Source organism: Neopsephotus bourkii, unplaced genomic scaffold (assembly GCF_033783945.1).
Source record: "Neopsephotus bourkii isolate Nb327-2 ecotype Australia unplaced genomic scaffold, CSIRO-AGI_Nbou_v1 NB_923, whole genome shotgun sequence".
NCBI lineage: Eukaryota > Metazoa > Chordata > Aves > Psittaciformes > Psittacidae > Neopsephotus > Neopsephotus bourkii.
In genome coordinates this window covers 14034-135929 of record NW_026901417.1, presented here as the reverse complement: position 1 = coordinate 135929, position 121896 = coordinate 14034, and the positions used below count along the sequence as shown (strand labels likewise).

General features: G+C 43.7%; 2 protein-coding genes across 9 annotated transcripts in view; both read right to left on the bottom strand.

Annotated features, from left to right (window-relative positions):
- Positions 1–3174: 3174 nt before the first annotated feature.
- BICD2 (BICD cargo adaptor 2) lies at positions 3175–87062 on the bottom strand. 2 transcript variants are annotated; one of them, XM_061357764.1, is made up of 8 exons: positions 86585–87062; positions 44673–44885; positions 28136–28288; positions 25342–25794; positions 23287–24306; positions 22035–22186; positions 8548–8755; positions 3175–5340 (listed from the first exon to the last, which is right to left on the bottom strand). In XM_061357764.1, exons 1-8 carry the CDS (start codon positions 86822–86824, stop codon positions 5335–5337), a joined length of 2445 nt encoding a protein of 814 aa, XP_061213748.1. In that variant the 5' UTR covers positions 86825–87062; the 3' UTR covers positions 3175–5334. The 2 variants fall into 2 exon arrangements, with proteins under 2 accessions (XP_061213748.1, XP_061213746.1); XM_061357762.1 differs by having other exon boundaries at positions 3175–8755.
- A 26269-nt stretch (positions 87063–113331) lies between these two features.
- The window catches only part of LOC133214661 (T-cell surface glycoprotein CD1b-3-like), a 10681-nt gene continuing 2116 nt past the window's right edge, over positions 113332–121896 (bottom strand). Inside the window, exons 1-7 of one of the 7 annotated variants that reach the window (XM_061357760.1) lie at positions 121160–121291; positions 116570–116670; positions 115110–115367; positions 114244–114525; positions 113853–114137; positions 113632–113731; positions 113332–113501 (exon numbers count right to left, since the gene is read on the bottom strand). In XM_061357760.1, the coding sequence (XP_061213744.1) occupies positions 113456–113501; positions 113632–113731; positions 113853–114137; positions 114244–114525; positions 115110–115367; positions 116570–116633 (1035 nt within the window). In that variant the 5' untranslated portion in view covers positions 116634–116670; positions 121160–121291 and the 3' untranslated portion in view covers positions 113332–113455. Of the gene's footprint in view, positions 113502–113631; positions 113732–113852; positions 114138–114243; positions 114526–115109; positions 115368–116569; positions 116671–120713; positions 121321–121493; positions 121611–121696 lie in introns of those variants that run through there. The other 6 variants (XM_061357761.1, XR_009726186.1, XM_061357758.1 and 3 more) reach the window with 6 other exon arrangements.

The following is a 121896-nucleotide window of genomic DNA, read 5'->3' as shown; positions in this document are numbered from 1 at the left end:
TTAGCCTCAGAGGGTGACCTTCTACCCCAACATTTGATTCAGAGAATGCCATAGTATTTGTGGGTTCTGCCCAGAAAGTAATTTTCAAATTAGCTAAGCAACTTTGACTCTTACTTGCTATGGTGGTGGAAATCTTAGTGTGCATACTTGTAAGTAACTCAGCCTAGCTTAAATTCACACCTATATGTAGCTAATATAAGCTTTCCTTATGTCTGTAGCCTTGATCTGCATCACATACATCATCCTAGTTAAGTATTAGTATAGAGGAGGTTTTAAATACTTTTCAAAAATTCTCTCAGGTTTTCTCCAGCATTATCACAAAAATCAGCTTTCCCTACACTGCTGCTACTTGATGTATTATCTTCATAGAATCCCAGACTGTTTTGTGTCAGGACATTAAAGCTCCTCCAGCTCCAACCCCTGCAATGGGCAGGGACACCTTCCACTGCAGCAGCTTGCTCCAAGCCCCTGTGTCCAACCTGGCCTTGAACACTGCCAGGGATGGGGCAGCCACAGCTTCTCTGGGCACCCTGTGCCAGCGCCTCAGCACCTTCACAGGGAAGAGCTTCTGCCTAAGAGCTCATCTCAGTCTCCCCTCGGGCAGGTTCAAGCCATTCCCCTTGGCCTGTCCCTACAGGCCCTTGTCCCAAGCCCCTCTCCAGGTTTCCTGCAGCCCCTTTAGGCACTGGAGCTGCTCTAAGGTCTCCCCTTGAGGAGCCTTCTCTTCTCCAGGCTGACCCAGCCCAGCTCTCTCAGCCTGGCTCCAGAGCAGAGCTGCTTCAGCCCTCGCAGCATCTCCATGGCCTCCTCTGGCCTCGCTCCAACAGCTCCAGGTCCCTCTTGTATTGGAGGCCTCAGAAAGTCTACTTTAACATCTAGAACTGGATACAGCTTGTTTGCTGGCTTTTGTTCTTGTTGTTTAACACAGTTACCAGATCTAAGACATTTTACAACCACTTCACTTAATTATCAAATCTGATGATTTAAGAACAGTGTTTCCCAGAGTCACCGGGTTGAATGTGGTGAGGCTGGCTGATGCAGTTCCAGTGCATGAGTTGAGGCCTCAGATTACCTTGGAGATACCATGCTCAGTATCCCAGGAAAGAAAGTTCACTCTGCAGTTCCAATAGCCCGTTCTTGTGGAAATTTGCCCATTCACCAAGAAGCAGTGAAATTTCCTTTAGTGGGAAAGGTCAGCACCTCTTGGAAGAAAAGAAAGGAACAGGATGAAGTAATCTTCTGAGCAGTTTGTACCTGAGTGATTTTCCCAGCAACCACTAATGGATGTTTGTGCTTGAAGCTTTGCAGATAAACATTCAACATAATGATCATATACTCAAAATAATCGTATTAGTTAACTGCTTTGCTTGGTTTTGAGCTCACAGAAGTGGTCTTTATAGTTTTATTTTGGTTTTGCTTAGTCTTTGGGTAGAAAAATACCTTTTCCTGGTTCTGTAGGTCAATCTACACCATAAGCCTTAAAAAAAACCCCATGAGGATGTGAACTATTTTTGAAACTAACTTCTGTAAATATTTCTGCATGTTATCATCTTATCTAGTGGCATCTCCAAAAAGCACCTATGTCTAATTTTCTGTCTTAACCTCAGGAAACTAGCTACATGGGGACTTTCAGGTCTGCTTCTCTTTATCGTTAGGCCTCTTAAGCCCAACTGCACTCTGCTTTGTTCCTCCTCTGGGAAGTTATGAGTTTGTTTTCAAGCCTTACTTGCATGAAACAAACAACCACTAATGGATCACTGAAGCCACAGAACCCAGGAGTGTTACATTCGCAGGCAGATTCCTTTCCTGGAGACTAAATCCAGCAACATCTGCAGGCTGGAATGCAGCTGGTGACCCACCCGCCCCACTCAGCACAGGCCATGTTCCCTCCAAGCACTGCATTTTTTCCCTAAACGGAAAGAGTCAAATACATTCATGTTTTAATGGAGCCATTCACTAAACAAGCTTTTAAACTAAATATTCTCCTTGTTTTCTTATTTTCTTAATAAAGCATTTTTGAATCACACTGTTGTACTATTTCAGCAGGTCTGTTCTTGTTCTTCTGTCATTTGTATGCATATAGATACTTGTAAGATATTTCTCCCTTAGATCACCCTGCAGATAAAGCTTCCACTACAGCAAATGCAGAACTGAACAACCAGGGCAAGTATCCTAGCAAATATGTTCAGATAATTTACTGCACACAATTCAACAAATATTCTCAATGCCTAAGTAAAAACTGTCCCTTTGCTCTCCAGTAACAATATAAATTATGTTCACTAGAATCACAGAATGGGTTGGAAGGGACCTTAAAGCTCATCCAGCTCCAACCCCTGCCACAGGCAGGGACACCTTCCACTAGAGCAGCTTGCTCCAAGCCCATGTGTCCAACCTGGCCTTGAGCACTGCCAGGGATGGGGCAGCCACAGCTTCTCTGGGCACCCTGTGCCAGCGCCTCAGCACCCTCACAGGGAAGAGCTTCTGCCTAAGAGCTCAGCTCAGTCTCCCCTCGGGCAGGTTAAAGCCATTCCCCCTTGTCCTGTCACTGCAGTCCCTGATGAAGAGTGTAATGTTGCTGGTGTAACGCAACTCACTGCTACCAGGAATATAAACAATAAACAAAACAGTTCTAGAAATCCCACCTGGGGACTGAAGAGTTGTTAAACTATAGTATAGAACCATATTCCATTAATCAAGGAATATCCTTGTATTGATGGGGTAAACCTCAGCCTCATCCTCAAGACTGTAAGCACACTCCTTCAGGGTTGTTTATCAATTCTACTGAATAAACAACATCTTAATACATTTTGGAGAGTATATGAGAAATTAAGATGTAACTTCAGGAACGACTTGTCACCACTGCCACCAAAAGCGTTAGTCCTACTCTCCATGTACTAGTTTGTGTACTAGTATATGAGTGTTTGCATGCTTGTTCAGTGAAACAGATTAAACCAGTCTGATCAGGGCCAAAGCTAGTCTCCAAGAATCTCATGAACAGCACACAGGGTAAATATGAGCACAAGTAATCAGATTTCTAGACCTGCAGAAAAGTGAGGTTTAAGTTTTTAGTTTCTCTCCGATAAAAATTAACATTTCTTCAGCCCCACACGGAAAATGGCTCAGGAAGACGAACTGAAATGACGCTGACTCAAAGCAAAAACACCAAGCAGAAAATGCAATTCCTGTTTTCTTTTATTGATACTGCCGATGTGACCACCTTTACGCAGGCAGATCTTTCCTACATTAAACATATTTCTATTAATTTGGAAGTTAGGTTTTGCCCTCTTTACCCCTCAGGTCACCCATGGACAAACAGTTACACTTAGCAGAAGTTTCCACATTCTCTTTTTTTGTGTTGCTTTTTTGTTTGTTTTGTTTGTGGTTTTTTTTTTTTACTTTTTTTTCCAGATCTGTGTAAAGGTTACTTGGCAGGAATACATGCATATGATGTTAAATGGAGACCAATCCACCACTAAAAGGTAATGCACATAAAATGTAATACAGTACTTGGACATCATTTCAAATAAATACCCACATATAAATGTAGTTATTTTAAATGTAACAATATTTCTTATGAATCAATACTGTAACAGAAGATGGAAATACAAGTCCCCACGTCTAGGAATAATAATATTCTTTCCAGCAAACAGAAATCTTTTCCCCACTGTCAATATTATTTCAATTTGAACTTTTTTGAGTAAAGGGAATGCTCCCCCTCAGCAAGTACCAATTTAATCATTCATGTGAGCCTCAACAAACAGCTGAGCAATAGGCACAGCTTGTTGATGCACTTCTCTGTTTCTGTTTCCTGAATTACAATTAGATACAACATGCAAGAGAAGATATCAATGCTTGGCTGTTCACATTCGCAAACAATACTATGGTTAAATGCATCCACCACCAACAAAGCTAACATAATAACAACATTCCAGATATGCTTTCTGTACTGTTACCACAAATGTGTTAATATATCTTGCTTCTTTGTTCTACATGAGTCTGTTTGGTTCCCACAGAGTATTTGGGTTTTTTTACGTTTGATGGTTTTGTTTTGTTGTTTTTGTTTGTCTGTTTTTTTCTCTACAGCCCTGAATTTCCAAGAATTTGCCTGATGAAATATCACTGACTAACAGAATTCGTTACAATTCCTTGAATATATAATCTCTATAGTAAGACTACCCAATAAAACGTGCGAACGGGGAGTTCACACAGTTTCACTTATTGCTCCATGTCTTCAATAAATTCCAAAACAGCTTTTCCATTTATTCTAAGTTACAGGACTTAGACTAAGCTATTCTAAGAGTCTCCCTTAAAATGATTAAAGGCACTACTGGCAATAATTAATGACAGAAAGGCGTTGATATATAACACCCTATCATTGGACAACTTCAGAATTTTTCTTTCTAGATGTACCATAATTTGGCACAATAAAATGAAAAAGTAACAAAACAATTCCAATTTGGAATTTAACTGGTATAGTTGTATAAAATTCTGTTAATCAATAATACTTCAGCTTCCTAGAACCCAGGAATTCTGGAATTTATAGGTAATACTACTTTAACATTTTTCAAGTGCCTATTACTGTTTTAACCAGAGCAGAGTCAAGTTTTCTTCTTGTTACATTGAACTATTCCTAAGAATAATAATACATTATGAAAAAAACCTCAGAATTTGAATACCCTGGATTTCTTAATTAACATGGCAGTTAAAAAAAAAATAAATCAGTAATTTAAACATATAAAGCTTAATATTTTATAATAAAAAAGCTGCTGAAGCACAGCAGTTTATCAGAGCTCCTGTTTTTTTTGTTGAAACTCTTTCCTAACTACAACCTAGAGTCCCAAAAAAACTCTGCCACATGCTGATGTAGAAGTCAAAAATCACAAGCCCAAATTGGAGAGAGACTATGAGCACAAACCACTGCGTTTATATAAATCATTCTACAAAAGGAATCGAAGAAGCTAAAGAAAAATATCAAAATATCAAAAGTGCACAGGTTTAACAATCAGATAAAAATGAGCATCTGCAATGAAATAAGAAATTCCTCCATCTGAACATTTCTAGTAGATCATAAACTAATATGGTGATCATTATATTTGAAGTAGGTTTCTTCAGCACTTGTAAGTTTTCTTACTGCAGCAGCACTTTTAGGTAAAGCTTGTTTGTTTTATAGCTTCAGACATAAAAAGGAAGTTTCAGGTAGTATATATAGGAAAAGGTGTTTTCAAAATTTAGGATCAGGTCAGTGGTTTTCATTCTTTGTGCAATGGGCTACCATAATGAAAGAGGCTAAGAAATGTTGTTGCACTGATGGAAAGGCCTTCTCCAGGGACTATTCTACAGCTGGAAAACGGAAAAATAAAATAGCGTTAGGGAAAAAAAAATAATCAGAATCAGTGTTTATTTCTCAATTAAAGAACTGAAAACAACGTGCTGCAGGTTAGTTGGCTGAGGGTGTCTGTTAGCTTACTGGGGTAGAAGCAGCCACCTTAGCTCACCGGTCAAACAATGCTGTATGAGTTCAGCCTTGAAGCAATAGCATTGCAGAAAGAACGTTTCTTACAAGTACTGAATAAAGCTTTGCTGTTCAAGCACAACTTAATAGCAATGAATGTGCAAGAAACATTTTCAGTGGAGCTTCAGGTTCTCCAGAAACATGCAGGTCAGTTATATCATGCAGGCCAATGCAGAGAATATAATTCAGAAGAAGAGCCTGCTTGCAGAGGTAGGTGATGGCTTAAGGAATTTTCCATGCTTTATCCCAACCCATTGGAAGTGATATGAAGGACTTACAGAAAATGTACCTTTCAAGAAACTGTTAATCAAGAATGACAAGACTCAATCTTAAATATTATCTAAAAATACAAACAGCAGGATCAAGTCACCTTATCACCTATTCTTCACTTCTTTTGTAACGTGTGCTCCAAGAAGTCAAACCATAAACTTGACAAGCTCAAACAGCAGTCAGATTGGCTTTTTTGCTTGGTTTTTTGATGATTCACAGAAACTAATGAAGATGAAAATAACTACTGAGACTACTGGCATAACAGCAAAATTGTTCCTATTTGGAACTGAAAGCATGAGTCAAGACTGATAGTAATAGTCTGGTACCACTGTCTGTCTGGTACCACTGTGGTGGTAACACTGAAATCTTTAAAGAAAGTTCCAATTAATCTGAAATAAACTAACAATGCATCCAATTATGGTTTCCAATTTACCTTTTTGCCATTAGTATTTTGCAAAATTACTGCTGTTTAGAGACATGGAAGCAGTGAAAACTGTATTAAGGATTCCTACCTTTAGTACTGAAACAAAATTGTAACTGTTTCTATGGAAGCAGAGAAAGTTAGCATTCAAATGTCGCTTTTACAAAGTATTTTTACATTATTCTTAATGCAAAAATGAGAAGAATAAAGGCCTTTTGGAAGATTGTGCATCAACAAGAAAAGCAGGATTGAAAATTGTTAAAAGATGTCTTGTTTCTAAAATATCAGACCTGCTACTTAGCAATATTAAAGCTCAAACTCAGGAGAACTCAATGTTTTCTAAAAAGAAAGTAATAATAGATGCACGGGGCCTGGTTTCCTAAAGCCAGAATTGCTATTTCTTTAAACTTATCAAGCAGTGAAGTTTGAGAATATTTGAGTACTAATGAAGTTAACATACTGGAGTTAAATCACTTTTTCCTCCTCTCAGTAACGATAAATGCAATTCTGACACTGAGCTGTGGCATTCCAATGTTCCCAGCTTTGTAGCAAGGTTTCTAATATTCCATTTGTTTAAAGTTTCACTGCATGAATTTAGAAGTCTTCCCCTTCCCCCTCCCCCAATATCTGGGAAGCCAAAATCTCCTCTGGTTTCCCCTCACTAGAAAAAAAAGCTGTGCTCTTTATTACCTTATATTAGTACTGTGATATCTCCTGACTACTTATAAGCAGAGTGGCAATGTGCAGGAAGCAAGCTGCTGATCATCTATAAGAAATGGTAGTGAGATGAGGCAGTACCACACCAGGAGTATTAGAATGGCATTATAAAACAGCACGACCAAGCAGACAACTTGCAGTCTCACACTGCTTTTAGTAATACTAGAGGCATACAAAATTATTTGAAAGAGTACAAAATGAACAGGGCTTTACACTAAAATAAACTTTGAGGCACTTTAAAACTCTGGTTTAGAGAAGCGTGCCTTCCTGTGCTCCACAAATTTTCCACAATTTTAGAAGCAACATTTTCAATCTTTTTCTCTTATGTAGGCACCAATTATGAAGTACACTTGTATATTATCAAATATACCATAATTAAGTGGCTAAAAAGGCCTCTTAGAAGTTTAATAGCAGACAAAGGTTTACTTGTTTTTAAAGATTAACATGTATACTACTAAGCTACTTCATAAATAATTATTAGCAGAATGATCTGGTTCAATTTCCTGTGCCTATAATGTAGAGCCCTGTGAAACATGTGCTTGCATAAGGAATGCAGTATCTTTTGTGTATTTAAAAAAATAATTTATGATCAGAGCTCTGAAATACTAACCCTATTTAGGTTAATACTGAAAGCTGAGAAAACCTGTTTTGTGACTGACAATACTAAACCATAGTCACAATAATTCTACACATATATGTTGTGTGACTAGAGTAACATATAAAACAGATTCTTTCCAAAGAGTTATCTTTGCAAGGAGCAATATGAGACCACAAAGATCCTTTCAGGACATGACACTTTTCCACAGCATAACTTCTTAAAGTGGAACTGTCTACCACATAAGATCCCAATTCTTCAAATTTTAAGTTTTATATCAGATGGGGTAAATATTGCATATTTTTAATATAAATGTGCAAGTTTATTCTGTTATCCCTCTGAAGAGAGGGAAGCAGAGTGTAAATAACATACCCTACCAATATTTCTTGTAGCTTTTATAGGCTATAAAAGCTTTAGGACTTTGGACAGTGATGATCTGACAGCAAGTTCTTAGTATCTGCCACAACAGGCAAATTATGTTTGGTTCCAGTTTCAAAATGCTCTGCATTTTAACCTTTGCTTTTCATCACTTCTTAAGCCACAATAACAAGGAAGGTTTTCTGTTTGTTTCTGCCTGTAAATGCTTTTTCTGAAGTATGCTGCAAACCTGGAGAAAGGATCACATTTGTACTACACAAACTACAATTAGTAGCACCAGATAAGCTGTACCAGGTTATCTCTTTTAACACTTACCATAAACAGCAAAACCCATACATGTTAATTGTGGAAAAAAGCTAATTCCTTTCCACTATTAACTTGTTAATAGCATCCCCATACTTACGAATTAGTTACAGTTAAGACCACCATAATACAACTTGTATTACCTGGTTCAACAACATACTAGTACAAGCCAACTCACTGTGACATTAGATAGTGGGGATTTACGCTGACACTTACAGCATAAGATGCATAATGTGATTTTTCTACATACCTGTCCTAGTCACAATAGATTTTATATTTCTCATTACAAAAAACCTGGTTGTTAAGGACAGATCCTTCAGACCTGTCTCCACAGGACTGAATGTGACTTACGCCTGGGTTACTGCTCTTGGCTTTGGAAGATTTTGTACGTGCCCTTTTGGACTGCTCATGGTCAAGCTCCAAATGCTCCAGCCGCTGGGTCAGTGCCAGTTTCTGCTGGATAGCCATCCGAAGCAAGGAGTTCAGAGTCTTCTTCTCATCCTCAGCTGCTGCAAGCTGCCGCTGCATTTCATCCAACTGTGTGACATATTCATCACATCTGCAATGAAATATATCAATCTTTAGCAATACTGTTGTCATCTATAACACATGAATCCCTTGTGTCTGGCCAGTATTAGCACGGATAGCTTTGCAGTTGTCTGCATACACACTCTTACATAGGAACTTCAACCACACTGTAGAAAATCGCAGTTACTTTCACTGGCGTTCTTACAATTCCATACGTTCATGCCTTTCAGGACGTAGCAGAATTAACGGCAACCTTAAACTATGAAAGTGTGGCGCCTGATATAAAAGTACTCATGTCTAAAGATTAGTCAGATGTCCTTCCATAGCGAGCAGACACAATGCAGTCTTTTATCTCTACTTATACAGAGACCACTATAGTTCTAACCTTTAGGCTGGAGTCTGAGGAGTGCTGTAAAATGACCACTGCTATTTTACCATTTGATGAACGCTTGAAATTCATAGTTTGTTACTTCACACTTTGGGTTGGAAAGGACCTTAAGATCATTTAGTTTAACCTATTAGGGGAGGGATGCCTCACCATATGTTGCCCAAGGCTTGAACAGTGCCAGGGATGGCTCATTTACCACTTCTTTGGGCAACCCATGCTAGTGCCTCACCACCTTCACAGTAAAGAACAAATAACAGATTTTCACTGGTGACTGAGCAGCAATGTTACAAGCAAGCATCTTTCGTAATTCTACTTTAACCTATTCAGATTGCTAAAAAATCTATAAATATTGGTTTATTACTGTTATCTCCACAGCAAGTGGCCTTTATATAATTGTTTTCACTGTCAAAATTAATTTTAAAACAGATAAACAAAGGAACTGGGTGTTACTGGGAATGTTGTTCGGGGTGTGTGGGGGGAAGCTGTACAGATGCCTGCAAGCTGTTTCGTCTATGGTCATTTTCACTGAGCTTGGAAGCTACTACTTTAATTGCACAGTGCGTCATGGGAAAACTTGTGTCTTTACATGTAGATGCATTATTTACTGCACACATAGAAGACCAATTATGTATATGGTAGAAAAGTAAGTATTCATAGGTAACCACTGGAATTTACAATGGCCACATCCGTAAAATAAAACTTCTTCATAAAAGCAAAAACAATCACAGAGAAGCTTCTTTTAACATCAGAGTGGAAAACCCCCTGACTTAATGGGACATTTATCATAATTCATTAAGGGCCAAACCTTCTCCCATTTGCCATGAGCACTAAAGAAGAACACAGTCTGAAATGGCCCCAGGAGGTCTGAAAAGACAACTGTACATCTTCTGGGCACAACATCCTCCCCTCTCAGTGAAGGATGAGGGCATGGCTACAGAAATAAGCAGCTCACATCACCACTAACCCTGCAGCCTGCTGCGCTGCGTTGGCAGAGATGTATTTTCTTCACTTGGTGGGGGAGCAAGGCACAGGCCGAGGATCACTGGGAGGCCTGAGGGGTTTCTCTCCAGTTTTCAAACGCTCCTGACATTTGAGGTGAAAAGCACAAGTCTGGTTATATCACGAGTTACCTTTCTTCTTTAGTTTCTACCCACACCTCAAACCTGATTCCTTCAAAGCTCCACTCCTGCAAACTAGGGGAATGTCCAGAAAGTGTTACAAATTCCTTGAGGAATGTAATGTGATTGCTTCAGCAAAATATGATCTGACACTGGAGTGACCTGTCCCTGTTACCCTTGTTTCACTCTCAGTATTACCCTCCCAAGAGATAAGGGCAAGGTGAAGTTATGAGGAGTTTCCACGCCCCCCCTTTCCTAGCACCTTTCTTGTGAATCAAAATGTATCCCCTTTTCTTGTGTACAGAACAGGATGTTAAATTAGCCCTGGGGTTTCCTGTGCAGTGAAGCATTGTCAAGATTGCTGCAGACTGTCTACTTAGAGGCGCTAATCAAAGCCAGCCAAGGCAGGTGGCAAGTTTTTCCCTGACCCATTTAGAAAGAAAAGAAGAAATAAAAAGAAAACAAAACCATTGCAGTAAAACAGAGTAGGGAATGCCACACAGTCTTGCTTATGTCCCTTCATCCTCTTCTCTAAATGTTTCTGGTATTCAAATGCCTCTCGACCCAGCACAGTGCCAAACCTGACAGCTCACTGGTAACACAGACAAAGCTTGTCAAGAGTCTAGAAGGCAATACAGTCATTCAGACGTGAGCCAAGCTATAATTAAAGTTCTGATTTTGATTCCAAAAGGTTATTGTAGAAAGTCATTATCTCATCAAGCTTTCTGTTAGCACAGAGGTTTAAAATTATAACATCAAATGACTCTCCTTAGAAATTACAAGGCATTCACTATTTCAAATATCTAAATTAGTTAAGATTCCCCATCCCTCCCTCCCATAAAACTCAATTCAATGAGTTCTGCCTTCCTTTTCAATAAAAAAGAAGTGTTACCAGTAGCATTCCTGCAGCTGCATTTTTTACTGTATTCTAATAAGTGTTCTCTCCTATACAGAGGAGGATCAGGGAGAGGCAGGACTTAACTTATGACTACACGCAGTTATACATCCTGAACCTGTTGTCCTGATCTTTAATTCAAATGAAGTGATACAGCCTCGAGACCTGTCGAGGGTCAGAGGAACACTACTCTAGCAAAACACAGCAACTGCTCACTTGATCAGAAGTGGGGATTGAAAAGTTTCCTAGAAGTGGATGTAGACACTGCATGTGGGGAGGGATCTGCCTTCTGTTCACTGACTCCCAATTTAATTTTCTCCAAAAAGCTAGCCTCCTTAAGCACTGAAAAGGATGCAGCCTCTAACACTGCTCTACCTAGTGGCAGTTGCTACGTATTGTTATGGTGTGTGTATCTATTCCTGTGGCTTTGCAGATGCAAAGATAAAAGATCCTTCCCTTTTCCAGTTTCATTTGCCATGTGCTGAGCTACTTCCCAGCTGTATATTCAATACAAAAGCCAATGACAGAAAATGTCGTCATTTTAGAACCATCTTTGACAGAAAATAATTGAGCTTTCATGCTTTAAAGAATATGAAATTACTATAAATCTGCTGTACATTTACACATTCACAGTTTCAAGTGGATAGAAGGCTTTGATGCTGCCTGTTTTCTTATGACTGGTAATTAACAACAACAAAAAGGGATCTTAAGGAGACATAAACTGGATTTTTAAAAACAATAACAGCTGAAGAAAATACCTACACAGAGGAAATATCCTGAATGATAAATGTAATGATACAAAATAAAACTAAATCCTCTAAAACACTATCTGAAGCCAAATTACTGAAAACTAGAAGGGTTGTCTCGTTTTCAAAAGCTGCATACCACTGCTTCCCACAAATGCCAGTTGTGTCTTATTTCTACATACCATTTTAGTTAAGCTTTAGTTTGTACTATATTCAATAACATTTATAGCTTAATTCAGTATTGAATCAAGATCTGTTCCAGAAAGAAAAAAGGGATGTAACCAAATGCACCTGGACATAATTACAACTTCTCCCCCTCCTCTGCAATCAATATTAGTATCACATGACAACTTCCAAGAAAGCGAAGCAGATGAGACTGAACGAAACCTTTAACTTTTACCTCAAGAGATCACAAGACCTACATCAGAAATTAAAACAGGGATGATTAAAAAAAAAACAAAAACAAAAAAACCACAATTTTGCAGCTTTATTAAACACTAGGAAACATATTAGCAGAGAAGCAGTTAAAATGATGTACATGAGCACCGCCTTCATTCTGCTATAAGGGCTATTAGCCAGCTGCTATTTCAAATGGAATCTTTATATTAGAAATTAATATTAATCGCTGCATTTTACCACATTCCCCCACTTGACTGCAGGAACAAGGCCAGCTGCTGAGTAAGCATCTTTTAGACATTTTTAGGCTTGCACAGTTGTAAGCCATGCACATCCCAGCTTCAGTAATGTGGTCTTCAAGAATCCCTGAAGAACAAAATGAAGCACAAATCCTACAGAAGGCAGAAGAAACAAATCCCAGATTTAGGCAGTTTAGGATTATAGATAAGCAAGTTTAAGGGAATATCTATGGAAACCTTAGTTACTTACTAATTTTCCTCAATATCTTGATCTTGTCTGAGTTCTGTATTTGAAGGGAATAAATCCTTTGGTCTGTATTTGTATAAATCATTGTGATTTTCACTAAGAACAGAGAATGGCTTATAACCAACTATTAAACTAATCAGACCACAAATCTCTCTTGTAGTCTAAAGCATATGGGAAGAATTATCTCCAGCACTGAAAGGGAACAAACAGCTCAATGCTGCTGGACACTGCCGCTCTTCTAAATGTCCACCAATAAAAACTCTCAAGGAGTAATCATAAACTTTATGGCAAATTCCCTACTCCTAGAATTAAAAAAAAAAAAAAAAAAAGCTGCTTTTGTATATTTCAAGGTTGAAATTAGCAACCCTATTGAACTGCATTATATGGAAGTTTAAAGCTATCACACAGGCAAGGCATTTTTTCCCAGTTCTTCACTGAAGGAAGTAGCAAGGCCTAGAGGAACTAATCCTGAATTTTCCATCCCTTTCTACCCAAGACCATTAAAGATGTACAAGTGCTTTGTTTTTTACAGGCTATGAGCACTGACACTTCATATTAATTGCCAAATGAAACCAAGACTTGCCTAACTAAAACACTATGGATACAAATAACTGCTGCTGCAGTAGTCTCCTGTATCAGGTAATGTAACTTGTTTTCCATTTTCATTAAAAGCAAAAGGGCAAACAGGCAACAAGAGTTGGTATTGTCACTTCTCTGAATATTTCTAAGGCACTTCTTATGTTTTACGCTCCTTAATAGCAGGCATATAAACAAAGCACCACACACAGAAGAATCAGTGGTGTGGATACAGCCACTTAAAAAATATCTGGGAAGAATGGGAACTCATCCTTGCAACCCAGGTCCAGGGTCTACCTACAAGGGGCACAATCACCAAGGTCGAGTTTCAATATATCCAGCATTACTTGCAGTACACATTTTAAGTGCCAGACACATTTACAGTCTAGAGCAGGCCCATTAGTGTTCTAACCATAAGTATGTGCAAGACATAGCTCATGGGCTTTTATAGCCTGTATATAAGTTAGCTGAATGCCTTTGTTCAGCCTGGATGTCTCTTTGCTTTCATGACAGAAAATCAAATGACAGAAAACCAGCAGTAAAATGACACAGGAAAGAGTAAGCTGAAAAACCATGCTGTACTTCCATTGTGTATGGTTTCTGCCATTTCCCAGATTTAGTAGAAATTTTATAAGGATGCTTACTCAAATTCTACTAATTCAAACTCAAGGGGGTCTGTTACAGGCCACTGGATCAGGGTGAGGAAGTTGACGAGGCCCTCTACAGGCAGCTGACAGCGGCCTCACAGTCACAGGCCATAGTCATCATGGGGGATTTTAACTTCCCTGATGTTTGCTGGAAGGACTACTCGGCAACCCAGCCACAGTCCAGGAGGTTCCTCCAGTGTATGGATGATAACTTCCTCATGCAAATGGTGGATGAGCCAACCAGGAGAGGTGCGCTGCTGGATCTCATCCTCACTAACAAGGAGGGTCTGGTTGAAGGAGTGAAGGTTGAGGGCTGCCTTGGTTGCAGCGACCATGAGATGGTGGAATTCAGGATCTTGTGTGGTAGGGCCAGTAGAATAGCAAGTAGAATCGCAACCCTGGACTTTAGCAGGGCAAACTTTGGCCTCTTCAAGCAATTGCTAGGGGAAATCCCATGGGCTAGGCTGCTTGAAGGTAAAGGGGCCCAAGATAGTTGGTTGACGTTCAAGGACTGCTTTTTCCAAGCTCAAGATCAGAGCATCCCGACACGTAGGAAGTCAAGGAAGAGGGTCAGGAGACCTGTGTGGCTAAATAGGGAATTGCTGGGTATGCTCAAGTGGAAGAGGAGAGTTTACAGGTCATGGAAGGAAGGGCTGGCCACTTGGGAGGAATATAAGGCTGCTGCTAGAGGATGTAGGAAGGCAGCTAGGATGACTAAGGCCTCCTTGGAATTAAAGCTGGCGAGAGGGGTCAAGGACAGCAGAAAGAGCTTTTTCAAATACATGGCAGATAAAACTGACACCAGAGGCAATGTAGGCCCGCTGATGAACGGGACAGGTGCCCTGGTGACAGAAGATACAGAGATGGCAGAGTTACTGAATGCCTTCTTTGTCTCTGTCTGCTCTGCCGGAGGCAGTCCTGAAGAGCCCTGTACCACTGAGACCTCAGATGGAGATAGGTCAACGGAGCGGTCTGCCTTAGTCGATGAGGAATGGGTCAGAGACCAGTTGAGCAATCTGGACATCTATAAATCCATGGGTCCAGATGGGATGCACCCGCGGGTGCTGAGGGAACTGGCGGAGGTCATTGCTAGACCACTCTCCATCATCTTCACCAAGTCTTGGGAAACGGGAGAGGTGCCTGAGGACTGGAGGAAAGCAAATGTCACTCCCGTCTTCAAAAAGGGCAAGAAGGAGGACCCGGGTAACTATAGACCAGTCAGCCTCACCTCCATTCCTGGGAAAGCGATGGAACGCCTTATCCTTGGTGCCATCTTAAGGCATATCAAGGATAAGAGGGTTATGAGGGGCAGTCAACATGGCTTCACCAAGGGGAAGTCATGCTTGACCAATCTCATAGCCTTTTATGAGGAAATAACACGGTGGATGGATGATGGCAGAGCGGTGGATGTGGTCTACCTTGACTTCAGCAAAGCGTTTGACACGGTCTCCCACAGCATCCTTGCAGCTAAATTGAGGAAGTGTGGTCTGGATGATTGGGTAGTGAGGTGGACTGTGAACTGGCTGAAGGAGAGAAGCCAGAGAGTTGTAGTCTATGGGGCGGAGTCTAGTTGGAGGCCTGTATCTAGTGGAGTGCCTCAAGGGTCGGTACTGGGACCAGTATTATTTAATATATTCATCAATGATTTAGATGAGGGAATTGAGTGTACTATCAGCAAGTTTGCTGATGACACTAAGCTGGGAGGGGTGGCCGACACGCCAGAAGGCTGTGCTGCCATCCAGAGAGACCTGGACAGGCTGGAGAGCTGGGTGGGGAATAACTTGATGAAATATAACAAGGGAAAGTGTAGAGTCCTGCATCTGGGCAGGAACAACCCAGGTTCCAGTACAGGTTGGGGAACGACCTGTTAGAGAGCAGTGTAGGGGAGAGGGACCTGGGGGTCCTGGTGGACGACAGGGTGACCATGAGCCGACACTGTGCCCTTGTGGCCAAGAAGGCCGATGGCATCCTGGGGTGTATTAGAAGGGGGGTGGTTAGTAGGTTGAGAGAGGTCCTCCTTCCCCTCTACTCTGCCCTGGTGAGACCTCATCTGGAATATTGTGTCCAGTTCTGGGCCCCTCAGTTCAAGAAGGACAGGGACCTGCTGGAGAGAGTCCAGCGCAGGGCAACTAAGATGATTAAGGGAGTGGAGCATCTCCCTTATGAGGAAAGACTGAGGGAGCTGGGTCTCTATAGTTTGGAGAAGAGGAGATTGAGGGGTGACCTTATTAGTGTATATAAATATATAAAGGGGGAGTGTCACGAGGATGGAGCCAGGCTCTTCTCAGTGGCAAACAATGATAGGACAAGGGGCAATGGGTACAAACTGGAACACAAGAGGTTCCACTTAAACTTGAGAAGAAACTTCTTCTCAGTGAGGGTGACAGAACACTGGAACAGGCTGCCCAGGGAGGTTGTGGGGTCTCCTTCTCTGGAGACATTCAAAAGCCGCCTGGACACGTTCCTGTGTAACCTTATCTAGGTGTTCCTGCTCCGGCAGGGGGATTGGACTAGATGAGCTTTTGAGGTCCCTTCCAATCTCTAACATACTGTGATACTGTGAAAAGCCTAGCATAGCAAAATAAATACCCCTTGCTTTTTAACACGCAGATTTGTGTTTAAACTGCTCTCTTGTCCAATCCATTACAAGCTTTTCTCAATGCATTCTTTTCTTGGCTGTGAAGTGATAGCCACACTGGCCTCCTGCTTTTCATATAACCATCCTTTAAGGACTTTAACCTGGACTGTGAGTTGATGCATCTACATACCTGTGCTTCATTATTAATGACAGTGTACTCTGGAAACTGCAGGTTCAGAGGTGTTCTCCAAACAACTAGCAGAACCCTACAGTCTTCTTACCCTCTCCTTCCTTAATGCAAAGTTAAGTGAAACAAGACTCAAGCTTAAATTCCAAGCTAGATTTTTCTCCTCTGTTTTGATACAGTATTTTTTTTCCTCCAAAATCCATTTTAAGAAACCTAAACTCTAACGTGCTTGCAAGTTTGAATGACAAATTGCTTACAGGCAATCTAGAAACATACCTTGACCTACAAGACAAGGAAACTGCTTCACTCCCACCCCAAGTCATTGGAAAACAGGACATACACACTTTAAGTTCCCTCAAAGCCCTTGGGAGAAGCTCTCTGTATAGCAAAGACAGGAATCAGTCTTTCTTCTGACAATATTTTAAAGGAAGATGAATTAATTTATCTCAAATTTGCTACTAAACTCCCTCCTTGTAGGGATTTATATTATTTTGAACATTAAAAAAAAGAAAATCTTCCTATTTTCTTAAGCTACTAGGTAAGAGCTTAAAAAATTATTTAAGCCTACCATATTAAATTTTTGGAGGTTACAAATTTTTGCCAGGAAGGAAACAGCAGCAGCTCCTAGCTCTGTGCTCTTCACACTCTACTTTGAAGTGACCTGAATACCAGCATAGGATCTACTGCTAGTCTGAGAACTCCTCACTCATTGCTTTCTCATTATATGGGGCTTTTAATATAGGGTGTTGGTCACATTAAACTCAACAAATACTCAACAAACACTTTGAAAGTAGCCCCCTGATTCATATATACCTGAACAAAGACCTGAGTGAGATGAGTTAACTGCAAATATGCGGTCTTTATACTATTTTGTATATTTAGGGCATATATATATATTATATATTTAGTGCCATTAAAACTCAGAGACAGTTCAAACTCTTAGAGCAAACTGCATTTAAAGACTCATTCTGCCTTTTTGAAGACTTTATTTGAAAACAAATTAGTTTTTAGCTTATACTGTGCAAGGTCTTACACCTGGGTCGGAGCAATCCCAGACACAGCTACAGGCTGGGCAGAGAAGAGATTCAGAGCAGCCCTGCAGAGGACTTGGGGGTGTTGGTCGATGAGAAAACGAACATGAGCCGGCTTCAGTGTGCACTTGCAGCCCAGAAAGCAACCGTATCCTGGGCTGCATCAAAAGGAGCGTGACCAGCAGGTTGAAGGAGGTGATCCTGCCCCTTTACTCTGCTCTTGTGAGACCTCACCTGGAGTATTGTGTGCAGTTCTGGTGTCCTCAACATAAAAAGGACATGGATCTGTTGCAACAAATCCAGAGAAGGGCCTTGAGGATGATCAGAGGACTGGAGCACCTCCTGTATGAAGACAGGCTGAGAAAGTTGGGGCTGTCCAGCCTGGAGAAGAGAAGGCTGCGTGGAGACCTCATAGCAGCTTTCCAGTATCTGAAGGGGGCCTATAGGGATGCTGGGGAGGGACTCTTCAATAGGGACTGTAGTGACAGGACAAGAGGTAATGGGTTAAAACTTAAACAGGGGAAGTTTAGATTGGATATAAGGAAGAAGTTCTTTACTCTAAGGGTGGTGAGGCACTGGAATAGGTTGCCCAGCGAGGTTGTGAATGCTCCATTCCTGGCAGTGTTCAAGGCCAGGTTGGACAGAGCCTTGGGTGGCAGAGTTTAGTGTTGTGGTGGCAGGGGTGTTGGAACTGGATGATCTCAAGGTCCTTTCCAACCCTAACTATTCTATGATTCTATGAAGGTAAAAATTCTAACATGAGTGGTTTGTGTAAAGCCTTATTTTCTTTCACCAGTTTGCAAGAATTTAATCTTTAAAATACAGAACATACCCAGTCAGGTATTACTGTAATTCAATGTTGCAAGTGTAGTGTAAAACTGACTGCCTTCTGTACAGTGTTCAATTTTATGAAGACAAGCTGTTCCCTTTTAAATGCCTAAGTAAATACATTTATAACCCTCTAAAAGCTAGTAACCACACTGGTGAATTTTGTACAATGAATTATGAGAAAGATCATTTTGGGAAATTCTCTTTTCAAACACTTGCTCCAGAGAGCTGGTAAAGTACAGGAGCCAGTCAGTATCTGTAGAGAAAAAGAAGCACCACTTCACATCTTGTAATAAAGCTGAAGGCTGCACCCTAATGAACATATGCTATATTGTTTGCTGTTGATTTACATTTTGCAGCAAGTGTAAGCTTACTTGACACAGTAAAACAAATGAGATGTTCAACTTTCCTTTGGATCTCAAATTGAGACATGACTGCATTCTTTTTTTTTATTATTTTTCAGGAGGTTATGAAGTTTACTAATGAAACATCAAATATTTGATTGCAGTACAATGATAAATAAATACCTACTGCAGTCTAATTAAGCAGATGTTTACATTTTCAGCTCTACAGGTCAGATTTTCACCTGGCTTCCAGTCTGTTTGTACATACAACAGGGATATTTGTTTTAATTAAGAAACTCTGGATTTTAACAACACAGCTATTGCATGTATATCTATAGTACATTACATAATCCCTAATTTACTCCTTTGTCCAACAATCTGATTTTAGCCATACAGTGTTGTCTAGAGTGCTGGAGCAGACCCTCAGTGCTGGAAGTGTTAATCTGTGTTTTGTAAACTTTCCCTTTTATCAGGCTGAGGTCTTTCTGTATTTTCATTACTTAGTAAAAATAGCTGTAGTATTGTTAAATCAGTGGGATTAACCTACTTTGAAAAGGAAATTAGGTCAGTTACTATATTCATGCTCAGCCTTCAACTCTCATGTACTGTTACAGCTCTCTTGCATCCTACAAAATGTGCATTTTCCTGTGAAAATACCTATCTGAGGGCAGCAGCAGTCTGCTTTATCCCACACTTGAACACAACACCAAAACAAACACATTGGGGTAAAGAACACATCACTTGCGATTAGGCTCTGCTGACACAAACATCTTGGCCAGAGAAAAAACACAACTTACTGCACACTTTTAAGTGACTCAATTCACAGGTTTGTGATGGTGAAGACATACTTCTGATATCTGAAACACACCTAAACACTAGATTCCAAGTGGCTTTTGAGGTTGTCTTTGCAAAAGCACTTAAGAATACCCCTTCCAAACTTACCTTACCTGAAAAAGAGACTTGGATGAAACAGCCACTGACAGTCGAAGGCACTCAGCCAACCACCAAGCTACTACCAGTCTCTGACCAGAGATCAGGGAGGAAGGGGTAGCAGTATCCTACCTGCAGTAATAGCTCCTGACAGCTATTGTGGCATCTGAAACACTGAGCACAGTGGAAGAAAGCAGCAGTTCCTCATGATCTGCGCAACTGCCACTGTCCCAGGCAAAATATGAGGCCTGGCTGCTTCCCTGCCATGCCTCCACTGGGAATGCAGATGCTCACAGACTTGCAGCTTAGAAGACCACATCTCCACTCACTCCACCCTCAGTTTTTTTAGCCCTCCTTTGTTCTTGGCCCCTTGTTTTTTTCACTACTCTTACTAAGTAAAGCTTAACTGCAGATACTGCAGTTGTTCATTTAGGCAGAGGATCTGCTGTGCACCCCCAGGCAGAGTTCACTCCTGCCTCTCACCACCTGTGAGAGCTCCAGGACAGAGCTCTTAAGTCTGTCACTTTCAGAAAAACCTTTATTCTGCTTCCAGTTTCCCCACATCAAGGAATTCTGATTGTCTTCCCAGTAAAAGGACAAGACTGACCTCTAGATAATGCATCAAGAGAAAGGCAGGGAGAGCATTACCCTCCAGCATGTCTCTGATAGTTCCTCTCCAAAGCATTCACAGTGACTTGATTTCACACTGAGGCAGGAAAATAAACATGTAGGGAAAACATACTGCAGTTACGTGTAATTCAGACAGCTAGCTCTCTGCCTCTAGGAAAAAGAACTGAAAGTTAACAGCATGCTTACTTTCCTTCCTCTCAGCTTCAGGCTGATCTACAGCTAACAAAGAGATTGCATTCTGCATGTTAAGTACACTGCAGAGGAGGAGAGAGCGGGGAAAGAAAGCAGGGCAAATCCAGACTGTACAGGGCATTTTTTGCTCTGGCATAATGAGCTGCTGCAATTCAACCTTTAGCATTCCTTAGTATCCATTTTTCCTTTCTATGCTTACCCACATGCACTGATATTGCTGAGAAAGGCTGTATCAACAGGAAGCCTAATATAAGCCAAGGAGCACAAGTGCTGCTGCAGAACCAGCTCCACAAAAGACCATACTGAAAAGCCTCAGGAATCCTCAGAAGCACTCTTCTGATTCCTTTCTATGGTACTTTTTAGCAGATGACAGAAAAAAAATCTTTTCTGTGATGTTGGTTTGAGTTTTTTGAGGTTTTTTAAACATGCCCACAGAAGGCAGCAGCATACAGTGCACACAGACTCCCCCATCTCCTTGGGTTAGCTTAAAAACAAGTGTCTAGGTTACATTAAACAGCATCCTTTGCAGTCTCTCTTCTCTATCTTCTTTAAGCAATGCATGGAATATGCAGGGATATGAATATTACCAGGGGTGTCCCTGCAAACCCCACTGAGCTGGGACTGGCAACTTTTAGATAAAGTTTTTTCTTTTCCCATTTTCCAGGATCATCTCCACACAGGAACAACTGAATGTTCCTTAGCTGTCAAGCAGATCTGGATTTTGTAATGTGATGTTGTTGCCTCAACATTCACCAAAAGAAACATGTAGACTTAAGGAAGAAATCAGTGACAGTAGCAATAAGCAACATGCAGATCAAAGTAGCATTTATCACTTCTACAGCATGTGGTATGTCAGCAAGCACAACTAAGAAACAGAAGCAAGTTCCAAAGACATGTGCAACCAAAATCAGCTCATGCAGGTAAATGAAATGTCAGAGATGGCAACAGCAGGATGGACAAACTAAGAATAGTAAGATGTTTGCAAAATCTTTACTTTTTCTGGATTATTACATGTCAAGCAGAGTCATACCTTTATTGTGTAATAAACACTCTATTTGTCCTGTTAAATGTCACTCCTTCTCAGAGTTAATGGCTTCAAGAACCAGAGATAATCTTGCACCCAAATTAAATACCACCACCACAGGTTCTTGGTTTGTATCAACATACTATATCCCTGGCATTTCTCTCATCAATCAGAACATATCACAGACAAGCAGTGTAAGCAACGCACTTGGAAAAAGCCGTTTTTTTCCTCTGCATGGGGAAGTGGGAAGGGTGTTCAGCTCTTCCCCCACACGAACAAGAAACAACATTTTGCAGAGTTCTTATGTTCTTTACCTTGTAGCAAACATTGCTCTCAGGGAAGAGAAGGTAGCAGCATCTTCTTTCAAAGCCTTCAGCTCATTTCGTAGCTTCATCATGGTCTCTGTAACCATAGCTTTCTCATTTTCATACTTGCTTTTTAGGTTGGCAAGGGCTACCTCTGCAGTCTGTTGTTTACCAAAAAAAAAAACCAGAAACGTGCTAGTTAATTAAACTCTTCACAAAGTGGCTGCCTAAGGCATCTGTAATCAGTATTCACATGATGAAACATTTACTTTGTACTGCAATGTTAAAATTTTGGTCAACTTCTCTTGTACAGATTAAATAAGATCTAATTTTTGAACACTGGAAACAGATTGCACATACGGGTCTCCTACTCCCATTAACCCTGCAGCAGCATCTAGGGAAGTTACAGAATATACATTTAGTGACTCCCATGTCCAACCACTAAAAGACATTAAACATTACATACTTCAAATACAAAATAGTCTATCTAGTATCTCTGTATTTAAATGCATTCATCAATCACTTGCACAATTCTCTAACCCCTACAGCATTTTGCCTGTCTTTCATTTTGAGGCACCTTTATTAAAATGTGCAAAACCACCCTGAAAGTATGTATGTATTTCTTGAACAACACTATACTTTCTTTAAAAGACAACTTTAATTTGCATTAACTTCAGAGGAGACAATGAAGCATGTCACATGTGTCTTAATAGCAGTTATTTTCATCTACTGCACTAAGGTGTATCAAATGGCACAGACCAATCCCCAAGCCCTACTTTTAACCTTTCACCCCTGTTATTTGGACCATGTTCTTACATCACATCCTCATCTTAGTAGGCTTTTATTTTGCAGGTTGAGAGAGAAGAGTACTTAACTAGAATTAGGTTACTACTAGGATTCTTTCAAGTAGAAAGTAAGACTTACCTCTTCTTTCAAGTAGAAAGTAAGATTCACCTCTTCATTTTAGATGTCTTACATGAAATATAATCTGATATAATTCAGACAGGCAGTAAGTTTAATAAATAATCTCATGAGTATGTGACAAGCAGAAGTCAGTTAAAGCCACCATCCTGAGCTTTACAGTAGGACAGCTGTGTGCCTCTAAAGAAACAGCCTGCTTCAGTCTGGCACCAAACAAGTACCAGCAACGAAAGCCCTACTGAGCTGAGGGTATGGCAGCATGACCTCGAAGATTCATTTTCTTGTGTTTATGACTTAACTCCCTGACACTATAACCTTCACATCTCTTAGACTTAGTTACCTGTTTGTTAGCCTTCAGTACAGTTCTCAGAGTTGCTATCTGCTCTCTCTTGGTGCTCAACAAGGACTTCAACTTCAGGATTTCTTCCATGAGTGCTTCTTTGTCTTTGTCCACCACTGGCCCAAGTTCTTGAGTGGCAACACGCTGCCTGGATAACTCGGTGGTTCTGTCTACAGCAGCTTGCAGGTGTTTGATCTGATCCCGGATTATAGCAATCAAATTGTAAATATTCATTGGTTCCTTCTGAGGATCTGACACAGGCGATGGCAGCAATGAAACTGGAGACGGACTGCTGTCACCACTTCCATTCTCTGCTTTTCCTAGCTCTATAGTTAACAGCCCTTTAGAAATAAGAATGGGAGACCTTCTTCCCTTGGCCTCTGGACTACTGCGTCCACCTTTACCTTCCTTGTAGTAATCCAGCATCACTCTGTTTGGAGTTTCATTGTTGCACATGCAGACATGGTGATATAAATTGGCCAGTTCTTCACTGAAGGTGACTAGCTCATCTTGGGCTACGCTGAGGCTGCCCTGTGTTTCTCCAGCAACCTCACTGACTTTCTTCAGCTCCTTCTCCAGCCTGGCCACCTGTTCTCTGTCATGCCTACTGGATTTTTCTAGGGAGGTGATCTTTTCAGTGAGAGCTTGGCTCTCGGTCTCATTTCTGCTCTTCTCTTCCTCATACTTAGACTCACATTCTTTGTATTTGGCCTTGAGATTCTTGAGTTCTTCTTTTAGGTCAGTAATTTCTGCCACAGCCACTTTGTACTTGCATTCCAGGATCTCCGGCCCATTGATATCAACTTCATAATAGTCTCCATCTTCATGGCTGTCTCTGTCCTTCTCATTGTCAAGGGCAGACTGATGTTCCTTGCTAACCTGGAGTTTCTTCATCGCATTTAGGTTTTCTGTGAGTCTGCCAACTTTTTCATGCTGCTCTGAGAGGGCCCCTCGTGTATTTTCCAGCTGCTTCTGCGATTCCTGTAGTGTTGTTAACAAGTTCACCTTTTCTCTTTCCATCTGAAATGCACGAACACAAACACATAAAGAAAACTGTATCACTTAAATGGTTTTATTATAAAAGACAGCAATTTAGCCAAGGTCCATATGGTTACAGAAACCCAATCACTTGCACATTACGTGTGCTATTTAATTTATTCTAAAGGTTATTTATTTTTAATTTATTAAAAAGCTGTTTCATTTATTCTAAAGCTATATCAAGCACAGTGTTCCTTGCCAATTCTTTCGCATTTTCACTTCAAAATCCGTATTATATGTTCTTCCATAGCTGATGGTCTCAGTGTGAAAATGTTCTTTCAGCTGAAGATAAGCAGAAGTTTATTGTTATCTTTCAAATTATCAAGTTATGAGAAATAGCATTAGAAAAAAAAACCAATTAGAAAACTTGCAGCTAGCCTATGGTGGAAACTTGGAGTTTCATGAAAGACTCAGAAATACTGAAACTTTCTTCTATGAAAGGTCTCATTTTAAAAAAATCCATCTATTTTTTCCACAAAAGCTTTTTCTATGGAAAACTTAAAAAGTGCTTGACAAAACTTTAAAACATTTCTGGGCAACATGAATATACACTGTGTTTCAAACTCTCCAACCTCCCAAAAGCACAAATGTAACACAGAAATGCTTGGTACTGATTAAAATTTCATGTTCTTTGAACTAATTAGAGAAAGGAATTCTGATGTATAAAACTTTTGAGGAAGATGACTGGGGTAAATATCAGTTTTCAAACAAAGTACTATCTTCCTCGCTAGGGACACCATGAAGTAGACACACCATGTACTGCACGGAAGATGCACTACAATTGTCCTCCAAACATGACATGACTGCTAATTTTTCTGCACATGAGAACAGCAGCATGCTGCATTTTTTCTCTGACAAATTTTTAACACCCTCAAGTTCTAAATCAATATGAGCCTTTAAAAATATAGTTCATACTGTTATGCAGTCCATGTGAGATACTTAAAAGACTGAAATAACAACCCCAGTAAACTCTAGCAGCTATTTGGAAGTACACAATTGTTTAGGAAGCCCATATACCTGTACAAGCTGTTGTTTCAGCTTCTGGATTTCAGAAATGTTTAATTCACTTAGAAGATCTGACACCAGACTTGGGGCTGGTGGGAAGCTTTCATTTTTCTTGGGTGTTGATGTACTATTCTTGCCATTGCTGAGTTTGCTGAGGCAGTTTTGTTCAAATCCATTCATGATTTCATCATTATTGGGCTCTGTGGCCTCATCACTGAACTTAAGACCATCTAAAGAGATACTTAGGTGGCTGTTGTACATGGAGTCATTGATGTTCATGTAGTGAGAGAGCTCCTTACGAAGGGTGTTCTTCTGTTCCCGCTCTGTCTTCAGTGTCTCTAAGGCTTCCTCAAGCTGGCGTTCAGCTATCTCCTTCAGCCGTATGGCATCTTCTAGCTGGCTGTTGAGAAATTCTGTTTCCTCTTCAAGCCTTTTGATTTCATGTTTCAGGCCTTCAAACTCCACCTGGAGATTATACAAACATGGGGGGCACAGGGGAACAGTAATGAAAATGTCTGCCTGCAAGGCACCAAATAATTTTACTTTTGAATGTTTGGTTCAGCAAATATGGTGAGAAGAGATTCATTTTTTTCAGTATTAGAGTCTAGTTTTGGCACTTTGACTCTAAGCTGCTTTGCACTACTCACCTTCACAAAGAGCATGGAAGAAAATTTCTAAGCAGACCACAAACGAGCTGATCTAATCCATCTTAATTGAGACACATGGGAGATACAGGATGTGATAAAAGAGTCACAAAACAGGCTTTCCTAGCACATTATGAAAACTCCTTCTCTGTTTGATTAACAAATTCCCTGTCCAACCTTCCCACAAATCCAAGCTCAACATTTTCAAAATCCAGCATTACAAAGCTATGCTTTTGACACTCTGCTGCACTGCTGTTAGAATATGCCACCAGGCTTAAAACTGTTGGGATGCATCAAACTCTGCTTTATATATTCAAAATAAAACATTTTAGCATCTGTGTCACCATCATCATTTCAGCACATTTTGAGAGAGCTACAATTTATAGACTCTACACTTCAGGCTCCCAATGTTGCTACATGAAATTTGGTGTCACATCTAAGTTTTATGTACAAAATTGCCTTTTTTTAAACCTGTCTTACACTGAAGTTATGAACAGCAACAGCTGGGGTAAAATTTTGAATCCCTTGGACAAAAAAAAAAAAAAAAAGCCCAAAGAATACTTTATCTTAACCTTGAAAGGAAAACATGCCACATGATACATTTATTTTTGCCAGCTGCTAAAGGAATTTTAGATGCCAACATATACCAACCTGGTGGTGCTGAACCACAACCAATTTAAAAACCAGGAACCAATTATGCTAATTCAGTTTTGCAAGTTATGCCTGGGAAAACTTAATGGCTTCTTCTAGTTTGTCAGTAGGATAATGAAAGCTTACTGAAATTCATCAAGTAAGATTAGCAATAATCCACTGGCATGAACAGAGTTAGCTCTTTGTTCTATACATGTCTATATATGAGCTCAAATATTCAAGATTGCAGTCTATTTCCAAAGGTTGCAGAATACAAACAGGTAGCCAATAATTATGAGTAACTGACAAGCAAGATAGCATCTGAGCGAAAGTTAGCTCAACCCAGAATGACAGCACCCTTGAACATTGGTATTTTAGAATGTGAACACTGAGCTTCCACTTGCTCCTCCAAGTATAATGAATGAAATAAAAATGTCCCTATTTTGGGCACATGAGCAAGGACAAAGTGAAAAAAACATTGACACAGAATTTCACCTGGAGATAAATGAAATATATCCAATATCCCAAATACCTTGCTTGGCAGGCAGCTTTCATTCAGAACCCTGAAGGAGTTCTGAAGCAAATCCTATTTATTTTATTTATTTATTTATTTGTTTGTTTATTTATTTAATTTATTTTACTTTATTTATTAGCAAATCCTAAGTTTTTGCTATGTGCTCAATACAACAGATGGTATTAACACTATTTTGTTTTTTCAGGAGCTTGTATTTTAGGAATATTATGCCATTTTCTCAATGGAATCTCGAATTTTATTTATATAATGAGGATGACGGGTATCTGAAGAATAAAAATAACAAGTCCCCATCTGACAGGTGAAGATAAGCAAATCATGCCAAAGGCCACATCTAGCAACACACCTAAGCTAACTACCTCTGCTAATGGTGACTCAGGAAAATCCTTCAGTTGTTCAAAAAATGCAGGTTTCTAAAATTCTGAAAATAGCTGGAACTGTGCAATTAAAAATGTGACCTTTTGGATGAGCAGTCACCCAGGTCTGACACTGTTAAGCAAATGTAACAGTAGCCCATGTTTAATGAAAGTAGCTGCAAGAGAGGAAGAGTATACAACTGGAGAGACAAAGTAAGAAGTAAGTAGCATTAAAAACATACGTTCAGAAATATATCTGCTTACAGATACTGTAGAAGACGACAGACGGATGGGTGGATGGACGGGAGAGTACTGAAAAGAGGCATTGAAAAACTAGTGTAGAAAAGACTAAAGCAAGTAACAAAGCTGACTGTTAGAAACTTCACTTCCATCAAAGACAGAGAAGGCAGTGGAATGACTTGGAGGTCAAAGTAAAAGCAGTAAAGTCTTAAGACAGTGTATAAGTAGAGACAGAAAGGACTTAAACATTTTGAGACAACTCTTGGTACTAAAAGATGGAGATTATAGTCTCAAAAGTGGTACAAAAAATAAGTGGTTGGATGCTGAAATGAAACAGAACCATGCTGTAACACAGGAATTAACTGTTGTTACCAAAGCAGTGCTCAGTATTTTTAAAAACTTGCCTGGTTTTGCTTCAGAACAGACACTTGTTTCTGGAGACAGATGTTTTCCTCTTCAAGCTCAGTGTAGTCTTGCAGCAGACGTGCTTCTCTGAATTTATATTCCTTAATATCATCTCGTAGACGGGCCCTTTGGATCTCCACATTCTGATTGACCTGGAAAAACAAAGGAACCCCACAATGACGGTGATTTAGACAGATATAATTATTTTTTCTTATGTGCACTAATCAATTAGATTCTATTCAAATAAATTCTTCCTCCCACCTCCCCCACTCTCCCAAATATTGTACAGAAAACCAAGTCATTAATACACAATAATTAGATTTTGTTTTCTGTCTTCTCTTACAAATTCTCACCCCTGACTCAGAAAAAAGTCAATGAGCAAGCAGGGAAAGCAACATTCACACCTGTGTCTCACTGGCTGTCAAAAGTTTTCCAGATCAGAAGTCAACGCCTGAATCTGTTAACACTTAAACAAGATGGGCCTTTTCACAAGAGACAGACAGATGCAGATGACTCCAGACATTTGGACATGTATCTGCTGCTGCTCTGCAACAGACCTTCCCTTTATGCCCAATGTAATAATTTGGAAATATGTTCTAATGAAAACCTTTGGAGAGAGATACCGAGTTAGACCTCAAATGAAATCCAACATCCAGGTAGAAAGAAATAGCAACTGTGGTTGACTTATAAAATGTTCCCTCCCCTCAGCCCCAACACTTGTGCAAGACCTCAAAAAAAAAAAAAAACCAAAAAAACAACAAAACAAAACTAATACCCTGATGGAGGATGATCTTTAGATCTTTTGTGACTATACAAAGACACTTAAATAAATTGAGCTAGCACATATCTAGTTGTGTGAATGGCTCACTGTACTTAGCCCTTATTTTTTCAACAGTATTTTCCTTCAAGCCACATTTTAAATCCTCAAAACAAAGGGGAAAATACGTCCTGAAACATTAGCAGAAATTTCTTCAGAGATGGCAAAATAGGCAGTATAGCTGTCTATGAAAATAGTGCCCAGATATTTTAGCAGCTGTACCTGTGAAGTGACAGGATGGCTCTCCAAACAGTTCTAAATCAGTGCAAAACAAAGGTGAGCTCATGAAAGAAGCTGCCTACCAATTCAGCTACGCAAGTTATGTGTTTTGTTTCTGGTCCCAGCTATCTAGCAGCCTAGCTGGGAAAGCCTCATCCTCTGGTATACAAACTCAGCTTTCCTCAGCATTCTCCACTTTTGGTTAGAAACAGGAATGCCACCGATGAATAAAATCCGGTCTCAGTCCCTTTGCAAGCATGCAGCAGGAATACAGAGAAGAAATACAACAGAAGTATCAACAGACTCCTACAGAAAGCTAAGAGTTAAAGGAAACGTTCACAGCAGGAGCAAACTTGAATCTGATACCTTCGGAACACAAACACAGAATCACCTGCAACTGTTACGACCAATACATTTAAATTGTAGCTCCCCACAAGTCAGGTACAGAAAGACTATATGCTAGAAACCTGCCTGCTTATTTTTAGCAATGAAGACCACTGCTTCCGAGCACACTGAGAAGGTAAAAATCAACATTCATTGCTGAAACCAGACATTACAGCACAGCAATGCAAATGAAAAGTTGCTACATTCCATATTCCAGGCCTAAGCAACTGTTGGCTCCATCTTTGCACAGACCCAAGGTGCATAGGGAAAAGTGCCTGCAGGTATCTGAAGGCTACAGGCTGACACGAATTCACATCCTGACTTCTTCCTCCTTAACAACTGCAATGAAGATCTCTTGCCTTTGGCAGAAAGAGCCTTCAGCCAGAGAATCCAAACTGTTTAACACTTAGTCATCCTCTCAGCTTTGCCTCAGCAGAGTTCTGCAAGGAATCCCTCAGGCCTGCACAGTGATAGAAATCACAGGGACCAGGTTTGAATCTATCCTTGCTTGCATGTAAGCTATGATAAACAACTAGGATGCTATTTTCCACACTCTGCAGGAGAATAAATGTGCTTTGAGTTGCACATATTCCACCTCCTCTTTTGATTTTTGTACCCTGCAGGATATCCTGTTGTGGGTATCAAAAAGAGTTTTGTACAAATTAGGAGACCTTATTCATAATTTTCCCTGTTCCTCAGTAAAATGTTCTGAAGTGAAATGGAAGACTTCCCACAAAGCTACTGGTGAGCTGCTCCCCCACCATTCAGGTTGCACTGCTCCTCTTCCTCTCTTCATGATATAATCTTTGCAGAGGTCAGTGCCTGGAGAAATCACTGGAGCCAGTCTTTTCTGAAGAAGGAATGATTTCTGCCTAATTGTGCCCGTTTAATTCAGAGCAACAGTAAGAGCTCGTTACTTAATGTGTAAGTACTGCCATGTTCAGCCTGCCACAAGAAAAATCATTCCATTTCAGTGCGTGCAGAAAGGCCAGATTTAGAAATAGCTCCCTTGCTTCCTGACTGGGGAAGGAAGATATAACCCAGATTTACTGGCTGTTTAGCAAGCTGTGCATTCAGCTTGCTCTTAACATTTTCTTGTCAAATAACCTGCAAGCTGCAGGGTTAAACTGAGTGCCATGCTAGCTCATACATCTGACCAAATGGCAACTTTTTTTTCTGTAGGGAAGTGAAGCTACTGCATCCTTCCTTAATCAGATTTTTCTGTTATCCATGTGGAAAGTGTATTTATGTGTTTTAAGACAGACACTGCACATGTCCTCACAGGTGGTACTTTACAATTCCCCGAGTCTATAGAAATGGTGAGCTGACCTACCAATATATTTTAACCTTTGTATAACTCTTGTTCCTTCAATGGCTTCTTCCTTCCTCCTCTGTCTGCAATACAGTGTACAAGGGGGAGCAGGGTCACATAGGCAGGCCTAGCTGGGCTCTCAGCTTTATGAAATCCTACTTCCACCTAAAGCAAATCACACAGCACTTTAAAATAGCAATTACCACAGTGGAGAACTGATGGCTGCTGAGTATTCATCTACCTGAGCAAATTCCTCAACTTCTCAACCTAGAGAATATTCCCACTACACAGAAGCCTCCCATCCATCCTGCTTAGGCAAAGACTGGGTTATGAAAGTGATTTTGACTGATCTAATTCCATAGACCAACCCTGCTCCTGCTGCTAGAAAGCTTGTATTCAGCATTTTCGTTCTCTCAGCTTTGCCTTGGCAGAGTTCTGCAGAGTCCCTCTGGGCTGCACAGTGCTAGAAATCACAGGGACCAGTTTGAATCCATCCTTGCTTGCATGTAAACTATGATAAACAGCTAGGATGCCATTTTCCACACTTTCTGCAGGAGAATAAATGTGCTGTGAGTTGCACATATTCCACCTCCTCATCTGATTTTTGTTCCCTGCAGGATATCTGTTGTGGGTATCAACCTGACTGTGCTTGGAAACAGTGGGTATGTGCCATGTGAACTTGAGATCTTCAGATTTTATCTCCTGGTCCAAGAATACTGCAACTTCTGTTAGGAAAAAGAAATCAGGTCAGGTTTGCTCAAGAGGAAGATGAGAGAGAGAAAGCCATCATAAGAAGGTGCTGCTGGCTACGCACGGTTGCTGGTCTGCCTCTGCCCCAAAAGCATTTGCCCACTGACAGGGACCATGAACAGACTTGTCATGCAGGTGATCTCCACTGCTGTGTGAAAGTTGAGGCTTCCAATAATTAGAACAGTTCTAACAGCCTAGAAACAGTTTGATCTAATGGAACAAAGTATAGTAATAAATATGTATTTCCAATAGTAGCTCTACATCACATTTAATCAAATATATATAGTGACACACACATATATACACACACATTGTGACATCAAACATACTTTTTTATATATTTCAGATTGAGACTGCTTCTCAAAAGCTAATAACCAAAATCAGTCTTCTCTATATCTGCACTCCAGAGAAAAGAGCCATAAAACCTACAAGTGAGATACTGCTCTGCCTGGGGAAGCAGTGGTGGCTCTAAAGAGTTACAGAACAAGAGATCACAAAGCAAGCTTGGAAACAGTAATTTGATGAAATTGATTTCAAACCTTGAAAGCTCTCAGGGTTTCATTTCCCAACTGAAGCATATAATTTAGACTCCTCTAATGCACCAGGTGTCTTAGGAAAGTCAAAACCATGAAACCTACTGTGATAACTCAGTACAGAACAGCCTCAGGACAGACGCAGTGATGAGCTGGCAGTAATGGTGAGGATGTGGCATGGAATTCTTTCAATACCACCAGACCTTTCCTTGACATCATGGCAGCTGATATCCTGAACAGTCTTGCTTGTTCACAACCAAGCCAAAACAAGTCTGATGTTTCAGTATTTCCATAAACCTCTTTTTCTAGCCCACTGATAGCTTCTAAATGCTCTTCTCCCTGGTCAGGTTCTTTTTTCATTGTTACTTGTGTTTTCTGATTTTAACATACCTCTGTTAATCTGTGAGAATTACTGACCAAAACCCTCCCACCTGATGACATTACAGAAGAACTACTCTGTGCTGTGCTCTGTAGTCTAAAACTACAGTTGCACTCTGCTGTTTTCCCTTTTCAAATCCATGTTACATTTCTGCCACCAGGTATCTCCACAAACCACGTACTTTCAATAATCATAAGTACAAGATTCTCTTGTTAATTAATAAGTGCCCTCCCCTGTTCCAAGGTCTGTTGGAGGCTCATTTATTTTCTTACTCATATCTCTTGCTTTAAAATTAAAGGCCTATTTTTTAAGTTTATAACTCATTTACGGTGGTGACAGTCCTCCTCAGGCAGATTTAACACTGGCCGTGTGGCAGCAGGCCAGCAGCAAGTTTACGGATCTGCAGCACTAGATACCATAAATACAACAGACTTAACAGAATTGATAACTAAAATAATATTGCCAAAAAAGAAGTTAGTACAGTACCAAAAATTAGACGTCTCCTATTGACTTAACTTGGCCGTAACTAATTTCTATGCAAAGCATGAGAAAAAAAACTTTGGCTAAATTTGCACTCCCAGCATTAGTGGCCTGTTTTCATGAGGTGCCACACCTCCTGGATGTGAAAAGTGCTTAGTTTACACTACACAATCTTACCAATCTTTCAGCAGCCTTGTTTACCACTTTGAAGGACAGACTTTGCTAACTTTCTGATGACGTAATACAATTACTTCATACATCTTATGAAACCTCCTTCCCTTTTCACAGCTGTATTTCAGACAGTGTGTTACATCGAGCTTGTATTCTTCAGAAACAATGTGGGGACACAGCAATTGGATCTTCATCAAGCAATGACCAGAAGCTGTTTCCAGAGATTTCCTGTTTCTCAACTATTACCTTAGAGTTATGAGAGGCTTTGAAAAGCCAAAAGTACCACAGGGTCAGATGCTCTGAATATACTTATGCCACAGTAGCCTTTTCCTTACCGGACACACTGTGGAGGGAGCAGCCAAGTCCTACATGTAGAGCCTGATGCACTGAAGCTGTGTACCAGTAATTAGTAAGATCCTGCTTTCTCCACTCAAAGTGCACACTCTGTGCCTGTTTTTATGCCACTGACCTATATTTCCATAAAGGAATTAAAAAAAAAAAAAAAAAAAATTCCATCTTTGGCCATTATTTTTCTAAGAACTCTTTTGATTAAACTGAATTTAATTGATTTGATTAAAATTATACTGTATAAAAATCTACATGTACGCAAATTTGCAGCAAAACAGAAGAGTCCCTTTGTCATGAAAAGCTATGTTCATTGGCTCCATGCTAGCTTTTCCTCCTACAACAGCTTTTGTCCAAGTTCCTACGAAATCAAATGGCTGAGACATTGTGAAGATCAGACAGCTCTGTTAGAATAACCACCAGAACATACACCACCATCATTAAATCACAGAAAGGGCAAGTCTTCATTCTAGATTCTTCATTTTAGGGCAAAATACCATGACAGCAGAAGCAGTGGCACCCCATTTTCGAAAACAGCTGTCAGTGCCTCTGCTGACACCCATCTACATTGCCAGTTAGCCGTAAGTAGTCCCCATACTGCTCCTAGAACTGCTGACTAATCTGTTATTTATCAGGATGAAATCAGTCATTTTTTTTCAATCTCTGCAACTGGAGGGTCAGAATAACCCAGTTAAGGATACCCAAGGATACCTCTTTGCTTCCAGACCTAAGCTACCCCGTGCAGAAGCAGACTGGATTTCACTGCATGTGATTACTGAATACCTGCTTATTCTGTTCAGTGTTTCCCCTGTCAGTCTAACACACAGAGGACAGGCAGCTTTGGTTCATGGCAATGCCAGCTATGCTGTGTTTCTCTCACCTGCTCAACTCTCACAACAGCAGACACCTCCCCCTCTGGGCAATCAAATGCTCAAAAGCAGCAGGGTTTATGAGTTTGCTACAATCACCGATTTCACTAGAGGGAAAGAATACTGAGCAATGTCAATTAGAAGAATCTGGACCCCGTCCATCTATAGATGATCCAGTGGGCATTTATGGAGAGCTACGAAGGAATACTTGGTACATTACCACCCCAAACTTATTTCCCCTAAAAAAAGGATCAAGAGGAATACCAGTAAAGTACCTCAAAACTAAACTTCAAAGCTAAAACACAGGGTAAAAAAAAAAAAAAAAAAGAACAAATTTTGATACAGTCCCAAGTGTGGCAACAGCCCAACGTTATTTCTGATGGTACAGGCGCAGCCCCTCACTGGCTTCTTATGTTTCTGCCCAAGTGGTGTTTTGTCACAAGCCATGTTCTTAAAACCTACAGAATGTGACTTGAACACGAATCTCAGGTGATGTTCTAAGCCAGTCCATCAGCACAGAACTGCTAGGTGAAACAAAGCAAATATTTTCCCCAAGTGTATCCCAGTACTGCTTTGTGGCATACCGTACTACACATTCTTTCCTATTTTCAAAAGAATTCCACTCTGGCCTAAACAAACCTTGCTTACTTGGATGGCCAAGGGTCATCTGCTTCAATGGAAGCAGTGCCAAACCCAGGTGCAAAAAGGCAAATCTGCTTCTGCATCCCAGAACAGTGCTGCCAGCACAGCAGAAGTTTTCACTTAGGAGAGGGAGGGGAAGAACAAACCTCTTGAATAAAGTTTGTAAAGTAACTTCAAGCCATGATTTCACTGATTAGAGCATTTCCAGCTACTCCTGCAATAGTGCATATCGATTTCACATTTTTGTAAGATCACAGCTGCATACAAGAGACTTCCTCCCTCCACCGCTCATGCTAGTCAAGACACCCTGGGCAGGCTAAAGGTTGTGATGAAGGTTACCAGGAGCTGTGACTAACAAGAAAGACTCATCCTGCTTGTCCTGAAGCTCTGATAGACACCAAGCAATTCAATTAGACCAATAGAACAATGAAAAGATCATCCGGCACATCAAGAACGCTACCTACGAGTCCCCACACAACAGAGGATTGTGGAATCTGAATTAAGACTTTGAGAATCATGTTGAGTTTTATCATGTCAGAAGAACAGTAATTTATTTTAATATTTCTTTAAAATCTGAAAATACGCAGTGTTCAATACAGTGTTCAAATGGTGACCTGGAAGACCCCCATTTCCAGTATTAATTCAGTTTTGGACTCTGAGTTTCTAGGCAGCAGCCATTACAGCAAGAGAAACCATGGTTAACATATTCCCTTTGAATATATCAGTGCACAGCAACAGAGAAACCACAAGCAGATGCCTCCTTGAGTATGTGCAAAGCAAGCCAACTGAATTTCCATGACAATTCATCTTCTTTGGAATGTATTCTTGTTATGTTTCAAATGGTTACCAACTACATGCAGTGGTTCCTCCTTGTAAAAATACCCAGCTCTCATCATTCTTAAAAACAAACACCAAAGAAAAAAAAGAGGCTTAACTGATCCCCAGCTGCACTGCTCACATCAGAGGTAACTCCTTCAGCATATTTTAGCACCATTTAAATTCAATCCTGTCCACACAGTTAAAAAATATAGTAACGAATCAATGAGTATCTGCTATACACTGCTGAGGGGTATTATTTGAGCGCCACACCGGAATCCAGAAGGGACCTAAAAAAACATAGGTAATCAGCTCTGCTAGAACCTTTGTGTTCAGAGGCTTTTCCATTAGAAGTTAAGCATTGCTATGGAATTCTTGAAGAAGAAGTGGGGAAGAACCATCTTCACCCCCACAGTGCTACATTGAAAGCCATGCCACACGGCCGCTTTGCTCCCAGATTCGGTGCTGATGAGCAGCCCAGTTTCTAGGAGCTCTCTCCTGCAGCCTCTCCTGTACAATGTAGGGAATGGCAGCACACAGTGATGTGGGATATCAGCCCTGCAGCCTCTCTTGCAGGCTGGGCAACCACACCATGACCAAGCACAGCAACCCTCAGAAGGTCTCACTGCAGCCCACCAGGCAGAGCAGGACAAACACTGTGCTTTTTCTTCTTTCTTTTTTTACCAAAATACCCTTTTCTCCACAACTCACCAGCCTGCAACCTGGTTTTACAGAAGTTCATGCAAAGCTCTCAGCTCTCTCACACCGTTCTGTTTGCTTGTATGGTTTTTGTCAGCACCTTGGCTGTAGAACTGCCCACCACCCTCCATGTCCAACTCTGCCATTCTGGCTAACTTTGGGTTGCTGGTGGTTATTATCAGCATTCAGGCAACTTCATATAGTATACAAAGCTGAAGCATAAAGCCACCCTCAAAGCCCTGCTACAGAGGCTTTCTAGCAAGGCTCACCATGTTCTTCAACTAAGCCATTACCCTTTCGGTTTAGCTCCTTAAGTGAAAGGAGCTCGCTCCTTGCTCTTTGTCAACATTCAACCCCAGCTCTCCATTTTCTTCTTGCCTTTTTCTCTAGATTAACCACCCTGCTTCCATTTCTTTTTCTCTCCCAATTCACCCTGCCTCCATGGGATCTCCCGCCCTCTGTACCTCCTAGAGACAAGGCACAAGTCTTTATTTATACCTTCCTTCAGTGTAACCAAAACTCTTGCACTGCCAAAACTCCAAGCTCCACTGCTCCACAGCAACCAAATCTACCATCAACTTCCAGAGCTTTCCAGCCTTCCTCACTTCAATTAATCCAAATATTACCACTACAGACATCTTCTTTTCCCTTGCTCTAAGTCATATTCTCCATCAAAAATGTCCTTTTCTCCTGCTTTCTGCATTTGACACTAGTGCCATTCAGACCTCTTTTTGCATTCTTCAACACTTCTGCTTCCAAAAGCTGCAAATCCTCCTCTGCTACTGTCCTTTCTGCTTGGAAAAAACTCTAGAGATCAAGTAGTTTTTTCTTCCTTGCCTCCCCAAGATTCTTATCATGAAAGAGAATAAATCTTTCAGCATTTTCACTTCAAGCTGTTCACCTATATAAGCAGCATTACATATTAAATACTATTCAGAATGGGGAAAATAGTTTACTTCACACTATGCGTATGTGTACAGAAGTATTCTGTAAGCATATTTTTGCTATATGATTAACATTACCTCAAGTTTCTTTGACCTTTGCAATATATCAAAAAATATCACAGCAATAATGTTGGGAGTTTAATATGATATAGTTGCATCGAAAATGTATCCTCCCTTCCTGTTTATTTAAAAAAGGAAGAAAGAGCCCTCTTGTTTGATGCAGAAACACATGTCAGACTACATGAACCATAGGACTTTAAATCTAGAATACATTGTAATAAACTACTCTAACACACTTCTGGCCACTTACCAGTAGTGAAGAGTCTATAATTGAGCACACAATAAATGTTGTTTCCACTTACTCTCTGCTATAATGAAAGCAATGCCTTCTTTAATCATGACTCCTGACACAGCTCTTAGGGCACACAGGAGATGGAAGCTCTGCTTCCCTGGCTGCAGGGGAGATCTGTTGTGCTTTTTTTTCTGTACGAGTTACCAGCGTGTTCAAGAGGCAGAAACAGAAAGCAACCCAAAGGATTATTCAGCATCTTAGTTATAAATCCTAGTGGGAAAGAGATATATATCTGTCATGGCCCATAACTCAGAACCATGCAGCCCTTCTCTCAGTCCCCCACTACTTCCTCCTCCGCTCTGGGAGGGATGGGAGAAGAATCGCAAGAATGTCACTCCCATGGGTTGAGATAAGAGCAGTCCAGTAACTAAGGTATAACACAAACCACTACTGCTGTGATGCATAATACAATTGCTCAGCACCCACCAACCGATACCCAGCCTGACTCAAACAGAGATCTGGGCTTTTGGTGTAACTCCTCACAGTTTCTATAGTGGACATGACATGCTGAATAAGGAATTCCCCTTTGGCTACATTGGGTCAGGTGTCCTGTCTCTGCTCCCTCCTGCCTTCCTCTGCCCCACCTCCCTGGCAGAGCATGAGACTGAGAAGTCCTTGATCAGAGTAAACATTACTTAGCAACAACTAAAAACATCGGTGTTATCAGCGCTGTTCCCAGGCTAAAGTAAAAAACACACCACTGCACCAGCTACTAAGGAGAAAAATAACTGCTCCTGCTGAACCCAGGACAATAACTATAACCTTAGGAATACCCTTCCTTCACTGATGATGCTAAAGAAACCTGAAGAACTTCAGCAATCAGATTACTGTATATTTACAGAAGACTTGTCAGCCACTGTCACTCTGAGCAGACAGGGTCACATGCAACAACTTAATGGCCTGTGAAAGCTCAAAAAATATAAATGCTTCTTAGCAGTTAAAACAGTCAAATATCAGAATCAGAGTCATGGAATGGTTTGGGCTGGAAGAGACCTTAGAGCTCATCCAGCTCCAACCCCCTGCCACAGGCACAGACACCTTTCACTAGATCAGACTGCTTCAAGCCCCATCCAACCTGGCCTTGAACAATGCCAGTGACCGGGCAGCCAGAGTTTCTGTGTTGCAGGGACTCACCACTCTCACAGGGAAGATCTTCCTTGTATCTGATCTGAACTTTTCCTGTTTGAACCGACTACCTTTGTCCTATCACTACAGTTCCTGATGAAGAGATGTGAACAGAGGTGGGAGAGACATTGTTGGGAAGCCCAGGACACAGTATGTTCACATTGTTCTAACTGCAAGGCCAAGAAAGCTGACCACAAGCACCTGTAGTGTTGCTGCATCCAAGGATATGGAGAGATGACTGCAGGCAACTGTATTACTGAACATATAAGGCAGTCATGGTCAAAGGGATCTAATAGAACATCTCTTGTTTCCAGTGACTGAAGATCAGCTTTTCTAATCAGAGTGCTGGCAACTGTGTCCTTCACTGAAGTGTTTGGCTGCCCACAACCAGAGACTGAATTCTAGGTCTTCAATGAAGAATAAAGATGCCAGTGCTGGCTGGTTGTTTTAGGTTTACTAAAGAGCATGGGTGAGCTTCATAACCTGTAAACTCACTTAAGAAAATTATTTACATGATTTGACTAGAGCATGTGTGAGAGACTGATCTGAAATCAGACTCCACTGTCCACTGTGTCAAAGACTGGTATGAGAAGCTGAGATGGGATTCCACCTATCTTTTGTCTCAGAGATAGGTGGGAGGAGTTGAGATAAGAGTCTTCCACTGTTCATTGCCTGAGGGATGAGTGGGAAAGAGCTAAGACTCTGAAGTCCATTACCTTGAGGATTGGTGTGAGGAACTGCAACCCATTATCCCAAGAATTGCTGCAGACACGTGTGTGCAGATGCGTGCAGTCAAAGAGCTAATTGCAAGACCAGGGAAAGCGGGCCACCAGGAGCGTGTAATACGTGACACAAAGAGCAGAGGTACTCCTCCCAGCTCTTCACAAAAGGAGAAAAAGGTAATCACCAAGAGAGACACTGCCAAGGGAGCCATGGCCATAAGGATGACTCCGGAAAGACACCTCTGTGAGGACACTCCACTAATGACTACTACGGACCCTGAGAGATACCCTTCATGAGACATCGCCATGAGGGCAACTCCACAAGAAACGCTCCACGGGGTACCTTCAAAGGGACTCCAGAAGGGCGCCTACACAAGGACACCACCTCCAATGGACTCTTGGGGGACACTCTGCTCCAATACCAATTACAAACCCTGAAGAACTCCCACCACTGACGATGACTACAATGCATCCCTGTAACACCACTGGATCCATGGTGGTGACTCTCACTCTCTGCACTCTGAGACTTGCTTCATTTTCTACCTTTTCTCCAATCTGTTCTATCGCTACCCCTTTTATTGGGGATATTATAATAACTGTCTTTTTGTAATTTTTTTATAATAACTGTATTTTTGTAATTTGTAATAAACAGTCTGATTATGGTACTTGACCTCATCTGTGTCTTGATTTCACTCTCGGGGTCAAGAACTGAAACAGGGTCTGGCACTGGTGTTTTCTCCCATCGGACCCTGGCAGCATGAGACTCTGGTTAAACAAACTCATGACCAATTCCTCCAGTGTGAGGCAAGAGAACAGAACGGAGGGATAAACCTGACAATTTTATAGAGTTTATGTGCTGGGTATTCCTGTTCTTGAGGATTAAAAACAATTAAAAAAAACCCAAACCCAAACCAGGATAAACAGTTGTGTGTCTGTGTTTGACACAGACCTGAGAATCCCAGCATTATCAACCATAGTGGCAGAGAGTCCCCCGCACACAGCAGGGCCTGGAAGCCACACGCCGTTCATTAACCTTCAGACTGACACACACTTTCCTGATAAAACCCATTAGATATACATTTTATGAGAAATTAAATATACTTATTAAACTATATTTCCTTCTTTAGTTTACATAAGCGGAACACCCTCTACTTCCCTGGGAAAGAATTGCTCATTTATTTTTCATCTTCTCTGAGCACAGCTACCTCATGACTTCACAGCCAAATCACCCTCCAAAATCTGTTTTGGTGCCACTAAAACACTGGAGAGATGAAGAATATTAAAAAGGAACAGCAATTAGCAATTACTCAGGAGCAATTACTCCTTCCAGTGTCTCTTCCAGGACAGAGGAGCTGCTGAGCTAGCTAATGACAGCAGTAAAACTCATAATCAGTAATCACTCTGCCAGCCTGTCTCAACAGGCCAAAGTTAGATAATTCAAAAGAAAGCTTCAAAACCACTTGTGCCTGCTCCAGTAACCCCAGGTGTACTGAATGTCTTCTTTCAACAACTCCTTGCTTCTATGCAAGTGTCCTGAGAAGACAAAAAAGGAATGATAGAATCCCAAACGCACAGTCATGAACGCACCTCCAACCCATATGGGTCAACATCTGGTTTCAACCCACCACCACTGCTACTGCCAGCAGCATCTCAAGAGGAGCTGCTGCCTGATGCACTCAATCATCCTCCTTGGGATGCTACTAAAAGCTTCAGTAACAGTAAACCTCTGTGTCCTCTCAGATACCTGCAAAAACTTTTGCAACCAGCCCTGCCAAGCAAATTGCCTTGAAAAATAAGGCAGAGATTCAGCCTCAGTTCATTTCCTGAGTTTTCGTGGTGGGTTTTTTTGCTTTTAAACTTCCTTTTTGTTTTGCTAGTAGAAGCCCTCTGCCTGGCCAGAGGACACACAGATAAGCATTTTCCATATCCTTCCTCTTATCTGGAGTAAATCCAGAACAGTTGCAATGGAAGCAGCATTTCCTATTCCCCCAGACAACTTGCAAGTCAGTTCTCTCGATAGGCAATAATACTGGACTTCCAAAATACACACTATAAAGAACAGATCTGCCTACAAGTCTTCTCCATCTTGCAGAGAATGGCCACAGCATTTTTTCTTTCATCAGCAATCAGAAGAAAGGAAGGTAGTAATTTCCACCGTCTCCACAGTATAAAAGAGTAGATCATGTCCTGCCTTTTTCCCCAAAACTTCCAGACTACAGCAGAACTCTATAGCACAGAATCTCCCTGGACAAGTATCAACATAAAACTTTAACTACGAAATAGGCTAAAGCTAAGCTTGGCAAAAGGGACTGGAGAAAACCTCACTGCTCATCTTGCTCACTACCTTACAACAACCACAACACCTCCTCCTTGATTCCTCTTACACAACACTTACAAATTAAATTTGCTATTAGATCTGTAAATCACCACAGGAGGCCTGTGCCTATTACCCTGTTTCTACAGACCTGGACAGCAATGGAGAAATAGCAACTATTTGAACTTCTGCCACATTCTGATGCATCTTTTGAGAGAAAAGCCATGTCCCTCAAGATGGTCACGTTGCCTTGTTTTTCTGCTGGGCCAGGAGAAGGCCGATATCTCTGTTCACACACCCTGTGTCACTGTTTCCTACCAGTAACTACAGGGCAATTCATACCAAAATGAAACACACAAATAGGCATCTTCAGAATTGTTCAAGGCCAGGTTGGAGCAATCTGGTCTAGTGGAAGGTGTCCTTGCCCACGGCAGGGGGTTTGAGCTGGATGAGCTTTAAGGTCACTTCCAACCCAAACCAGCCTGTGATTTTTGTCTTCTCATCTTCAGGAGAAGAATCCCAAACCACACACGATCAACTGGCACAGGTGTTTCCACTTTAACACTACAGCTTTCATGCCATTTCTTTTTCTCCTCCTCCTTTCTTCACCTCACCAGAATTTACCAGCAGCAGAAGAAACAGCTAGGCTAAAAAAAAGGCAAGGAAGAAGAACACACACACTGAGAGGACGTGAAGTGACTGGCAGGGAATCCCCTAACTGCAAAACTCCAGTTATTTACCAAATTAGGATTTAATTTTTATTTTTCTTTAACTGAATTAGGTTTCCATTCAAAATTCAACATCAGACACATTCAGTAATTATCATCAGCCTTTATTTCCAGTCAAGTAACTAATTGCATCTTCCCCTGTTCAGCAGATGAGAGCATTTAAAAAAAAAAAAAATTAAAAAAAAAGGGGGGGGGAAGTATTTAAACCAAATTAAAATTTTCACAAGAAACCTGACATCCCCAACCTCCCCTCTTCCTGCACTCTCCAGTTCTCCCTGGAGTCCAACTCACACAAGTGTGTTTGTGTAAAAGGGGGTGTGAGTGAGGTAGAAGGGCAAAGCACAAGAAAAAAAACACACCCTAAATCCATGCAAGCTGACAGCTCATTCAAGGGTTGTATAAAGCAAAACGCAGCTCAAAGCAGAGGTGGCTGAAACGTAGCAGTATCTAGAAGGAAAAAATCACCTTCAGCTGCCGTGATAGAGGGAGCTGTATTGAAATCTGCTGACCACATGCAGAGAACATACAGATCACATACAGAGAAGCGTCTGGAACCCATTATGGACATGATGCTGCCTCCAGGGTGAGGAGCTTTTCTTTTAAACTGTCCTTAAAGGTTAGGAAATACAGACAAGAGTTGTGTGTGTGCTTGCAGGGACTGGTTCCTTGCCTAAGCAGAGCACATGGCCTGATTCCAGCTCTGCTCTCCCACAGCCAGGACCTCAAGGGGAGCTTGACTGGCCTGTTTGATCACCTGTGGCAGTTTGCCCCACAAATCTCCTTCTCTGTCATACCCAAAGAGAGGTAGTAGTGAACCCCAAATCTCCACTGAAGTAACCGACACTTCCTCATTAATTTTACCACCAAATATTATCCACGTATTTGGTACTATGATGTAAAGAAATTAAATTAGACGTTTCTGATTTTCGGCTGTGGTTGTGCATTGTACATGGAGATTAAGATGTGGGCTCTTAGGTAACCTCCTCTCCTGGCAAGGGAGGCCAGTCCATTATCCCAGGACTAGATGAGACTGGTACCCAGTGCTTCAAAGGAAGATGCAAGAAAGCTCGTGACTAGGTAACTGCTAGCTGTTTGCCACATCCATCTATTGTTTGCAATCTAACTTTTGCTGTCTAAATTTACACAATGGCTTGAGGTCTCAAAACAATCATTTCTTCATCAGTGCCACAGAACTCTTGCTGAGCTACAGATTTCATAAGTAATTAAACTTTTTTACGTCAATTTCTCAGCAACTATTTCCTCTCAGAAACAGGCAGTTTCAATATTAAACAATAAAAGGTCAAAGGTACTTTGAGGTAGTAAGATGAGCAACCTATGAAAAAATAAAACCTATCACTTTCATGAGAGAAAACACAAGACTATAAACTTTACTGCTACTCTTTTTTTATGTTATGCTCCTGCATCCTAAAAGTTAGGGTGGGAAAAGAGATAAAAGGGGAAAATACGCCCCAAGTATTTTGCAGCAAGAGTTAGGAGCAAGGCAGAAAAAGTACATCCACAACACCACTAAACAGATTCCTCTGCTTCTTAGTGCAGCGGTAACTGATGGGGGGTACGCCCACAGCACCAGCGTGGCCCAGACAAGCAATCATCTGTCAGTCAAACCACCTCTGACACAGTGAAGTGGTTTCTGCAGAACTAGCAGGTATTTGAACAAGGTGGAGTGAATTTGTACTGGATCAGAAGCACTGTGGCCAGCACAGGCTGGTTCAGTGGATGGATCCACAAAGCTGCATTTACTGCACTGCTGAATTAGAGCTTCATCTGGATGTAATATTTCACTGAAGAGACAATGCCTCTTACCAGCTACCAGTATTACTGATCAGCTCAAGAATTTTCCTTATTTTTGTTACCCAGGACAAGAAAACATAACTACAACACAAGCTGTGGTGCGCACTGTGCACCTTCACTCACCTCTTTCAGCTCCTGTGAAACAGAATTAAGGCGTTCATTTTCAGACTGAGTGTTGGCAAGGACATTTCTGAGCTGCTTCAGTTCAGTCTGCAACTCCATAACCTTCTTCATGTAGTACTCTTCCTTGGTAGCAGATTCCTGAATCAAGGTCTCCTCTCTGCTCTCTCCATCTGCTGCTACCTTCTTGTGGTTGGTATGGGCCTGCCCAAAAGCCTAGGACAGTCAGAAAATACACCTTCTATTAGTAAACCTAGAATTTTATGTAACTCCTATTTTAAAGAGCTGAAAATATTTATGCTTCCATTTCTTTGATGCAAACTTTGGAATAGGCCAGGCCAACCAGAGCAGAGGCAAATGTTCCTTTAAATGCACCTCCCAAGATGAGAGCCAGAAAACAAACCACCTGAAGTGTATACCAATGCATGCAGCCTGGGGAACAAACAGGAGGAACTGGAACTCTGCACCAAGTCAGAAAATTATATCGTATCATTGTAATAACTGAAACATGGTGGGACAACTCACATAATGGGAAGATTGCAATGGACGGCTATAGACTCTCTTAGACAGGCAGAGGAGAGGAGAAAGAGGAGCTGCACCCTATGTTAAGGAGAGCCTTGAATGTATGCAAGTCAACTACAGCAATTGTGGAAGCCCTGCTGAATGCCTCTGGGTCAAGATCAGAGGGATCACCTCCAAGGGGCACCTTGGAGTAGGCATCTGCTAACAACTTCCAAACCAAGACAAGAAGGTCAATGAAGCAATACTTAGGTCACCAAAACCTGGTTCTTATGGATGACTTCAACCACCCAAACGTTTGTTAGAAAAACAACATAGCAGCCCACCTGCCACCCATCAAGTTCCTGGAACACAGAGGACTGCTTCCCTGTACACATTAGGTGTGTCAACCAGGACTCGCTCCTCACAAACGAAAAAAACCCCACCTCCTTTGTTAGTGACGGCCCTGGCAGCAGCAATCATACGATTGCGAAGTTAGGCATTCAGCTGAGCATGCTGAAGGTTAGTGCTAAGACAGAGGTTTTAGATTCTAGAAGAGCAAACTTCAGCTCACTCAAAGCTCAACGGGGAGGGATTCCATGGGAAGCTTCCACAGAAGATACAGGAACTAATGGGTAATGAGAAATTTTCAAGAGCACTCTCCTGGAAACACAAAACCAGTTTGTCCCCTTTAAAGGTAAGGGAAGTAGATGGAGAAAGAGATCCCCTTAACTGTGAGCTTCTGAGTCTGCTCAAAACCAAAAGAGAAGCATACCAGAGATGAAAAGGCAAATAAATACCCATTGAGAAATACAAGGTCACTGCTAGGGTGTGCAGAGATGCAGTTAGAAATGCAGAAGATCAGCACAAACTGAAACTGGCCTGAGACATCAAAAACTACAAGAAAGCGTTATTCAGACACATAAACAACAAGCAAGACAAAGTGACTGGCTGGTATAGGTGATACAGTTGTGGGGGTCTATTATAGACCTCCTGATCAGGACGAAGGAGTCAATGAGGCTTTCTAAAGGCAACTGAAAGCAGCCTCACGACTACATGCCTTGGTCCTCATGGCGGATTTTAACCATCCCGATATTTGCTGGAAGACTTACACAACCAATCATTCACAGTCTAGGAGGTTCCTCCAGTGCACTGATTATAACTTCTTAATGCAAATGGTGGACAAACCAACTAGGAGAGGGGCGCTGCTGGATCTAGTACTCACCAACAAGGAGGGTCTGGTCGAAGTGGTGATGGTCAACGGCAGCCTTGGCTGCAGTGACCATGAGATGGTGGAGTTTAGGATCCTGTGTGGGAGGAATAGAATACCTAGCAAGGCCACAATTCTGGATTTCTGGAGGGCCAACTTTGGCCTCTTCAATCAATTGCTAAGGGAAGTTTCATGGGAAAGGGTATTAGGTGGTAAAGGGGCTCAAGACAGTTGGTCAGCATTTAAGGACCACTTCTTCCAAGCTCAGGATCAGAGTGTCCCAGTGGGTAAGAAATCAAGTAAGGGAGCCAGGAGATCAGCACGGTTAAACAAGGAATTGCTGGGCAAACTCATGTGGAAAAAGAGAATCTATGGATTATGGAAGGAGGGGCTGACCACTTGGGAGGAATATAGGACAGTTAGAGGATGTAGGGAGGCAATTAGGACAGCTAAGGCCTCCTTGGAACTTAATCTTGCAAGTTGTGTTAAGGACAATAGAAAGGGCTTTTTCAAATAAATAGTGGATAAAACTAACACAAGAGGCAATATAGGCCCACTGTTGAACTTGGTGGGTGCCCTGGAGACAGCGGATTTAAAGAAGGCAGAGGTGCTGAATGCCTTCTTTGCCTCTGTCTTTACTCCTGCAGACTCTCCCCGGGGGCCCAAGATTCCTGTAGCCCCAGAAGGAGTCAGGATAAAGGAGGAGTTTGCTTTGGTAGATAAGGATTGGGTTAGGGATCAGTTAAGCAGTCTGGACATCTATATATCGACGGGTCCAGATGGAATACACCCACGGGTGCTGAAGGAGCTGGTGGAGGTCATTGCTCGGCCACTCTCCATCATCTTTGGTAAGTGGTGGGAAACAGGAGAGGTGCCTGAGGATTGGAGGATGGCAAGTGTCACGCTAGTCTATAAGAAGGGTAAGAAGGAGGACCTGGGTAATTATAGACCGGTCAGCCTTACCTCCAACCCTGGAAAGGTGATGGAACTTATTCTTGACGCCATCTCTAGACATATCAAGGATGAGGGGGTCATCAGGAGCAGCCAACATGGTTTTACCAAGGGGAAGTCATGTTTGACCAACCTTACAGCCTTCTATGAGGAAGTAACTAGGTGGATGGATGATGGTAGAGTGGTAGATGTGTTTTTTCTTGATTTCAGTAAAGCATTTGATACTGTCTCCCACAGCATCCCCATAGATAAGCTAAGGAAGTGTGGGCTTGATGATCAGGTAGTGAGGTGGATCAAGAGCTGGTTGAAAGGAAGGAGGCAGAGTTGTGGTCAATGGAACAGAATCTAGCTGGAGGTCTGTGACTAGTGGAGTACCTCAGGGGTCGGTGCTGGGACCAGTGCTGCTTAATATTTTCATCAATGACCTGGATGAGGGAACTGAGTGTACCCTCAGCAAGTTCGCTGATGACACTAAACTGGGAGGAGTGGTTGACACACCAGAAGGCTGTGCTGCCACTCAGTGAGACCTGGACAGGCTGGACAGTTGGGCGGAGAGAAACTTTATGAAATTCAACAGGGGCAAGTGTAGAGTCTTGCATCTGGGGAAGAACAACCCCATGTACCAGTACAGGTTGGGGGTTGACCTGCTGGAAAGGAGTCAAGGGGAAAGGGACCTGGGGGTCCTGGTGGATAGGAGGATGGCCATTGAGCCAGCAATGTGCCTTTGTGGCCAAGAAGGCCAATGGCATCCTAGGGTGCATTAGAAAGGGTGTGGTTAGTAAGTCAAGAGAGGTTCTCCTCCCCCTCTACTCTGCCTTGGTGAGGCCACATCTGGAATACTGCATCCAGTTCTGGGCCCCTCAGTTCAAGAAGGACAGGGAATTGCTTGAAAGAGTCCAGCGCAGAGCCACAAAGATGATTAAGGGAGTGGAACACCTCATTCCTTATGAGGAGAGGCTGAGGGAGCTGGGTCTCTTTAGCTTGGAGAATAGAAGACTGAGGGGTGACCTCATCAATGTTTACAAATATGTAAAGGGTGAGTGTCAGGATGATGGAGCTAGGTTTTTCTCAGTGATGTCCAGTGCTAGGACAAGGGGCAGTGGGTGTAAACTGGAGCATAGGAGGCTCCATGTGAACATCAGGAAAAACTTCTTTACTGTGAGAGTGACAGAGCACTGGAACAGGTTGGCCAGGGGGGTTGTGGAGTCTCCTACGTTGGAGATATTCAAGGCCCGCCTGGACAAATTCCTGTGTGATGTACTCTAGGTTACCCTGCTCTTGCAGGGGGGTTGGACTAGGTGATCTTTTGAGGTCCCTTCCAACCCTTGGAATTCTGTGATTCTGTGAAAATACTGGCTCACTCTTCAGCAAGAGAGAACTGGTCACAAACAATGCTGAAAAGGCAGAGGTTCGACACTTTCTTCACACCTCTGTCATTACCAGCACTGTTGAACCCCAGGCCTTAGGAACAAAAATCCAGGTTGATGCAAACACAGACCCACAACCAGTGAAAGAAGAATTGGTGTGTGAAATACTTCAGAAGTTTTATTCCTCAAAATGATGGGCCCGACAACATCCACCCCAGGGTGTTAAGAGAGCTAGCTGCCGACATCATGAGGTTACTCTCCATATCTCTGACAAATTGTGGAGATAGGGGGACATCCCAAAAAACTGGAAGAAGGCTGACATCACCGCCATCTACTAGAAGGGCTTAAGGGAGGATCCAGGAAATTGTAGGCCCACTAGTCTTACTTCAGTGCCTGGAGAAAGTTATGGAATGAAATCAAGAACAAAAACACCAAAAAAAGGTGAAACCAACCAAAAAAAGGTGAAACCAACCAAAAAAAGGTGAAACCAACAAAAAAAAAAAGGGTAAAACCAACAAAAAAAAAAAAAAAGATGAAACCAACCAAAAAAAAGGTGAAAACAACAACAAAAAAAAAAAAGGTGAAACCAACCAAAAAAAGGTGAAAGCTTGTTTCTGAGCAACAGACCAGCATAGCATCCTCTGCCAATGCCAGAGAAGAATGAGCCAGGAAGGACAGGATGGTAGCAGAGTGGTCAAGCTCTGGTGCTCCTTTGCATCCATTCAAGCTATGCTAGTGTGATCATCAAACTTCCCCAAGATTTGACAACGTTTCAGATTCAGCAGGAAGAAATGCAAATGCCTTATAAGATAACAGTGTTCTACCTTCACAGATTACAGGGACATTTCGGAGATGATTTAAAGGGATTGTTTGGTTTTGTTTTTTTTAATGGCAAAAACAGACTGACACCTATATTTAGAATATATTGCCTCAGTGCACTGTCAGTGGGATGAAAAGATTTGATTACAGGAGTCTAATTTAGCCTGTCAGCTTAGTTATCTAGACATTTAACCTTATTAGCTTGCATAGTCCAGAGGGCTAAAGGCAACTGTGCCTAAATCCATAGCTAAGCAGCAACTCTACATCTTGTTACAAGAGCTAGTGGCCAGATGTTGGACACAGCTGGGAAGGGGCTGAAGCTTCCTCTCATTTCCTTCAATATATACTCCTTTGATATGACCCACCAAAAAAAGTATGTAAACCTGAGGGATAAATCACAGGCAACTGAAAGCAGTGGAAATGGCTCAGAGTAATGCAGGAGCCACTCCACTTAAAATCACCAGCACTTGACTGCTTTTGTTCAAGGCATGAGTGCTCCATTTCCATCACTTTTCTGATTTGGTATGTAGGATCCTCTTCCAGGCTGAACCAAGGAATCTAGAAGTTTGAAGAGATTACTGAAGTACAGAATTTGACTTCAGGTTGGAAATTGCTCAAACAGCTAAAAATCACTATGCTTCCAAACTTAATTCATGTGAAAAGGTGTTAACATGACAGGCCTTGAGTCACAAGATTTAGAAACACACACAAGATCCAGCATGAGGAGAATCAACAGTGCCAGTTCTTTCCTTCCTGGCCCTACCTTACCTGTCCTTGCAGAGGCAGAGCTGCTTCCCTGCCTGCTCTCTACTTGGCCAGTCATCTGGAAGCTATTCCTACCCATTACAATTCTTGCCCTTCTGATCACTCTGCAATAAAGGTTTGGCTCATTAGCAAGCAAAGCGTTATAATCCTGCCCGATTTACTAAGTGCAGACAGATCAGACAGCATGAGCTGAGCATGGACAGCAGCAGCAGTGAAGGCACAAGCTTTCCATAAACCACTCTCCCCCAGGCACAGACGTTCAAGCTGACAACTGCCCGGGAAAAAAAACAACCAAACGAAAAAACCCCCAACACAGAACAACAAAACCCACACAAACCCACAATGCAAAAATTACAGCAAAACCAACAGTGTGAAGACTGTACTGCAAAACAACCCAGCCAGACTTCTTCTGCGACCTGTATGCAAAAAGGGTAAAGCTACATTCTTCAGGACTAGAAAAGTGCTATTCTGAGAACTTCCCAAAGAAACTAGAAATCTCTTTGGACAACATAGCTGTGCACCTTCCACAACAATCCTCCACTCATCTCACGCATTCAAACCGCTTTCTTAATTTCAAAGTTGTCATAACATGGACACCTGCCCATACCAAAACCATCCCTTTGTTTCACAAAGGCCACACACCAGGAATGCAAGCAGCCATTATTGCTGGACACTCCTGACGCAAGGTGAAGTTTCTTGGGCTGTCCCATCCTGCCCTATTACCAAATTACTTTCTGAGGCAGCTCCTTTTTTCCTCATGGTATGCAGATAAAACACAGCAAGGAGGGGCAGATGTTGCTCTTGGTCATTTAAAACATCTGCGTAACATGTCATCCCACAGAATGGCCCCATGAGCATCGAAGAGACACAAAAGGCAGACTGGGAAGGGAGGAGCCATGGAGGAGCACCACGGGGAGCAGCCACCAGCCTTCATGGCAATGGCAATCCCTGGCTGCAGTGACCTGCTCTGCACTGCAAACAGATGGGCCTGCAAATGGGTCAGGCTGTCACACATAATTCACAGGAGCCTCCCCATGAGTTGTTATGATTAAGCCAATAGCTCTGTGCTGTTACTAAAAGCAAAATCAAAAGCTGGTCACAGATGAGTCACACTCTTCCCATCCACCTGGAACACACACCCTTACACAGACTGCAAGGGTTGTGTTAGATGTAATACTACACTGAACAGCAGTGTAAAAGTAATGAAACACATTTTAAGAAAAGGCTTTTGGATTTGATGGAAAGTAAAAGACTTGCATTGCGTGTCTCTCAGGCTGCACAGAGAAGATGGCAGCTTAAGGTAGCGAATTCATGCTGCAGACTTCAGTACCTCAGGTCTCTTTTCCTGAGAGAAGATCTACATGATCAACACTTGCATTAAGCTACAGAAGGGTCTCAATTTACTGTAACACACACATAACACTAGGTAAGGATTTATACTTACGTCTTTGATTTCTCCTGCTCTTAGAAGATGCTGGAACAAGGGAACTGACAAGCTATTTACTGAAACCTTGCACATTTTTACAGTCTCTCTCATCCTAGAAATTTAACTCTCACAGAAAGGAAGAAGTGTTACTTCTTTATGAGAGAAACTGAGACAAACAGGTTGAAGGCCTTACTCAAGGATAAACAAACATCAGTCAATGTGAGAGAAAGAACAAACCCAAAGCCTGCAGAGTCTCCTAACTGGGTAACCTTCAGCTTCATTTCTCTGCCTCCCTACAAATACTTAACACTGTGAATCTATTTCTGCTTGCACACTTTCTCATACAGTGGTATCCAGCTATCCAGCCCGTGCCTGGTCACTACAGCACTGAACAGATAAGCATGCAACATGCAGAAAAGGTGATCCATCAAGGTACCTGTGAGAAAATCACAGAATCCCAACCTGGTTTGGCTTAGAAGGGACCTTAAAGCTCACCCAGTTCCAACCCCTGATATGGGCAGGGACACCTACCCCTGGAGCAGCTTGCTCCAAGCCCTGTCCGAGCTGGCCTTGAACATTGCCAGGGATGGGGCAGCCATAAATATCCAACAGGTTTCTTCAGATCTAAGTCAATACACTTAAGGAAAAAAAAACAAACCAACCAACTAACCAACCAAACAACAAAAACAAAAACAAAACCAAACACCTCATCTCTGGACAAATGCAGGGGGCAAGGGGCCACCTGAGCAGACAATAAAACCAGTAACACACCGTGTATGTAGCAAACCAAATTTGGATACAAACAAAAAAAGTCCTTTCCAAAACAACTTAAATTGCTCCAGGGAGAGGGGAAGAGGTTTCGTGCCACACACTCTCCATCTGTGTGACCTACTTCTATCCCATTTCCTTTTAGGGTCCTTTTTTTTTTTTCTTTTCTTCCTTTTTCACCCAGTCTTATGCTGAAGAACAGAGAACAAATTAGAGAATGACACCAGGAGAATGATTTCACCTGCAAGGTCAACAGGCTGGTTGATAATGTGACAACACCAACTTGCATAAAACAAGATCACCAATGCAAATCTAGCCCAAGTGTAGCACAGGCACAAAGATCTATGCTAGGAAAGGAAAGAGTGGGTCAAAAGGAACAGAGAGAAAAATCTCCCTATGCTGGTCACGCTGTTGTTAGGTACAGCCTTTTCCCAACCTAGCAAACTGCTGGCACAGAGGAAACTCACAACCTTCCCCTGCCTAAAAAGGCCACAATTTTCCTATCCTCATCCAAATTTCATCCCTCCCAAAGATTAAAGGAAATATGATGCAGGAGAAAACACCAAAACAATCAAGAAACCAGTAAGAACAACAAAAACCCTGCCCTTGCTCACAAAACTGCTTGCTAATATTAAATGTGGAATCTAATTTTTGCAATTGCTTCCCTTCAGAGAGACTTTGTTAAGTAAGAAAGTAAAGTATTAATCGTTACAAATCTCCAGTAATCTGTTTTATTGCCAGCTCTTCAGTACATTTCTCAGACGACTTTTTGGACAACTGCTTTTTCACTTTATGCTTCGGTTTCCTGACCTTCTGTAGGGAAACAAGAGTCCCAATGCCCTTTGAAGTACAAGAGAGCAGTAAATCTACAAGAAAAGGAGGACAGGAACACAATAAACAAGTTTTGAGTTTATGTTTCACCTACTGCATTGTTCCATCATATGAAGCAGCAGGTGAAACCAACCTAAGCACTAGTCCAAAAATATGGTTATCTCCAGAAGGGATTTATACAGCCAGGAAGAAGGACAAATGTCAGCCCTCGTAACACCCCAGCAGTTCTATGTTTTGCAGCCGTTTCCACAGGCAGTCCTTGAATTAGTAAGTTTTTGTCATTTAACTTTTGTTACAAACTCAGGTTGCAAGGACAGCACTTGCTTGTGGACGTCATATTGAACGCAAGATGCTTGTGCTTACTCCCTACTTGCACCCCAAGTCATGACTAGTATTTCCCATGTGTTTCCATATGATCACACCACTGGCCCAAAGCCATCCCTCCAGAAGCATAATCTCCAGAAGGAGCACGTTTGCATTATTATATCCTGAATCAGATGACAGAATGGAAAGCAATTACACAAGAGTATTTTTTTCCATTCTTATTGATATTCTGGGAAGGGACGGAATCCAAAGGGACCTTGAGACGCTTGAGAGATGGCCAATGTCAACCTCATGAAGTTCAACCAAGCCAAGTGCAAGGTCCTACACCTGGGTCAGGGCAATCCCAGGCACAGCTACAGGCTGGGCAGAGAAGAGATTCTGAGCAGCTCGGAGGAGAAGGACTAGGGGGTGTTGGTTGATGAGAAAATGAACATGAGCGGGCTTCAGTGTGTGTGCTGGAGTCCAGAAACCAACTGGGTCGTGGGCTGCATCAAAACCAGCATGACCAGAAAGTCAAAGGAGGTGATCCTGCCCCTCTACTCTGCTCTTGTGAGACCCCTCTTCGGAGTAATGTGTACAGTTCTGCTGTCCTCAACACAAGAAGGAAATGGAGCTCTTGGAGCATGCCCAGAGGAGGCCATGAGGACGATCAGGGGACTGGAGCACCTCCCATATGAAGACAGGCTGACAAAGTTGGGGCTATTCAGCCTGGAGAAGGCTGCATGAAGACCTCGGAGGATGCTGGAGAGGGACTCTTCATTAGGGACTGTAGCAACAGGACAAGGGGCAACGGGTCCAAACTGAAGCAGGGGAATTTTAGATTAGATATAAGGAAGAAGTTCTTTACTGTGAGGGTGGTGACGCACTGGCACGGGTTGCCCAGAGAAGTGAATGCTCCATCCCTGACAGTGTTTAAGGCCAGGCTGGACAGATCCTTGGGGACATGGTTTAGGGTGAGGCATCCCTGCACATGAGAGGGGCGTTGGGACTGGATGATCTGCAGGTCCTTTTCAGTCCAAACCATTCTATGATTCTGTGCTGTACACAGCACCAGGATGCTCATGAAAACCAACGCATTTCTGCTACTCACTGGCCTTCCCAACCCCTCAATTACTTCAATAATCTATTTTCTAAGATTAAAAGGTAACCTTCAAAAACAAAAGAAAGGTTTGAAGAACATTATGAAGACAGGTTCAATCCAATACCATAAAGCATGCTGGCAGCAAACTACACAACTCCAGCCCAACTGCAGATACGCTGGAGTCAGAAGGCTTCATCACAGCAGGCTCTATTGAAGCACTCAGCTGAGGTGAGAGACTGCCTACAGTCTACACACCTAAGTGTGCATATTCCTTTCCTTTAACCTTTTCATAAAGGAACTGATCAAGAAAACAGGACACCAGCATTTCTCAGGCTCATTTATGCTCAACTGGCACCCACATGGTCTGTGCTTGCCCCAGCAGGGCTGACCCAGCCAAAAAGCCCATTTCTCCCCATTTCCAGGCTGTGCATCCAGCCACATTTAATGCTGAAATGCCAAGCTGTGAGGTGCTGCTTTTAATAAATGCCTTGCTGCCCTTTTCTCTGTAGTGAAATACTGCTATATGAAGCTAGCCGTACTTAACAGATGAGACAATGTTGAAGCATTAACCCTTGCTTTCATTCACTTCAAGATGTTTAAGGGTTGTCTCAGGCCTTCTTATTATCACAGTCACATTATCATGCACCACAAGCAGACTGGAAAAAGCATAATGTGTTCCTCCAAGAGGCATGTTAAGAAGAAGAGGAATTAGTTTCAAGCTCAGTTAACAGAAAAACAGGGAGAGATATGGGAGAAAAGTGATATAAGAGAGCTTGTCTGAAAATAATCCCTTGCCTTTCTCAACATTTGGAAAGCACAGTGACATCCCTGTGTGTGCATACACCCAGGGAGCAGTGTCACGTACGTACCATCAGTGGAATAAGCATACAGCAGAGGGCTTGTTTGCACTTTTGAGAGCACTCAAGTAGATGCATTTCAGCTTTGCATTAACAGAGCACACCACACATCCTTCAACTGCAATGTGCTCAGAGCACAGATGCTCTCCTTCTGGTGTGGGTGAGCGAAGCCAGCCCCACCAGTACTCATTACTATCCTTTCTGACTTCCAAGGGAAGCTTGGAGTTAAAAGCCAAAGGACATCAGTCACAAGGTATTTCACTCATTACTGTTCAGGGAAGGTAAGCATCACCTTCGGACACCCTGCCCCTGAGGAAGCCAATGCTAGTTTTGTACCACAGTCTGTGCTTTAAACCAGCATTCATATCTTCAATGAAATGTGTTCTCTGTCACTCACATGAGACTACTGACATCTAAAATACATTTATCGACAGCATAGAACATTTCCTCAGCTCTCAGTATCCTGCCCTGGGGATAACCAGCAGGACAGTGCCCCTTTGATGACATCAGAACCTGCTGCTGCTTCCACCATTACTCATCTTCCTGGGAATGCCACCCTGAGTGCAGCCAGCTTCAAAGCTGCCTGCAAGTGGCTCACCAGCAGCTGCTCTAGCTGTTCTCAGCAACCAGAATAGACATTAAGCTGAGGTTTGGGGGTTCTTTCTTCCTTTTGTTTTATTTGTTTGGGTTTTTCTGCTTGTTTTAAAGAAAAAAAAATGCTGTAACCATACAGCAGGAAAGGAAAATTAGAAGGCCCTGTATGCATTTTGCTGAGCTTAAATTAGAGAGGAATGGGGTTCCAGTGTGCATACATTTGTGCTTTCTTAAAAATAAAGAATGAAGGAGAGCATGTGGGAGCAGGAATGTGAAGAGGAGCAACACAAAAATCAACACAAAGAAGTCCTCCTTTCAAGCCTGCAGGGTGAAGGAGCATCTCCACAGCTCCAATCCAGGCCTCAGCTCCAACCCAGGCCTCAGAGTAAAGACAGATGCTGCGATAGATGGAAACGCACAGGATAAGGAGTTGATGCTGCTGAACTTCAGCTCTATTCTGTAGTTCAAGAGCTGAAGAGACTATGGAATTCTACTCACTCAAGCACAGGATGCCCACACACTGGCGTATCAAAGCACAGCTAAAACTCACTCTTTCCAAAATCATATCACAGAAATTTTAATTGCCAATTCTAACTTCTGACTTCTAAACCCTTCTGCTAAATTTGATAAATGCTTCATTTATACAGGCCAGTTCACAACATCAGTTTGATCACGTTTAACTAGCCCATCCAATCCTCATCTTCTGCATGTGAATCAAGAAGTGACTGCATAGATTAGGAACAACAGTGCCCTGTTAAGATTGTCACTCTTCTGCAGGCACTAGAGCTGAGCAACTGTTGGACTAGCATTAAAAAAAAAAAAAAAAACAAACAAAAAAAACACGGAAAATTTGATGTAGGCATTACCTACAATGAAATAATTTTTAAAATTTGAAAACAAAGATCAGTGATCAGTAGACTCCAGTAGCTCACCATAAAGCATAAGTAACTAAAGGCCATCAACAGTCCTGAGAAGTATGCAATGAAGTGAGGCTCACTATAATGAACACTCGTAATGTTAGCAAAAGCCTGTTCCTTCTTTAAATGTTAGCTCTTTGCTTAAAACTCAGGAAGATCAGAACTGAAATTACACACTCCATTAAGGACAATGCAGGGTGACCTTTAGTATGTGTCTCACACAGCCTTTGTTATAAAATATATAAAAATTATAAATAATATTTTGTTATAAAAAATCATAGAAGATAAAACTCTTGCCTAATGCTATTAAACACTGATATCCATTGCTGCTTAGCAAGTACCTGATCAATAAATCCCTGGAAAGGTACCTCTACTGATAGTATTGCGCTCCTTCTTGTCTCTACCTTTAACCTATGAAGTTAACTTGACAGCAAGATAATTAGTAATTGGTAAGTTAACACTTATCAATTAACTTAATATTCAATACCATTAACACCACCATTTTCCCCCCAATGTGTGTGCTATTTTGCTCTTTTACATTTAGCCTTATGTGTCACATCATGAGGCTTTTTCCACAGAGCCAATTGAACTTTTGTTACCACTAAAGATTTCTGCAAGAGAATGAAAGAAAAATCAAATGAGATGTTCGCAATCCAAACACACATGTGACCATATTTAAAGGTAGGAGGAATTATACTTTGCTGACAAAGCAAGGAGATGAATTATGTCCTTCACATTAGACCAAAATGGAAATTGTATAATTGACTCACACAGACACCCCTGAGAAAAAGATTTTTATTTATATTTGAATATCTGCAAACAGTTTTACTGCTGGGGAACATGCAGTGAGAACATGCGTGGCCTTGATTGAAGCAGATGTGGCAGTATGCCATCATGGCAGCCTTTCAGCCCAGCACCCAGCACCACCATGTTTCCTCCAGATCCCTGCCCCATGGCCACACTGTGGCCACCATGTAGTGCAAGCACACGCACCTTCTCACTTGTTCCTCACCACTGCAAAAGCTCTCATGTTGCCACAAGTCTGGGAGCAGGCTTTTTCTCACACACTCAAATATACCCAGGGCCCAAACATAAACCTTAGCTAAGCAGCAGTAGATTCACAAGCATCAGCTCACTGCTGACCCAGTAACTACAGGGAAGTGATAAGGCCTTCCAAAACAATACATCACTTCCCTACACACAGTCACCAAACTCATCTTCCAAGAGGTGATGCAATGATAAAGATTTGGGTGCACTCCAGCCCTTCAGCTGCCTTTGATTTTGTTAAAATGATGGTTTATGCTTTCTTTGGTGAAAGCCCAATTAATAAAAAAAAAAACCAAAACTCAATAGATTGCCTTTCTAGAACATGTTGTGGTATTAGCTGGAGCAGGATGGTCCTGTGGTACAACCCTGTGGCAGAGCTCACTTACTGTTAGCTCCCTATTAAGTAACAGAATGTAATTGAGGAAATCAAATGACATTGCAGAAATTCAGGGTACCAGGCTCCTTACCTACTCCTGTAAAAGCCTGCTGAATATCCTTCAACAGGATGGGTTAACTTTAACAATTGAGAGATGTTGCTGCAATATCTGAACTCAACATTTTCAGTTGGAGAACTGAGAAGACTAGTGTTTTAACTGAGTGCAAGTCTGAGCATCGAGGCACACGAAGACGCAGATTCCGCTCTTTAATCACTGCTAACCAAAGGCTCACCTATAAACACACAGCGCAGCACTCTCTTCAGCACTGAGACTTAGTGCACTGTGGGAGGTTTTACACCCCAACAAATGATCTTTTATCGCTATGGCTAACAGTGAGCATAAAATTCTGCAGTAATATGTAATTTTCTTTCCATTATATAGTAGTTAATGGACACTGGCATCTCACACATGAGGAATCTCCTGACAAAAGAGCACTGCTTGCTTGCTGGTGTGCACACACACTCAAGAAACAACAAGGGGAAGCAAGTTGCATCCTGCAAAACATATTTAATGTAAAGCTCATTACTCTGCTGCCTGTTGAACAGGATAGTGGCTGCTTCCGTTTATGTGGCACTAATAAGGCTTTTGTGATCAAACCCTGCTCCACAAGGAGCAAGAAACACAGCTGCATAAACAGTCCAGCACGCGTAAATACCTGTAAGTTGTTAGCATCAGAATGCACAACGATAAGAGGCACTTTAGGGGAAAATTAAAAAAAAAAAAAAAAAAAAAATAACCTCGGACCAAAGTATTTAAAATATCCAAGCAGACTTTCAATCACTGAAGTAGCAAAGGAGACTAAATGGTAACTGTGGAATCACTTACTGCATATGCTAAAGTTACCTGTGCTCATGTGAGCTAAGATGCTCACTCTGTACACAGACAGCTTTATAAAAAACAAACCTACCAGTCAGGCTTTTTGGTCTTAGTGGTCCTCAATCATCCCCACACCCACACAGAAGACTGTACAAAGTATATCATTAAACATATAATTAGTAGCAATTTCTGCACTGCAAAGGCAGACTTTTTCTTGTAATTTTAATAGCTCTTTTATTAAAACCTCCTTACACCCGAGTAGTGAATTTACTTTCCACTTCAAGGCTAAAGAAAGGTCCAGAGAATTTAATCCAGCTACAACTTCATAATCAGCTAGGGCAGTATTTACAATGAACTCCAGAGGAGTCTCTTCATTCCATTTCACATTTCTTGCTTGAATCCTACCTCCAGGCTTCACACTGAACCATAGCATACTCTCACTTAGCATTGACCATTATGGTTGGGTATTGCTTAAAAAACCTCACAAAACTAAACAAAACACTGAACACACATTTGTGCCTTTGTTTTACGGTTTGAGTTAAAAAGCAAGAAGGAAGAGTAAGGAGAAAAAAAAAACAACAACAAACCTAACAAAACAAACAAAAAATCAAAACCAAACAAACCAAACCAGTCTTCTCCTCATAACAGATCTTCTACAATCAGACAGCAGAGAGCAGCTGTGACAGCATGCAGAGCCAAACCACTGGTGTGAACCATTTCATCTGAAACATGCTGCTGAACTCATGTTCAGCAGGGCTGTTGGGAAGTACAGTCAGAGGCAGCGCTGTTAGGGTGCTTGCCACATGCTCCAGTGCCTAGCTGCTAGTGATACCACCCTAAGAAACGATTCAAGGACAGGCTTTTTCCACCATCAAAAAAAGGGAAGACAAATGCATTTCAATCTCCATAACTCACCACACCACCTTCTGAAGGAAAGAGAAGGATTAGGGAAAAGAGATTTACAAAATACAGGTGAAAATGAAGTGCTGGTGAGCACTAGCAAACAGGAAGCAAAGGCTTCTTTTATAGGCACGCCCATGCCCACCGGTTCCCACCAGCAAGCTGCACAGGCCGGAAGGAAGCAGTCCCATCACATGATATCCCCAAACGCGCTGGTAGCTATTTTTACATAGCCTGGTCAGGCTTACAGCTCTCACTGCTTATTTTGGAGCAGAATGCCTGTCAAAAATACAGAAATAACGTACACTGTTCTTTCTGGCAGCCATGAGGAGACAGAGGTTTTGCTAAAATAGGTAGGATAAAACACAGACTGTCAGACAACCACATGCATGTTGAAGGGATTATGGATCCTACTCCTCTGCTCCAACCCACACTAAGCAGCAGCCACAGTACCCAAAGAGACTGCACCAAGGTCCAGTTATACCGGGATGTGCTACTGCTCTGTAGCCATCTGAACAGTCCTAAATCACCAAATCCTCGTGACACTATCAGCAGCAAAGCAAGCGCCTCTTTCTCTCCAAACATTCAAATATTTCTCAGAATCACAGACTCATGGAATAGTTAGGGTGGAAAGGACTTAAGACCATCTAGTTCCAACCCCCCTGCCATGTGCAGGGATGACTCCTACAAAACCATGCTAGCAAAGACCCCTGACCTTGAACACTGCCAGGGATGGAGCATTTACAACCTCCTTGGGCAACCCGTGCCAGTGTGTCAACACCCTCACAGTAAAAAACTTCTTCCTTATATCCAATCGAAACTTCTTCTGCTTCAGTTTGGATCCATTGCCCCTTGTCCTATCACTACAGTCCCTAATGAAGAGTCCCTCCCCAGCATCCCTATAGGCCCCCTTCAGATACTGGAAAGCTGCTATGAGGTCTCCACGCAGCCTTCTCTTCTCCAGGCTGAACAGCCCCAACTTTCTCAGCTGATCTTCATACAGGAGGTGCTCCAGTCCCCTGATCATCCTCGTGGCCTCCTCTGGGCTTGCTCCATGTCCTTTTTATGTTGAGGACACCAGAACTGTACACAGTGCTCCAAGTGGGGTCTCATGAGAGCAGAATAGAGGGGCAGGATCACCTCCTTCGACCTGCTGGTCACGCTCCTTTTGATGCAGCCCAGGATACGGTTGCTTTCTGGGCTGCAAGCGCACACTGAAGCCGGCTCATGTTCATTTTCTCATCGAGCAGCACCCCCAAGTCCTTCTCCTTGGGCTGCTCTGAATCTCTTCTCTGCCCAGCCTGTAGCTGTGCCTGGGATTGCTCCGACCCAGGTGTAGGACCTTGCACTTGGCATGGTTAAACTTCATGAGGTTGGCATCAGCCCACCTCACAAGCGTGTCAAGGTCCCTCTGGATGGCATTCCTTCCCTCCAGCGGATCAACCGAACCACACAGCTTGGTGTCATCGGCAAACTTGCTGAGGGCGCGCTCAATCCCACTGTCCATGTCAGCGACAAAGGTGCTGAACAAGACCAGTCCCAACATTGATCCCTGAGGGACACCACTCGTTACTGGTCTCCAGCCGGGCACTGAGCCATTGACCACAACTCTTTGTGTGTGGCCATCCAGCCAGTTCTTTATCCACCGAGTGGTCCATCCATCAAACTGATGTCTATCCAATTTAGAGACAAGAATGTCGTGTGGGACAGTGTTGAACACTTTACACAAGTTCAGGTAGATGATTTCAACTGCTCTACCCCTGTCCATCAGATCTGTTGCCTCAACATAGAAGGCCACCAAATTGGTCAGGCAGGATTTCCCCTTAGTGAAGCCATGCTGGCTGTCACCAAGCACCCTGTTGTTTTTCATGTGCCTTAGCATGCCTTCCAGGAGAATCTGGTCCACGATTTTGCCAGGCACAGAGGTGAGACTGACTGGTCTGTAATTGCCCGGGTCATCCATTTTCCCCTTCTTGAAAATGGGGGTTATATTTCCCTTTTTCCAGTCATCCGGAACTTCATCCGACTGCCAGGATTTTTCATATATGATGGCCAGCGGCTTAGCAACTTCATTTGTCAGCTCCTTCAGGACCCACTGATGGATTCCATCAGGACCCATGGACTTGTGCACATTCAGGTTCTTAAGATGGTCTTGAACCAGATCCTATCCTGCAGTGGGCCCAAGGTCTTCATTCTTGCCATCCTTGCAACTGCCTTCCAAGACTTGGGTGGTGTGGTCAGAGCCTTTGCCAGTGAAGACTGAGGCAAAGAAGTCATTCAGAACCTCAGCCTTCTCCAAATCCAGGGTAGCCAGTGCTCCCTTTAGCTTCCAGACAGGGCCCATATTATCCCTTGTACTTCCCATGATTTAAGTCCATTTTTGTTTGCCACCTTACAAGCAAACCCGGTCTCCAAAGCACAGACTTGACAGTACCACAAGCTGCTTTGGCACCTCTTTTCTAGATTCTTTCAAGTGGCATATTGTTTTAATAATTAGAGAACATTGGCAATTGATATAATCAGAAAGCTTCCTGCTTGCATTTTATACCCTTAGCATAGCTAGGAAGTACATACTTGTCATACACTATAAATTTTAAAAACAGCATTAAAAAATGGGTAATAATGTTTAGAGCAAGGTGTCCCTGCCCATGGCAGGGGGGTTGCAACTTGATGATCTTAAGGTCCTTTCCAACCCTAACTATTCTATGATTCTATGATTTCTGGAGATAAAACTGTCATTTTTGCTGCCTTGCTCCATGGGTAATTGAAGTGCTACATATGCAGATCTGGTATGACTGTACCTCCCTTGTGTAAAGGTGTGAATTCAGTAGTTAGTATGGCAGACATCAAACACAGACAGGATGATAAATGTAAAATCCTGCCCACAGATCCCCAATTGCTTGTTAAACAACACAAGACAGAACAGCATACCCAGAAACAAAATAGAAAGATGTAAGGGCTAAGCTCAGACTAACCCTTTTTAAGCAATACTACTGAAGTGGTGGCAAATACTGTTTAAAAATAAAAAGGAAGTATTTTTCTTCCTCTGAATGAATCTAATTTTATTGTCTTGTGCTCACAAGTTCATCATGCTCCTGATTTCAGCAGGGTAGAAGCCTGCAGCACAGCAGCACAGCAGGAAGCAAGGATGTTTACATTCCTCAACTCTGCTTTCATCAACTTCCATAGCCACTAAAAGAAACAAATGTCATTACCAACTTAAAAAAAATTTGGACTTTAGACACGTGAAGAAACTTCACTCTTTAGCTGCTGCAAGGACTAATTCAAACACCACTTTCCATCAGCACAGCTGTTCATCCAGCTCTTCAGTTCTGCTTACGTTGTAGTTTTCCAAGACAGGGAATGCCTGTTAGATTTTACATATACCGCCAGGCAAGGCCCTTCACGTGGTGCTGCCAGCTTTCGGAATACTTGCTACAGATGGTAGCTGCTCATTGAAAAAAACATCTTCAAACAAGTAAACACATCTTGACTCAAGTTCTGACCTCACATTTAGTCAGAGCATAATGCAGGTTTCATTGTAATTAATTATATCCCAAACATCTGTATAAAGGTTCAGCCACGGTCACCTGCCTTGAGGTGGTTGTGCATCTGAAGCCACCTGCCAGCAGAGAACCAGCAACTCTGACACTTCAGTGACACCAGAGTATTATAGGATTCACCTCTTCCTGGAGCCTGGTATCACACCAAGAAAGCGAAAACCGGGCCTGATCTTTATAGGAAATGTTACAGATGTGTATGTATCTGGTCATAAGCGATCAGAAAGAAAAATAAAATCTGGTATAACAAGAGAGGATTTTATATCATACTTCATAATACTACAGAATTCCACGCACCCCACCCCATTCAAGGAATGTGTGTTAAAACATGCAATAAAAGCAAGCTTCTGGGCACATTTTACAACAGCATGTTCACTTATCAGTTCTGCATCAATTTGCTCCCCCATTCTGCCCCCCCTGCCTCCTACTCAACTTCATTTCCTTATTTAAGAACCTTTTTAAAAACACTGCCACATATTTTCAAGCAAATACAACTTTTGATTGCAGCTGGCCCTATGGACACAGTCGTTCATCTAGAAGGAGGCATAAATGCCTAGTGTTAACAAGTGATCAGAAGGCAGTCCCTGACTTTCCCCAAAGGTGAAATTTGTTGTGTATCATGTGTATTAATCCAGACCACCAATCTCAAAAGAGAGGTCAAAAGTTAACCCCCACCTCACCAATTTATGTTGTGGGCATAGCCTTGTGTCAAACAACAATAATTTAAGGTAAGGTTTTAGGTACACAGTTTCCTTGATTAAAACAAACCAACACATGCTGCCAAGACTCTTTCTTCAGCATAACACTCCTACCATGCACAGCCAGCAGCTGATGAGCTGCAGCTGACAGCACATACCCAGCACACAAGGACAGTCCTCTCCCCACTGCCACGGCAGCCTGGATGAGCACTTCAGCAAACAAAACCTCCTCATAAGTTTCAAATCTAATGCAATACAAGAAAGTGGTAAATAACTCCTCTTCTTCTCCATATCCCACATAGGAGACCTTTGACTGGGTTCTACACAAAGAGACTGACAGACAAATTGCCCAGGCCATTGTTGTCCAGGTTGGCTGGACAGTGGCCCAAACAATAAGCTGTTTTTAGAAAACCGGAGATTCATCCTCTTATGTGGCATGAGGGAGGGATTTAGCCTTAATTTAGCACTATTTAGAAAAGATTACCCTTTAATTGCAATAGAAGTTGGCAGCCACAGGCAGCACTGAAAAGCCTTCCTCCTGCAAAGCTTCCAACCAGGCAGCCCTGCCTGGGCAAAGGAGCCAGTGGGGACACAAACCCCCAGGCCCCCACTGGCATGCAAATCGGGGAGAGCCTGAAGAGCCGGTGGTGCTGAAGGGCAGAGACACTGGCCACAACACACAGGGAAGAGCTGCAGCCTTTTGACAGGCTCGGATGGCAATAACACACCGGGCCTCAGGTCAGGCCCCAGCTGGTTAGAGGTACCAGGGAGATGTCGATATCTTCCATTTCAGTGTTAGCTGGGCCAGGTCAGCAGAGGCACCTCCCCAGCTATTCCCGGGTGATGGGGCAAGAGGCATTGCACCGTGTGTTCAGGCAGCTGGAGGACACACATTGTGTGCCTTAGGTGCAGGGTGGTCAGAACCCTATCAAGGGCCAGTAGCTCACAGCCACTCAGGAGCCCATTACACATCATCTAATTTGGAGCAATTCTAATATCCTCCCAGGAAAATTTAATTCTTGTTCACACAGATTTTGTTGCAGTGACGCCTGTCTTACATCTGTGCTCAAACTGGAATAATGCCAGTTTAGGCTAGCATAGGACATCCCGGAGCCTACTGCACAGTTTAACTCAACTCAGCTTTATTTTAAAAAGTTCAATGTAAAATAGTAATTTCTATGCATAGGCACAGCCTTAAGCCAAGATTAAACCTCCTCCCCCTCCACTTCCTACTCAGCTTGGCATTCCCTGGCATTTCTGATGACCTCAAGCCTGAAAGATGATGCCCACCTGGCTGAGCCATGGGAACATCCTGAAACCAGGGAGGGGTGAAAGGTTCTACAGCAAGTGGGCTGGGAACTGAAAAAGAAAACTGTCAGGAAAAGACTGGTAAGATGAGAAGCCATGAGAACCACTAGTGTCAACTGATAAGACAAAGAACACCTGTCTGTGGGATAAGGTTAAGAGAAGACAGCCAAGATAGTGGCACAGGGTAAGAACAACAGCTGGCAGATCAAGGGAACCTGCACTGCAGAGACTGCAACAGAGTTCAGTAGGAAACTGAGGAAAAGGAACAAAACCAAGGGCAGGGGAAGTAGGAGTGGGAAGAGATGCAAGTCTGTAGGTAGCTGCTTGACCACACTGCCCTTCAGATATGAATGGGCAGCCAACAGTCTTCATCCCCTTTGTGCAGTAACTGGTTCCAACTTCTTAGCCTAAGGCTACAGTTTGTCTCCCCTTCTAGCCTCTCAAGGTAAAATGCAAAAAGCATCATCTCCAACAGAGCTGTGCAAGAGTTGTTAAAAACATCCCACATTAACCAAATATAGCTAACCAGCAACTGTCAGAGACACTAGCCCATTCAAGACATTATTTCAGCCTAAGCCTTCATACAGGACAGGGAAATTATCCTAGCTGGGACAAGGAACACTGCTAGTTTAAACTTACCAGTGTTTAAGAACTACTGTTTTTGACTACAGTTCACACATGCAAGCCCCACTTCAAGCTGTGGCAGAAGGTCAAGTAAAGAAAGTGGATAACCAAAACACAGGTTCAGTATCTAAGCACATGCAAGTCTGAAACACTGTTAGTTATTTGAGAACAATACCTGACTTGAATAACTGCATCATTTGCCAAGAGCATTCTTCCCTAGTTCCCTTCAACACCGGCAACCTGGCATGACGCTCAAAAATGACTTCAAGACGCTTCAGAGGATAAAACAGTAAAGGGATTCTGACTTGCTTTTGTTGTGGTTTTTTTTTTGTTTTGTTTTTATGAGGAATAATTTTTGCAGTTACGTATTCAGAGTGCTCATTTAATACTATCTGACTCAATAAACTATGTTCTTGGCATGCTGATAGAAGTTGCTCTGCTACTCTTACCAGAACCAAATGTGAAGCAATTCTGCACACTAGGGTGCAACTGTATGGATGCTGAAGTTACTGCCAACTGAAAGCATCGAGCTACATTTAAGATGTAATGTGCTAAGAGACATGCATTATACGTAGACAGAGAATGGGCCTGGAAGGAAACCAGACCCCAATTATGCAATATGCATTTAATGCAGCCACACAGCAGACGTGCCGAGATGTTTACAGTGCCATGGAGTGCCCTAAGCTACACCTCTGTGTTTAGCTTCATGAGTTGCTGTAGCACATCTCCATTCACGTTTGCCCTACTCTGGTCACAGGAAGATAATTCATGAAAAGTACATTTTCTCAGATTTAGAACAGTAAGCAAGAAACTGCAGTAAAGAGCAAAGTCAGGACTGATGGAAGTTTTAAGGCCACATTCTCCAGCCTTTCAGAATCAGACACACAGCTCTTAAAGGCACACTTAACAGCAAGCACCCATTCCAGCATATCCCTGGATAACATTACATTCACTGCCACTGCTACTCTTGCTGTTTATTCTCAGAGAAACGTAGGGTACATCTATGGACTAACCTGTACAGCATGATTAATTCAAAACCAGACTATGATGCCGACACAAAACTAGGAGAAACAGAGATCCCCATTGTGCACTTGGTGACATACTGAAGCAGATCAGTTTTATTTTTTAAGACTACAAGGAAGAATTCCCTGTCTCTCCAAGAGCTCATTTTACATCCAGAGATGGAATTTGGGCAAGGTGGTCTGTTGCATCATAAATAGACACTGTTTTCAGGCATACAAAGGCCTCAAAGAAGCAAAACTGAAGAAATTGAGTAAAAGGAACTGATCTGTCCTCGCAGATGTTACTCTAATTACTCAAACATAACTTTTTCCATTATTACAGCAGTTTTCTGCACTCCAAGAAAGAGAAACAGAAATACAAACATTATATACAGTCCTGAAATTTCAAGACACTGGATCACCAAGTCCAATTGGAAAACACTGTAACTAGGGTCTGCTGCAACACCGGTACCAAAGGCAGCATTAACACTGATCTTAAAACTCAAGAAGGCTAAAAATCCAAGCCTGTGCAATGTAGAGCATTCACATGCATGAAGAAACCAAGTGCTGGGCTGTTCTTGTCAGCTCTGGCAGTCTTTTACAAGTAAACCTTAGCTTTAGAGCCTCATTAAACCAAGAGGCAATGGAACAAACCTCAGATCTGCATAAACTCCACATCTTGTGGAGGCTCCATTGCCTTGTATAGCAGAGCCCACTGAAGATTAAGGCCACATTCTTCATACAAAGCCTAGTATTATGTGCAGTAAGACAAAGCTAACACATGACAAACACAGGCTGCAAAAGGGGAGCCCAGGGCATAAGAAATATTTTCAAATTAATCACTTTCTATGGAGATGACCCTGCCACAGAGAGCAGTGATAATAAGATGAGAAAATACACTCCTTGTGAAGCACACATAAAAATGCAGTGTTAACTTTAACACCATTTCAGGCCTATCGTAAGTACAGGACAGGACTGTTGTGAGGCAACAAACCCCACACTGATCAAGTAGAAGCTTGGTAAACCACAGGGTCCATAAATACTCTTTCAGACCAGTTCTCACAATTGTCAGAGCCAAGACCTTAGAAGTGAACAGATGCCTTGCAGGGGCTTCACCAGCCCCGGATGAGTCAAATTCCAAGAGAGGTTCCCAGCTGCAGTCCCACAGGCTGAGGAGCATGAAAGGAATGAATTCCCTACTATGCTCCCCACAAACTCTAACAATGGGGATGTCAGAGGAACATCAGACCAATTTTGATGTTAACAGGCTTTGTGTCACATTAAAAGGGTCCATTTGCTTCAGTCCCAAGAACTCATTTGTATTTTAAAGTGCCTGCCTACACAGGCTAGATTAGAACAACCAGCCACAAACCATTACAGTAGCTAATGTAAATCCACGCAGCTTCTGTTTTATGCCGATGTACCTGCAGGAATCAGCAGCTCCCTGTCAACATATTTCTTACTGCACTCCTTACTGCTGAAATATAGAACGTTTTGATGGGAAAATTTTCCTCCAAATTTACAGGCCAGATGGTGTTTAAGTCCGCTGTGCCAGCAGCCCTGACACTAACCCTACACACTAAGAAGATCTCTCATCTTCCTAAAAACCTCCCAACAGAGAAGAGGAGCTAACAACAGGCTAAGATACATACATCAAGCCTCATTCTACTGGCCATGGGCAGTCCTAAGTACAGTATCCCTCCAATTCACCATGGCACTTACCTCCACTGGGAACCCAAGAGGACAGAAAAATATAATGGCTTACTTGTGACAAACCTAATCCTGAAATACAGGATTTTTCCCATCCCAGAACCCTAAAGAAGTTAAAGGTGACCATAATTCATGCACACTATTCTAGGAGTTAAATATCAGTTCATAAGGAGAGGGGGTAGACTGATACACAGAGGGGTAAGAGGAGGGCTTCAAAACTCCTGAACATGAGAGTGTTTCATAGGATCACTGCAAAAACCTAAGTGTGGGCACAGAACTATAAAGCCTGCAAAAGGCCTATGGTGACAGAAGACAACCCATCTCGGCATTCCTTTCACAGGATGTAATGCTGCAAGTGTTACAGCAGTCAATTTTCCTTCAGCCCTCCTGAAATTCAGTCAAACAGCTAACATATCTCACATGCTCCCTTGCTAAAATCTAGATTCAGTTACTCAATCTTCCAGCAAGAATTCACTGCCTAAACATAGCTGGAAGAGGGGAATCATAAAACTGAGTTCAAACTGTATCCCAAATTACAGGACATATCATAAAGCACACATGTAAACAGCAGATAGCATCTGCTTCCAGTTGAGGCTGGAAGGGACCTCTGATGATCACCTAGTCCAACTTTCCTGCTTAAGGCACAGCTGCCTACAGCAGGTTGTTCAGGACACTGCCCAGTTGGGTTTTGAATGCCTCCAAAGATGGAGGCCCCATAACCTGTCAGCAAAGAAGAGAAAATAAATTAACATTGTGCTTGTGGTTACTTATGTATGTGCTATGGTTCACTCTCTAGTTTTTATGGATTGTTCTGAAGCAACACAAATACACAGGGGCAGGAGCTACAAAACTCCACATCTGGATTTGTTCCAAGCAACTCAGACATGCTCTTACTGTCTATGATTACTGAAAGATCTTTGAACAAGACTTCACTGTCACCAGAGGGGGAGGGGCAGAATGTTTTAAAACATCACTATTCCCCAAACACTGCTCTAATTTAGCCAGTTAAGTGCAAGCTGCCTCATTTCCCAGGGACTATTTTGGATAATTTGGCTTCAGCCTCCCTTTAAACAGCTTCCTGAATTGGAATCACAGTAGAGATCACAGCCTGCACGCACAAAAAAAAAACCCCATACTTCTTACCCCCAAATAAGGACTTGAGTGTGTGGGTGTCAAGAAGCTCCCTATGACCCAGCTTCAGTGTGCGCTTGAGCCGAGAACCCCCCCCCGTGTGCTGGGCTGCACCCCCAGAGCGTGAGCAGCAGCTCAGGGAGGGGATCCTGCCCCTCTGCTGTGCTCTGGGGAGACCCCCCCTGCAGCCCTGATCCAGCTCTGGGGCAGCAGCACAAGAGGGACCTGGAGCTGTTGGAGCGAGGCCAGAGGAGGCCATGGAGATGCTGCGAGGGCTGGAGCAGCTCTGCTCTGGAGCCAGGCTGAGAGAGCTGGGCTGGGGCAGCCTGGAGAAGAGAAGGCTCCTGAAGGGGAGACCTTAGAGCAGCTCCAGTGCCTAAAGGGGCTGCAGGAAACCTGGAGAGGGGCTTGGGACAAGGGCCTGTAGGGACAGGCCAAGGGGAATGGCTTGAACCTGCCCGAGGGGAGACTGAGCTGAGCTCTTAGGCAGAAGCTCTTCCCTGTGAGGGTGCTGAGGCGCTGGCACAGGGTGCCCAGAGAAGCTGTGGCTGCCCCATCCCTGGCAGTGTTCAAGGCCAGGTTGGACACAGGGGCTTGGAGCAAGCTGCTCCAGTGGAAGGGGTCCCTGCCCATGGCAGGGGTTGGAGCTGGAGGAGCTTTAAGGTCTCCTCCAACACAGTCCAGGCCGGGATTCTGTAATTCTAAACGAAGAAACTTACAAAAATATCTGCCATATATTTTACCTATTGTTTCTCAGTCAAATGTGGCTGCAGTAAAGCCACTGACATAGCTGAAGGTGGAAGCTAGCAGATGTTATGTTTGAACCATCAAACTGCACCCAAGAGCTGGAAGAATCTAGTGCACACTCACACATTCCTACAATTCCTAATCAGAATGTTCTGAGCCCTGAAACTATTGCAAGGCAAATCTCACTTGTTCTCATGCAGAAAGTAGTCTCTCAATGCAGTTTGTAAGTCAGCTACAGGCTACTTTGTGTGGCAGCTTCCCAGTGCACTATTCTCTTTTGCAGTGCTCATCATCACAGCACCCAGCATGCTCACGCCAGATAAACCACCACTTGATCAAGAAAAGACACATGAGCAGCAAGCTATTAACATGCAAATCTTCTGTAAGATCACCATCAGCTCTCCACCAGCGACAAATTTATCAGTCTTGCAAAGATAAACTTTCATTTGAAGTTGGCTGGTATTTGGATTCTCACAAGTGAGGGAGACAGCTTGTCTGGACATTACTTGTCCCAAGGCAAAACAACATTCCTTCCCTGCTTAACTATGCTTCAGTCAAAGGCCAAGACTTACCATTTTCTTTTTAAGCCAATGGTGCAAATACTTGTACACCTGCCATTGCTAGAATATTACATAGTGAATATAGAAATTACCATGTAATGTTCACCTACATACATAAACCATGCAAGACAAAATGTGACATATGTGCACAACTGAAAGCAAAAGTTACATATAGTAACTGCTAACATTTTAAGAAAAATTACAGGCTTGTAACAGATGAGTAGTGTTAAATTTCAAATGAAACTAGTATTTTTTATGTTATCCGAGACTCCACTTTTGACAACGTTTTGGTAGAAATCCTTCCTGAACAGAAAAAGGAGACATTTTATAAAGGTTACGTAAAGTACTCTGCTCCCCAACTGCAGTGATTTCACAATCAGCAACAGCGACACAACAAAACCAAAGCCCTGTGGATCTACCGAGAAACATACAGCCCCAGGACAGGCAGGAGGCTGGAGCTTGTGGTCTACTGAACCGAGCAACTGCAGTTTCCCCTGGTTCCTGTGGGGAGCTCAGACCGGCTTGCCACCCTCCCAGTTGTCCAGCCGGCCCAGTTCACATTACCCCCAGCCTCAGAGTCTCCCTTTCAAGTCCATCGAGACTGTGACTTGAGTGCACAAGACAGGCAGGAGGGTGTGAGAAACAGTTCTTTTGGGAAAAGAACTTAAAATGGAAAAGACAACAGGGTTTTTTATCTTTCTGAAGAAACGTTAAGACCAAACTGATGCATATTGAATTAGGAAACTGAGTTCAGCAACTGTCATCAGAAGGGATCTGAACAAAAAGGACAAACCTTCACATATGGAATGCTTCTAGGAGCCAGAAAATGGGAGAGGCACCTCCACAACTTCACACCTCACTGTTGGGAAAGATGCCTTCAAAAATCCTGTCACAGATCCAATGAAACTCTCCAGGAAAGTTTATTTGGAAAGCAAACACAGCGCCCATGGGTGTGTGGGGGAGTGCAAGGTATGGGACAAAGCTGCAACATTCTCCACTGCCACAGCTCTAGGAAGGTTTCTGTGGAACACCGTGCTTGGACAAGCCTGAGGCATGTAAACAAGTACTGAAAGTTGTAAACTCAGTCATAGCTCATACCATGCTTGTGCTCCTTACCCCTTTCCCCACAACTGGCAGCTGCCAAGATCTACTTAAGACAATGATTTACACACCCTTTCATTATATATATATATATATAAAAATGAATGATCACAAGCATTTTTCAAAATACATTCTTACAAAGAGCTGCAGGTTGAAGATATTTTGTTCTTGTATTTAGCTACTGTATGCAAAAAAAACTAAGAACAGCTCTGTCAGTCTTCTCATAATGCTGGAAATTGCCAGACATGCATGTGTATACACAGAAAGTAAGGAATAAAAATAGAAGTAGCTGCCTCCTGCTGCAAGATACTCGACACACATCTAGTCTTCATTAACTTCCAATGTAATACGGAAACCTGCATTGTATTAGCTGTGTGTCATGGGGAAATTTGTGTTTACAATTAGATTTGATATGTTCAAACAGATTTCTCAATGCAGTTCACCAAGGTCACATTAAATTAGCCAAGTCTATCCATTCAGTGTTTAATTGTACTGTATCGCATATGAGGAAGTGCTAATCTCATAGACTGTATATAAGGTAATTTTATCAATTGTTTAAGTACATTAAGTTTTACTTGAAAACACATTTGTGGAATTTCAGGATGTAGCTCCTTTCTCAACAAGGGTAACAAGATTAAAAATTCAGAACTAAAGAAGAATGAATGTTAAATTAAGATTAAATTTCAGTAGTAAAGAGTAAAAACTAAAATCCCTTTCCTTCAATTTATCACAAATTTTAATGAGGGAAACATCCTTAGTAGCCTCAGTAAGGAAACTTGTGATGCTTTAAACCAAGGATACAAGAGGACTGTTTAAAAGCTAAGTCTGCCGTTTCAAAAAGAAAATAGCTACTCTAATTCCAAGAGAGTTTTGGCCGTTCCCAAAAGGGGAGGGTTCCTCCAGTAGTTTATTTAAAACAGCTGTGCTCACAAAACAGCCATTCCCATTTCCTGCCCATAAAACATCCCTAACCCATTTAAAATAAAGGAGGGAGGAAAAACAAGACAAAAATCTGGTGCTTGCAACTGCAGAACTGAATCCAAGTATTTATGAGGGTGTCTCACTGAACTTCCTCGTTGCAGTGCCTGCTCTCCAAAGCAATGCCAGCACATAATTTTCCTGTTGGGGAAGCAGTCCTGGTCTTTAGGTATCAGGGTCCATCTGCATTTCCATTAAATCTCCCATTTGTAAGTAAGTAGAGCACAACAGAATACATTTTTTGTGCTGGTTTTAGAAAAGTTGCAACTAAGGTTCTTTGAACACATGAGCCCTAACCCACGTTAAATTCACAGCAGCTACAGAGTTCTGGGCATGGTTTTATGCATGCATTTGTTCAGATTGGGGCTCAGGAGAACAAACATCTGCACAAAGTCAGAAACTGAGTTAACATCTCAGATGTGCACATACATACATACACGAGTACTGGAGGTCTTAAATGAGCTGGCATTTAAAATACAACTACTGCAGTCCTCTTCAGGAGAGGAGGAGGGAAAACACAGGGGCAGTTCAAGTGCTTTCTAGCCTCTGCAGGTGACAAAAGAAATAAGTCACCCAATTCTCAATTCCTTCTTCCTCTGGCCTTACTTCAAAGAATTGTAGGCATGATTTTTTTTTTCTTTTAAGGCTCAATTCTTGGCATTCAAGACTGGCAACACTGCCAATAGAAAAGCAGAGCACAAAGCCAAGATATTGTCTATGAAAAGCTGTATTTGAGGCTAGAGGGGCAGCTTTCTCACATTTGTCTCCCCTGAACAGGTCTGCTGCACCAGGGCACATACGCCACATCCTGTGTAAGCCCAGCACACAGAAGTAAAGAGGATTTAATGTTTTCCTAAGTTCCTCTCACTTCTATTAGTTCTTCTGGCAAGCTTGTCATAACTCACATATGAAACAAAGTGATATGAGGCTGGTCTCTGTCCCTACTGAAGTCCCAGAGGACCTCATCACAACTGAATGGTTAGCTGTTAGAGAAATCTTGGAAATGAGGGAAAGTGACTACTTTGCCCTTGTCAGCTCTCTGTAACCTCTGCAGTTGACATGAGAGAGGTGAGTGCCTTCCTGCCTGCCTGGAATGGTTTTGATCACAAAAATACCAGCAGGGAAAGACCATTACGTCCTAACAGAAGCAGACTGAGAAAATCAGAAACGTTTGCCAAAACCAATGACACGAAAATTACAGAAGTTTGGGTTTAAAGTAGAATTCTTATTAAAGACAGACAAGGAAAGAAATTGAAAAACAAAGACTAAAAGTAAGCCCAGTGTAATACCTGAAATTGCAAATTTCTCCTTGCCATCGGGGAAAAAAAGCCTCCACAAACATACAGACAAGGCCTAATAAACCTGCCATGGTAAGGGGATTTTCCAACTTAACAAAACATTCTGGTGTTCATGCACTTGAAGTTAACTTATTTACACTATTTAAATGCAGATTTTCTGTAGCTCTACAGTATGGTAAAGATCCCACTTTCAAATTGGGCTTACTTCTTATGTACACACAAGGCAGATTTTTACATGACAGGATCTAATTCATCTCGAAAACCAACCAGCCATTCAAATTTAAAAACAACCATCTGTATTGTTATGAAAGACCAGAAAGCTGGACGACAAAAGCTGCAGCAGTCATATTTATTTAAGATCACAAAGCTTAGCACTCAATTATAATTGGGAGAAAAGAAAATCTCCATATTTTTCTAGAGAACAAGGCCAGGACAAAGCCTTCTTAAGGGTACAAATACTTCAGAGGGTGCACAAAGGTTTGCATTTTCTTGTACGTTTCATCACGATGCAGATTCTTCTTTAAAACCCTCTGCATACCACCACAGTTGTAAGATGATGAACATCCCAGTACTGCTGAGTGACAGAATAACAGACATTGCCAAATGTGTAAATTGGATTTTGCAATGAGAAACATATGAGATCGAAGCCACAAAAGTTTGAGGAGGAAAAAAAAAGAATTGTGTGAAAGAATAGGTATTTGATGAAGAGCAAAATGGCACCTTTTGTTATAGGTCAAGTCTCACAGCTGTTAGATTATGTACATTTATATAAAATTTGAAAGGGACAAATGAAAATTTAAGCTGGAAACTAATAGCTTAATCCCTGTTCCTCACTTCAAGAGAAATTAATTATGTGAAATATGATTACCTGATCAGAGAAAAAACACAAAATAATTCTATACCAAATGCTTGAAAATGCATTCTCTATTTCCTTCCTAGCATCGTATTGTTGAAAGCTTTCATTCACAGCTACTGGCAGTGCAGCCGCTGCCAGCCTCTAGCAAGAACTAGTGGGCTGGGCTGGGTTACATACATGTCACAGTATTTAGCCACACTGGATATCCCAACCAGATCCCTCCCAGAAAACGTACCCAGCCTTGTGGGCAGGGAGTGCAAGAAAATTTCTTCAACTTTAGAGTCATCTGTTCATGCAACAGAACAAGTGCCAAACAAACATCATCCATCAATCATTTCAAAAAAAAAGGATTCTTAACATGGAAAGAGACTAAAATAGGATGTAACAAAATCTCTGTGCACAGGAAGCAGTGAAACTTGCTTGATTTCAGCAGGTTAGATGGCAGTTCAAGTGTCCTTTTAGTTTGTAGCAATACTGAAGAAGTAAGTTTATTCATCCATTAGATCAATACAGTTCTCTGCCTTGGAACAGGAGCTGAACTACAGGACCAGTTCTGTTCAACAGTGACAGGACATGCAGAGAGACTTCCTAATGAAGTCTATTATAATGAATTTATCGTAACACTGCTTCACTGCCTATATCCAATATCCAGGTTGCATGTTAGCAGCAATTAAGGGGTGAAAACAAAAGATTTAAAGAAACAAAGCAGTGTGGCATATGCTACAGCAGAGAGCAGTACACCACGAGGCACACCATTTGTTTTAGTGAGAGCTGTACAGGTCCCAGCACTGCACAGCTGTTCCCCAGCCCAAGTGCCAAACACAGCCGCAGCAGTGCAGAGAAACCAAGACTATCCCCACACTGCACTTCAGTTTGGGCCAAACATTCCCAATTAGGGGCATGTCCAAACACACATCCCACAGCCAAGACGTTTTCTGTGTGGATCCCTGCTTCACTACAGCCCCACGGGCAAACCATCCCGTTTTATGGGCAAGACAGACCACAGCTCTTAGCAGACTCTTCAGATAAGTCCTGTCTACCCACTCCAAATTGATGCCTGTCTGCAGGCGAGTGGACGGATGTTGGCTTGTAGAAGCAGACTCCACTTCAGACAGAGCAGTGACAGGAAGAGAGAAGGGGAAGGAAAGCAGGAGGTGGAAGAAGGGGAAAATATGAAGAAAGTCACATTTCTGCAGCTACTACACTTAAAACTTCAGCTATTCGCCAAAATGGAGGATCCTGCATTCATTTGGATTGCAGTTTATTTATGTCACTTGCCCCTGCCAAGGTTTTGTAGATCATATTTCCAACCCACTTATATTCCTCTGTTGCAGGGTTACCAGAACTGAACAAACAATTCTCTGCAGCCTGCCAAAAGAGAGAAAGCAAGCAAACTAATGCCTGAAGGAAGCACCACTCTCTGGAAGTCATGTTACGGCCCCATGCTCCTACAGATTAGTCACAACCTCACACACAGTGGAGCAAAAGGGGAAATGGTGAATCCATTAAATCTGGGGCAGCACACAGGCCAGAAGAAATAAGTTTATTCATCCATTAGGTCAATACAGTTCTCTGCCTTGGAACCAGAGCTGAACTACAGGACCAGTTCTGTTCAACAGTGTCAGACAGGACAAAGACCAAAACTACTATTCCCACCCACTCGCCCTCCTCCTAGGGAAACCAGGTAATTTTCCAAATAATTAGAATTCTCTTTCAGAGTCTAAGAAAAATGGTCCTAAATTCAAAGTACAAATTCTGCATTAACAGGCCAGAAACTAGCAAGCGCATTCCAGCGCTTGAAATGACAAGAATTGTGATTTAACTGTGGGTATCACCACAGCAGCGCTGCACAAAACCCCATGTGACAAAACACTGATGACTGTAGGTTTGAGACTTTCATTTTCCAGGCAGCGTGTAGCACATCAGGGCTGCACAAACTTCCACTCCAGGGATGTACAAACACACAGTTGCCACTTGCAGAGCTGTGCCTGTCAGAACCCCTCTAGGTTCACACAAGCCCTTAGCAATATCGCTTTGAAATAATCTTACCCTGTGGCACCTGTGGAGAGGGACTGCCAGTGTGCAGAACCACATAATAGTTGAGAGTGGAAGGGACCCTCAAAGCTCATGCAACCCAACTCCCCTGCAGTGAAGCAGGGGCAGCTTCAACTAGATCAGGTTGCCCAGAACCACATCCAGTCTGGCCCTGAATGTGCCCACCACAGGATTTTACCACCCTCATTGTCAACAACGTTTTCCTCACATCCAGCCTGAATCTATTTTAGTTTAAAATAGTCACCTCTCATGCTATCACAACAGGCCCTGATAAAAAATCTTTCCCCATCTTTCTCATTTTAATTACTGAAAGGATGCAATAACATCTCCACAGAGTCTTCATCAGGTTAAACAACCCCAAGTCTCTCAGCCTTTCCTCATAGGAGAGGTGTTCCATTCCTCAAGTAGATAATCCAGTATTTCTTCTGCCTGGACTGCCTGTCCCCTGGGGCTGACCCTGTCACCTTGTCTCTGAACACCACGGCAGCCCTCGAGCCCACATGCAGAGCCACAGCTCTCCCCATCTGGGACTGTGCACTGAATGATGCCAAATGCAAGTCTCTAACAGCAACAGTTTATCTGGGTAAAGACAAAAAGTGTTGCAAGAGAGACTACATCCCAGTAGGGACTGCTACCATAACTGCCAGCCTGACAGTACTGCTGCTGCCACAGCAGCACCCCAAGACTGCTAATTCCCAGCAGCCCGATGAGATGGACCCACGCAGACTGCAGAGGCTGGGGGGTTTGGACTATTCAGGCAGCAGGTCAAGCGCAGCAGCAAGACTAGCTTGAAAAACTTCTCATTACCTATTTGCTGCTGCTGCAACAGGTTCCTTGAAACACGGTACCTACACACACATGAAACCCAAATCTGGGACCTGATGTAACTCAAAAGCAAGAAGAAATCTGCTACCAAAACAACAACAACAACAACAACAACAACAACAAAAAACAACCAACCAAAACAAACAAACAAAACAATCCACCACAATAAAAAGAGAGCACAGTTCACTTTATCCCCTCCACCACAACAGCAAACACCCAGCACTATCTAGTAAATGGCACTACTGACACCAGGCTGTTTCCTGAACCTTGGGTTTAATCTAATGTAGAAAATTAGAAACAAATTTTCTAATACTTGCGGGAGGGTCAGGGACAGCCTCATTCTGATCTGAGGCACAGACAAGCATCACAAAACAGAAGTAAAACATGATGCTTCACCAAGACCCAGCTCTCAACTGAGACTACAGCAGCTTAGAGAAAATCGCTACTCTGGAAACATGGGGCTTTTTAACAATTTAAGTCACCCAAATATCTATGGATGTTATATTACCTCAGGTGTAGGGAATCTTATCAGAAAAAGGCCAATAATAAAATTCAGCAAGTTCACAATAACATAATTTGAAATCATCACTTTAAGAATATAGTTACGCAGATTTTTAAGAAAGGCAGTTCAAGCAGCACTGGCAAAGAGAATGAAGTTAGCAACATGAAGCCTTACAGATTACTATTTAGATCTAGTACAGCAGGAAAAAATTGAATGTTTAATTTCCCAGATTTTCTTTTTTTCCAAAATAAGGATATGTAAGAAAAGTAGCTTTTCCAAAATACAGTACTAAGGGTCTTTACCACTGCAGGCATCATATTAAATTACAGGTATTCTTAATATACGTCAGCTATGACTTACCAAAATATAAGAAGCTTAGTTTACATGGAAGTAAACATAGAAGTTTCCAGTCTGATTCTATGCTAGACACAGCAATTCTGTTCTATTTGTACATTTGAGGTGTTGCAGGTGCTAGGGTCCATGTAACAACTGTCATTAAATCCACAAAATAGGTTCAGAGAAGTATAAATATTTTCCATTAGTATGTGAAAACTCGTATCAGTTCCCCAATATGTTTGTAGTTGTACTTTTCTTAGTCTAGATTTACATGTGTATAACCAGAATTAAATTCTATTGAAAAAAACAACCAACCAACCAAAAAACCCAACAACCCACATACACGCACAAAAGGGAAAAGAAAAAGGAAAAAAAAAGAAAACCACAAAAAACCCAAACAAAAACAAAACCAAACACAAAAGAAACAAACAAACAAACAAAAAAAAAAAAAAAAAAAAAAAAACAACAAAAACCAACCACCAAACACATTTCCTTCCTTCCTTTTGTTTTAACAGCACTGGAAGGTTAGGGGTAATCTCAGATGTCATTAAGGTCGTTCCCTTTCTGCAGGAATCAATATCACACCTGAATGTTTATTAGGAGTCTGCAGAGGTGTACCTGAGGCCATAGAGCTACTGAACATCATTATTTACTATGACAGAATGGAAAAACAGTCAATCCAGCACCAAACTATGAGCACATATGATTTAATCCCAGTCTGCCACTGGATTGTTATACGTGTCTCTAGCCCAGCCATTTCTACCTTCTTTGCCCATATGTTCCTACACACAAGATGAGCACAGCAATACAGCAGTACAGTTGGTAAGATGTTTTGAAATTAGATTAACACGGTAAAGAAAAATCACTGCTACTTTTGAAGGTGCACAGTGAAAACACTAAACCAATCTGGATTATGTATCACATATACAAGTAACTGTTACATATTTAAGTGAATTAAGCAAATCAAAACTTCTGTCAGTGATCACAGATATTGTATACTCCACCTGAGCAGCATATTTAAATAAACAGCACAAATATTACAGCCTGGAACATACCACCTCAGATGCGTAAGACACCCCACCTTAGCTTAGTCAGAAACGAAGCAGGAATGTGTTATTTGAATATTTTCTGTCAAAGACAGCTTCCAAGTCTATCAGGAATCCTCTAGACAGAATTCAGATCATGGTATAAAGTCAATACACAATCCTTACAGGCAAAAAAAAAAAAAAAAAAAGCCAACAGATATAAGGTCACCCTACAGATCATTACCAGCCCTCCTTACAAGCCTCCCCCTACACCCCTTAAAAACCATATATAAACTATATACATCACATTAACTGTGATGCACTGACACATGTTTTTAGACTCTTAGGACAGCCACAGTCTATTTGCATACTTTTGTATTACAGAACTAAGTAATTCATAACACCCATGTTTTCCAAAGGATTTAAATGTAAGTCTATAACCACCAATGCAACATAACTACCTAATCAGAAAGGAGCTTTGGGCAGCAGCCAGTTTTATAACTGAGCTCACAGTTATCAATCTGACATCTCAGAAGCAACTCAAAAGTAGTGAGTGAAGCAGTACCCTATCCAAGTTAACCTTCTATGCCACATTCCCCTACAAATCATCAGGAACACAAATAACAGAACCCCCAGTCAATCAATTTTGTGGACTGGAGCATGCAAAGAGCTGGCCCTACCTGTCTTCAACAGCTCAGACAGGTCAGAAGCCCTGTAATTTACACAATTAGTGCTACTGCAGACAAAGGCTCCCAAATGACTTACTAGTTGAACACAGCCTACAGAAACAACTCTTCATTACTACATCTCCTAGAAGCGAATAAAAAAAAAAAGGCAGTAAAAATTATACTCATACAATGTGACAATGTCAATCCAAGAAAGCCAGTATCTTATTACTCTGAGTTAGGGAACACACGTAAAACATTTAATAAAAGTTTGAAATCGGTTCCCTTTTACAAAAACAAAGGTGGGACTTAGGATAATAAGTTTACTTGGGAAGACGGTTTGTATTTAAATTTAGCTCTCAAATCAAAATGATAGAAGAAATGCAGCACAAATTACCATAAAAGCTCTGAGATCAAGTCAGCACACAAAGCAGATAAAGGGACAAACTCAGGAGAGTTGACAATTTATCAAGGAACATGACTAAAGAGAGGTTGGTGTGGACCCTCGGTGCAAGACAGAACAGCTCCCCAGCTTCACCAGGAGGACTTGAATTGCAAACACTGGGCATACACACAGACATCTTTATAAAATGGGGTACAGCTCTGAGGATGCCATCTGCACTTACTTAAGGGATAAAACTGTGGAGGTTAAGGCTATGACATTCTGCCAAAGTCAGGGATGGGAGACAGGTAGGGGAACCTGACCAGAAAGCTATGAAAGATCTGATGACTGTAGCAGAACAGCCTGTACTCTCAGCAAATTATATTACAAATTTCCTAAACTGGGAGCCCATTTGCCTCCACTATGAACAGGGCCATGATATGGAGTGCTTTATAACATTAAACAAATTAAAGTTTAACCAAACCTACAACACCCAAGCAGTGCAGGAAACTTCTCTGTATGCCTTCACAACATTTGGCATAACATGGCCTTGTGCTACTGAGGGCTCCAGATACAGTAGAAAAGAATAAATCTATAGAGACTAGAACTGCTGCATTTTAAAAGCCTGCATGAAGTCACAGTTAAGCAAGAGAAGGAAAGCATTCCTGTTCTAGTCTGACATGCTACCCATTAATCCCCTGCTTCCCCAAGAACAACCGCAGGTAACCCAAGGTGGAGTCGCTTTAGGCTGGAGCTTGGCATGCGGCAAGCCTTGTATGCAACACTCCTCTAGCTGTGCCTGGGAAAAGCAAGAAGTTGCATAAGCAGCAAAGAAGACAAACTCCTCCTCTGACAGCACGCTTCATGCATCTGCTAAAGGTTTAAAAGATCTAATGCAGACCAGATTCTTCTACAGCATCCCAAGAAAAACTAGAGGAGCAACGCTTTTTCCCTGTGTAGGCTAGCTAGCAGGGTCTCCAAGCTGTTCCCAGAATTGTGTGCCTCCCAGGTTTCACTTAATTACAACCAGACATGCACACACAAAGCAAAACCTTCAAAACATTAAAAGCAAAAAGGAGTGAATCATTGCCATTTTCTTAACCCCCTTTTTTTTAATAACTTCTACAACCTTCTGAAGTGCTGCTGCCCTATAAGAACAAAAAGAACAGTTGGTTGATGTTTAAGGACTGCTTTTTCCAAGCTCAAGATCAGAGCATCCCGACACGTAGGAAGTCAAGGAAGAGGGTCAGGAGACCTGCGTGGCTAAATAGGGAATAGCTGGGTATGCTCAAGTGGAAGAGGAGAGTTTACAGGTCATGGAAGGAAGGGCTGGCCACTTGGGAGGAATATAAGGCTGCTGCTAGAGGATGTAGGAAAGCAGCTAGGATGACTAAGGCCTCCTTGGAATTAAAGCTGGCGAGAGGGGTCAAGGACAGCAGAAAGAGCTTTTTCAAATACATGGCAGATAAAACTAACAACAGAGGCAATGTAGGCCCGCTGATGAACGGGACGGGTGCCCTGGTGACAGAAGATACAGAGATGGCAGAGTTACTGAATGCCTTCTTTGTCTCTGTCTACTCTGCTGGAGTACCGTTGAGACCTCAGATGAAGACAGGTCAATGGAGCGGTCTGCCTTAGTCGATGAGGAATGGGTCAGAGACCAGTTGAGCAATCTGGACATCCATGGGTCCAGATGGGATGCACCCGCGGGTGCTGAGGGAACTGGCGGAGGTCATTGCTAGACCACTCTCCATCATCTTTACCAAGTCTTGGGAAACGGGAGAGGTGCCTGAGGACTGGAGGAAAGCAAATGTCGCTCCCGTCTTCAAAAAGGGCAAGAAGGAGGACCCGGGTAACTATAGACCAGTCAGCCTCACCTCCATTCCTGGGAAAGCGATGGAACACCTTATCCTTGGTGCCATCTTAAGGCATATCAAGGATAAGAGGGTTATGAGGGGCAGTCAACATGGCTTCACCAAGGGGAAGTCATGCTTGACCAATCTCATAGCCTTTTATGAGGAAATAACACGGTGGATGGATGATGGCAGAGCGGTGGATGTGGTCTACCTTGACTTCAGCAAAGCATTTGACACAGTCTCCCACAGCATCCTTGCGGCTAAATTGAGGAAGTGTGGTCTGGATGATCAGGTAGTGAGGTGGACTGTGAACTGGCTGAAGGAGAGAAGCCAGAGAGTTGTAGTCTATGGGGCGGAGTCTAGTTGGAGGCCTGTATCTAGTGGAGTGCCTAAAGGGTCGGTACTGGGACCAGTATTATTTAATATATTCATCAATGATTTAGATGAGGGGATTGAGTGTACTATCAGCAAGTTTGCTGATGACACTAAGCTGGGAGGGGTGGTCGACAGGCCAGAAGGCTGTGCTGCCATTCAACGAGACCTGGACAGGCTGGAGAGCTGGGTGGGGAATAACTTGATGAAATATAACAAGGGAAAGCGTAGAGTCCTGCATCTGGGCCGGAACAACCCCAGGTTCCAGTATAGAGTGGGGAACGACCTGTTAGAGAGCAGTGTAGGGGAGAGGGACCTGGGGGTCCTGGTGGACGACAGGGTGACCATGAGCCGACACTGTGCCCTTGTGGCCAAGAAGGCCGATGGCATCCTGGGGTGTATTAGCAGGGGGGTGGTTAGTAGGTTGAGAGAGGTCCTCCTTCCCCTCTACTCTGCCCTGGTGAGACCGCATCTGGAATATTGTGTCCAGTTCTGGGCCCCTCAGTTCAAGAAGGACAGGGACCTGCTGGAGAGAGTCCAGCACAGGGCAACTAAGATGATTAAGGGAGTGGAGCATCTCCCTTATGAGGAAAGACTGAGGGAGCTGGGTCTCTATAGTTTGGAGGAGAGGAGATTGAGGGGTGACCTTATTAGTGTATATAAATATATAAAAGGGGAGTGTCACGAGGATGGAGCCAGGCTCTTCTCAGTGGCAAACAATGATAGGACAAGGGGCAATGGGTACAAACTGGAACACAAGAGGTTCCACTTAAACTTGAGAAGAAACTTCTTCTCAGTGAGGGTGACAGAACACTGGAACAGGCTGCCCAGGGAGGTTGTGGGGTCTCCTTCTCTGGAGACATTCAAAAGCCGCCTGGACACGTTCCTGTGTAACCTTATCTAGGTGTTCCTGCTCCGGCAGGGGGATTGGACTAGATGATCTTTTGAGGTCCCTTCCAATCTCTAACATACTGCGATACTGTGATCTTGCCTTTTTCTGTGCTGAATGAGGTTCACCTCTTGATGCCATGTTTCCCATCCCACCTACCAAATGGGCTTACTGACTTCTTTCCTGTTAGCACAGTTCTATTGTTCTCATCTTCTTTTCAAGACTGCCACCGTCCTTGACTTTTACACAGCATCTCTGCTACTATATGCTGCTGTCACCATGTTGGTCTTATGTGGCTTTAGTTATAGCACTATATCAGTTCAGCTTGCATGTTTAGTTAACAAGTTTATAGCCATGTAATTCAAAGTAATTAACCTCTTTTGCTTATGCTTGTGTAACATAATAAAAGCAGATTAAAACTTTATTTACAAGACCAAAGGACACTCAGGAAGACATCCACAGATTCAGCTGAATTTGTACAAGTCAGTTTAAAACTCTCCCTTTGAAATAGTGTATTTGGATGTTACTTTAAATCCATTTCCAACTGAATGAGCTAAAGAGCCATCAGGTAATTTGCACCAGTCAAGTAAATCCATACATTCATCTCTTAGGCTCTATCAGATCTTCTGCAATCAAGGCAAGGTCTAAATCAGTTGAAGAACATCTCCCTGCACAGAAACAATCACCAGAATAACGAAGGTACAGGCAAACAAGTTCCCATGGGCCATGCTATGTAGCAGACTGGCAAGGGCTCAGCTATGCTCTCACAAGGAGAGCTAACCACGAATGCTGGGAAGTCCGTACCACTCTGAAAGGGCGCTTCCTGAGGGAGCACTGTTCAGTGTTCTAGACCTGCAGAACACCCTGCATGAGAAAAGCTTTCATGCCAGCTGACCTAAGAAAACAGAATTTCTCATGGCAAACCTTACTCCTCTACACATATTAGAGCTGAAGTTTCCTTAAAACATGTATCTATTAAAAAAAAAAAAACACAAAAAAAACTAAACAAAAAAAAAAAAAAAACACAACCAAAACAACCACAACCAAACCAAACAAAAAACACAACCAAACAAAAAACCTCCCCCCCCCCCCCCTCCGCGCCACCAGGGTACTCCAGCAGAGCAAAGCTGTGGACTAAAGCCCACTGTATTATTTTTGCGGTGGTCCGCAGTAAGGAAGTTACTGACACCAACGCAGGATTCCTCCCTCCACACAAAAGCCTCCAGACGCACCCGGTCCCGGTCCCGGTCCCGGCCCCGCCCGCTCGCAGGAGCGGTCCGTGCCGGCAGCCCCCGCCGGGGAAGCGCTACCCGGCTTGGCCGGGGGCGGCCGAGAACAGTCTTCCTCTCCTGGCTGCGGCCCCAAGGCCGACCTGCCAGGAAAGCCTGAGGCAAGACGGGACGGGAAAAGACACAAAAGGATTTACACGTTTCCCTCGCACATTCCCCCGGCACACCACAGGAGTTAGAGGCAGATACACACATGTCGTCGTCCCCCTCCCCCCTCCCCCCTCCCCCCCCCTTTATTTTTCCACTTTCCTGGTCTGAAAATCAATTGTTTCCAAGAGCTGTCATCTTGGAGAACGGTTTGACCGCGCCGCCGGCAGCAAGACTGAGGCCTGCTCGCCCTCCTCCGAATTCTGCCGGCGGCCCCGACTCTCCGCGTGCCCCCCCACAGCCCCAGTGCCCCTTAGCCCATCGCCCCGGACTCCAATGACTGTGACGTGCCCCGCTCCCACCTTCCCCCAGCCGCCTTCGCCTCGTTTTCTCGGAGCGGCCGGGCCCGCTCCGCAGGGCACCTGCCCCCGGGTCCCCCGGCACCGCCTCACCTCCTTTAGCTGCTCCATCTCGGTGCGGATGGTCTCGTACTCCAGCTCCAGCTCCTCGTACTGCTGCTTCAGCTGCTGCTTCTCCTCCAGTACAGCCAGCCCGTACTCCGCCGCTTGGATCTTCTCCCGGGTGGTCTCGCCCAGTTCCTGGAACAGCCGTTTGATCTCGCTCCGCAGCCACTCGGGCTCCGATTCCATCACCAGCTTGGAGTATTCTTCTTCCTCCATGGCCAACGACATGTCGACTGGGGCAGCCACCGGCTCTCAGCAGGCTCGGCCGGAGGACGGGGGAGGAGGCGAACACGCAGCCTGTGTGCGGCTCCTAGCAGCACCGCAGCCCACGCACATCCATGGCGCGGCCCGCTGGGGCTGCCATCCGCGGGCGAAACGCCCGCTGAGCCGCCACTCCCCGACCGCCGCTACTGCGATGCTCGCCCCAGGCGCCGACCGCAGTGAAATCATTCAAAAGGAACGGCCGGCCCGGCGCCCCGCAGCACGCTGGGAGTTGTAGTCCGGCAGCCTGCGCGTCCCAAGGGAAGGCAGTATGCCCGGACTACAACTCCCAGCGTTCACGACGAGGGGCGGTGGTGGTAACGGGGAAGGAGCGCGGCGACTGCTGGACGTCGGCGGCTGCGCCCGGTGAGTGGCGTGGGGGAAGCGTTACAGGGAGGAGCACGTATCGTCCGGAACGAGCTCACCCGTCAGCCACGGCATCGAAAATAAACCTGCGGCTGGGCCGGGCATCCCCAGCACAAACACAGGATGGATGAGAATGCACTGAGAGCCGCCCTGAGGAGAAGGACTTGGGGCTGTTGATTGACAAGAAGCTCCCCATGACCCAGCTTCAGTGTGCGCTTGAGACCAGAACCACCACCCCCCTCCCCCCCGCCTCCCCCGCGTGCGGGTCTGCATCCCCAGAGCGTGAGCAGCAGCCCAGGGAGAGGATCCTGCCCCTCTCTCTGGGGAGAGCCCCCCTGCAGCCCTGATCCAGCTCTGGGGCAGCAGCACAAGAGGGACCTGGAGCTGTTGGAGCGAGGCCAGAGGAGGCCATGGAGATGCTGCGAGGGCTGGAGCAGCTCTGCTCTGGAGCCAGGCTGAGAGAGCTGGGCTGGGTCAGCCTGGAGAAGAGAAGGCTCCTGAAGGGGAGACCTTAGAGCAGCTCCAGTGCCTAAAGGGGCGGCAGGAAACCTGGAGAGGGGCTTGGGACAAGGGCCTGTAGGGACAGGCCAAGGGGAATGGCTTGAACCTGCCCGAGGGGAGACGGAGCTGAGTTCTTAGGCAGAAGCTCTTCCCTGTGAGGGTGCTGAGGCGCTTCCCTGTGAGGCACGCTGAGGGTGCTCAGAGAAGCTGTGGCTGCCCCATCCCTGGCAGTGTTCAAGGCCAGGTTGGACACAGGGGCCTGGAGCAAGCTGCTCCAGTGGAAGTTGACCCTGCCCGTGGCAGGGGCCTAGAACTGGATGAGCTTTAAGGCCCTTTCCAGCCCAAACCAGTCTGGGTTTCTATGGTTCTATGACAGTTGAAAGTCAGGAGGTGTTGGAAGCAGTTGAGTGTAAAAAGGTGAATATTGTGCAAGGGAGATACAATAGCAAGGGATGATGAGAACATGATAAAATCACAGCTATGGTGGGGTGGTTCCCATTCGCCAGAATAGAGGGTATCATAGGCCATACCAGTGTGGAAAGCATAAAAGGTTAATTAACATGAGAAGTACTGGTGTCAGCCCCAGTTCCAGACACAAGACTGTCAGCATCTTGATTCCTGTGTTTCATATATTCAGTGCCGTTCCTGCTTCAAGTAGTTCTCCATTGACCAACAGCGAACAAAAACTGTCTTCCCCAGTGTCATTCTGAGAAGCACATCCACGGGCCAGGATTCTTACATATTGCAGGACTGCTCAATAGAAGGAGGGAAATGGCACAGGAAGTTCAACTGGCATAAATAGTTGCGAGGCTAACACTTGGGCAACGTTATTACACTCTTGAAAAAAGAGTTGCCAGTCTAGTAGGACAATGTGATCAGCTGTTGCTACAGGGTACACTATTGGGCAAGTATGGCGGCAAATAGACAGCAAATGGGTTACTCAATTCTCCACTAGAGGTAGCATTAATTTCTAAACCATAATGAAGGCTGAACAGAGGTCAACACCTCTCTTGGTTGGACCATTGCAATTCATAAGCAGCTCCATAGAGGCCATGTGAATGTGCCTCTGCTTTACTCCCAGGCAGGGGAGAGAACTGCTTCACACACACCACCACCACCCTCATCACTAAACTGGTAAGCACATGACAAAAATTAAAAAAGCGATTACATGTTCAAGCACTCCACAAGGTCTAGAATATAAAGCAACTTGTCTGCAGCTGCAGGCTTTTCTCAAACTACTTTCAGCTTCTGTCTGTGTTCCTCACCCTCTGTCCTGGTACGTATAAACCCGTATACCTTTCATAAACTGTGTAATGGCTGGATACTGCCTCTTATTTGTGAAACTGCCTCAGCCAATTTTTCTTCTTAAGGGCCCTGAAACTGCCTGAAGCTCTCTGTGCTTCACATGCAGGGATGTATTTGTCTCATGAGCACCAATGCAACACTCAGTCACCTGGATTGAAGAACTAGCAAGTCAGTGTTCTCAGCCTATGTTATGTATGTCAAATTCGTTTAGCTTTATATTTTCAGAATTCCTCAGGGAAGTTTTTGTTAATAGCAAATAAATATTGGTTGGCTTAAGCCATAAAATAGTGATATACCCCCTCTGTAATCAATATGTCAGCATTGGTACGGTGTCAGGTCTTTATGTTCCTCTGAAGCCGTATCAGCTGCATGTGTTGAAGCCCACTTAAAATCTGTATCTGTTACTTTTAGGCACTACCTGCGCTGCCTGTGATTGGTGCAGAACATAACATTGCCCTCAGTAGATTCAGACCATAAGGCAGCAAGACTGTAAAACCTCCAGGCAACCCCATATTCATGTGAAACTATTGAAATACACTTTTGCTCCATTACCCCATATGAGAACTGGTAGGCTGACAGCAGCTAAGGACATGGAGGAGAGCACCCTCCCTCACACTGCTGCATCAGCTTTCTTTTCTCATTTCTAACTTCGACCAGAAACTTGAGATTTCAACTATTTACTGTTTGGTTGAGTTTTTCTGGTTGGTTGGGTTTGGGTTTTGTTTTTTTGTTTGGGTTCTGTTGGTTTGTTTTTTCTTTTTTTCCCCAGGGAATGTGCTGTGTTGGCAAATTCTAGTATTACACCCCAAAGAGACGAATTGTGCTGTTTGGGATTTGGGTACTGAGAGGTGCTTCTGACAGGTATCCTCAGTGAGAGAAGATATGTCTCATAAAGAACAGAATGGAGAGAGAGTATCACTGAGGGTCATTTAAAATCAGTAATATTTCCTCAGAGTTCCTTTTAATCCCTTAACTCAGCTGTCCCTGGGAGTAGCCAACATGCTAAGAAGGAAGAAAAATATATAGAATCATAGAATCATAGAATAGTTAGGGTTGGAAAGGACCTTAAGATCATCCAACCCCCCTACCATGGGCAGGGACACCTTGCACTAAACCATTTCACCCAAAGCTCTGTCCAACCCAGCCTTGAAGACCACCAGGGGTGGAGCATTCACAGTTTCCTTGGGCAGCACATTCCAGTGCCTCACCACCCTCACAGTAAGGAACTTCCTCCTTATAGCCAATCTAAACTTCCCCTGTTTAAGTTTTAACCCTTTACTGTTTGTCCTACCACTACAGCCCCTTCCTATGATTATATCTGTTTTTTCCCCATTTTTTAAAGCAGAGGGTGGAGAATTTCTGCTGGAGCACCGGGAACTGTGCAGGGTAACAGGTTGTCCTGCACAGCCCTTTGTGCCTCTAACAGCAGGGTTTGCCCCAGGGCAGCCTTTAAAGGCAGTTCACACCAGTCATCAAAGCATTAGGTCTCTCCAGGGGAACAGAACAAGTGAGGAGCACTGGCAGGATACAGCCAAGAAGAGACACATCCTTAGGGATGAAATCCTGTATCCAAAACCCAGTACCACCACCCAAAACCAGTGAGGCAACCAGTTTTCCCTAAACAAGGAAAAATATCTAAATTAAAGTAAAACATCTCCAAGAACTTCCAGTGCCAAAACTGAAATAAAAAGCCCAAAACAACCACCATAGAGGAATCCCCCAATACCTGTAGTATTTTCTCCCAGCTTATACTCCTGTGCTCTCAACATTCACCTCATTACAGCTAGGGAAGCCTCTGCCATCATAAAGGATGTATAAACAAACAAACTTCTCTTCTTCCAACTCAAACCGTACTACAGCTCTGTGGTGGGAATCTTGCACCAGGTCTGCATATCTTGAAACCCACCAGGGGAAGAGTGACATGGAGGCAGAGATCCAGGCCTGACAGGGGACCTTCACTGGACCTCACACCCTAAAATCCTGCCTCAGCCACACTCAGCTGAACTGGCAATGCTGTCTCCTGCTCCTGGTCTGCTCAAGCTCTGGTGGCCTTCAAAACTGCCTCCTTTGTATATTTATCAAGAAAATTAAAATAGCAGTAGCTGCAACCCACCATTTCCAGATGAAATTAACGTGAAAATAAAAGTTCAGTGCTATTTCCATGAAGCCAGATTCATACGTAATGGTATCTTCACTCTCTTACACTGGATTTACACTGCTGCACCCCCACAACCATCAGGTCACTGTACAACCTAGCATGTATCTAGGGGGTTTAAACATCCTGATTCTTTTTTAAATCCAAGTCAGAAAAATAAAAACATTGCCTCTCAGATTCTCTGCCCCACTATGTTTTGAAGTATTAGGATTTCTTCTCAAATCTTTGGCTATTTATGTTTTCTTTTGTTTGCCCCTGCTACGTAGCACAACTGTTTGATCAATAAGATTTTTTTACATAATAAATACTATCTTGTTCTCTTGCACCTCATACTTTCTGAGCCTTCGTTGTGCTAAGGTTTTTCTTTGCCACAAATCAGCTACCCTTCTGTGCTCCTCCCTTTCTGAAACTGAAGTCTTGAAATCTGCACGTAATGTCATGCTCTCAGGACATGGAGCTTCAGCTCACATCCTGAATATTGCTGTGTTTACAAGTAAATTGTGAGACCTGACCAGCTTTGGGGATTAATAGAGATGAGTTGGTCAGCTCATCATAGCACAAGTGTCTTCACTGAATAATTGTTTGTTTTCAAGGTCATTCTGAGATGGTGTTGCTAAGTTTAACACTTTGCTGTTTTGCTAAGTTGCCCGAGATGCAAAGGCAAATATCCACCAGCAATTATAAATATTGTAATAACTGTTTCAAAAGCATTTGTGCACAGTTTTAGAAAAGTGAAGTGGCTTGTCAAAGCTAAGTTTCCCATAATTGTTCAAGGTAATGATGCAGCATAGTAAAAGCTTGTGATGACTGCATTAGCGCAGCCTGGCCAGTGCCCAGCACCTCTTCCTGGGCACAGTCAGAGGCCACTGCCCATTTTGGTGCAGTTCACTGTCCCCAGACTCCATTAATGCAAAGGTTTAGCTGTTACCCACTGATTTGAGGCATCACAGTGGTGCTATAAACCTTACACAATAGGTAGAGAAGGCAGACAGTCAGTCTTTCTTTTCTACTGTGATTTTAAGGCTAACCACTGAGCACAATGTGGTAGAATTACACAAGAACCATCTTGAATACTAAAATAAAGCTGGATAGTCTTTCTTCTTGTGGCAGTTAACCCTCAGAAAAATGTTTCCCCAGTGAAAAATTACAGCAGAGACAAAGCCCTGCAATGCTATGCAATGCTAGTTTTATTTAACCTGAGTCCAAACCCCAAGCAGATAGGTGCTTTAGTCCAATGCTGCAAAATGTTCAGGTATCTGCAGGCATGATCAGCTTCAAACAAGCTGAATTTTCTGATAATCCCTGCTGAATGAATGTGGAAGGCCAACCTTTTCTGTGCAGAAATGAGAATCCTCAAAAATGCCTTTCTTTTTGTATCTTAATTTGGATCAGTTCAAGTGTACCAAAATAAGGTGGTAACAGCATCATTTCTTCATTCTCCTTTTATCCACTGCATTTGTGTACAGGTCAGCTATAGCAAAATCAGAATAAGAAAAGATCTTTAAACGGGCCTGACACAGCCGTAAGAAACCCTGGCAAGCAGTACCAAAATCCTTCTCTCATTTTCTATTTAAGAAAAAAAGAAAAACAAACTTCAGGGGTAAAGACACTTCAGGACTGGCTAGATGTTTGCAAGAGGTATGGAAATTACTGTTCTTAAAACATGCTTCAAAATAAGAACTTGAAAGGCCCAGGTGGCTTGAAAATACTGATTTTCAAGAGTCTGTCAAGTTCCTGACAAAAAGCTGCTGGAGCGAGCACTTGCCTGCCAGAAAAGGGCAGAGAAATTACGAGATGTTTGTCATGAAACCGAAGTCTTCAGATGTGTAAGCATCAGGAGAAAGAGGCAACTTAGCTTTGGCCATTTGATGAAATGCCTGGGCTGGATTTGGGAGCAGGGATTTCTCCTTGACCTGAGCAGTTGGATATCCAACCTGATAAGCACTTGGCCCACTGCCAGGAGCCCCAGAGGAGGAATGTCTGGAAGGTCCAAGCAGCAGTATGTCTGGCACACCATCTGCTGGGTGTAGCACAGGGCAGATGCTCAGGATACTTCCTTGCTCTGCCCTGGGGGAAAACAAGCCAGAGAAGAATGGAGGATTTTCCCACACCTCCCCCAGACCTCTCCCTGCTTTCTCCTCCTCTCCCCTGCACAGCAAGCCCAGCACCTCCCTCAGAGCTACCTACAGCTTCTCTAGACCATGCTGTGCCCTCTTGCTTTTCAGCATTTTTCTTCCTTGGTCTCATTCACCAGAGGAAGCCTATCCTGTGTGTCTGCAGAAAGGGTCTGGTCACCCCAAGTGGTTAACCTCTTCTCAACTGAATTGCAGTAAAGGACGATGTTTATACTTCATGCTGCGGAACATGAATCAATGAATAGCAGGTTGGAAGGGGCCTTCAAATCTTATCAAGTCCAACACCCCTGCAATGAGCAGGGACATCTTCAACTAGATCGGGTTGTTCAGAATCTGTATGAAGTCTTTACAGTAGCTCTAATGCACAAGGAAAGTAACACACCCATACCACCTTTGGTCACAGTCATCCAGGCCTTTACTCCTGACCATCAATTTTCCCTTGTAAATTATCTTTGCAGATCTGATTGAGGAGCAGTAAATGAGCTACCATTACTGACTTCTTTTCTGATGAGGTAAACATGCCCTTATTTGATTGTAAACCAAGCCTGTTTTGTTTTAGATAAATCATTTAGGCACATTTTTAAACCGAAACAAAACAAGAGTCTGTCAGTGGGGTGTACCACTACAACCAAGCAGATCACTGCAATGCTATTGCTCTCTCTATCCTCCCCACTCCTGTTAATTTTCCCCTGCTCAAAAGGGATGCAGGTGCCAAAGGTCACCTACAGGAGAGTAATACAGCTATGTATACATCCAGAAATGCAGCATGTACTTTGGCTGGGACAGATTTCACTTTCTGTGTACTTCTACTTACTTCTACCAGAGTAAGAAAAGAAGTTCATGTATTTTCCCTCTTCTCATAAGCTCTGAAGTGAGACAGGCATAGCCAAAGCCTGCTTTTGGCTGCACTCTTACACCCACCAGGAATTTTTACTGAAGTCAGTTGATTGACATGGGTAAAATCAGTGGGTCAGTTTTGGTGCCAGGCAGGATGCTTTTATAACACCAATGGGACACAACAGCTTTGGCGCCTTTGAAGAGTGTCTCTGCAGCCCCCTGCAACTTGCCAGAATCCCAGGATGCTGCTGGCACCTCCTTCTCTGTCATTTTTGCTTAAGAAATAATTTGGAAGAAAAAATGAGGCAGCATTTCTCAGTCAGACGATTTCCTCACTAGAACAACTTCCTGACAGTGCTGGTTTTCCTAATACAAAGCAAGCCTCTGGGAAGTGCATCAGATCTGCTTTTGATTTAAAACAAGGCTCATGTAAAAGTCACTTCCAAAAGCTTCTATTTCCAAGCAAGCACACTTCTGTGGCACCTCGTATCTGGGCCAGAATTTGATCTATTTTGGATGACTTAATGTCACTCAATAGATGACCCATAAGTTAAAAATATAGCATTTTCCCCACAGCAAGGAAGTCCAATTGTAAATTACATTTCTTGATGATCCGTTCACATGTCCATTGCACTGTTAAGTACCTCAACGAGGTGAGAAATAGCTGTTAGTCTTTCACTGGTTTTGCCCTGTTCTGAACACAGTATTCCCATTTCATAGGGCCTGAGGCATTTTCTAGGTGTTTTCTAGTTTTTGCCATAAGGAAAAACTTCAAAAATCCCCCAAAGTAACTGTGGAATTCATTTCATTGATTTAAAAGCTAATCAACTAAAGAATTCACAGTAGGTCTATTCGGCTTGATGTGATAGATCATCTCTATGATGACTGATTCCCTCAGAGACTGGATGCCTTTGTCTAAAGTAGTCCACTTGGCCCAACGACTCATAACATCGTCCTTGTATGGAAACCTTTCTTTCATAGCTGCCAAGAGCCGCCTCCAAAGACTGAGGGACTTTTTCTGTCTTGCAGTTGCTTTGTCAATTCCCCCTTCTCTAGCAAGTGATCCCAGCTGCTTGGCTTCTGTACCTTCTAGATCGTGACCATTGGCCCCATTGTCCCAGCATCAGAGGAACCAGGTGATGATGTGCTTCCTGGTTGACGGGTAAAATCTTTTCACATATTCCGTAGCTTGGTTGAGGTCTGAGGTCGAGAAATCACCTCTTCTTCTTCTTTGTCATGTGACGAGGACTCTTGATCAGATGCTAGACCCGGTGGTGAATACATTGTTTCTTCAACTTGCTTCACCCTTCTTGCCTCTTTTTTGGTTTTTCTCTTGCATACAGGGACAACTGATATTGGTACGAATTGGTCCTCTGGTTTAGCTGCAGTGATTATCACTGTGGTTTGAGTAGCAACTGTACTTGTTGCTGGGGGTGGTGTATCTGCAGTGCTTGGGGCTGGAGTAACTGTACTGACTGTTGCTTTGCCCTCAGATTCAGCAACATTTTTTCCCTTTTGAAGGTGCTGGATAGTGTTAACAAGGCCCTGTAAGCATAGGCCAAGCCCCAGCACGTTGCCATGATTTGTCCGTCTCTTGTATGGCCCGAATGACCACACAAATCATTTAAGTGTTTTACTAATTCTTCTGGATTTTGCCCCTGTTCAGTGGTGAAATTCCAAAGTACTGGAGGGGCTCACTGACCTAGATACTTGCTCATACTATCCCACACACCCTGTCACTCATGACTGTCCAGCCTTGGGGAGAATCTCTTGGTCCTCCTATATTGTCATTTAACCCCAAACAATACCCAAACTTGACTCTGCTTAACTTCTGAAATCAGACGAAATAGTCATGGGCAAAACACACTCTGTATGCGTGCCAACATGGTGATCCCCATCACAATCAGCAAACAAGTCTCAACAGCATTAAAAGGCCATTCAGAAACTTCAAAACTCTCAAATGATGCTGTAAAAGGTCTGGGGGGAGGGGGGTTGGCAGACTGGGAGGGTAAAATGTCTCCTTCACAGGTTGACCACCCAAGAAGGAGAAAAAAAGATGTGTAACTGCTAAGCACTTTTATTATATACCTCCCAAAGTATAAAGGTGGTGACCACACTGGGAACATAAGCCAGATCAGTTTCATGATCAATGATTCTATTGTATTACAAGTCATTACCATAAAGTACAATGAGACAAGAACCTTAGGCCAAGCCCCACACTTGAAGAACACTAATACAGCAAATACCGGCTCGAAGTAAGGTATGATACACTGAAACTGTGAGATCAAGAGGAATAACTTTGAGAGTCAATAAATCAGCACTGTGACGAGTGACTATTAATCCGGACAGATCTGTCGTTATCTCAACACTTTGTGCCCCACGTTGGGTGCCAAAAAGAACTGTCATGGTTTAAACCCAGCCAGACAGCTAGTTCACTCACTCCTAGTGACTGGTGCCTGACTGGAAGCAGTCAAGGCTGTCGGCCTTCCCCCCCCTCCCCCCAGGGCTCCCCCCCTTCCCCGCTCCTGCAGGGATGGGGAGAAGAATCAAAAGAATGCAACTCCCACAGATTGAGACAAGAACAGTCCAGCAACTAATGTACAACACAAATCACCACCACTACCACCAACGACAACAACGGTAAGAGAAAATAACAAGGGAAGAGAATACGATATCACCCCTCGAAAAATGAGTCTGACCCAGAAGACCCTGTGTCCTTCTGGGTAACTCCCAGTTACCCCCCTGGGCATGACGTGCTGTGGTATGGAATACCTCTTTGGCTAGCTTAGGTCAGGTGTCCTGTCTCTGTTTCCTCCCAGCTTCCCCTCCTCCCTGGCAGAGCATGAGCCTCACAAAGTCCTTGGTCAGGGTAAACATTACTTAGCAACAACTGAAAACATCGGTGTTATCAGCACTGTTTCCAGGCTGAAAGTCAAAACACAACACTGCACCAGCTACCAAGAAGGAAAAAAATTGACTGCTACTGCTAAATCCAGGACAGGGACTCTTCATTAGGGACTGCAGTGATAGGACGAGAGGTCATGGGTTCAAACTGAAACATGGGAAGTTCAGGTTAGATATAAGGAAGAAGCTCTTTACTGTGAGGATGGTGAGACCCTGGTACAGGTTACCCAATGCTCCATCCTTGGCAGTATTCAAGGCCAGGCTGCACAGACCCTTGGGTGATATGGTCTAGGGTGAGGTGTCCCTGCCCATGGCAGAGGGGTTGGAACTTGCTCTTAAGGTCCTTTCCAACCTTAACTGTTCTATGATTCTTCTTAGCACCTGCATGTTTTCTTCTGGTAGCTGATTAAGGCTTGCTATATGATTCTGGACTGTCAATAACACATTAAAAAAAAAAACAACAACAACAACAAAAAAAGAAAACTGATGGCAAAAATACAAACAAAAATAGAAAAATGAACAAAAACAGATTTTTGTTTCTTCTTCTTCCAGGGAAGAGTATAATCTGGCCAAAGTATAAGCTACTCCTTTCATCACCATATCTGGAAAAGGACCTGTAGCTGGAGGGGGAACTGGAAGCCAGAGGTAGCCTGATGTGAAACCATGTCCAAAGAACTGCAACCATCTATCATATGCTATTAGACAGGTAACATCACTCAACATGTAGCGCAAATAAAGGTATGTTAATGGTCCCATTCTTGACTAAAATACTTGCAATTCGTATAGTCAGTAATGAGTGAAAATTATATGGTAATTAGACTTCATCATTACAATAAAAAGGTCTACTGAAGAAGTGCTACCATAAATGAAAACATACATCTATGCCAAGACATAACCAGCATTCTCCTGTTTCTGTTTCAGCATACTTTCCATGAAGATATGCCATTTGCATCCCAGATCTGTCACACTTGAAAAGATGCTCCACATGTTCATCATTTCACTGTGTTTATTTTCTGTCATCATGTCTATTCAGGCTCTGGTTGCAATGTAATTTCTCAGTGAGAAGATCTGAGGTGAGAGTGAGAACTAAGAGAGTTACTTAGAAACCTGAGATTGGTGAGATACCCTTGGAGTCATCTCAAGAAGATTTTATTCTGTGGCCTCATCATTCCCCTACCTCAAGAGTCTGTATTCTACTAAACTATTTATGTTCTACATGAACTAAGAATGGGTGTAACCAGAGTGTTTTGAGAAATAGGTGCTGAGGTTGCCCTTTCCTTTTTCTCCTGGCAGGCAGATGATGTCTCCCATACAACTATACTTGCAGGGTTCAATTTCTGTTTTATTCTTTTTTTTTTTTTTTTTTGCTGCCATTCCCTCATGCCATTTGCTGTCCAGTAAACCTTTAAAAGGCTGAACCCCACCTTTAGATTAAACACTTGGAGCTGACCACAATCTCCTTTACTAGAGCTATGTCATCAAAGCCCTTAGCTCAGCTCCTGCCATAATTCTTTCTCCTGCATTCCTCACATTCCTACTTCAAACACTTCAGTGGATGACCCTTGCTTTTGAACATATTCAGGCTATATAAATATCACAGGGCATGCTTGTTGTTCTGTCTACCTGTCACTGGACCAGCAGGAGCAGCTGGGCAAGCAGCTCACCTGCCCTGGCACGCTTCCCTGCAGCCCCAGCTGCCAGGACAGGTCTCCCTGAAGCTGTCAGGCAACCCAAAGTACTGGAAGGTGGGAAAGCCAACATCAGAGAGGACAAATCTTGTTGCACACCTGGAGAGGGAAACCGCAGCTGCCTGGAGGACCTGTCATCACAGAGGGAACACAGGTGAAAAGCCAGGGTTCAGCAGGGCAACATGGGAGGACCTGATCAGTGAGTGACAGAGAGGACTGCACACCTACTTTGTTGAAAGCCAGTAGGTCTTGCATCACTATAAATGGGTTTAATCATATATGCAAGTGCCAAATGATTCCTCCAAATATTTGTTTATTAAAAAAACCCCCAACAAACCCAAGGGAAAGAAGCTTGTGTGTGCAAGGTGCTTCAGAGCAAAGTCACTGAAGGTAGTCCTCATGAACTGTGATGAGGGCAAGGCTTTTTACTAATACACAGTGAGCCTTCAGAGAGTTTTGTGAACACTCTGAACATTGTGGCCTATTGCTTAATGCTTCTCTCTCAGACAGTTGCATTTGTCCTGCCAATAACTAAGGAAATAGTATCTATAACAAGAAGACATCATTAGATCAATGACAGTGGCAATTGCACATGGGTATGGCTGTTGATCGTATGTTTTTTCCAGTGATATGACACTTATTTGTTCTATTTGTTTATATGACACTTTATTGTTTTAAGCACAGTTTTAGCAGCACATAGTGTTCTCCTGACAAAAAGAATCTGATGCGACAACTTGCCACAAGCAGGAATCAAATATTTATTTATTTTTTTTTTAGTAGTAAGGACAGCATAAGATTATAATGTGTTTATCCAGATTCTGGACAAAAATAAGCTTTGAGACTGTTTTTGAAAAGGCAAAAATCTTATATAGTAATTCTCCCTTCTCCCTATAGCATCACACATTTGCTTGGCTTCTTGAGATCATTGTTAACTGTAATTTCTTCAGAGAAATGAGATTTAATCATCCTTTTGATAATTACACATACTCCCTAGCCTCAGGGTGTTTCCAACTGAAGGTAAGCATGACCAGACCTGAATCAAGAGTGCAGGAAAAGGAGGGTGTGGAGACAAAGGTAAGAGCAGTCTCTCAAAGAGCCAAGTTTTTCTGGAAGGATTATCAAAAAGGAAAAATAATTGAAGTACAGAGCATAGAACATGCCAGGAGAGCACAGGGCATTTCTGGCAGAAGAAGCAACTGTGCAGGATGCAGAGGTGACTGTACTAATGAAGACAATGTTTATGCAGTACTTGATCTTCTGAAAGACAAGAGGGGAAAAAAAGAGGCCAGGTATAAAGAAATAACAGGAAGAGGGAAGGCCAAAACAGACAAAAGGGGAACAAGCTGTGTCTAGGATTTCAGGTGATGACTGTAGCAGGAAAAGCTGAAAAAAAAATAAATATAGTCTTCTGTTTCATTTTCACTGACTGTTGTCACTGCAGCAGTACCTGAGTCTCTGCAGGCACTGGAACATACCAGGATAGACAGTCCAGCAGTGTGCCAGCTGTGGGCATGTGAGTGCCTCCAGTGCAGTGCAAGTGCCCCTTGCTGCACTCTGCTCAAGCTGAAGGAACTGGTGGAAGGGGAAGTGGGACAGGAAGGGACTTCGAGATGGATTTTCGTGGCCTCTGAAGTCTTCCAAGGGGCAATCCTGTACGTCCCCTGGGCAGGGACCGTGTAACACTTCCATCTAGTGGACAGTCTGGCAGATCTGTGCTATTTTGTACTAAGGTCTGGGCCACAGGCTTTCTTTGACTTTTCACCGTTTTATAAAGAGTTCCTTGAAATGGTGATATCCAATTCTTCTGTATCAGTGTGGTGGGGATCAGCTCACCTGGGAGAAAAGCTCCCAGGTTTCTACCTGGATATCCAATTTCAGAAAGTTCCATTTGATAGTGTAGGTGGCTGTGAATATGATGTCTTGGGATTTGACTGTTTGCTCCAAGGAATGCTAAGGTGGGGTTTAGGGTAAAGTTGGTAGGCTTGAATAGGTTTTAAATGTAAGACAGATAATTTCCAAGCCTAATTCGATTCCATTGAAGCTAATGAAACGTTTAGATGAACAAGTAGACCAAAAAAATCATGCCCTCCAGGCTAGGTAAAAATGAACTTAAAATGTTCTTTAAAATCCAGTATATTAAGCCTATGTCAGAGAAAAAAAGAAAACCAAATTCACTTTTTTTCAAAGTGTTAAAACTCATTCTGGAGAAAAAAGGAACTGCCTGATCGCTTTGAAAATAGGCAAAGGAGGTTTCAGAAGAAAAGTTTCTGCCATCTTTTCTACACAACAGAGAAACAGTCAACCCAGAGAAACAGTCTATCAGCATCAATACACTTAATGCAAATTGAAAGAATGAGTTGGATGTTCTTTCTGTGTTTATCACAGCTGTGAGGATTAAAATTTAACATGCTATTGCTATTACTGTATATATTACTGAAGTCCTTTTCTGTTTCAGGCCTTAGTCACAGAAATTCAAAAGAAATTAAAAACAGCCAAAACAACAACAACAACAAAAAAATCATAGAATCATAGAATAGTTAGGGTTGGAAAGGACCTTAAGATCATCAAGTTCCAACCCTCCTGCCATGGGCAGGGACACCTCACTAAACCATATCACCCAAGGCCTTGTCTAACCTGGCCTTGAACACTGCCAGGGATGGAGCATTCACAACCTCCCTGGGCAACCTATTCCAGTGCCTCACCACCCTAACAGGAAAGAATTTCCTCCTTATATCCAAACTAAGAAGTAAATAGACAAGTCCCACTCCACAAAGGAAACCAAATACCCAGATCGGAGACCCTGAAAAGTGGTAATGCCTCCATTCAGTTTCCAAACAGCCTTTTATCAGAGTGAATCTGATAGTTGACTTAAGGTGAACTCTGTCATCTGCAAGGAAAATTCCCAAGCAATGAGCTGAATCAGCTTATGAATTAGCACAAATGCTCAGATTGCTCTGGCTTGGGGGGGTTGGGAGAGGAAGGATGGGATGAAGAAAGAGAAGGAAGACAGGGAGATCTTCAGATTTCAATTTTACTCTGTTATTCAAATCCATCTGTGCAGCTCCCAAAATTATGGTTGCTAAAGCTGCTACCCCCTTTCATTTTGACAGCCCTACTTTAAATGCTGCTTTGCCTTTTGCAGACATCATGGCTCTTTCTGGCACTTTGTGAAAGCCAGAAAATGCTATGGCAACAAAAGGCAACTTCCAGGTGTCAAGCTGCCACCTGCAGTGAAAAGAGACCTTGATCGCAGGCTTCCACAGCAGAGCTGCTGCTGCCTTCCATTGCTCTGCCTGTACATTACCATCCCATGTGGTCCACACAATGCTGCCTTTAGGCCTGGGGACCATACCTTTTAAATAGCAGGCACACCCCACTTGCAAAAGCACAGATACATAGGAACTGCAATGCTAATTAAGCTAATTAATGGTACATGAGGACAAGTGATTCCAGCTGCCAGATTGCTACAAGCTAAAATATGCATACCAATGCTTCAGAATGGTGGGCTGGAATCATCTAGGGATTAAAAGAAAAAAAGGGCTAAACTGGGGTAGGTAGTAATGGCGAAGGACTAATAGGTGCCATGTGGATTCCTGACCCTTCTTTCCCTGGTATGTATCAAGATTATCCTGAAATTTGTTGTCTCCTTGAGCACAGAGTTTAGGACCTTCTAATTCTACCTTCAAAATAAGTCAGGAAAGCATGAGAGAACAATTAGGGATCAATCCTGCTGGAATAACTTGCTGGGTGTTTTGATCATGATTTCTATAATGGTGGGAGAAATAGGAACAGTGTATATTTAGCTTATCCCTATCTTTTAGAGAAAAATTATCTCTTGTCAAATTTGGAGTTGGTTACTAAAATTTTAAGGCTGTTTACAGAAGCAAAAATCTGGAACAAGTAATTTTAAAGCATGACTGAAACAGCTCCTGCAACCTTTCCCAGCACTTCAGCTCCTGGACTGTGCTGCAGACAGCCCATGCAAGCACAGAGCATCAGCTTAGCACCTCTCTCAGAGGGGTTTCTAGAGCACCAGAAAATAATGAAATAGAGAAGGCAATAAAGAAATTTGTCCAGCATGGATGAACTGAGAGGGGGCTCCCTCTTTGTTTTAGCTCCTTCTCTCTAAAATGGGGCCAAAATATCCCCTTCCTGTTGTGAATTATCAGTGCCTTTACTGTGCATCACAGCTAGAAGGATCAATAGTTATCATGGATGCAGGAGGTAAGACTTGGGTCACCCACTGCTAGTGAAGCGAAAATACATTATTAACTACTTAGTCATGGTTGCTTGTTGCTGCTGTGATCAGTTCAGTGACAGGCACCATTTTCAGGAATCCTGGAAAGTCTCACATGATGTGCAACAGCTGAAAGAAGTTCTGGGAAAGTGTATTTTGCAAGAAAAGTCACTAAAGCTGGCAGTCCTTCTCTGTATTGTAACTTTCAAGGGAGCATTGCATACAGGGATCTGGAATGCTTTGACAGTCTTAGGATCAGCAGGTTTTTAGCCACTAATGCTTTTCCTAAAGTTGTATAAAGTGTCATCTGACCTATCTGTATTCCACAAGGATCTTTTTATCCCAGTAGTGTGGCTGATAGGCTACAGTCTGCTGTACCTCTTGGGAAGCATATGCCTTGACTGAGAAGAATCAGTTTCTTCTATACATTTAAGGAGAACAGCAAACCTGTAGCTGTGGCAGAGGTCTTGCCATTATGGGGCACACTTTTCCTGAGGATTAATGACCATCTGGGAGAAACTGATGGCTTGGGAAACCTTAATTATTAGCGTTTGGGGCTTGTCTTTTCTCAAGGTCACTAGTATGGTTGTAGGACATGGTTGGATCAGAGTTCGAATGGCTACTCTTTGAATATTCTTTGAACCTCCAGCTCCCATGGGGTTTGTGCCTGGCTCTGCAGCTTGTGGTTTGCAGCCAGCTGCTGATACACTGATAGTGGTGAGAAGGTTTTAAAAGCATTAAGAGACTCATTGTCTGAATGAGGGGTAAAGGGTTCACAGACCTGGTACATTTGAATCTTTTCAGTTTGTAATATCCACTGGTTAATTTGTTTTACAATAAGAGTTTTTCCCTCGAGCTCATAAGCTTCTATTTTGTTGGTGCAAACATGCCAGTACCATGGTCTCTCACGAGTTCTGCCTGCTGTGTCTGCTAGCGTAAGCTATTTCACAAAAGAAAAAAAAAGAAAAAGATTGAAATTGCAGGATATCCTACCCAAAGCGGGAGATTTTCTTGGGAGATTGGTATTTTCAGTATTTTTATATGCATATTTTTTCTATATACACACAGACATACAGAGAGAAGAAGAGGGAAATAACATGGTGACAGTGAAGTCCACAGAGGTCTGATCATTCTGTACTTCGCAAAATGGTTAGATTGTGTTTCATGTCTCTATGTCTTCCCAAGACAGATGATGCAGCATGGCTGTCTTTTCAAACAGGCTTGAAAATTACAAAACATCCTTCTGATTCCTTGCCTTATCTTGAAATCTGAATTAAGGAAAACAACATTCCACCACTTCCTTTCTGAAGTTGGTATTACCTCTTTCTCTGATGCATGCGTTTCTAAACTTACCTGTAAATCATTGTGCCTCTCCGTCTCTGGAGGTCTTCTGTACATGTGGTAATAAGAAGCGAGAGGTTTCATGGGGCTGTGTAAGCTGAGGTCTTTTACTGTGTGCCTCTTGGCATAGAAACTCGTAGCATGCATGTCAGTACTCCAACCTACACTAAGAACTGTTCACCAAATGGAAATCATCTGCCACTAGCTGCTTGGTTAACATAGCTCTGTACCTTTTCCATTTTTAACTAATCTCAGTTTTATATCATCCTCAGCTCCTGACTGACTTGTGTGAGAGGACCTCTTCTCTGACATACAGACATTTGGTACAAGGTTGCTGACACTGGTTCTGAGCTCCTCTGCTTCATTAGGGTGCCCCAAAATCTTCTAGAGGCACTTATGGGGGCAAATCAGTTCCTACAGCTGCCCTTCCTGTCCTGCTGGAGATGAAGGCCTCTTCTTCCCTTTTCTATAATAGAATTAGCTGAAATTAATAGGCTCTGGCTTTCCAGCTGCGTCCATTCATGACCTGCTGCATTAACTGAGACAGTGAATTGATTCATCCAGAGATTACCTGAAATTGCTTTTTACTTGACTACTTTATGTCCCTCAGTTGGTTCCAGTCGGGCAATTTTCTAAATTATTTTGAAAATCAGATTTTGTATTTTTTTATATATAAACACACACATATGCATATAAAAATACTTATATAATATGTATGATATATATGATATGTATGATATATATGACATATATATATATCATACATATGTATAATATTCCTTTGTCCTTTATATTAATTTTATCTTAATCAATTTTATTATTCCAAATTTTCTTTTGGAAGTGTTTCACATTGCCCTGCTATTGAGCATTGCCCTCCATACTGCACAGCAGAATCCTGAACCAGTAAGAAAGCTTGAACTGGGAGTAAGAATACCTGACCTAAGAGTAAGAAACTTGACAGCTGCCAAGAGGGTTGTCAGCAGCTAAACCCCATTAACTCCTGTCTGCTAGTGCTTGCTAAACATTGCATGTGTAGGTTGAATAAACCCACTTTCCATACCAGTGAATAAAATATGGCTGAGCAAGGTGAATAGTAATGCTCCCAAAAGTTTTAATTTACTTTTGCTCAAGTTATAAGCAGCTGGGTGGTGTGAAATATTTACAGCCCATTCCTTGATGAGAAGCACTAGCAGTTTGATAGTGGCTCACATCAAAAGCAAACATCTAAGCCTGTTTTTTTCCCCAGCAGTAATAATCAATTAGATAGCTCCAGATTTTAGCAAATCTGGAATTTGTCTATTATTTGGCTTCAACCTGTAGGTACAGATAAGTATGGCATTAAGCCGAAGCAGTGCCTTCAGCTAGCATCATACCCCATCATTATTCACTCTGGCTCTTCCGTTGTTCACCAGTGCATTGAAAAATTATTTTCTGAATACTTAGCAGAAATAAATGACTTTGTGTTTAAAACCCAGGACTTTTAAGTATTCTGGCTACTGACAATATTGCTGAACACAACTGTCTTCTGCACAGTAATTCCCAGTGTCTGATAAACTGACGTGTGATCAAGCTGTGCTTGGGGGGTGGGGAGCAAGAAACTGGCAGCAAGTTCTTTTATTAGATAACAAATGTTTGGCATATGTTCATAGGGACATTTAAGTATTGTCTCTTTTAATGTATAACGTATGTCCTAAAACCCTACATGTTTATGCTTTATTTCTCTGTGAGGCTGCTGAACACAGATAGCATTGTTGTGTTATCAATTACAAATTTGTTAAACCAAATAAACCATTATTTTCAATATTATCTTCTCTAAGAAGAAGCAGGATCACCTCCTCCACCGTGCTGGCCACACCCCTTTGGTGGAGCCCAGGATGCAATTAGCTTTCTGGGCTGTGAGTGCACACTGACAGCTTATGTCCAGTTTTTCATTCACCAGTACTCTCAAGTCCCTCTGCTTAGGATTGCTCTCAACCTTGCGGGACCTTGCACTTGGCCTTTTTGGACCTCATGAGACTTACATGGGCCAACTTCTCAAGCTTGTCCAGGTCCATCTGGATGGTGTCCCATCCCTCAGGTGTGTAAAACATACCACTCAGCTTGGTGTCATCTGCAAATTTGGTGAGGGTGCTCTTCACCCCAGCATGTAATTGATGAAGATATTCAACAGTTCTGATCCTTAGTATGGACCTCTGAGCAGCATCAGTCTCCATCTGGACATTGAGCTGTTGACCCCTACTCTCTAGATGTGACCATCCAACCAATTCCTCATCCACTAAACAGTCCAGCCATCAAATCTGTATCTCTCCATTTTAGAGAGAGATGTGGGAGACCATATCAGAGGCCTAACAGAAGTTCAGATAGATGACATCTGTAGCTTTTCCCTTGTCCACTGACGTTGTAACTCCATCATAGAATGCCACTAGATTGGTCAGGCGAGACTCGGTGAAGTCATGCTGGCTGTCTAAAATCACCTCCCTGTCCTTCATGTGCCTTCCCAGGCATGAGGTGAGTCTGACAGCTGGTAAAGCCAAGCACAGGAAGCGTTCTTTGAAAGCCATACTTCTGAGTGTCACTTGGCAGTTTTAGTAGACTGATCTCAGCAGCATGGTTTTGGACACTTGATGACAGAGAAGCTGCTGCATGCAGCTGAATGGTTCCAAGTGCTTGAACGTCTGCTACATATAACCATATGGAAGAAGAGTCATAGGAACTGAGGAAGGATTCTCCCCAAAGCTAGTATAATCTTGATGCTTTGTGCCTATGGTTGATAGTGGCACAGCATTGAGGGAAGAGGGAGAAAAAACAACAGATGACCAGGGCTCATACTTTGTTTCCTCAAATAATTAGAAGTCTTGCTGTGATAAACCATGGTACAGGAAAATCCTTACAACAGGACCCCTGAACTGAATTGGCGGATGGTATACAAGTGCAGTGCTTTGCAGGTTGTGGGGCATACGATATACGCTCTGGCAACCTCTCTGCTCCTTTGTAATTTCTATGGAATCTAGCAGCTGTTGACAGCAGGCCATGACCAATAGGACCAAAAAATAAAAGTCTAACTCTAATGAGACAAAACTTAGATACATGATCAGAGCACATTCATGGTGAAATACAGACAAAGGCAGAAAATATTTAGGGGCCATAATACTTTGTTTTTTACTACGGTGCACTAAGAACCCACAAGGTTAGGAACTGTCTCGAGGAAGCTTTGGCAAATCACAATTTCATTCATGTGCACAGGGAAAGTAAGAGCCCAGCAAAGAAATTCCCTGTGACAGTTTCTTATCAAAAGTTTCTGTTTCTTGCTGAAGAACTCCTGAGGAAGGGAAAATTTTTCAAGAAGGGAGAGCTTTATCAGGTCTCCCTATCCAGTACACCCAAACTACATAGGACTTCCAAACAAGGCTTGATTAATGCAGTCCATCCCACCTTCTATTTAAGGATACAGAAAGATAAGAGGCTTATTTTTATTTTCAATCAGTGACTCATTCTAAACTTCCATCTATTTAGAAATATGGAAAGAGAAACAAACAGTTCAGATGTCATTTGGGGTTTTTTTAAATCAGAAATGAATCTTCCCATGGATAAAACAAAACAAGTATTTTACCAACTCTAGAATGTCCATTTCTTGGGTGAAATTAGCAGTTCCACCTCTGTTTACACTGCAGTTTTCTTAAAATACCTTCTGTCTTGTTATAGAATCAGTGCAAACATGAGGACAAGGTAGGGCGGGGCAAACAGTTACTGGTTTTCTCCACACCACGTTGGTCATTTCTCTTCTCTGCAGGGCTGTCAATGCAGTATTAAAAAACCCTATCAAACCTTTACATGAACAATCACCATCCCAAAACTGGTGATACACCCCAGCATAACACAGTGGGGCGGCAGATTGGCAGTAGATGACCTTTAAGGTCTTTTCCAGCTGCAACCATTCTATGATTCTGTGATACAGGATTTTTTCTTCTTTTCCTTTTTTTTTTTTTTTTTTTTTTTTCAACAACTCCATGTGCCGAGCAGTCTTGCTGTGGGCCCTATGCGGGAGACATGTCCTGAAACCTGGGAGCACCTGCAAGCAGTGCCTGTGCTAGAGAAAAGGCAGAAGGGGAGAGCAAAGTTCAGGTGTTTCCTGTATGTAGCAGATGTGAGTTTTGACTATAAAAGAGGACTGAAACTTCCTACTGGTGTGCTTGATTTGTGAACAGACCACTGATCACCCAGGCCTGAATAAACACAGCATCTCCTGAGCGTGTGGAATTGAGTTACTGGACACCAGGTACAAATCTGCTTTTTTGGGCAACAGTTGATAAAGTAGATAAAATTCATGTGTGTTTGACATTGACAACTGGAGTTGTGCATCAAAATGTTGTTTGAGGGTAAAAATATGGGAACTCAGCCATCTGAAGTTGTTATCCTCTGTGGTGTATTGTGAAGCGCTGGGGAAAATTTGGAGAAGATGCATTAACAAGGGAACAGCTTGTTAATGCAATTGTTAATATTGTAGTAAATGGAGGCCATTATTTACATATAAGTTGGAAGACAGGAAAAAAAATGGCCTGAGAAAGGGTCATTAAGGTATAACACTATTTTGCAATTAATGTTGTTTTGTCAACATCAAGGCAAATGAGAGGAAGTAGCCTATGCTGATTTGCTCTTTGCTGTAAAAAACGATTGTGAAACTCGTAAGAAAATGTGAAGGTTTCTAATGTAATGATGAAGGTGATGATAGGGATACAGATTCATGCTGTTGTTCAGCATGTAGCACTGAAAAAAGGTGTTTAAAATTGAGTGATGAAGGTGTACAAATGTTAGTAGCTCCACACACTGGGAATAGTCATAATGGGAAAGACAGAGTGAGCTATAATTTTAGTCCTATACAGTAGGGAGAACCTGAGAGCAATAAAACGCTGTAAAAGATTGTCTTTGCTAGGCTGTAGGCCCAGGAAGAGATGATACTTGTCACCATATCACAATTGATTGACATTGAAAATAAAATTTTAACAATTGAGAAGAAGAATCAAAAAAGGTGATAGAAAAAGAGAAGTAAAAAAACAGAAAACAAAAAGCTGCAATCATGGCAGCCGCATTTGCCCAAGCCCATGTGTCAGCTTGAGGTAAAGGATTTCCTAGGGGGAGAGGAAGAAGAGGCAGCGGAATAGCATGTGGAAATATGATAAGATCCCAAGGAATCAATCAATGTGCCATTTGCAAAGGGCAAGTACACTGGACAAATAAGTGTCCCCCCAAAAAAAAAATCTTGAGTAAATTTGTTAAATATGTCTGTGGTTAGGGCCAAGGTAAAGCAAGAGGTTAAACTATTCTTAAACCATTGATATGTAAAACTGGAGAAAAGACAGTGATGCATGATTTTTTGTACTTACCAGAGTGCCCAATGATTCTTCTAGTATGTTATTTATCACATAAATTAGGAGCACAAATTAACTTTGAAACCTGAAAGTTCCAGCTGAAAGTTAATTTCTCTAAAGCTAATGCTTGGCAACCTCAAATACATTTATTACAGACAGAAACAGAAAACAGAGAAGTTCAAAATCATTCCAGAAGAAATTAGGAATGCAGGTACTCCTGTTTGTATTGGTAACTGAAAAATTGGCAAAAGCGAGAAATATTGAACTCGTAAAAATTGAATTAAAATCAGGAGTTTGACCAGTCAGCAGGAAACAACACCCAGGAACCAGCAGGAAACAACAGTAGGGAAGCCAGAAGAGCTTTGGAGCCAATAGTGAATAATTTCCTTAAACATGGACTTCTGAGACATTGTCAATCCAAACATAATATTCTCATCCTTCCAGTGAAAAGCTGCATAATGAAGATACAGACCGGTTCAAGACTTGAGAGCAGTAAATCAATTAGTAGAGGGCATGAACCCACTGGGCCCTAATCCATATACTTTGTTAACCACTATTAAAAAATCAAATGCATATTTCTCTGTTTTAGACCTAAAAGATGCTTTCTTTTACATACCTTTGGACAAAAGCCATCAAAAGATTTTTGCCTTTGAATGAGAGGACTCATTGACTGGGAAGAGAATTCAGCTCTACCAGATTGTATTGAATCCACAAGGATTCAAAACCAGCCTGACCATCTTTAGAGCAATCCTGACTAAGGAGCTGGGTCAGTGGCTGGGTAAGGAAATACTCAAATAACCCTCCTGCGGTATGCTAATGATATTCTGCTGGGGGTAGATACTGCTGAAATATGTAAAGAAAAGACTGTTAATCTCCTAAATTTCTCATGAACGGTCAGGTATTGTCAGAAAAGAAAGTACAAATTGCAAAACAGACTGTAATTTATCTCAGATTTGAGATTTCCCAGGGACCACGAAAACTGGGAAATGACAGAAAAGAAGCCATTTATAGACAACCCCTCTACTTCCCCTACATTTCCTGCAGTCTAAAAAAGAACTAAGGGAATTTCTAGGAATGACCAGATAGTGTCTCCTTTGCATTCTGAATTTTGGTTTAATTGCAAAACCATTACAAAACCCCTGTCTCTTTGGTGGGTGTTTAAATACATCTACTAATTCCTGATCTTCATCTCGGTGAATTTTATCCTGTTTAGTACACCTCTGACCAATATCACATGATGGACATCATTTGGGCTTGGTTTTGTTTTCCAGGGCTAACACCAGGGGATCCTGAGGTGGTATCATTCCACAGGTTCTCTGCCACTCTGGGTGGTTTCGAAGAGTGAAAAATGTATCTGCGTATGATACTTCATCCCATTTCCCTTCTCTCCTCAAAACCAACATTAACCGTAACATGGTATTATAATCCAGTGTTCCATTAAGTGGCCACTTTACCCCATCTTCTAATTTATAGAGAGCCCACCACTGATTACAATATTTAATTAGAGTTCTCTTATTCTCCGTCCCTCCAGGCCCTGCAATTTCTTTCCAATATGCCAAAATACATCCCAAGGGGCACTTTTTCAAAATTTCTTTACTTTGACTTGCTCCCATGTCTACTTTCTATCTCGTAGTTGTCTCCAGTATTTCTTGCAAACCCTCTTCCAATTTTCTTTTCTTACTTCCTGATGAATTCCCGGGACTCTATGGCTCCATCCACAGATCAGTTCACTGATTTTTGGTTCTTCTAAATGGCCGGTTGGGTATCTTTGATTATTTTCCATAAAATTTTCTAACGCACCCAGAACAGTGTCTAGCCCACTGGAACTCTGAGTGGCTATAGAAGTAAGCTTTATAGTAGGGACACTACCACAGTATCCACACAAAATACTACCTATAATATATAGTCACAATTCCACAGGGCACACATGGAATCCCTTTCTGATATCTAAGGACCTGTTCTTTGTGCCACACCAAGAATTCAGGTTTCACTCTGGCGTAGAGCTAACCACTGTGGGAGGGGTAGCTGTACCCTCCCCCCAATTCCTAAACTTCCTAATGATTACACACAGACAAGACGTACAAGACAAGAAACATAAACACTTCATCTGTCTCTGGCCGCTCTCCTCATGGAGAACACGGAACCATGGATCAGGACTCCGCACGCACGTTGTAGCTGTGCCACGTCTCAGCTACACAAAATTCTCACACACGGGATCCCACGGATACATTCACACAATGGTTCCACTTACCCTTCTCCTGCTTCCACTGTGGTCATTAGCAGGTCCGTCCTGGCCCCCAGTTCCTGGGACGCAGCAGAGACCTGGTGGGTTCACCTACCCTTCACCTGCTTCCACTATGGCCATCAGCAGGTCCGTCCTGGCTCCCAAAACCTGGGATATGGCGAAAACCCAGACTCGCCCCATCCACCCTCATGAACACTAACAGCTGCTTTATCGGTCAACGAGTCCCCTGCTTGCAAGCCCTACCTCCCAAGGGGAAACTATGCTGTGCGCCAGACGTCTCTGCGCACCTGACCCCTGTGACCCCACAGGGGACCTGTGCTGGAGCAGTCCACTCCTGAAGGACTGCACCCAATGGGAAGGACCCATGTTGGGGAAGTTCATGAAGGACCGTCTCCTATGGGTGGGACCCCATGCTGGAACAGGGTGGTGAGAAACAAGCAACAGAGACAACGCATAATAAACAGATGGCAGTCCCCATTCTCCCAGTCCACTCTACTGCTTGGGAGGAGGAGGTAGAGTAGTGAACAGGGAAGTTGAGCTCAGGAATAAGACGGGCAGCAGGGAGGGGAAGGTGGTTTTAGTTTTGTTTTTGTTTCTCATTATCCTACTCTGATTTTGATTGGCAATAGCTTAAGTTAATTTCCCTAAGCCAAGTCTATTCTGCCTGTGATGGTAATTGCTGAGTGACCTCCCTGTCCTTATCTTGACCCATGAGCCTTTTGTCGTATTTTCTCCTCCTTTGCCCAGTTGAGGAAAGGCAGTAATAGAGCAGCTTGGTGGGCACCTGGTAGCTAGCCAAGGTCAACCTGCCGCATCCCCTTCTTGGGAGCATGTCACTCAAATACATAGTCCCCCAGAGCCTCAGCATGGCTTTTTATTGGCGTCATGCATACTGGGAGGGTGACTGTTCCCCATCACTCCAGCTTTTGCAGGGGCAGGAGTCAGGAGTGGAGGAGATCCCAACCCAAAACCAACCTGGACAGAGGATGAGATCAGCACTGGAGCTGGAGCAGCTTTGCAGCTGCTTGAAACACCTCCCTGTGTCAGGAGATTGTAAGTACCACTTGGGTCCTCCCCTCCCCCAGTGAAACAGCTCAAATGCCTCCATTTCTCCCTGTTTTGTGGCCTGCTCCATCCCCCATGCCACTCAGTGTCGCCACACTGGTGTGGCCTGGGTCAGGGTTAGGATAGACACTGTCCACAGAGATGCTGAGATGTGGGAGAGGTTGGCAGATGAATTGCTCCTCCTGATGTGCTAGGGAAATTGGCCAGTGTCCACAAAAATTGATAGTCTTCCTGGCCATAATGTGGGGTCTCTGAGGTGCACTGGATGGTTTCCTAGAGTGACCTCGTGAGGGGGAAGAAGAGTGAGAGCCACAGGAGCCATGTGCAGCTGAGCAAGGTTGTAGCTGTTTAATATAGTGGTTTTCCAGAGCAAATCTCTGTTGTTGCTGATGCATAAGGGATGGGACATAAGCATGGTGGTGAGAATATCATTGCTGGGCGGGCAGCCAGGTCTCAAATGGTGAATTCCTGGGTCTCCCATGTGGCCTCAGCACATTTCCTGCAAGGAGGGAGGCATCATGAGCTCAGGACTGGGGAGATTCATCTGTGTAGAGTTGCTACTGCTGAAACTTCTGGCCTTACCCATATGCCCATGACCCCAGGAGCAGCTGCGAGGAGGGAGACCTCACCTGCACTTCCACCACCAAACCACGCCACCAAAGGCTATGGCCACAAGGAGCAGCACTGTGATGATGATGATGCTGATAGTTGGAGCTGTGCTGAGGTTTTCTATGACAGAAAGAGAAGAGGGTGGCCCTCTGACTGTGACAGCACCAAGCTGGAGCTGCCCTTCACAGGGCCAGTGGCTGCTATCTGCAACCTGTGCCCCATTCCCATGGGTGTTACCTACCCCACGGGATGAGGAGGCTGCGGGTGCCCAGGCTGCGGTGACGCACACGGCAGGCGTAGCTGTGCCTGTCATGCGGAAACACAGCCAGGACGCTGCGGAGCTGGTAGGTGAGGTCAGCATTGGGCAGGATGGCAGTGGTGTTGAGAGCCGGGCCTGGTGGCACCTCCTTGCCATCCCGCAGCCACGCCACGCTGATGGACCGTGGGTAGAAGCCAGTGACACGGCAAACCAGCAGGAGTTGGGCTGGGCTGGGTGTGCGGACAAAGACTGTGGCCAGGGGAGTCTCTGGAGGGCAACAGCAAAGGGGTTGGGGGAGCCCCGGTGGGACAACGCTTGTTCCCAGTGTGTGGGGGGCTTTGTGGTGGCCATGCCAGGGTCAGGATGGTCTCACCTTGTCTCTCCAGATCAGCCCTTCCGTAGTTGCACAGAGTGAGCATGTAGCTCGGGCAGAAGATGGAGAGGAGGTGCACCAGCAACAATGAGATGGACTTTTTGCTGGTGAGGCCATAGCTGATCAGCTCTGCTAGGGGGGATGGCCGTTGGGGCTCCCAGTGCTGCCTCTCCACGTTGAAAACAATGAGGTCTCTGCCACCCTCCCCGACATCCATGAAGCCCCGGCTTGTGTTATTGGGGTGCAGCACACAGCCCGCACGGATCTGTATCACAAATGGGTCTGCAGAGCCAGAAGAGAAGTCCCATGAGTGTGTGGTACATGGGTGCACAAAGCTGGATATGGCTGGAGTCACGTGCAGGGGTGTGATGGGGTGTGATGAGCAGCAGTGTGTGATGAGCAGCAGTGTGCAATGGGCAGCAGGGCATGGGGCCATGCTTCAGAAAGCCCCAGGACACGCTGCAAGCCCTCAGTGCCCTTGGAAGGCTGGAGTGGACACAGGCACAATTAGTGTGGGATGTTTGCTCAAACAGAATATTGTCCTCCCAAATATTTGTCCTCAAATTTCTTTTTCTCTGATCTGTGCTGTGTGGGTCTGGCAGCCCAGTAAATTTGATGGTCATTCCACAGTGCAGAGAGGCATTCTGCTATGACAAGCAGCAGGAGGCCTGAGGGGTGTTTCCGATATGCTGTCCTGCCCAGCCCTGCTGGCCATGTGCCCTGACAGCCACAGTGTTTCCCATTACCCTTTCAGGAGTTGTTGAACCCTATGAGACTCCACAGGTGCCACCCCAGTGGAAATGAGGGCACAGCCACAACCCAGGGAAAAGGACTGAGGCTCTGGCTGAGGCTGTCCCCATACTCACAGTCCAGTTGGACTTGCTGGGCCGTTTTGTGCACATATTGGATGAAATTGCGCAGAAAGAATTTTAAGTGGGACTTGATCTTCTCTGCATCACCCTCGGCTGTTGCCTGGCTGGCCCAGGGCCAATGGAAATGAATGCTCCAGTTGCCAGGATCCAGTGCCAAGATGGCCACATCCTCCAGGAGAGTCACCATAGATAGGTCAGCAGAGCTGATGGTGAAGACACTGGTGTGGAGCAGCTGAAGAAACTGTGGCTCTGCTGGGAAAAAGGGTGGGGATGGGAAAGATGAGTGGGGGGTCTGGAGTGGAAACAGGGGATTCAAACTAGATTTAAGGAAGAAATCTTTTATGGCGAGGATGGTGAAACACTGGCACAGGTTGCCCACAAAGGTGGTAGATGCTCCTTCACCAGAAACATTCAAGGGTAGGTTGGATGGAGCTCTGAGCAACCTGATCATGTTGAAGATGTCCCTGCTTATTGTAGGGGATTTGACTAGATGGCCTTTAATGTCCCTTCCAACCCAAACTATTCTATGATTCTATAAAGCATATGCTATTCTGTGAAGTTACTTTTCTGTCTGAACTTCCTCTGCCTCCACTATTATTTTTCCTTCCCTATTTTACATTCAGTGAGGTGTATCTCTCCCATACATGATTTCAGGCACCTCATCCTCATCCGTCCCCTCCTCCCTCCTGCCCAGCACCTACTGTCTGGCTGTGCAGAGCAGATGGTGGGGGTACATCAGTGCTTATTTGGAGTGATACTCCCCACAGAAGAAGCACCCATGCCAGGACCCTTATCTGCCAGACACCTGCACACAGCACAGAGGATGTGGAGGATGGAGAAGGGAAAAGGGCATTTTGCACAAGTCTGGGGGCTCTCAGCATCGATAGCTTAAGGACACAGAACACTGACAGTGCAGGAGAGTAGCCCAGCCCAGAGATCAGTCCTGCATTCTCATGCCTACTGCTGCTCACCGTCGGAAACATGAGCTCTCACAGGGCTGTGGTGAAATGCTGTGTGCAACAGCAGCACCTGAAACACCCTTATGAATGTGCAGCTCCCCAACAAACAAAGGGCTGCTGGAAGAGGCCCACAGCACCATGTAGGGCTGAGACACCCTTGGCACCCACAGACTCCCTGAAGGAGGAAGGCACTTCTGGGAGAACCCCAACACCCAGGCCTGACTGGGGACCCCTGGCCTCACTTCTGCTTGAGTATCCGAGCCTCTGTACTGGAGCCAGTGTGGCATGAAGCCCTGAACTGGAGGCAAGAATAGAGAGGGCTGGCTGGAACAGGGCACGGTTGGGTGCTGTGCAGTGGGGAGGGGGGGGGGGGTATGACTTTGGTGCTGGGGATCATCTGGGCTATGCAGGGGACAGTGGCCTGGTGGCCTGGCTGTGTGGGATCCACTGACAGGGGGATGAGAGTGGTTCGGGTGAGCCGGGGCGCTCACTTACCCTGTGGGTCTGCCCACATCCCAGGCAGAAGCAGAAGAAAGAGGAAGAGATGACAGGACTGCATGGTGCAGGCAGCAAGGCTGAAGCAGCACAAACAATGACTGTGGGAGGAGGAAGAACTTGCAGCATCCCACGCTTGCACTCAGCCCAACACCCACAGCGGCGGCTCCCCACCAATGGGACTGATGCAGATTCGTCAAGAGGAGCCCAGAGGTCCTGAGCTGGGAGCCTCCTACTGGTGGGCGCTGGGGTCACGTGGGGTGGAGGAAAGCTGAAGTAAGGTCTTGAGCACCAAGTATTGTGAGAGGCTGGGGACACCCCCGGCAGGAGGAGAGGGCAGAGAAAGGGAGGCATGGGAAAAGGCAGGAGGAGAAAACGGATGCTCAAGGAGCCAGTTTGTGTCCTCTCTGACTCGTCCTCCACACCAATGGTGCGTCACTCCTATCCCTGTTCCTGCAGGGTGCATGGGCTCTCATGCAGCTGATGATGGTTTTGGGTTTCAGCTGTGAGTGGAGAAAGACAGCCACGGTCCTGTCAGTGGAGAACAGATGCTTTGGGTCAACATTAGACAGCTTGGTGCTCAGCTTGAGTGCTGGACCCGGCGGAAATTCCTAAGGAAAAAGCAGAGGAGAAGGAGGAGTAGGAAAAGGCAGCAGCAACAGGGTTGCATGGAGCCAGCAGCGAGGCCCTGAGCATGCAGTACTGGGAGCAGTGGCAGGAGAAAGGGACTGTGAGAGATGTGGCTGCACACTTCTCCTCAGGATGGCTCCGCCTGGGCAGCTCTGCTGATGCTAGTGGTCCTGGCAGCCAAGGGGCCTGGCAATGAGGTTTTGGGGAGGGCCCCGAGGTTCCTGCTTGGGGTGGGCTGGTCTACGGCTTGAGTTCTGTTGGCATCTGTGTGGCAGTGAGGCCATCCCGCTGACTGCAGGAAGGGGTCCCTCGTGTCTGCGGCAGCACCTTGACAATCAGGGCAGTGTGGGTGACCTGATCCCTCTTTTCTACCCCCGTTGCAGGTGGAGGTGCCATCTGGCCATGGGCTTCAGCCACTGTCCCTGACAGGAGTGTCCCTCGGTGCCGCTCATGCCCAGCACGCCTTTCCCTGCATGGCACAGATTTACCGCTCTGCTCTGCTCTTCTACTTAACTGGGAGATTGGCCCTGATGTGGCTGTATTTCCTCCAGGGAAGGCAAAGCCTGTTCCCAGAGCCCAGCTGCAGGCCTGTGCTCCCCATGCCCCCAGGCTGTGCACTGCCCCCATGCCTCTTTGTTACCTCCCAGATCTCCATGGCCTGGCCATGCTGATGAGCTGCTGGTAGAAGCTGGTGCTGTGTCAAACCAACAGGAGCAGAGGTGGGCCAGGGGTGTGGACAAAGACCGTGGCCATGAATGGCTCTGGGGGATGAGAATGGGGAGAGCTGGTAATATCCCCTGACCCCTCAGCACCACTGTCCTGATGCTGGGGAAGGGGCTTCCCAGGGAGGTGGTGATGAGCAACTCCAGCCCAGCCTGTGGCCACGAAATCAGGGATGGTGCAGGCAGGGCTGGAGGAGGCATCTGCTTCAGGAGTTCCTCTTGGGGCACAGGCAGTCGGTGGGCTGGAGGAGCTGTAGTGTGATGGACGTCAAGGGCAGAGATGGGCTGTGGGGCCTGGAAGGGGCTGTTTCCCACTGGACAGACAATGGACAATTGGAGTGGTGGCACTTGGCCGGGCAGGATCCTCAAGCTGGGACATGGATGGGACCATGGTCCCCCCACCCCAAAGCCCATTCCAGGGGCCTGCTGTGGATGAGCAGCCTCCCCATTTCCATGGAGCTCTATGCAAGCCACGGGGCCTGGGAGCTGCCTCTCCCCTTCGCTGCACCCCACAGTGCTTGGGAGCCCAAACTCTCCCAAACACACTTCCAAGAGAGTGCCTGGGGCTGGGCTGCAGCCTGGCACTCCCCTTTCCTTCCCACCCACTTCAGTGGGGAACCCTGTCCCCCTCCTCAAGTGCCCCCTAAGCATGGGAGCAGGAATGGTGGGGATCATCTCCCTGCTCTGTCTCCACTGTCACCACTGGGCAGCACGCAAAGGACAATGGGGTGCCTAGAGCTGGCCTCACCAACACAATGTCCCTTATTCACTGCTCCTCCTTGGCTGTCTTGTGGTATCTCTCCTCACCCTGCAGTTTCTCTTCCCCTTTCTTGGGAGTGCTCATGCTGGGGGGCAAAGGCAGAACTGAATCCACAGCCAAGGGGAAGTTTAAGGGGTTGCACTGATAACCTCCAAATACCAGCAGGGCTTAGGTGTCCCATCTGCCATGTGACAGGATAACATGAGACCCCTCCAAACACAAATCGGTTCAAGTATGCTCCATGTCTCCGTCTCAGATGTTCTAAGCTGTGGTGGGAACATGGGGAAGGCCCATATGGGGTTGCTGTGGGCTGACTTCCAGCACCCAAAGACACTGAGTCAGCCTTGGAGAGACAAGGACACTGAACCCCTTCCCTTCTGTGGAGCTGTCCCTCAGAGAAGTTGGCATGCTGTGGTGGCCTGGCAGGCCCAGAAATGACACCAACTTCCCCAGCAGCTCACCTCGGCACCCCCCAGGGAATGTCCAGCCATGCCACCACGATGGCTGCATCCACGCCGGTAGGGCCACCAGAGGAGGCTGCTTGGCTGGTGGGATGGCAAAGCACAGCCATGGGTGAAATGAGGGAAGTGGGGGAAAGGGGCAGGGGGCTTTTGTCCTTGCAGTGTTATGAGGTGGCCATTTGTCCTCCCCTATAAGGGTGACTGTTGGTCACTTCCTGCTGAGCAGCTGATAGACCATTAGCAGGTCTCTGCCTTGTGCATGAGCTGTCACTGGTGGCTGAGTAGCATGTAGGGCAGTCGCAGCACCTGACTTTTCTCAGAGGTGTTTGTCGCCCACAGATTTTCCCCCACATCTCTCCCACTGTTGGAGTGGACCAGAAGTTTTGCTTTGGCTCTTCCTTTTCTCTATCAAATGTGCTTGCCCTCATGGGTTTTTTTCCCCTCTGCTTCCTTACCTCCTGCAGCAGAGGTCACAGCTGCTGCCTCCTTGATATTGTCATGTCCTTTGTTAGTTGGTTCTTATAGTCTTCCTAGGTGACTTCAGGTCCACCCCCACCAAGTGGACTTCACAGTTCCACCTCCTGTAACTACTCCTCCTCTCAGACCCCACTGCTAACACTGGTCCTTGCATTCCCCTCAGTTGCCAATGGTCCTTGCAGTCCACTCTCAAGTGAGGGCTGTAACCCCTCCTAGTCCCAGAGTTGTGCTGGGTGAGTTGTGGTGCAGTGTGCAGGGCTGCAGTGCCTCTGGGTGCTGCACTGAGTGGGAGGGCACCAGCACCCACCTGTCCAGGCTGAAACACCTCAATAGCCTCTTGAAATGCTTGGGGCTTCCGTGTGTGTGTTTGTAGGGTCTTTTGTAGGGTCTCAGCTTGGAGGTGAGACCTGCGGGCAGCTTAAAGTTTCATCTGTCTGTCCTAGTTCATCAAGGTCTCAGAGAGACTCAGCATCACTCCTCCTCCAGTGAGGCTCTCGAGCCACGCACATGTCATGAGTCAGCAGATGACTCTGGCTGTCAGGGAAATTCACTCATGCCCACAGCACTGTGGTTCACAGGGTTTGGGCAGGGGAGAATAAGCCCTTCTAGAGTTGTGGTGCATGTGGCCACAGGCCAGCTGGGTTTTCTTCTGGTTCAGCTAATAGTTGGCTCACACATGGCTGCCAGAGACTTGTCCTGTGAAAATTTGCCAGGAAGTTGCCCTATAAAACCAAACCCTTTGAAACAGCACATTCAAGCCTGTGGTTGATTTGGCACCCAAACTACATTCCTTTTTATGCCTTTCTGAACTCCATTGTCCCCATGCGGAGGCTGGCTCCCATTTCTCCTTAATTGGGAGGCTTGGGGCACCTTACACCCATGTGCACAGTTGTTTATCTCCATGGCATATGTAAGAATGTGTTTGTATATCCAAACACACTTTATTTTTTTTTCCCCTCTTTCCTTGCTGTGGCATTTCCTGCAATTCGCACCAATAATTCAGTAGTGCTCCAGCTTCCATTTGCAGCTGGTAGAAACCTCTCCAAGCCCATCCAAACCCTGAGGAAAGGTACGTGTTCTTAGTGAAAACATGAATGTTTTAATTTTCATTTTACACACATCTGCAGCTCCCATGGATGACATCAGAGTTTCAGTTTTCCCCAGCACTTTGTAAAACCATTTGCAGCAGGTGCTGTTAGTCTGTGTAGAACATTTCAGTCTCAGCACAAATACTTCTGGAATACGGTTAATAAGGGCAGCTTCCAGGAAAAGGAAATACTAGAAAGCAATAGTAGAAGGGCACACCTTACTGATTACTGATAAATGTGTTATTGAACCAGAACAGGGAGAAATTGTCACTGGGCAATGAATGCCCTAAAGAGCCCCAGTGGGTGCATGGGCAGTGCCACAAGGTAAGAGATGATTGTGCATAATGAGTGAGAAGGTCTTAGATTCGTATTCTTCTCTGCTTAGCAAATTGAATTGGGTAAGAAGTCCGCCCAGGCCTTCCCCCTGTGCCTTTGAGCCAAGTTGATCTTACACTTGGAAGTGCCCCCAAAGTTGTCAAAGCACTAGAAAGTAGAGTTTTTGTCCGTGGGAGTGTGGTGGAAGGAGGCAGGGGCTGCTGGCTCCCTTCAGGGCTAAGCTTCTTTGCTCAGGATGGAGTTCCTGGACTCTGATACCTCCATCTGCTGGTGTTTTCTGAAATGAGAGGGAGAAGACTCATGGCTACTCTGTGGAAGAGACCTTCTGGGCTGTAGACAATGGCTAGTAGAGCCGCAGCAGGAGCTCCAGTGCTAAGTACAGCAGTCTACTGTGGCATTTTCTCCAGTCCTCTCCTAGTGCTGCTCTGTGGGGCAAAAAAGGGGCTTTACCTGCATCTCCACATGCAATGTGCTATGACAGCTGCCACCGCCAAGGCTGCCAGCAGCCCAGCCCCGAGCCCTGCAATCAGGACAATCTCTGCATTCCCTGGGAAACACAAGCAGACACTGCCATGAGCTTTCCATGCTTTGTTCCATCCCATGGAACAGAGCGGGTCAGGACCCCCATCCCTGTCCCCATGGGTGTTACCTACCCCACGGGATGAGGAGGCTGCGGGTGCCCAGGCTGCGGTGACGCACACGGCAGGCGTAGCTGTGCCCGTCGTGGGGAAACACAGCCAGGACGCTGCGGAGCTGGTAGGTGAGGTCAGCATTGGGCAGGATGGCAGTGGTGTTGAGAGCCGGGCCTGGTGGCACCTCCTTGCCATCCCGCAGCCATGCCACACTGATGGAC

Coding starts and splice junctions, on each gene's coding strand:
- BICD2 (XM_061357762.1), bottom strand. CDS start 86,824: ATGTCGTTGGCCATGGAGGAAGAAGAATACTCCAAGCTGGTGATGGAA. Junction 44,886..86,584: donor AGATGGAGCAGCTAAAGGAG/GTGAGGCGGTGC, acceptor TGACTGTCCTAG/GCTTTTGGGCAGGCCCATAC. Junction 8,756..22,034: donor AGAGCAATGTTTGCTACAAG/GTAAAGAACATA, acceptor ATTTCATTGCAG/ATGTGATGAATATGTCACAC.